Raw genomic sequence first — 144,179 nt, forward strand, 5'->3', positions numbered from 1 at the left:
TACGCCTAATGTAGGCAACCTCGACGGCAAATCTACGCCTAATGTAGGCAACTCGACGCAAATCTACGCCTAATGTAGGCAACCTCGACGGCAAATCTACGCCTAATGTAGGCAATCTCGACGGCAAATCTACGCCTAATGTAGGCAACCTCGACGGCAAATCTACGCCTAATGTAGGCAACCTCGACGGCACTCTACGCCTAATGTAGGCAACCTCGACGGCACTCTACGCCTAATGTAGGCAACCTCGACGGCACTCTACGCCTAATGTAGGCAACCTCGACGGCACTCTACGCCTAATGTAGGCAACCTCGACGGCACTCTACGCCTAATGTAGGCAACCTCGACGGCACTCTACGCCTAATGTAGGCAACCTCGACGGCACTCTACGCCTAATGTAGGCAACCTCGACGGCATCTACGCCTAATGTAGGCAACCTCGACGGCACTCTACGCCTAATGTAGGCAACCTCGACGGCACTCTACGCCTAATGTAGGCAACCTCGACGGCACTCTACGCCTAATGTAGGCAACCTCGTCGGCACTCTACGCCTAATGTAGGCAACCTCGACGGCAAATCTACGCCTAATGTAGGCAACCTCGACGCCATAACTACGCCAAATCGACGCCAAACAGCAACGCATCAGCGATGCCCGAGCATCGTACAGGTTAGAGTAGCCTGGTGGTCAAAAAATGTGCATGCAGGGGTTAGTCTGTGCATGCATGATTAACTTAACGAAGTTAACTAATTTAGTTAACGAACTTAAGTTAAATAAAGTTTTAATTCAGTTAACTAAGTTCTGGCCACCAGGAACATAGCTAATGCATGATGCATGTGAGCAAACGTTTCTTAAATTCGGTTAAATATTTTAATCGGTTTTGCGCCTAGGACTGCTCGCTTGTGCTTAGGGCTGCGCTAAGATTTAGGTTGATAATTTGTCTGTTAAAACTGAAAACATATCACAACTGTTATATATACCCATGCATATTTCACCTAAGAAATGGCTAAAAAGCCATGCACACTAACACAAACCATAGCCACAAATGGCAAACATAATCCCGTAGGTTCTTTCCTCTTTCTCTATCTTGTCCTGATTGGAATCATCTTCGGCTCTTAAAATCCGGTCAAATGCGGCTTTCGGAATTAACATTATAAAATGATAACTATAGGTCACTATTCGGTCTGGTTGTAAAATTGTTTGTATGTAAATACTTTTTGATTTCTCACCAAACATTGTAAATATACGATTTTATATCTTGCCTTACTATATTTTGTAATTGAACATATAATATTATGTATGTATTTATGCAAAAACATGATTTATATCAAAATATGAACAGATACAAAACATCATACACTATACCTCATGATCTTGTAGCTGCACATAAAATAGACACGCACACGAGTAAATACATTGATGCAAACCATGGCCTATAAAATGGCTTCTAGTTTATATCTCTTATCTCTTGCATTCACTTAAGGCTACAGTTAATATTCAAGCCAGGCATGTCTTATACTGTCTTGCTATTCTGAAATACATGAATTTATGCAATTAAAGTTAACACACACATGCTCTCAAATGAGTTTGAATTTACTTGAAGAAAATAAGGAATGGGTGGGGGGTGCATGCTGTTATCTTGAAACGATATATATGCCTTATTTCTACTATAGTTAGAAACCAATTACGAGACAAACATTGGCAGTGGCATTGTAACTTTATTATTTTTCCAAGGTCTCTGTGAGATTTCCAATCATTTAGCTTCGTCGAGCAGTGCTTATGAAAAGTAAGGCGCCACTTTTTGTCTGTACTGTTTGACTTTGCTATGTGGTTCGAAGTGTTAGCAGGTATCTTGGGATATCTAATAACGTTGCAGTGTTATTTTCATTGCTGTTTCTATAAGAGCAGCTTGCTTTGGCTATATGCCTTAGCTCTAAAAGTTTTTAAACCAGATTTTCAAAGAAAAAAATGTACTCCTGTGGCTGTTTCTATAAGAGCAGCGTGCTTTGGCTATATGCCTTGGCTTTGAAAGTATTAGTCCAGTTTCTCTGAAAAAAAATTGTACTCTTGGTGCTGTTTCTATAAGGGCAGCTTGCTTTGGGAATATCCCTTGCATGGTTCAAAAAATGTTGACTGAATTTTTTCAAAAAAAATTATTTACACTTGATGCTGCACTTGGTTTTGGCAGTTTGTTGCTTTGGCTATATGCCTCAGCCTTACAAAAATATAAAGTCAATTTCTTGTGGTATTTTTTTCCAAACCTTGTTTCTACAAGGGCAGCATGCTCTGGCTATATGCCTCAGCTCTGAAATGTGCAATAAAGTTTTCAAGGACAATTGTGTATGCCTTCATGCTGTTTCTATAAGGGCTCATGAAATATCTTCAAGTTAACTTGATCCTTGAAATATGTGTGCGCAGTTCCACAGCTTAAAACGAAACTATTAGGAACACTGCCTATGATTTGTCAGCAGAATAATTTTAGTTTTTGGACGAACGTAACTTGAATCTAAGCGCTCTGAACTCAGGCATTTTTATGTATTACTAATATATTAGAGCTTCGATCTCATAAGCTTTATTCAGCTCTCTACCAGAGTTAGTGGGTTAAGTCTATAATAGAACAAAAAAAATACACGATAACTTAGAAACACTTACTCACATTAATGCATGTTTTACTGATCAGTCTTAAACATTACTCAAACACAATAGCACACTGTAAAAAGACATGAACAATTTAGACAAAAGTATGCTAAATTAACATTTAACCTGCACTCTTCTATAAATTTAAATGTCAAGATCTTAAACGCACCTACTTTGTAACCGGTTTTAGATATGATAGTTTAATGTCTTCGTATATTAATGATGTACTATGTAAAGAAAAAACACACGCTTTGTAATACATGTTTAGTGAAGTATTAATAAAAATAGGACCAAAATCCTAAATGTCCGTCTCCTCTCTCTTGATTTCAATATCTTTAACACACACACACCAACACACACTTTGTTGTAATACATGACTTTGTTTTAATAAAATCTCAAACTTGTGTACTTTGTGTTTAATTCCGGCTTTCGGTGAGGGTTTTTCTCCAGGCACTCTGGTTTCCCTTGTAAAAAAACAGTGTCCGTGTGTTCGGAACCGTCTTTACAGTTGGTTTTCCATACGAAAATTGAACTTTTCACGAGTAAAATTGCATGAAAGCTAAACATTTCTGTTGACAATTTATATCCGCATAATTGGTATGTCTCGTTATAATCGATAAAAAGTTTAGAATATTTTCGCAACCCAGTAGACTTTAATGTTTGACGTAAACGCCCTTAGAATAGAAAACATAATGGTCCGATGGAAGCTTACTTGTACACACGGTTACTGGGTTCAATTCCCGGAACACTGTTCTTTGTCGCGATGAACTTCATGTTCTTCAATTAAAGCATGCATGCAAAGCTTCGTCTTTAGACTATAATTTCACTTGACGAGTTGTTGATGAGCACTTTACTGATTTTGAAAGACGTGATACAGCCAAATTGAAATGCAATATTTCCTCATCCTGGTGCTTATAAAAGAACGACCACATTCGCCAGATACGTGACTTAAACGTGGAATATGTGTTCTTCAAGACTTAAAGATGTTCTCTTAATCACCACCTCATCCGTATCATTTGGCTAATTCTCAAGATTAAGACGAGATAGTTAAATATCAATGAGAACGAAGAGACAATCCGATTGCCTATAAAGTGATGCTGAAGATTCCTTAGCGACAAAATGATGCGAGCTTGTTAAATCCTTACCTTACCTACTGCACCTATTGTGAAGGGGCTTCCTTCTTGGACCAGCGCATGATGCACTGAGATTACATTAATTTTAACTTTATTAAATAAGTATATTCTTTTTAGTCCGTTTTGTCAGATCAAATTTTGTCTTCATTTATGTTGTCAACTATCACCGAAGAAAAACTGGACGGTAATTGCGATTATTTAAACTGATTATATTTGTACTGGTATATGGCATCTTATTTTCTTATGTTCACGATCTCTGTTGCTGCCATGCTAGTCTTCCTGGACGAAATCTGTCATGCAGCCCAGCCCAAGTTAATTCTGAGGATATTATATGAATGTAATGACAAATGTCATTGTTTCAGAAGTAATGTGCCGTACGGGAATCGTGTGTTTAATGTTTTTGTGCATGAGAAGGTTTAACGGGTACTCCGGTTATTATTATTATTATTTGAGGTTTATTAAAACTTCTTGCAGCATAAGCTGAATTACAAGTTGAAAGGAGTAATATTACAAACATATTACATTTCGAAATTACTATCATACGGTTAAAAAGTCCAGAAGGAAAACTAAAAACAGTTCAATTCAGGTAGATCGATGATATACCTTAAGGGTTCTACACTATATAGAAAATATAGTTACTTATCAATTGTATTTACAAGTTACGAAGTTTAAAAATCTATCAGTATTTATAGAGTTTAAACAACTTGGTTCATGTATCTGCCGTAAATAATATTCATGGTTAATACCAGCACTATTATTATTATTAAGAATTTCCTTCAAGGGACCAGCTAGTTATTATCTCTGACGAACTTCTTGCAAATATCTTCTCGTCTTTCTGACAATGTGCGGAGACCAGCTTTGCACAATCACTCCTCATAGGGTAAGCCAGGGGCGATTATTTTCAAAGCTCTTTTTTGAACCTGTTCTATTTTTGCACTTAAGTACTCCGGGATTGCAGACCACACAGGGGCAGCATACTCTAAAATAGGTCTAATTAGGCTGCAATATACCATTACTAGTTCTTGACATCCAACTCTTGCTTTCCGCAATACACGAAGAATGTAAAAAGTTTATTAGCTTTCTTGATGATATAATCACAGTGTAAATTCACGTGAAATCACTGCTTAGATAAACACCCAGTAGCTTATACGACGTTACTCTTTCTATTGTGTTTCCACCTATTTGTAAGTCTCGCAGTGGCAGTCTATAATGGAGGAAATCGATTACCATCTCCCCACATTTCTTTGGGTTTAGTCGCATACCTCTCGAGCAGGCATACTCCTGTATATGATTAACCAAAAAAGGGGTAACGCTAGGTGAACATCTTGGAACAACTTCAGCGGCTGATAAATCGTCGACAAATTTGATTCTAAGATCCCAGGCACGGAGTAAACTGTTCACCAACACAGCGAATAGAATGGGGCCTAGTTTGGTGCCTTGGGGTATGCCTCCATTAGGGCGTTTAAATGAGGATATCGTATCACGAAGTCGTACACATTGTTTCCTTCCCGACAAGAAGTCTCGAATCCATCTTACTACGGGAGGGCGCACATTCAGTTTTTCTAACTCAGCAACTATGACATTGTGGTCGACTAGGTCAAATCCTTTGCTAAAGTCAGCGAAGAATACCCTCCGAAGGTTCCTCTTGACTCAAGATTTTCAAATAATCACCCTGCAGTTGACTGTATTGTACAATTAAAATAAACAAGCCAAATTTTAAGAAAGCTTGAGGCGAATATTTGTTGGGAGGAGGGGAATGTTCTTGTTGGGTAGATTTAAAAATGCTGTCGATAAAAGATAAAAGAAAATCGTAATTTGGCAAGGTGAGCATATTACTGTTGAAAAAGAATAGCCCGGTTTGATAAAGGTGCAAGTGTTCATGTACTGACATTACAAAATTATACATGGAAATACCTGCCAGATTTTTTCCGTATCAATGGACGCTTTGGTTTCATTTTGTTAGTTATTCTATCTAGTTTAAAGAATATAAAAAGGTAACTGAATTCTTTCTTTCGTCTGGCCTAAGACATAGACTTTTTCCTAGCTTTATTCTGACTTACGCTGGTCACGTATTCTCGTACAAGTTTGAACAGTTTAATCCGTTTGATCAAATCATCAACATTCAAAATCTCGCTGTTTTAATAAATATAAACCTTCTGGAAACCTCGTTATTCGTTACCACGCGTTAGCTTTCTCACCGTAGTAACACTGCATGGCGTAGATGATCCATAAGGGCTTTTACCTGCAGTTCAACAATTCTTTTGAATAAACGATCAGAATTCCAATAATACGACAATTTCTTCTAAGCCGGGAAAGGTTTTAATCAGAAATGAAACCATTTGAAATTTTAAAGGCTTCTGCATATATGAGCATGTTGGTAAAAAATTTTTGAACAAAATAACCTATAAATGCAATGGTTCATTTGACCGAGAATACTTCGCGCAAAGATTAAAAATATGCCTGTTAATTTATGATTTCAAATGTACTTTCACTTAAACGCAGTTTACAGAAATACATAAATTCCACACAAAATATCGGTCGCTTATGGCTAGGCTAAATATTATAGCGTCAAATTAGACGACGTCATCTTTTGTCTTTTGGCTGAACGTTCTCGTTTAGTTGCATCCGGGGGGAGGTAGATTTATATATTAACAGACGCGGACCACAGCTGGCGCAAAGGATGAGAAACGTGATGTGCTTCTTGCCTCGCCGAAAGGCATCCTGTTCCAGTCGTCCTGAAAGAATCGTAAAGTTTTGAAGTATTAAAAAAATTCCTGTACTGCGCGCCCCCATGCATGTCTATGGGGGACACAAACTACGGAAATTACATTTTTTATAAATGGTTTCTGGTCGTCTGACATCTAAGGGAAATACAGTTTCTACAGTAATATTCCTGGTTTCCAACCAGGTGAGAATCGTGTGATATAATTATTGTGTTCTGAATAGTTTCAATTCAGCGTCTGTGAGACGTGTCAACCTCTGGTCGTTTCCACTTAATCGTAAGTGTCGTGTCGGAACATGTCACAATGGCTGACGTGATTGATCAGTTCTATGTGCTTGCATGCAGTCAACAATGACCGATTTGAATACAGAAAAAAAAACGTAAAACAGTGTCCGTTTGTTCTCGGAACCGCGTTTACAGTTTACAGTTTTCCATTCGAAAATTGATTTTAACATGAATAAATTGCATGAAGGTTAGTCTTTTTTCACTTGGCAAGGAATCTCCATTTCAGCCACTGGATGAAAGCGTCCCCTCACTAACACGTCCCGCAATTTATTTTGCAACGAGGGGCCGGGGTTTAGACACTCATTCAGCGATGGAATGCCGTTACGTGCTTTTGCAGAAGCGTCATAAATAACTCGGATTTTTGTAGATTCTCTATCAGGTCGAATAACTGCTTTGTGCGGGATGTAGTATTCTCTTCGTACACTTGGCTGTTCAGCTTTTCGATTATCCCCTCTGATTTTTGTTTCTCGATTATCTCCCCGTATTTGCTTGTTAAACCCTGACGCCCAAGTCTGTTCGTTAAACTTGCCACGTCACGGGAGGCCTGTCTCGTACCAACCACTTTGGTCCCGGGTGAGTTGTTCCTTGAACTCATCAAACACACTGTACTGGTCATTAGTAGGTGTATCCTTTAAGCCCAAGATATCCAGACGACGCAGCTCTTCGTAATCGGCCTGGGATGTCTGAGTCAAAAGCATGTTGGTTATGTTGCAAGACTCCTTCCGGGAGACATAATAGTCCATCCAAACTGTGTCAACTCTGCCACTGGTTGGCCTGGTTGGCCAACCTTGGGGGGCACATCGGTTTTCAACTTCGCATACTCGCTCGCTCCCAGAATGATGTGAACCGGTAGACGCTCTTTCTCGTCAATGTCCTCCATGACGATTCCTTTCAAGTGGTGGGTTTTGCTCAATCATGTGCTGATATCTCGGATTGTCTATGAATAAGAGTCCCCCTTGTTCACCTTGGTGACTTCTAATGACATAGAAAATTTACCAGATCCTCCCTTGATTTTCAATGGTCGACAATTCGACTTCCCTCGTTGTCACACTGAGCATCATGTCGATTTTCCGGGTTTCTTTCTTCGACGTCCGCGTTGAAATACGATCCAAAAGTGCAGCAGATGCGTAGGAACTGCCTGTGTCGAGTAAGGCTTTACACTTGACACCTTCAACTTCGAATATCACGACTGGGTGCATCACTCTTGTGTTCGTGCCATTGCCTGCGACTAGCAATTGTTCTTCTGATTGTTCACAAATTGAGGTATGATGTTTCTTGTTACATTTCTGACATCTGAGTTTGCTTTTACAATTGGCAGCACGATGTTGACTTCCTGTACATAGTCTCTTTTCCGCTAATATTTCTTTCCTTTGCTCTCTTTCCACAACTTTTGGGCAAATCGTGGCTTTGTGCGTGGTATCCTCGCAATACACACACCCACGCGTGTCTCGTGGAGAATCTTTTGAGTGGAAGAACTTCCATCTTGGGATTCACGCCCTTTAGTCGTTCTCTTGGCTCTGATTTTTCTCGATTGGGTTGATATCTTTTCACTTTTTTAGCTCAAGATCATGAAAGTCCCACTCTTGCCAGCCTTCTTTCCGCGAACAAGGTCTGCTTTTATTCCCTTCAACTTGTCCAAGTTGCTCGTACATTATTTCCTCTCACATCATCTAGTTTGCCAAAAGTGTCAAGACTTTGAACGTTATATCTATCTTAGTCGCTTATAGAAATCGTGTATTTTAGCCGGATTTGTCCCGGAAATCATTGGTAGTTTGGTGATATTAACTATATACGCATTTACAACTTCGGCTGACTTCCCGTACTCGGCTTCGAGAATATTTTTGGCTTTCGAATAACCTTATTCGGTAAATGGCAGGCCGTCGATGTCAGAACGTACAGACTCTTCAAGTAATTCTTTCAAGTAGGAAAACTTTGTCAATGTTGGTATTTTCGTTGAGTCGATCTCCGATATAAATTTTCCCCAAAACGTTAGCCATGACTCAAACTTGCCGTTAACTTTTGTTATTAGCAATTTCGGCAATTTAGCGGCGGACGTTAATTTACATTGTTCGTTGGTTTCTGCTTCGGTCTTCGTGTGCTTTTACCTTCTCGCGTTCTTTCTCAAATTCCGCCTTCTGCTTGACTAATTCTCGATTAAATTCCAGGTTTATCCTGTGATCTTGCACAGCTTTCTCGTTTTGTTCACGGCGATCAATTTCATTGATTTGGTGAGCCAATCTTCGCACATTTTCGTCCGCTTTAGCAAGCTCGTCTTCGTATTCTTTAGCCCACTCAGCGACGTGTTTTTCGCTCTCGCCCTTTGAAAATCTCTTTTCTTCTACGGTCTCTTTAATATTGTTTATCGCTTTAGCGACATTCTCGATAGATTCGCGCTGACGTTCAGACGCTTGACGGTCTTGTTTAGCCAATATTTCTTCGGTTTTTCCTTGCCTGAATCTTAAAATCGCGACCGCCACGTCGCAAAAGAAACTTCTCATCTCCTGTTCGCCACACATGTCCAATATTTCCAAATAGACACGACCCGTACGACTCGTAAAATTGAATTGATCATGAATGAATGTCGTATCGACCTGTATCAACGCACACCCTCAACCAATATAAATACAATAGATTGCCTCGTTCTTTTACAACCCACAACGCTCAATCCACAAATATGAATATAGCTACAGTAGGATTGTCCCCTTTTTTTTAAAATCCCTAACGGCAACACGCAACTCAAATTAATACAATAGGATTGATTCCTTCTTTTAAAATCACACCTAATTTAACATTGAAAATATTGTCTTTCAATAAGCAACGCGCAACTCAACAAATATTAATACAATAGGAATGCCTCGTTCTTTTAACACCTAACAAAATTCAACATGGAAAAATTTGGAATTAATAAGAAACGTACAATTCGTATATATCAATACATATAGAACTGCCATAAACCACGAACAGCGGATGAAATTTTATAATTAATGCGTTTAGAATTGCTTCGTTCCTTTAAACTCTGAGTTCCACACAGCTGAATTCAACATGGAGAATATTGTCTTCCACTTGCATGAGCGAAATTAATGTAAATACATGTCGTTCGCGAATGTTTCCGGCATTTGTGTAAAAACACAGAGGGTCGTACATGCACGGATTTGCGTAGCGCATGAATATAATTCATTTTATAATATCAACATGAGTGTTATATTGAGTTTAACGCCACCGAGAAATATCGTATTTAAACACATGTAAGAATACGATATTTTTACGTGTAAAATTATCATTTTCGCAAGCCAATTAACAAAAACCGCGTAGGAAATATGTTTGACCAATCAAAAAATCTTTCTAGCTCACAGTTTCCGTTCGTTTTTTATTTCATACCATATTTATATACCGCATTCAAGAGACCATAACTATAAGCGCATTTTGCTGAACAATCATTATTTTAAATGTGTGCCCAACCAAAAAGATCGCAGGTTTGATTTCTACCGTGTCCGTGGTACGGTAAAGGTAATTTTTTAGCTTGCCCGGTTGGTTACAAAGAGTTAACACCATCACAATATTAACTCACCTGAGCTATTTGCACTACTAGAAATTTTAAAATCTGTCATTCATGCCATTGTCAGATACCATTTCCATTTCACATTGCATTATCATTGCGCCTATAGCGGAATGCAACATGCCAACTAAACACATATAATATTATATAGTCTTAAATAAAACTGCAAACAGTTTTCAACTATACCGTTTTTAAAAAGGGAAACTCTATTAAAATTTTCCATTCATGGACACACGACAATTTGTTTTGCAATGTTCAAAAACGCAAATCATAGTTCTGAAAGACGCCTTCATTTGTTTAAACGAATTAACGGCGATTTTTCTTACCCTATTTCCTTATGGCCTCACCATATAAAAATAATCTTTTGGAGAAAGCCGATTGGCGAACAACACACTTTTCAATTAATTTATTTTCTTGCTATGCAATTCTACTTGTAAGAGATGTAAATTAGTGAAGAGTTTTCAATGCGTAAGTGTAAGATACGACATAGAGTGTATATTAAAGACAAAAGTTTGGTAGTTGCCAAATTTACATCTCTCAAAAGAAGAACTGCATTGCAAGTTGCAAGAAAAATTGCACCGTGTAACATGGCCTTTAGTCATTGTCTAAAGGTACCCTATTACTATTTTGCCCAAAATTGACAAATTTTTCAATGTTCCAAAAACAAACCGAGTAAACATTTGAAGCTATTTTCGGCATGTTAACACAACTCAGAAAATTTCCGAAAATGGTCAATTTTTGTAAGGTACCTGACTGGTACCTGACTTTATTAGTGTTCTAAAAATAAGCCAAATATGCTCAAGAACGAGAGAGATTAGCACGGGACTTTTCCCCCGAACGTACTTAACAAGCAAAGTAATGTGATGAGAATTTGTAATTGAGTCGAATTATAATATTTGTACAAAATCTTTTTATTGAGTTATATTATAAAAGAAATAGAAAACATTTTTTCCTCTGTTTCTATATACAGTTTTAGCATAAAAAATGAAAGCTTTTATTGTTATTTGAAAGCCTATCAATACAATAAAATCAGTTAAAGTTAGTGATCTGTATATACTGAATACATAAGAGATGCCTGCGGAGGAGGCTAAGTGATCTGTAGCAATTAAAGATCTTTTTTCCAAACCAAACAAACAATTGGATATAGCGGAAGAACCGACTAAAATAGATTTGGACAAATGCCGCCGCACAGATGAACATGCAATTTACTGTTTTTAGTTTTAGACGTGGAATCGTGAGAGAATTTAGTGAAATATTCGCGCCCAAAATAGCTTGAACAAGAAGAAGCGAAGACTATAACATGAATTTCAATTAGGCCCTGATTTCTCTATGTCTGCATGTTTTCAGGTTTGAGCAGTTTTGCAGTTAGATGTTTTATATATTATACAGGTTTGTGTAAGGCAATGCTCTTCTCATATAGAGGTGCTGATAATGCGATTTCAGATACCTCAATCCCTCATATTTTTTTCTGCGAGACATGTCCCCCACCCCGAACGGGGCTCTGTAAATCCGGATCTTGAGTAGCCAGAAATGGAAAATTCTTGTATTTTAGACTAGAAAGACTCCTGCATCCCTATTCACAATTGGAAAAAATGGCGAATGCATGCATAGAATAGCAAAATGTTTGAAACAAAACCGTCCTTTTACGGAAACAAATGGAGATTGCTAGATGCTAGGAGCAATAATTTATTTCTATATACACTCGAGGTTCCCACCGTTTCAACAAAAATCTATTTGGTGAGTTATAAACACGAAGCTCATGTTAAATTCATGACAGTATATTCGCGCACGCCCACAGTTCGCACGCTGTCTGAACACGGAACTTTCAATCGTTTACCTGTTCATAACAAAGAAAGGATCAACGCGAGACATATGATTACTGTATGATGAAAACACAAGAGAACCGCAATGTAACTATATGGAGATATAATATAAATAATCTTTCACGGCCCTGGCAATTGGAAAACAATGGAATTCGACCACGTTTTAAGGATAATCGGCGAGTTCGGGCCGTATCAGAAACGACTGTATATCCTTGTGAATCTGGCCATTATTCCCGCTGCCTTTCAAATGCTGATGAATATCTTTATTGCGAGAGAACCTCGCTGGCATTGTTCTGCTTTAAACATCAGCCAAACTTGTCCCACGGGAGAACGATCTTGTGAAACAATACGTTACACCTCTACCTACACGTCCATTGCTTCAGAGGTAGGTCATAACGAATTTAATTAAATAGCTATTTAGCCGCGTTAACGCTTCGTATTTTGCTGCTGGCGTGAACCTCGACTGTCAGCTGGGGAGTGTTACGCATACGATTGTGCGGTAAAAATTTGTTCCATAATGATTCGGGGTTTTCAAAATTACTGAGCAGTCCGGCATGAATATCAGCGAATAGTTGCGAGGCGACATTGGATCCTAAAATTGTGCCAATAATGCAATATTTAGGCTTGATATATATAAGTACGATTTAATTAGTGTCCAGTTTCACAAACCTACTACGTTAGTTCAATGTATAATTCGAAATTGTTTAATATGAAACCATGCTTTAGCGGCAAAAATAGAATTCTTTATCCTTCATGTTTTACAGCGAAATTATAATGTCTGCGATTACATCGATGTGAGTGATAAAAAATCTGGAAGGAATAAACGAGAGTCAGATCATCATGAATAGACATAGTCGAATCGGGATCGTTCTTGTGCGGTACGTTGCCGTGTAAGCTAGGATACATTCGTGTACGTGTTTTGAAAGAATGATATATATATTTAACAAAAAGGTCTATATGCAGTTGTGCTCTGCTTTTAGAAACAAACATATTATGCAAAATAAACGTTGTCTGCCACTGCTGTATATATTGGCCAGATCCTCGGCCTCGTGTCAGACAGTGAATGGTTTATATGAAAGACATTTCAATAGATTAGCATAACAAATCAGTTAGCTGTAGAGGGCAAGTTGTATACCTTTGTGCTTAGTGAGAACTCACAAAGAATCACATTCAAGGATCGAGATTATGAATTATGTAAGGCTCCCTCGAATTAATATATCAAATTAATATAATGTAACAATAGTCGAGCTTTCCTTCTTCCCAAATACACCCCTGTTTTATAGAATACTTTGGCAAATAGCAGGTTAACTGAAACGGCAATATATTCATGCACGTCAAAAAAGAGTATTCAGAATTTGGACAGATTTGGCCATAAAACCTGATTCTCATATGTCACCGACGGTCGGCGATGACCATTGTCGGTGATCACTGGAGAATAAAATGCTTCGTACAATACATCGCCGACCGTGGGCGATATATATATGAGAATCAGGCTTTATCTGCGCGGAACGATCTTTAGCAAAAGCGAGTATCATTACTTCTTTCTGAAGAAAATAATTTGCTAATATTTACATTCAACGCACTCGCTCTAGTTTTGCAATGAAGCTAACAAATGAATTATTTAATTATACCATCTAGTGGAACCTGATATGCGAAGATGCTTACAAAGTGGAATTGTCTCAGTCTGTATTTATGATGGGTGCTCTGCTTGGCGGCCTGGTATTGGGGATGCTTGCTGATAAATACGGCCGTAGACCGTCCTGGTGCATTTCGTACATACTAATGGTGCTCGGTGGTGTCGCAACTGCGTTTTCAACATCTTTGAACGTACTTTACGTCGCACGTCTCGTTGCCGGAGTTGGCACGGGCGGGGCTCTTCTTACTGGATTTGTTTTGGTCACTGAACTCATAGGACCATCATATCGCGGTATAACTGGAGCGCTTTCCTCGTGTTTTTTCACTTTCGGACAGATGTTGCTGCCCGCTTTTGCGTATTTCTTGCAAGACTGGAGGAAACTGTCTTTTATTTTGTCTTTAGTTGGTGTCATTTTTACGTTTTTTATAAGGTGGGTGAAATTCTCGTTCCCTTGGGAGCATGCATGGTATAACGCCTGGTCGTGAATCGTGATGCCTTTGAATAAGGACCAAGCGACGCAAGATTGTAACGCTCACATTTGCTTGCGATGGCCAACAGTCATCAGTCTGATCAATGGCCAACCATTTTCCAGGGATTTGAAGAGAAGAGTTACTCATGATTATACTTGTTTATATAGGAGTGTCCCTGAGTCTCCGCGTTGGTTGATGATTGTGGGACGTGTCAGCGAAGCTGAAGACATTCTTAGTGAAACTGCCTTATACAATGGACTAGCTCTACCTAAGACGTTACTACAAATAGGAAGACCTATGCAGCTTTCACGTAGTTATCATGGATGTTTAGAATTATTTAGGAATTGCTATATTGCAAAAAAGACTATTGTTATCTCTTCAATATGGTAAGTTAATATTTTGTGGTCATGACAAGTTTCAGTTGGGATAATAAGGAGGCGAAGAAACGATGCAAAAATTGCCTTCGTTATCATAAGGTTTCATCGAAGATGTCATCTCTAAAATCCTTGAATTTGATCATAAAAGTCTTTGAAAATCTTATCTTTTTGGGCATTGAAAGATCCTTGAAGCCTTTTTAGATTCTTTGAGAAATATTCATAAAGAATTCGTTAAAGGTCTTTAAATTCTTATTAGTCAATTGCGACTTTTATAAAAATTTCGCTATTTAAAAAGATCGTTTGTAACAATTGCAATCGTCTGCCTGATAATATTCCTGAAATTTTGCATGGGTATATAATAATACTTAAACTCTACCTTAAACTTCAGTAACTCTCTGTTATAAGCAGAGAGTTGCGCTGCGATGAAAGCTCGGAGTAACGAACCTATTAAGCCGTATATAGAAAGTACAAGTATAGCGTTTCTACAAATCCAAATAATTTAAATTGTTATATAGGTGCTGTGTATTTTAAGCCCCGTTTACATCACACTCAATTTATTGGCACGGCACGGATAAAACTTGGTCCCGTACCCAATTTTATTAGTGTTCAGGCTACCAAAACAAAGGCCGAGCACAAATGAAATGGGCACGGACACCCATTTTAGCCATGCCGTGTCAATAAATTGAATATCGTGTAAACGGGGCTTTAAATGTGATTGGTTCATTCGTAGTCACATGACTTTAAATAAATGCAATGTTTCCCGCCAGGGAAACAAGTGAAAAATTGTTGCCCGCATATTGTCATAACAAAGTTTTTTGAAATGAAATTGTCGTGTAACATGTATGTTTTTGTTCCTATATAACAAAACACTTAATGTTCGCTACACCTCGGGAAATAGTGAGTTTTGTTTTCCCTCGAGTCTCAATGTTCAGACTCTTGGGAGAACAAAACTTACTGTTTCCCGGGAGCATACATTAAGTGTATAATATTTTGGCTTTGCCTGATAGCGATGCATGGAATAACCGAAAAGGCTTGCGCAGGACCATTGAGCAAATTGAAACGTAAGGAAAAGAAATTTCCCAGATATATTAACCAACATTCTAACAGTCAGAAATTACCCATAAGCATGACGTCATTACCGTTGTAATGGTAACAATGGCGATTCAATATGGCCGACATTTTACCTATTCATGCATTTCACTCGAAAACAAGTTCGGTTACCCCAATTTTTTATTTTATAAAACGTTTTCTTACAAAAAAATGGAAAATATGAACCAGTTAAAAAAAATTCTATGGAGCCAAAATTATTAAAAATGAAAAAACGTGATTTTTCGTTATAGAAATTTTTTGGCTCCATAGAATTTTTTTAAACTTGCTCAAATTTCCCATTTTTTTGTAAGAAAACTTTTTATAAAATAAAAAATTGGGGTAACCGAACTTGTTTTCGAGTAAAATGCGTGAATAGGTAAAATGTCGGCCATATTGAATCGCCATTGTTACCATAACAACGGTGATGACGTCATGCTTATGGGCAATTTCTGACTGTTAGAATGTTGGTAAATATATATGGGAAATTTCTTATACTTACCAAGAAATCTCGTGCTAAAATTTTAAATCAAAACAACAAGATTTCAATATTCTTAAAACTGTAGGGAGCCACCTTAAGTCACAGAAAATGTCACTGGAACTAGGATCATGCAACAGGAGACCCGGCAAGCATCATACATCGCCAACAAGCTTTTATCCTATATTGTAGCAATACTGCAATAATATAGCACAGGACGAGACTATTGGTCCAATTTTTGAATCCGCATACATACCCGTTTCGGACAGCTTGTGTATCAAGTTCAAGTTCATAGAAAACTGCTGGGCATGGTTTTTGAAACTAATAAATAGTGTATTTACTTTTCCTTAAAGGTTTATAAACAGTTTGGTGTATTACGGATTGTCATTCAATACAAAGAACATCGATGGAAATATTTTCCTGAACTTCTTTCTTTCAAGTATCATCGAACTGCCAGCGTATTTCATTTCATTTAGTATAATCAACTGGTAAGAAAAACGACGTTATCCATGAAATTGAAGCAATCATATATAGTTACAGGAAAATTACACCTGCATCTTCAGTAATATTTGCTCTTGTTCCCACAAATTCCTAATGGTATTAACTTTCTTTCAGGATTGGCAGAAAGAGGAGTGTATTTTACTGTATGACCCTGAGCGGTGCGGCATGCTTGGCCTGTCTCTTCGTTCAAACAGGTTTGCGATCTTATTGTGTTATGTATTTTACATTGTATATAAAGAAGACTCGAAGGATTCTTCGAGTATTTTCTGAAAACAACGAATGATGGCAAAAATAAACTCCTTCATATTATTCGTCGAAAAGAAAACTTGTTGACTGTGTATTATCGACGGCTTTTTAGGGAAGTGAACTACTATAAACTTTATTATTTTAAGTTGCTCTTGTGTGCATAAGATGCGTGAATTTGTGATTAGCTACGTTGTAAACAACGATGATGATATCTTAAACTCATAAGTGACAATTCAATTCTTGTCCGAGTCAGCGTTAAACTCCCCGATAACAGCTTAACCGTAAGAAATTCTACTTTCTTTCATGTTCTTAAGCACCTACCTGTAAGAGTTTACGTTGACTATACAGTACTTTTAATTTGACACAACATGCAATCTTGCCGGTATGGACAAAGTACCGAGGAACTGTTGCAAATCCGGTTTCTCCTGCGAAGACGTAGCCACGGCGTTCCCCTCCCCCCTTCATTGATAAAACATTTGGGGGCAGAAAGCCTAAATTCTTGCTATGTAATTTTATGCCGTCAAAAATGCAAAGTAGGCGATGTGACAAAATTACCATCATTTATGCAACAGTATCCTGCACAGAATATTCTTTACGAACTACTTCGAGTCACAGTCTTGCAGCCTGCTCCACACATGCAGGTTTTTTCCCCTTCCCTAAAACCTAGCTGCCTTAACTGACAATGTTTACACACGCATTGTCATACAGTTGGATTTGCACGACTAGTTTTCTTCTTTCCCTGCCCGCCGTACCCCCACATCTGTCACACCTCTTCTAGATCTGGAAGAACATCGATATTTATCAACCAGTATCCATTCACATCACGTTTCTTTGTCCAGGTGGATTGTCCTCATACAGCCCGCTCGTAACAGCCACCGCCGTCCTAGGAAAGTTTGGAATTGCCGCCTCGTTTTCAATTCTGCATATATTCTCAGCGGAATTATTTCCAACTGTTGTCAGGTGAGTGACGTCGTAAATAGTCTGTTGCGGCCACAATCATTCGTTTAACCCTGTAAGGTTTGATGGCCTGGTTTGCATACATGGGTCTTAAGAGTCTTCGAGCAACGCTTCACGAGATGTGAAAGCAAATATCTGTAGTTTTATTTACCCTGCAAACGTTTATATTGAACTGGGGTAAAATACTCAGTCCAATGTCAATTCAATTCTTTTTTAAGGAATATTGGCCTGGGGCTTTGTTCTATGGCAGCACGGGTCGGAGCGATTGTTGCACCGATGATTGTTTTTCTAGTAAGTTTGAGTAAATTATTGATAACGTTTCAGGTTGTATATACCACGATGCAAAGTTTGATGTAATTTTTAAGTCAAGTGAGCTGTTAGCAAGCTTTTCTAGTACTTGATATTTCCCTTGTACGACACTACACATTTTGCATCAGACTACTTTTTGATCTACGCAAGAATATGCAATCAAATCACATGCATGAAACAGCCTGTTGTGATTTGATTGCATTTTCTTGCGATAGATCAAAAAGTAGCCTATAATACAAAAGGTGTATTGCCAACAAGTGAAAAGAGCGTATAGGCCTATACTAGGATTAGTATAAGACAACAAAATATGTTGTAAAACGAAGAACATATCTTAGTATTTTCAGCTGTGGTGATTATCTGGTTTTCCTGATCCGTGCCAGTGCAAAATGTTTATCAGTTGTGTACTCCTGCTTTTATCAACAGGAAACAACTTGAGCGTTTTCAGTAGACGTACTAGCTGAGACCAAAAGTCACTCGTGCTATGCACATTCTCTAGTGCACGAGAACAAGTATGTGCAAGAGGGCTGTCCGTGATGTATGAGGGTTACAGAGCACTCCCGCGACTTTTTTCCTCTTATGACTTTAGAGGATTGAACATAATAATCGCGAAACATTAAAGCCTTGTATATATGTTTTACCTTAAAGGGAAGCTACACACGTCCGTTGCCAATGATGATATTTGGCATGGGTGCATTCACAGCGGCATTCTTTAGTCTCATGTTGGATGAAACATTGAACAGACCTTTATCAGAAACACTGGAAGACGATCTTCCAAATCAGGAACTAGGAGATTACTTACATTATAAACAACTCAATACCGCGGCTGGATCACCGCAGAATGAAGATGTTGAGGAGAACGTCTTTGCTCTTGTTGATTCGGATGTAGAAAACGATTTTCCAATTGATGAGAAGCGAACGTTTATTTAAAATATTGGAGAAGGAGTTCTTGGTTCTCCCTGAAATCATGCCATACACCTGACCTGGTTATCATGAGATAATAATTATATAATATGTCTTGAGTTTTAAAAAGTTTAAAGTTGGGCTGTTCTACAAATGGATATAAATAGATTAACTATAGTTTATACATATAAAATTCGAATATCAATTATAACAATGAATTGGATTCGGGGCGTAATTACATCTAAAATTAATTAATCTAACAGCGGACACTTAAAATACTACAGGGTGTCCCAAAAAAACCGAAAACTATTGAAATCACCCATAACAATGTAATTGTTAGAGTTTGAATGCCTAAGCACTCTGTTGGGACCCACAGATGTATAAATGTTCACCATACTCATTTTTATGCATGCATATGATGCAGTATAATTTGCTTGTTCGCAAAAATGATATTTATTAACAATATTTACAATTTACAAATATGGATAACATTATTTAAATGTGCATCTCAAGGACCATGACCTTCGACCTGTCCCCTTTCTCTAGCAATACAAAACATTTAGCATTTTATAAGTTGCATTAAATCCCCACGGACTGAAATTCGTGAACACGGCATTCAAATTTTAACAATGAGTGATTTCAATAGTTTTAGGTTTTTTTTGGGACACCCCCTGTAGTATGCAGTTCTGAAAATATGCATGTTTAACAATGGGAATTAAGATGTAACGATGAAGGCGATGTAACACGTAACAATTTTCAACATCCGTGAACCCGCAATTTTGTGTGGGTTGAAAACAGTTCATAAACTTTCAACTTGTTTCCGAAACAATTTCTGTGTAAAGAAAAACTTGCGTTGCGAGTTGATGTTGAAAGTTGTTCCATGTAATATAACTTTATACCTTACTAGGTATAGTTTTTACAATAATCAAGGGCCGGTTGTATGAAAGCCGAATAGCGCTATCTACCAGATAGTGATTTTTTCAACCGTTCTAGAAATGCTCGAAAAGCGATAAAATTTCATATTTGGGACCTGCAATTATTAAAGAGGATCCTTGATTTAGGAATAATAAGATTTAATCAAAATTATAGCAAACAACAGGCGATTTTAAAGCGACTGAAAAAAACACTATCCGGTAGATAGTGCTATCCGGCTTTCACACAACCGGCCACAGCTCTATAACAAAAAGTCACGCTCTGGATGCACGTTCTGACAATTGGCATGCAGTAATGCATGCAGTTCGTTCTAACAATAGGCAGTTTTAATTAACCAGGACAGTGCACTCCTGATCGAATGACAATGTATAGGTAATCAGTAAAGTTTTTGGTTGGGGATTGTATTTTTTTGTTAACAAGAGAATGTTCGCTGTCTTCCGAACATCACTACGTGGTTAACTTTATATTTGAGTTGCAAAACATGCTGCATTTTCAATTAATCTTATCCAATCAAGCTATTGTGACGTCACAAATAACGCATTTGTAAATTTTGGAGAAGAAGGTCGAAGGATCAAAATGGCGCCGTACCAGAGATTGTTCCCTATCTCTAAATCCATCAAGAATCCCTTCAAATAGCATAAAAGCGCAACATTTATGCGATATGCTCATGCGAGACTCTTTTTTACGAGTGTTTATGTGTTTAACGTGTAACTGAGTCGAATTTCTTTCAAAACGATTGTTCGAAATATCGGTGGAAAGCCGATGCCGATGGCGATGAAACGAAGTATCTTCAGAAATAATTGCAAAGAGTTTGCTTTCCTTTGCTTGTAACAAATCAGCCAAGCATTGCATTGCATTTGTTTTCAAACTGTTTATTTCATTCTAAAAGCTCAGGATAGTACAATGTGCTTTGATCACTTCTTTATAAACGGTCTGTTACATTATGAATACAGGCTGGCTTCGCTACAATAACTATCACTAAAGATGTCCTTTTCAGATCTTAAGTCTTAATTCTTCCTAAGTTGAACTCAGTTCTTGTAAAGTTCTTTCATTGACATAGTTCTTTTTTTATTCGCGATAGTTGATGCGTCTTGCCGCCCTTCGCACTGGCCGTCTTCGCACAGACTTGGCTGCCGGTCTCCTGAAGGCCTTTTGTGCCGGCTTGCGGCTTCTTCGCGCTTTTCTTGATTTCTTCATTGACTTTCGTGCGGGCTTCCTGCTTCGCTTTTTCGTGCTTCGTTTGGCTTTCTTCTTAAGATTTTTGCGCTTGCGTTGTCGGCGACGTTTTTTGCTGGCGCTCTTCGCTCTGCTCTTCCTTGCGCGCTTGGCCTTGCGCTTGCGTCGTTTGGGAGAAGCGGCTTTTCTTTTTCCACCAGCTTGAAGGACAAAAGTTCCGGGCGCTTTCTTGGCCATACTTCCATCACGACAAGCACGTCCCAGCGCAAGGATGACAAGCGTTCGGGAGGCAGCAGACACTTTTTTCGTTCGTACCAAGTAGTTGAAGATCGCGTTGATCGTCGAACCATTTCTGTCACCAAGGGCAGCCACTGCTTGCTTCACCATTTCAATGCTTACGGATTTTTTGGAGCCGCCAGCGCTCCTCACAGCTTTCTTCGACTTCCTAGCTTTGGGTGCCATAGCTCTCGTAAGCTTCTGAGACAATTATGTCAGAGGTCAGCAAGTTAGGTCTGCACGTCACGAAGGTCAAGCAGATAATGAAGAAATTAATTAACCAATCAGCCTAATGAGCACTGTTTGCGTCACTGATTGGATGATTGAGCTTGTTTTCCACTTTATTTTTTCGCTTCCCGTTGACGAAAAAATTTCACCGGCCGGGCCAATGTTTTTTAACAAATTTTTGTCATTGGATAAGTTTGATTTGAATTGCCGCCACATTTGGCAAAAATTTGTAACTCCTATAACTATACATTCCCTAGACATGACTGAATAAAACACACACACACACCAAAGTCAAAGACGTCTTGAAAAATCAATCCCTGTTTTCCCAAAAAGTAACTGAAAATCAATATTTTTGTAAAATAAGCGAAAAGGCACATGAGCCATATGAGATCCACACATAAAATGAATTTTATCAATTCTGTAAATTAGATTAGACAGCAAACTATACTTCCATTTTTAAAGAAAAGGTTTGTAACGCAAGGATTGTAACGCAAATTTTGTATAATTAAGCAATAAACTCCAGTTAAGCAAGACCAATTGCAAGTGCAATACTGTCATACTAGCTTATAATTATAAACAGTACAAGCCAAGTAGTAGCCAACGGGTACTACTAGTTGGAAGCTTTAGCAGTAACTATGGAGGTCGCAGTCGTGAGGCTTTTGTGGAAGAAAGATTCGATAAAATTCGCAGGTGGATGTCGCCGCCTGACCTTACAACCATGCGCAAAGATTTCCTTAAACCGATTTTTATTGCCAAACCATTTGATGTTGTTCAGGACTGGGTATTACATTTTCTTCGTTATATTCGAACATAAATCGAATGTCGAAAGGAAGAAACATGCGATTATTAAGACCGGACAGGGAACGTGCCGAAAAAAAGACCTCTGAAAAAAGACGTACTCCGACAGGAATCGCACGAGCCCCACACGCCCTCCCCCCCTCCCCCTTCGTCAGTGTATGCGCACCGCTCTGTAATTAAAGAGGTGGAGGTTCGATTTCTGCTATAGTGTCTCTGGAGTGCTTATACGTTTCTCATCTGCTTCTGCTTCCTGTTTTCATAAAAATGACAAAACGCTAACTCATTGTCGAACTGGTAGTTATAGCTACTGCTAAATCTTCCTATTGCTTCGTTTTTGCTAAAATACATAAAGTATTAAAAAACGCATCGGCCAGGTCAACGAACGTAACACGAAACAAAACAGTGGACCTTGGCAAGTGTCATGTCGGTGAAGAAGGCTTATTCGGCACTACCGGCTCTGCAGTAAACGGTTCTCGTCCAGTTTGAGTCTCAACGATACCACCATCGGATGTCCAATGTGACGTCTTCTCTGTCACGATATCGCTGTCAACGATCCTCTCCTGTATAAACAAAACATATGATCCAGGGAAGTGAGACAGTTTCTTTACTTTTAGATCTTTAAATTTGAGATTTGTAAGCCGTGTTTTTTAAGGCGTGTAAGGCTGTAAGCTGTGTTTTTAAGACGGTTTGCAAAGCTTATTCTGACTATTCGGAAAAGCATGAAGACAATCTTGAGGTTTCGAGCAAAATCAAAGACGCTTTTTTCAGAAGGCGGTAGACAGTAGCTAGGCCGCTCTTGTTTCTTTAGGTAGCTCCACTATGCCTGACATTCACCTTTAGCGGATTATATAGTGAATTATATGATCAGTTTTTGATCACCGATTATGTATGTACAAGTATAATGGTGCATAAGTAATAAAAGCAGCTTTATGTATTTAAATATTAAAAACAACCACTGAGTCTTACATGTTCCTCTGTGATGTAGATGCCTTTTTGCTCATAACCACGATTAAACACGAACTTTCCAATGCCAATTGGCTATAGACAGACAGAATAGTTTGAGACTATAGTTTAGGCTTTCAAGTGGATTGCTTTCGAATGTTAACTTTGCATGCTTGATAATACATACATATCCAATATGAAAAAATCCTCGAAATTTCATTTGTGGGTATTCGACAGTTCCCATGCCTTCTTGTTTACCCATATTCCACATCCCCGTGAACTGAAAGTAAACGCGAAAATCGGCATCGTGACTAAATTGACTAACACCATCGATGACATTCACATTAACGAATGAAAAAACGAATGAAAATTTGACTGGTTCAACGTGTTCACACGGGAAAACCGGACGATTGAGAGCGGACGGTCCTCGAGAGCGGACGGGTCCCGTGTGACGGAGGCCTCTAGGTCGAAACTTTCGAGAAATATTTTTGTCCATTTCAGGCAATTGTTATACCACACTTGAAGCGAAGTTGTTTGAAGACGCTGCCACGCTGCCTCCTGGTTATATTTCAACGTTTCATTTGACGGCGGAAAAGAGCCTTACGATTGGCTTTAGAAGTCTGCATTAGTCGGCATTTAATTTAATCCGGTGGAGTACTTTCCTGGGTGTCACGTATCCCGGTAAGAGAAGTTTGGTTAGAATCAATAGTACTCTAAGCGACTATTTTCCGAATTGTACTATTCAGTACCTTCGTCTGGGCATGTCTGTAGTCATATACTCCTTGACCATGTTTCTGATCGTTTAACCATTCTCCCTCATATTTATCGCCGTTAGCGTAGTGATATATCCCATACCCCTGGCGTTTGTTATGATCCCATGTACCTAAGAAAAGCAGGAATTTAATTATGTTCACTCAAGTTGTTCTGTACGTAAAATAGCCCTTTTTTCCTCAGAGAAGTTAAAAATCTAGTTATATTGCTAGAGAAAACCCAATGACCAATATATATATTTTACGGCACAACTTTCAAGTTTCGAAAACTAGTAAACTGTTGTAACTATTTGTTGTAACTATGTACCACCATAGATGTTTTCGTTCTCGTGGCGCTCTCGTGTACACGCGCGAGCGCCACGAGAATAAAAACATTTTTGGGCTGCCTATGGTAACACTCTAAGTTTAGAGCACCATAAGTTTACATCGCTCAACAATGCATGGAAATTACGTGGCATATTCTGGTATGATGTACGTCTGCCATCTCCGTAATCTTTTATCCGTATGTCCGTGTATCCATCGCCCGCATAGAAATGTCTCCACTGTCCCAACTTGTGAAGTATTGAAATTAGTTAGCGCGTGGTCAGTGGTCAGAAGAGAATCGAGTGAATCAACATGGCCATGCATGGTCATGTTGAGTTTAATAACATATTTTGAACGAATAATTTACGCGTTTTTCGGTTATTCTGGATAAAGCTGAGTTGATGTAGAGCTTGTATTGTTTTGGAAAGGCTTGCTATAGCGAGGTTAGTTGTTTAAAGTGCAAAAGATGTGGCACGAAGCGAGAAAGCAGGAGCGAAAGATTCGTTGTATAATGGTGAATTACAAAAAGCGCGCTGAACGAAGAAGGGCCTTTTACGAACGAATGAAAACCGACCCGACAACGTTTTTACGGATTCAGGGATCGAATTGCAAGATCCACATCGAACATCAAAACTCGGACAATATAAATATGATGCCCTGGCAAGGTGATAAAAATGTTATGATTGATAGATTTGATGTGAGAGCTCATCTGGATTACATCCCAGAACCCACGTTGGCTCATGCTGCTAGCTCAATGACAAGTTCAGAGGAGAAAAAGTTGAATTACGAGCGCTACCGTACTCTGGTTATGATAGAGGCATCTGGGGCGACGGAAGAGGTGTATTTGAGGCAACTCCGACAGGAGGAAGAGAATCCTAGAGTGCAGGCGGACCTGGTGGAAAAGAAAGACAAACCAGCCCCAAAGGCAAGTATTGGCTATACGTATGAAAACAGTAATCTTGTAATGAACGAAGGTGAATCTAATTCCGAAGACAGTGATAGCGATAGCGACATGGATTTAGACATTGATGTTGCTGTTGATGTTGATGAGTTGGATGATGAGCAGAGGGATCAACTAGACAACTTAGCTCTAAAGTTTGGAATGGAGGCAGATAGATATTGTTCACTGTTAAAAGCAGATAAAGATGAGGCCGAACATGTGCAGAAAGTTCAGGATGAAGAGGAAGCGAGGAGTCAGCTACGTGGGAGGCGTGCAAAGAGGGATCGTCGGTCAATGAAGGATCGACAAAGGGGAACTGTGACCACCTCACCATTAAGCTATCTACGAAAGGCGAGTCCCTCTTACGAGGCTTACCGTGAAAGTCGGTCAAGGTCACGGTCATCCTCATCAGATGGAGAGCCTACGAAAGTCGAGTATATAACTGAGTTTGGCTCTCCAGCTGGCAAGGATAGCAACTCTACATACAGTGATAGGAAAAAAAGTTCTGATCAAAAGAAAGTGAAAAGCAAACATAAAACATACGATGATGATGATTATGGACAACATAACTAAAAAAAGATCAGAAAATTGCAGGAAATATAATTCTGAAAGAAGATCTAGGTCGAAATCACGTGAACATCGGACAAAATATCTATCCAGTTCTCGATCACGTTCTCGTTCACCTCTATACAAACGGAGATCCTATCGTAGAAGCAGATCTCGTTCATCATCTGGTGAGCGGCACTCAAGAGATAGTTATTCAAGTAACAAAAGAACAAAAACAACAGATTATGAGAAGATGAAGTCTGACAAGACTAAGTTGTCTTCGGCAGGAGACAAGGCGAAGCTTACTCCCCAGGAAAAACTAAAGAAAAGAATGCAGCTAGCTTTGAATAAGCAATTGAAAATAGACAAGAAGGAAGAAAGAAAGAAAAAAGAAGTGAAAGAACAAGAAAAACAGGAGAGAGATGACGATTTAAAGGAAGTGTCAATGCGATGGAAAGAACATAAAGGGTATAGATACAGCCGCAGTCGGTCTTACTCGCCAGAATACAGAAATTGATGTACCATACAGTAAGTGTAAGATTTTCAACAATGGGTGTTTTTTAAATGTTTAAGATCAGAAAATGTATTCAAGAATAACATTCTATTTATTAGATGAGCCAGTCTAGACCAGTCCAGTTACTGTGACTTTTCTGAATCTTTCTGTTCTGTTTATATGATCCCGTCTAGCTGAGACATTTTAACATCCCGTTTGACCAGGAAACCTGCCTAGGCAGGATATTTTGTATGTTTTATATATGGAGTGGATATACGGGGTGGAGGAGTGATCATATAAACACTCATTAATAGTGTTTGCACTACAACCAAGATCTTGGAAACCGTATATTTCCAGCTGGACAGGATCATATAAACAGGCCCTAAGTCCATTTATATTGAAACCCAGCTGGCTTGTTTAAGATTTCCTCTAGCATTGTAATACCTAGAACCCTATAAATGCAATGAATTGGGACCATATGACTTTTACATTAGATCAAAAATGTATGGCCTTGACTGGTCCACCTATCTGGCAGAGTTTTGTTGATTAGTTACACGTACAAACTAAATGTTGTAATTGGACATCTTCCTGACTTTTTACAATCATGATTAATACTATCAAATTTGCATTTCTGTTTTCTTTGTGAGATCACATATATATATATATACTGTATATACTGTATAAAGGCCTTGGAAAAGTCATTATGTTGATACTTTGCTCTTCATAAGCTTGAATATGCCCAGTTTGATATTTGCTTTTTTCAAATGCTAATGTAGATGATGTCCTCAGAGCATTTTAGCCTGAACTAACTTACCCGTGAACCTATGCTGAATGATTAGTGAACTTGTATAGATGCTCACTGCTCCCCGTGCTTGTTGCCAACATTTCAACCCCTTTGTCTTTGAGATTTTAAACTACCAATTTACTAATTTGTAATTTTTTTGTTGGTAATATATGTAGCACAAATGCAATTTGTATTGGAATATCCCCAAATTACTTGTAAGAGCTTCAATGTTGTACTTCAATGTTATACTATGGTTATATAGAATGCTAATAGCAGATAACAAATGCAATATATTTTTTAAGTATCATTGTCATCTTCTGACGAATCCTGACGGAAAAGCCATCTCCCACCACCCCTTCAAAATTCAAATTGACATTGTGTACAGAGTAAACGTATTCTGTTGTCTGTGTTTCCTATATATTGTAGTAATACGGCAACCTCGCAAGCCAAGATTTTCTACCCAATCTACGCTCCACGGCCCACGCGGTTGGTAATATGGCAACTATCGTATTTAGTGCCAGTGCATATGACTCTGGTGTATGAATTGATATTGTGATGGTGCTACTCTTGAGTTACCAACCGAGCAAGCTGATTAGCTTGACCAAGTCCATGGTAAGAATCCAACCCGCGGCCTTTTCGAATCGTCTTGACTTGGCAGCTCAGTTGGAAGAGCATTGGACTACCAAATCGCGGGTTCGATCTCCACCGTAGTCAAGCTAATTTTTCAGTTCGCCCGGTTGGTATTTCAGAGTAACACCAATTACACCATCACAGTAATAATACCTTCGTATTTACTGCCATCAGGATATATCATCGTGCCATGACCATGCCTTTCACCCTCCTTGTAAGTGCCGTCGTATTTTGCATTGTTTGCGATGAAGAAATACATACCCTAGGTATACAGTATTTGCAGAGGATGCATTAAATATTTTAAACAAGCATTAGTGTTTCATAAACTTTATGTCTTATGATTGACTCTATGATAATGATGATTGAAGATATGTGCAGTATATGCTGCAGTCGTTTGAAGTCTTTCTGTTCTGTTTATGAATTCTGTTATCAATGACAGTGTTAAACTTGAACACGGTTATGATGGCAATGGTCCTACCGTCTATCCACGCGTAGTGGATGAACAAAATTGACTGAATTGACATGATTTCACCGCGTAATTCGATGACTTAATTCTGCGCATGTCTCCTCTTACCAATCGTTATCCTTGTGACCTTGTCATGTTACGAAATAATTGTCTAGCACTGCTGTTTACTACAACCTTTTTCCTCCAAAGGCAATAACACATACCGGACCATCTCTTCTTCCATACTTGTAACTACCATCATATATGTCACCATTCTTTAATTGAGCCTTACCAACACCGTGCCTCTCTCCCGCTTCGTTTCTCTCGCCCACATATTCCTACAATGATAACATTGGACTTTTTAGTTCTTCACAGGCCGTCGCTAGTCAGCCTAGACGCTTAATCAGGAGAGGGTGTCATATTCATACTTTTTTTTGAAAGCGTTTTTTTAACAAATCGGTTTTAGGCAAGTGCGTAGTGCCAGTGGCATTAAAAATGAATACCATATTTTCCGTAACTTAAAGTCTGAGGAATTTCATAGCGGTTGCTCTCGGAGATCTTGAGATTAGCTCGTTGGGAATTGGGATAATAAGTTAACCCAGTTAACCCATTCTATTATCATATTAACTAACAAAAAACTGAATTGTTGATGAATGAAAATTCTATCCGAATTTATAGAAATTTTCTCTAACGGTGCAAAAAGAAAGTACAATTTCAAAAGGCACATTTCAAAAAGTATCCCAAAAACCTAGACCAAACTAAATAGGAATTATTTTTATGAAGTAATGAATATTTTTTATATTATGACCGATTCCTATCTGGTTGTACTTACGCCCAAATCTTCAATAACGTCAGAACCACTTTCATCAGAAGATGACATTGTCCACTGCTTTTTTTACAAAAAGAAACCAGCCAGCGAAAAAGATCACCTTTTACATATCATGAAACTATTGTTTTTTTAAAGTAAAAAATATTTCTTACGAATTTGCTATTTCCAAATATGGTATCAATTTACAGCCCCTGTATCCCTTATTGTCCTCGGGTTTCCCCCGCCAGCCAATTCAGGCTAATAGCACAGAATACCTAACAGAAGTAGAACTCTATACTATTTTTTCGTAAGTGTGATTCGTCATGATTTGTCACTTAGCAAGTGCATTTTTTTGAGGTAGTCACCCCCCTGCCAATACTGAAAATGGTCTGATTTTAAACATTGGCAGGAGGGTGACTGCCTCCAAAAAATGCACTTGCTAAGTGACGAATCATGACGAATCACACTTACGAAAAAAGTACAGGAGTTCTACTTCTGTTAGGTATTCTGTGCTAATAGTGTGTCTTGAATCGTGCGTACTGCATGCGTAAATTTTAAAGAATTGGTGCGACTATAGTCTATAAACTGACCATCGAACTCAGAGTTCAGAGTGTTCCATATCCAGCAGTTGAACATTTCAATTTCTTGACCTGCTTTACCCGTTGCTTAATTTCTTGGCGGTAAAACCCAAATTTGGGTCACGCATAAAAATACAGATGAGCTTCATTGAGACAAAAGGCATACAACTGATGAGTTGCTTATCCATCTCTAACTTTTATGATCTAGGTTCGACCATATATTTTTGGGGTAATCTGTTCAGTTAATCAGTGATGGCGCTTGAGGGGGGGGGGGGGACCAGAACCCTCCTCTTGAAAGCAGGACATAAGCGCCCAGCTTGAAAGCGTGAGCTTAACCCGCGACGCAGGTGTCCGTGCCGGTTTGCACCTTGAAAGCCGGCATGGTTGATTGGCGATGACAACTGGAAAGAGGAAGACTTGAAAATGGCCTCGGCAAGTGATCGAAGTCCACATCAGTCGATGATGACTGAACATAGTCAAACTAGGAAAAGAAAGCGTACGGAAGACGAAGTAGATGGGCGAAACTCGGTAAGCAACCCACATTGTTGACGTGTGTTAACTACTATCCCTCGTGTTCCTATCCCTATTGTCTATTGAGACTATTCAACTTTTTATTCCACTTATGCTGTGGCTGTGCTGCTTTCTGTATTGTTATCTTAAAACGCCATAACATGCATACTCCATATCACTTTTAGCTGTAGTACTGAGAATTTGAATGTTTCTGTGTGGAACAATTGCCGTAGGATTAATAACAGCACATTCACAGCTAGCCTAGACTGCGTGCGTACCTGCTATATAGTATATATATCAACCATACTACCAATACCGGTGTATTAAATGTTTGCAATTGTAACATTAAATGAATATTAATATTGCCCCGATTGGAAACTTGATTAGAACGTGGTTTCAAAATCTTTCTATTTCAACAGAACAAAACCATTGTTTATTTTTCAAACCTTTCCCCAATGTTCCATGTACACAAGTTAATTATTAACTACTTTGTAACACTTATATTTAAAACAACTTTGTTTGAAAGCAGGAGAAAGCCACGTTTTTCGAGAATCATATAGAAATTTGTATTTAGTTTGACATTTAATGTAACTATACCATTAATGATTATTTTAAGAGTTTAAGTATTATTATAGTGAAACACTTCATGGCTAATATTTTTTATTGTGAACATTCTAATGTAATAGATATATCTTGCTTTATTTTATACACAAGCGTCAGATATGAGGTATGCTGCAATTTCATTGGTTGGCTACTAGACAAATATTAGCTCATATCTGTCTAGTAGAGAAAGTAAACAAAATGGTGGAAAGATTTGGGGAGTTGAGTGAAATAGAAATCCAAGCCTAGATGATAATAGCAAACCAAAATGCACCGAAAGGGCGACAAAGTTTGTGTATATAATAAAACAGTTATTCTGCTCACTCTCGTTGCTACGCACCTCGTCGGCTATCAGCTCATATACGACTCGAGTTCGGAGAATAACTGTTAAATATCCTCAGCTAATAAATGCCCCATTGCAGCTTAGGTATACATTTGGATTGAATCCGGCACCTTTGAATCCATTTCTCAAAGATTTTATCAATCTGAATTAAAATTTATATTTGAAAATGTTCCCTAAATTATATTCATTAAAAATCATAATTAGTATCCATACCAGTCCAATGACACAAAATCTGCTGTAAATAAAAGCATGCATCTGCTCTCTGCTACAGAACACATTTCATCCTTAAATACTACGTACGTTGCAGAGTAATGATTTCAATGTTTCATTTGATAGCTAGCAAATCTACAAAGTTGTTGATTCTGGTATAGCTATCTCTGTCTTCAATTTAAGCTTTAAACATTCATACTCTAGACAGTTATGAAAGCATAAAACATTGTGAAAATACTAAGTAAATGCTACTCAAACCTATACCATCAATCAATGCGACCTACATGAATTAAGACAATTTTTTTCTGACAACAACAAACATCTTAACTGGGGAGTGTTGTGCATTTTGTGATATGTGAATTGGTACCCCTGGTAAACTAATTTTAAATTATTTGATATTCATATTTGTCAAGTGCAATAACACCTTATTGTTTTTTGCAATACTGTATGAATTATGTCATATGTGGCTAATCAGTTTTAGGTAAATACTAGACTAATACTAGGCTTTTTATTGATACCTGTGGCTATTGGAAAGTTCTGAATCATGATGATGAGTGCAAAAGAGGGAAAGGTATAATTATAATAAAATATATACAATATATACACATTTCATTTCTTCATTTCAATGTAGCCTCTCGGCTATCACCAGAGCGCAATGGTGACTTCTGTTGTGTAATATGAATGTAATCCCATGCAAATGTAATCATATGCAATTTTAATTAGATTTTGAGTATCTATCTATCTATCTATCTGCAGCCAACGTTTTTCCAAATGGGTATATATATATATATATATATATATATATATATATATATATATATATATATATATATATATATTATCCACTATCTATGTAATGATTTCCTTATATCCTTAAAACACAGGCCCTGGGTTGAAGAAATTTCAGTTTATAGAATTTCCAGAGAAAGAATTTTGGTTTAGTTGAAAGACATATATATGTATTTGATTTCCGAATTGAAACAAATTCTATTGAAATAAAAACGTTTAGCAGCACAATTCTGTAGTGTTTTATTTGCGTATGCTGTTAGGAGATTGTAATTCTCTTGATGGTTGATATAAGTTTAGTTTGAAATATAGGCCGTTTGTTGATATATGTTTAGCTTGAAATTATTGTTGGGGCTAAAGCCCAGCGAGCCACCCTGTTCCGCGGGATCCGCGGTCCCCGTTAGGTCGACATCGGCGCCGATGGTACAATGCGCTAAAAGAATGATGGGAATATACAGTTCCCTATATATGTTTAAGCCAACCTTAGTTGAAATTGCTATTAATAGTTGCCATGGCTGTATTCTCGGATTTTATGGCTCGTCAGCTGTTACCAGGGAAAAAAATGCGCAAAAGAGGAATGTTAGAGTGCGCGTGTAACAAATATTTAGCGTGACAAAAATAATCACCATAGTTATATTCAGTGCGTAAAAGTCAATGTATTTTTTTAAAAAGCAATTACATAGTAATATATATATATATATATATATATATATAATATATATATATATATATAATATAATATATATAATATATAATATATATATATATATATAATATGCAAAATCCAGCGCAGTCTAAAACAGGCAGGTCAGCACGGAGAATGGCAACAAACCATAGGTCCATGCATGCGGGTGCTTCATTGAGGTAGAGGAGTGTTTTTGCTTGTGCTTTTAGCCGGAGAAAGTTTATAAATAAAAGCAGAAGATTGGCAGGCGCTACAAAACAGCGCAGGTTATTTAAAACGAGGGCTATATTTATAAGAGGGAAATACAAGGGCTGACCGGGCTGTCAATGGCTAACTTGCAGCTAGTCTATTGTCAGTCGTAAACAGTAGCGTAGCCAGCCTGACAATTTTTCCCGCTATCCTAATATTTTGGTGTTTATTGATTGTGAAAACAATAAATTTCTAAAGACATGAAAAATTACATAATAACTCGAAATTTACATAGCGGGACAAAATCGTTAGGCTGGCTACCCCACTGGTCGCAAATACAGTTTGATTTGGTGAAAACCAGGACATGATGATAGGGAAGGAAACGTTTATTATATTGGATCGATTACATGCAGTGATAAAATATGCGCGCAGTCGTTTGGTTGTGACCGTCGATGTTTACACTCCAGCCATAGATGTTAAGGTCGTACCTATGAAAGATATGTCAGTATGTCTTATTGTATATTTGCAGTATGTGAGGCCAGCGCCTTTTGCTGTACCCTGTGACGACGATGACGACGACTATGACCTCGATAAACCACTTTTGGTGGAAGACATCAAAGCTGGAAAAGGTTGAGTATATTTTGTATGACGATTTTCTTTCCATCTCTTTTGTAATTTTTCCTCGTAGCTGAGGACATGCTTGTCAGCGGGGAGTTTTAGATTTAGGTTTTTCGTTGAACTGTAAACCATTACTCGGCGTTGATTATTTGTATTCACGTTGGGAATTCGCGGATCGCATTTCCGGCTATACTGCCAGAAGTCTATAAAAATCCGTAAAAATTGTTGAAACAACTAATTTGGTTGTCTCAGATTCATACCTTTTTTATAAAAATTGGCCTTTTTTATAAAAATTGGTTGTTTTAACTAAATTTTTAGTTATTTTAACCAATGAAAATTGTTCCAATAAATTTGGTACTGCTTTTAGCCTTTCACAGCGCATGCATTTACAGTGTATACATATACATTTACATTGTATGCTGTACCTAAGATTTTACCATGTGAATTTTTTCTCAATATGAGAAAACCAGTCAGTATATCGAGGATGCACTTTTTCGTTCCGATATTGAGCTGGAGCGACAAAAATAGATATGAGTCGAGTTGTAGTAAATTTTCTCTGACCACAACCTTATTACTTTTGTTCCAGTGAAACGACCAATTAGGATATATATGGATGGAATATGCGATCTCTTCCATAGCGGACATTCTAGAGCATTTCTACAGGCGAAGAATATGTTTGAAAATGTTCATTTAATTGTTGGATGTAAGTATATATAATATTAGACATAAATCGTGATTCATCTCTGAGTAACTTATACACTGAACTAAACTGTAACAATTAGAATCATTCTGGTCTATGAGTGGTTCAAATAGTGGGTTTGAATACTGGTTTAAGTAGCCTGAATATATGGTAAGCTCCATTTGTTGAGGCCATATAAGGCTAGGACCTTATATCTTCTGAAAATGTTTCAGTGTGCAGCGACAAAATGACCCACAAGTATAAAGGATTTACAGTACTTACTGATGAAGAAAGATACGATGCCGTCAGTCATTGCCGGTATGTCGATGAGATCGTACCAGATGCGCCCTGGGTTGTTACTCCAGAACATTTAAAGCGATATAAGGTATATGTCATCCGTTTTAGATAAATATATCTTATTTATTCAGCGATAAGCCAGACCTATTGAAGTTAGCAATAGACACACCAGTCAGAAGAAACAGTGTTCATGCATTGCAGACGCGTTTTATGCCTGTTTACTATGCATTTTAATGCATATGTCATCAACACTACTGATTCGTTTTCTATTTAATACATTTCAGTGTACATTACAGTACATAACAGTACATAACACATTGCAGTACATAACAACTAGTACATTAATTGAAGTGTATTACTGTACTATTTTACACGACCTCCTATTTTTACGAACATTCCCATGCAGATATCTTACTCACTATTATGCCTGCATGGTTTCCATTTCAGTAGGCGTAAGGATTGTGAACGTGTCAAGGTGGCTAATCTGATAGAATATTTCTATGTGTGTGCAGTGATTGATTGAACAATGGCCGATTTGAATACAGAAATAAAGAAAAATTTACATTTCTCATCTCATCATTTACAAATTTCTCATCGGTGAAAATGACTTGTTCACCACAGTTGTGACTATAGCTATGTGCACACGAGCGTCGTTTTCGAGCGTTTTCAAAATCGTTTTTGTCTGTTTTACTGTTTACCCATGCCCTGTTCACACAAGTCAAGGAAAAATATGCTTAATATGTTAAATTAGCTTCAACTTCTATTGTAAATTGACGGTGTTTGAAAATTGAAACCGTTTTGGCATGAAAGTGAATGTGAAAACGCCCGAAAGCGTTACCGTGTGCACATAGTTTATAAATGGAAACTAGGTTTACTATAACACCGTTTGCAAGGTACAGCAGCATGCGAGGCCTGCCTCTTGAACATGACCTCAAGTAAAGAATGCTATATTTACAGATAGATTTCGTGGCCCACGATGACGTGCCTTACAAGTCCGTTGATCACGATGATGTGTATAAAGGCATTAAAGATATGGGCAGGTTTCTGCCGACCCAGCGAACCGAGGGCATCTCAACATCGGATCTCATCGCCCGTGTCATACGCGACTATGATAACTACGTGAGGAGAAATTTGAAGAGGGGTTACACGCGGGAGGAAATGAATGTCAGCCTCATCAAGGTATAGCATTTGTTGTCAATATCGGTTTGTTTTAAGCGCCAGGGGACTGCTTGTTCGAAATGCGTTCGAAAGCCTAAGTTACATCTTAAGCATTAATGTACTTCCTTTGAAAACTTACATCGAAGTATTTCTTTTAAACAACCCGCTCTAACAGGAAGTTATAAGTTTCTAACAGAAATATCACCAGTTAAGTGGTATAGTGCCCTGTTTAACATGTTTGAAATTTTAAGATTGCAATTGCAAGATGTCTCTATTGTTTTCCAAAGACTTTCATAAATTATATTTTTGAAATTGTCTACGCGGGTAAGGGATTATGTCTCCCATACTGAAACGCATTCTTCCATAATTAAAGTCAAATATGGACTATGTTTTTTAGCAACCCTCTATGTAATCTCGCTTCAATTTCTGAATTCAAGATCATGCAGTCTTGCTGATTACTAAAACAAAGAGAGCAATTCTCTATATAACTGAATTTATCAGCAATTAAATGATAGCGTTTTGTTTTACTATATACTAACTTAAATGCTAAGATTTCAAAAACATATTTCATAAACAAATTTTGGATCGAAAATATAATTTCCCGCTGCAGGAGAAGGAGCTGAGGGCAAAGGCGAAGTGGGGCGAAATTAAAGATAACATCATCAGCAAGTGGGAGGAGAAATCGCGCGACATTATTGGTGGATTTCTGGACATGTTTGGCCGCGATGGGACACTGGTAGGCCTTTACAGATCATATTTTCCCGCTGATGACAATGATAATAGCAGTGAGGATAGTAATGATGAATTAGAGAAAATTTAAGCGTTTTAATCCCAAATGATTTCAAGGCATAATCCCAAATGATTTCAAGGCACCAAATAGACCAGTGTCCTTGATAGGTTTCTCCTGCAGTTTTTCGCCCGTTTCATATATACAGTGTGTTTGGAAAAACAATATTGACACCCATGTTTGAGAATGCAGAACATTGTTCATCCTGTTTCCACCAAACCGCAAACATCAGCGTTCAGCAGTTTCACTTGTAATACTATAAGCATGCGTCGTTGAAATTGCAACGACGGTGAAGAAAATTCTAAATTTAACGTTAGTCTCAAATTGAGGATAAATCTATCATAAATAGGTAAATAGCTTTTTTAAAATCATTCATTTAAATAATGATATGTATCTTTAAATAAAATTTATTGAAGTAATTGTAAAGTAATTGTAGTAGAAATTAATAAAATATATTCCAAACTAAAATTAAATGAAATTGAAATACATTAAACTTTTAAAAAAACTAAAATACTGTCGTAAAGTCATTTGATGTTTTACAAACTTATAAAATTGAATGAGCATAATAAACCGTAATAACGATATCAATATGTAAAATGTAATAATGATATTAATATAAAATTCGTAGAATAAAACAGTAATAACGATATTAATATATTATAATTCATAGAATAAAACAGTAATAACGATATTAATATAAAATTTATAGAATGAAACAGTAATAACGATATTAATGTGAAATTCATAGAATAAAACAGTAGTAACGATATTAATATAAAATTCATAGAATAAAACAGTAATAATGATATTAATGTAAAATTCATAGAATATAACAGTAATATCGATATTAATATAAAATTAACAGAAAAAAATAGTAATAACGCAATAATGCAAAGCTTGCGGTAATAAATTATAATTTAAAATAAAATTTTAACAAAAATTTTAAATACATTTTAATGAGGGACTTTCATGCATTCTACAGTTAGTGCTGTGGGTTATAAATATATATATATATATATATATATATATATATATATATATATATTTATATATATATATATATATATATATATATATATATATATATATATATATATATAATATATACAGGTCACGAGAGTGATTTCATTTGTTAGAAGCCAGGTAATGTAACTTGTTATTTTTGGTACGATTGACGTATAAACTCTTGCATCTCATGCGTCAGCAGATGATGATATAGTTGTCAACAAATCGGGCATTTCAATGGTCATCATCCAGCCAAAAAGAGGCGCATTAGGAGGTACCTCTTTACCCCTCAATCCTCGCAGTCCAGTATATAGGTAACACCACAATAAGGGAAATAATCAATTAAAAAGGGCGAAACAGGGATCATCAATCATTTGAGTGGTGTACCTGGGTCATATGCATTATCATTAACACTTTAAGACACAGATATGAAAGGGACTAGTTTGAGCTCCTATTCGAACCGACTTTACCTAGTTAGTACTCAGTTGGAAGAGCATTGGACTAGCAAACCAAAGGCTGCGGGTTCAATTCCCACCGTGGTCAAGTTAACTTTTCATCTTACCCGGTTTGTAACTCCTATAGTAGCACCATCACAATATTAAACCACGTGTATTTGTTACATGCAGAGCTTTCGGTCCGCTAACCCAGGCCTTCATCAATGCAATTAACTTATAAATGTCTAAAATTGAAACACCATTTCAAGAATATTATACATAAAAATGTTGAAGCTATTAGTTTTGTTTAAGGAATATACATAGTTGCATATAGTCTGAAGTAAGACAAACCGAAAGGCGTTAAAACAGTCTTCAACATTCGAAAATTACCACACATACCCTACCACACTGGTTACATTATCCATCATCCCCCCACATGATCGATCGCATGGTCACTTGTACGGCATGTGTTTCAATCGTAAAGTTATTCCTTGCAACTTGAGAAAGTTTAAGCAATTTTTTTCAAAATTTCTCAAATTTTATCAAAACGTACGCAAATAAAACGAAAAAAATTCCAAGGCCCTCTCTCCATACCACCTTCTTTCCAATACCCCTCGCCCCAAGATATAGATTTCGGAATAAAATGAAAGGGGGTGTAAGTTAAGTTTATAATGCAATGGCATATTTAATGGAGTATTTAAAGACGAAGATATTGAATTGATTTTCCATTTTTTAACCATTAGAAAACATGGCTGGAAGATAAATCTATGAACATGCAGACTGCCATCTCTCGTGCGCTTTCGCCATCACCTACGCATTCTGGATCGGTTGATGAATTCAGTTATACCGCGGAGATCAGTGGGGACGAGTCTGACAATGAGGAATCGTCCAGTCCTAAATCAGATGTTCAGATGGAGGACGAGGGTAGTGTTGAAATACCCAGTGCCAAAACTAGTCGTACCTAGCGAGAAGTTGCATGAGCTCCGTTTTAATTTTATCACGATTCACAGTGCAGATTACACCAATGAGTAAATATGTTAATGATTCTGTGGGCACTCGAATCCTGGCCACAACCACAGCTACCACTTGTATGTCAACTGACCTAGAAATATTGCTGGATCTAGCAATCTAGATTGTTGAGATTTTTTAATCGAAACAGGTGGAACGCTGCCTAATAGGATAACCACCAGTGGCGTAGCCAGTCGACGATTTTGCCCCACTATGTAAATTTCGAGTTATTATAATTTTTATAATTATTTATGTCTTCAGAAATTTATTGTTTTCACATTCAATGAGTACCATAATATTAGCATAGTGGGACAAATTGTCAGACTGGTTACGCTACTGATAACCACGCTTATGTTTACGTACGTAAAACCAACTATGAAGATCAACCATGCAAACTGAGAAAGAATATTAGCCAATGAGAGGACAGATCCTCGGCAAAACTGAGTTATCATTACCTTCATTTCTTTCAACCTACTTGGTAAAACTTAGGCTTTCTTTTTCTAGGCAGTTATCGAATATCGGAAATTTAATTTCGCTCCTTTAACTTATTAAGAACTTTGACAAATGCTTTCTAGTACAAGATAGGTCAGTTTTGCCGTCTGTATTTTGGTTCAGCTTGGACGGATTCGTTTCGAATATTCCAAGTAGACCTTACCTTACCACTACCTTTCGAGCGTGAAGGTAGTTGAGTTACTTTGGGTTGCGATATGGTTGTGTTCAGGAGCGATTTATTTTGTAAGCAGTTCGTGGCAATCGCTCCTGAACATAGCACCACCACAACTCTCAAATAATCAACTACCGTCACGCATAGCGTTGATCATGTATAATTAGTTCTCAAACTAAACTACATTTTGAACTCCCTTGTACCTAGGCGTAAATTTTCAGACAGCCGTTAAGCTCGTTATCGCTCAAGGGCGTAGAACACTGAAGTCGATTTCTGCATGCTGACAAATCCTCTTGCATGTGAAAAGGGCTTGATGGCTCAAAACAAAAACGCCTGAGTACGAAGGTAGAGAATAATGGAACAAAATTAAGCGTATTTTTAAATTACTAGATTAATAAAACAATAACTATAAAGATTATTTTAATGACTATTTAATAGCTATAAGAATAAAAAATAAATGTATTTACGGGATCAGTGGTTATTCGAAGCACATTTAGCTTATTATAGCTCTAAAAAATAAACATGATTAGAAAGGCCGGTGTCGGTTCTTTTCAACAAGAGCTATTATTTACAATACCTGTGTACTTTACTTTGCCCTGGTTAGAGTAAGACAGATCCCGTCCCGAATATCGTTGAGAACCCCTGCGAAAGTGAGTGGCGTTAAGGAGATTAAATCAAATGGTTGAAGAAACTGAAAGTGACACTGATGAAGTTAGGATTTCAAAAGATCTTACCAGTGATGATCTTTCCGATAAACATTTTTTACTGCGAAGATAATTGACACACCATGATCTTAGTCTCGTTCCGACTTGAACTAAAATTAAATCCCCGTTAAAAAAGGATATTCTACTAACAACGCATCTTAATATTGCATGGCTTTCTCTTGACCTTATTTCACAACAATTATTCTTACCTATTACAGTACCTTATAGGATTGCGCCTAAAGCCTGGCACAGTCATCAGGTGAAAAGGTCAACTATATACAGGAAGGTATGTGGTTGTAAGGGTTACGTTTAAAACTTGAATGAGTCGACTACAAAAAGTAAAATTAACGAGCAAGTCCTAAAACGCATACTCTTAAATGCATGCCACTATTTCCGCTTTCCGCAAACAATAATCCGCACTTACGAGATATTAACCGATGTCCCCAATTTTCCCCGTATGACGCCATGTGTACCAAAGCTTTAAGTTTCGCGACGTTCGCGGCTTCGCGCCAAAATTTCAATTAAAGAACTAAATATGGCGCCAACGAAAGACGAAAGTGTCGACGACAGCTCACTGGATGTTGGTAGGTTACTGGTGGTGTTATTAACTTCTGCTTGATACCTAGAACATGCTTTAGGTGTATTGGAATACGTACATATTCATTACAGAACTATATATATACAGATTAGCATGTTTATATCTATACTAATGATGAGACACCGTATTTTAACTATTTTTTAAATACTGTGAGCGTCATAGACGTGTGTTGCTTAGTTTCTGAACAGTTTTCCGACGAAGTTAAGGAAGCTAATGTCATTTAATCCAGGCAGAAGAAGTCAATCTGTTATCTGGGGTGGTTATGATAGATCACAACAATGTTGACCCTACTGTAGTGGGAATTTACATGTTATCAATGACGTATATTTCGCTCATTACTTCTTTTCAAAACATGCCACAATGTGTCAATGTTGGTACCTCATACCATCATGAGGTTTGTACACGTCTGTTGACAAGCTTGCAACAAGATTTGTTCACACTGCTTGCTTCAAGATTGTTCTGATAGCTATCATATAACCAGTGTTGAAGCTAAAATTATAATTGTGGATTGTTTACTAGTATATTCAGTTCTACCGGATGGCTTGTACAATAGAAGTCTGTTGGGCCGGAAGAACTGAATATATGAATAGACATCCCCCAACCATCTTTAAGTTGTGCCCCTGGATAACAACATTGCTACAAAGTACAAACTTGGCATCACAAGGTGTTGGTGATCTGGAAAACTGATTGCATGCCCGAGTGGTTTATGTATATAATCGGTGTAATGGTGGTTTTTTGAGAACTGTGAATGATATTTTTAAACAATTTTTGACTGTATAGCCTATAGCAAAACCTAATTTTATACAACATGACATGACAACCTTAATAATGATGCCACCATTTTAATATAGTATGGAACTCACTATTCATGCTCACTAGGCATGGTATCTCTCAAAATTACCTTTCCACAAGGCTTATTTCTGCCCTAGAACGTAAGCACATTGCATTTTTTCCCCACATAGAATCTGTGGCTACACGGCGTGGTAGAAGATCAAAAAAGGAGACAGGAGCCAGTGCTGCTTTGAAGAAAATTAAGTGAGAATTTTTTAACCTTGTCAATATTGTAATTGTAATATTATGAGCATGTTACACTGAGGTATATCAGTTTTACCATCACAGCGAGAACCAAGTAAAACAGCAAGCAAATAACCATTGTCAAAAGCTGTCAAACATGACAACCAAAGGTTATTTGAAATAATAATATATGTATAAACTTAATAGTAGTTTTAGCTTAGTTTTAGCTTAGCTTATTTGAAAAATAAAGTTCACTTACCAGAGGAAGTTAGTCCCAAAACATTTAGTAATTCTTTATATGCTGATAACTCTTATTTTGTGAGCTATATCATTTCTCATATAAATTTTTGTTGCCTGATTTTCTCTTTTTTATGAGAATTAAAAAAGTATAAAAATTTAATATATTATCCATATAAGGATTATACTGTAGGTTTTATGGAACAACTGAATTTCATTTTCAATTGTGGGCCCTAGCCTAGGCATTTCAAAATTGTAAATTCAAATACAAATGGCAGTGTGTATTTATAATAGTACATTCACAATGTCATTTTAGAATAAAGTTTACTGGCCATCTATGGCAAAATATAATATATGTATAAACTCAGCAGCAGGGGCAGACTGGCCCACAAGGATGCCGGGGAAATTTCACCAGTGTGCTCCTGATTAACATGTCGTTTGGCGTTTTGGAGAACATTATGGAGGAAATGATAAAACCATTGAAGTAAAACACAGGAAAGATAACCTGATCTAAATCATGTATTTTGAAACTCAACATGAAAGCACACGCATCTTCAATAACTGTTTCTCATCTTAGAGATACGTACAAATGGCGCCCCTTTTTGAGTTTTCCTGCAGGTAAATCAGGTATAGACCAGTCCGCCCCTGCTCAGCAACAGTTCTGGAGTGGATAAAGTTTTAGTGAAAAGTGTGAAAACAAAAGTAATGCTAATGAGTATAAATGAATATACCCTATAATGACACTGGCGACAGATGAAAAACTAAAGGCAAAAAAGTACGCTTAAATTCTAGGAAAACCATGTCATGAAACCTGTGCTTGAAATTATGCGAAAAAAGTGTAAATTAATAGTGTTTTTAATCTCAAACTGGCGCATGTACAAGTGAATGAACCATTTTTCGATCCAGGCAAGGTGGTACAGTGCAGGTTGACCACAGTTGGACTGCTGTAGACAGAGAGCTTATAAAAATTTAAAAATATAAAAGTATAGACTTGAAAAATGTTCAGCTTTTGCACGTTTTTGTATTGGGTTTTAACATTTTTACCGAATCTGGGAACAATTTCCGTGCAAGCGCGCATACGAAATACCACGATTTATATGAAACCATTGGCCTCTTTTAATTATTTAAAGTCGCGTCACTTTTTCTATTAGACAATCTCGTGAAAGCGGCGAAAAAGTAAAATACGAGGTAAGTTTGTCTTAGAGAAACTGTTCACGGTGAGACACTAATTAAACGATGGCAGGTGCATGTCACACTTATTGTCGTTGGCGGGAAATCCTCTGTGGAGTGGGATTAGCGCCGAGAGTCTCCCCGCCTTATTAGCACTTTTCCAGAAAATTTCCAATGTTGAAATACACACCTTTTTCAACTCGAGATTTGTGTCAAGCTTTGCTATAAAAAAAACTCTACTTATAAAAATTGCTACGGCAACAAAAAATATTGGATGTAAAAGGCATGTTTACACTTCGAGACGTGGCAAGCTTCGCCGGCCTCCACATGAACAAAATTACCGCCAATCCGCCATTCGTTATTTTTCAATAGATATTTTCCCAGCTTCCTATTTTCCAACATTACATGGATTAGTTCTCATTCATCTTCAACCCAATAATATAACCATTAATTGCAACTACTAAATTGTGTACAAAAAACAGGAGCACTATGTTCAGGCACTGATAATATGTAATATTATTTAAAATTTTCCACCTACCTTATATAGCCTTCGAACAATCTATACGCCATGAAAGACTGTAAAATGTGTATGCAATGTTGGGTAATTTCTTGATATTCAGGTTGATGAAATAGACAACGTATACGATGAAGTTGACGAGGCGGAATACAGTAAGGTTGTCAGAAAACGCCAGCTTCAGGATGATTGGATTGTTGATGATGGTATGCAAAAGTGTGGGATACAAATTATATACTAGCTAACTACAGCGAAACAGGCGATCCCATTGGTTAATCTAGCTTGTATACGCTCGATTCCGCTTTATGAAATTCTCAAAACTATGTTCCTAAGGGAATACGTCACTGTAAAGTACACTATTGAAATTAAGAACGAATTCCCTAAGTTCGGCGTTGAAACTTTAACAGATTTTCAAAAGAGGCTGCAAATTTTCCTCTGTTTCCTGTATGTCAGATCGATCATGATGACCAACGCGAAATACAGTATATCATTCTCATATAAGTTTGCGATTGCAAACAGCCAGGCGATTTGAAAAATGTTGATGCTGGAAAGATTTAAAAGCTAATATGTAGGTCTTACATATACATAAGCGTATCATTACCTGGGTTCAGCTGGGTTTGCGCTATAGCCTCGTAACCATACGAGTTTTTGTCAGTTGGAACAGAAGTTGGTATATACGGACTATTGAAGAAGTTGGTATGCGAAGACTCACTAAAGCAATAAAGTACAACTGAATATATTTCGTTATGAGATAAGATTTTGACCAATGACGTTCCATTAGCTCAACGAACAAAAACACTGCTTACATGGCGACGCTTTGATCTGTTCAGTTATGTTATGCCACGAAATAAAAAAATAATAATATTTACAATATTTTCTGCATTCTTGTTTCGAGTTTGTATATCACAAATTTCCAAAAATACACACGATGTACATGATTGTTCACATAATCTTACTCACGCTTTACACTGACAAGTTTTTTGTCATCCTGCATGCATATATTATATGATCAGATACGTTCCCATACGAAATGCAAAGCAAGTGGAATTGCTAATTGAAAAAAGGTCTGCCAAAAAAATCGAGTGTGTTCGCGATTTAGTGTTCAAATCCGTATTTTCCAAATCAGTATTGCACGGGAATTCGCTGATAACATTTTTAAAATTTCATTAGATGGTGGTTATGTTGACGACGGACGCGAAATATTCGACGAAGATTTGGATGAAAAACCGTCTGCAGCAGGTACTGTAGTATGACAGGCAATATATTTCATGAATGGCACTGTTTTAACCTAGGCTAGTGAAACCGTTTTCGTTTTGGAAACTCGTATTTCCTGTATTTTTCGTCTAACTGTATATATGATTAACATTGTTGTTTTGTAGCCCCGAAGAAAGGACAAAAAAAGAAAATTGTAAGTAATTAATGCCGAAATATTATACGCACCCAAAAGTTTGTACTGCTGTGGTATCGCAGAATTGCGGAAAGAAATAAACAATCACCCCCCCCCGAATCTCATGCTATTATTTTACTACCTAATTAGGTTTTGTTGCGCTGATGTCCCAACCCTCTGTCTCGAAAAGTGACTAGGGCGTTTTAAGAAGTATTTTCACGGCCTCTATATCTTATTTCGTATAGAATGTCAAGAAACCAGCGGTTAAACCGAAAACAATCGAAAGTATGTTCCTCATGGGCTCGAAATCAAAAAAGCCTGATCAGGCAAGTTCTCTTCCATTCAAATTTCTACAAGGAAGTATTTGTTAGGAGTGAGGACTCGATGACACTCTGCACTTTTAATTTAAATTTTTTCATCTCAACATCTTTTCATTCCTATTGGCCGAATTTTAACTCGTTTACAAGTGTGTAGCTGAACAATTCTTTCGTTCTAAGCAACATTGACTAAGGGCAGAACGTTAAGATGATGAAAATAAATATTTATTCCCATCAGTTGTACACCGCTGAAATTGTAGCTTAATATAAAACATGTACTGTACTAGTTTATATACTTGAACCAAGTCCCTTGCGATTTTCTTCTTATGATAATTACGAACAAGTGGATAAGTTATAGATGGTCAAATAAAGGCAAGTATTAGAAGACGAAATCTATCAAAAGACGAAAATCGCACTGAATAATCAAGTCGATTTGTGGAAATGTTTTTATCATGTAGAATAAAAACGTGAACATTGAAGAAGATGAATTTCTTAACGGTATCCTTCAAGATATGAATAGTCCGGTAGGCTTGTTCATTTCATGCTATCAAACAAAAAACTGATCTTATAATTAAACTGGATAACGGAGCCTATTATGAAATGGACTGGCGGCCAGCAAACTGGGGTTTTTATTTTCTTTAGAAACCCGAAATCACAACTGCAGCCAATCGATCTACTAGACAGGGGGGAAGGTAAACATTTTGTTGTTCACATTACCTTAAAGCCCCATTGCTGAAGTAGCTACATGTAATTAAAGACAAACTTAAATATCTTTCTGTTGTTTTGCTGCTGTAAGCGCTCTAAGCTGAAAAATGTCTGCTTAGCTACACGAGACAGTATATATATTCGCTTATGTTTATCACCTTGTCCCTCCCTATTCTATCCTAGAACTCCGACTAGCGCTGGACCAAGGAAAGCAATGCCACGTCGTTTGCAGGTGATTATCCATCTTTATTTTCTGACGCATGTGTAGTTACATATTTACGCCGAAAAAAGTTTTTTCTATAACTCTTGAATGAATTCGGGTGGCGAACTATTCTAAGATAAAGGGAATGCTTTTGTTGTCGAATAGGTTGCTTCAAAGGTTTTAAAAGTACTTTATATAAAATGAAACTTCAGGAGTTTTACATATGTCATCTCAGATCTTTACATTTATCTAAATAGGTTCCTTTTCTGTATATACATGCATGACTTAATGCAAATCGATGTAATCGCTCTATACTTATTCTGTTGAACACCGCTTGGCCATCTGTACACATGGCGTACCTTTTTTATTTTAATAAAAAATATGTCCAGGACCTCTCTGACCAGGCAAAAAAGCAAACCCTTTCCAATATTTCATAAATGCTGTCCTACACAAGTTGTTCATTTCAAAAGTTTTATTCGCGTTTCGCTTGGCGTGACTAAAGTAACATTATCATGTTGCATATGTCTATAGCCACCTGCTGCGTCGTCATATTACAAGAACGCGTACAGAGAACCAGTACGACGTGCCTCAAAGATTACGACCACGCCGCCATTTGTGTCCAGGGCTACCAAGCAAAGGAATGCGGCCAAGTCTCAGCCATCGAACGTTTTTAAACACGAGCCAAAAGATGAAGATAATTCAATGGAAACTCCCTGTTTCAATGGCGATGATGGGACTGCGGATTACATTGGTGTGTAGCTAACTAACATCGCGTGATTATGTAGTAGTGCATCTTGCAAATAACTCCCCGGAACCTTAACGTTGTAGCCGACAAAGTTGTACTACCATTTTCACAACAGTAATGTGTTGTTATGATTGAAGTGAATCGCCTTGAGCGTGAGTGAGATGCAGGTGTTTGTATGTGCCAATATTTTGCAATCTGATAAAACGTTTGCCAGTGGAATATGGAATACTCAAATTTCTAATGATCACATGGATGGTCTAGTACCAAGAACTGCGGAAATTTGCACTACCATGCAACTTCGAAACAGGTATTGTAAATCTTGTTGTATTTTCTTAGGCGATGACATTACACAAAATGTCGAGGAAGAAGTAAAGGAAAACGTCGAAACGGACAACGGTGCGGAAGCTATGGAAGACTTTGCGGACGATGATTTTAATACTGAAGATATGGAGGCATTAGATGCTGTAGAGGAGAAAGCCATTGAAACTGAGATTAAGGTTAGCTTTAGCAACGCATATAAAACAAGTAATTTTGACAAGGAATTTGTTTTTTTACTTGTTTGTCATTTGCTGTATGTTAGTATGTATGGATGCATGGCATTATTTGGACATATTTTTCAGTTGTTTGAAGTTCAATGTGGCAGACATGAATTAAGATTGATTTGAATCAGCCTAGATTATTTATATGTATTTTTTCTAGAAAGAGGAGAATTCTGTGAGTAAAAATAGAGGCGCTTCAGATCTGGCTAAACCTAAGTACGCAATTTATATTCTTGTATATGGTGTGAAAATATATGAAATATTCCTTGATGTTGAAAGCACATGCATGATTGAGGATTGAACATGCAGCATTTTAACATTTTAGAATTCAGTTCGACAATATTCAACCCGGAGAAGCATTTGAAACGATCAGAGGACAGATTCACGCAAATCCAAATGAGGTAACATACCACTATTATGTATTTGTAATCCGCTATGATAAAAGGAAGGCGGTAATCATCTCTATCTTGTCGGTGTGAATGTTATAGGAAATAAAAGGAGAGTATATATTATATTTCCTTAAAGAAAGAAAAATTATAATTTCGCATCCACGAAAATGATTCGTGGAAAATTGATTCTTTGAGAATGATTAGTATTTTTTTGCCGATGAAATATTTGGGAGAGGTCGAAAAGAATTCTTCCAAACACCCCGAATAGTGCATGGACCTCTTGCCAGTTGCCCTGAAATGAATAGAAGTATTGAACGAGGGAGAGCCGAAAACATAAGTTAAATTCGCACTCCGCTTTACAGCAATTCAAAGAGATCAGTGTGGACTCGTCGTCTTTAAACATCGTTAAGAATGAACAAGGTAAAGGAAGATTTTCTTAATCATCATTCGGTTTCTCGATCCTTTATGACATTTCAGTATAATCCTCAAATGGTTGTACATACGCCATTATACGATAGCCTATTAGCAGTATAATACAGTGAGATTTGGATTGATATTTTGCAGGCGAGAATGTGTTCAAATTTTATTGGTTCGATGCCTACGAAGATAGTTATGCACAGCCAGGTAGGCCTACTATTTACTAAACACTTGATCCAGCTATTGTCGTTTGACTAAATTCCAGTATAGACATGTCGGTAGGGTCTTTTTCATAAATCTGTTGTGAAAAACAAGGAAATTGGGTGCATGTTTTTCGTAAACATTGTGTCTATAATATAGTCGTTCCTTACTTTGCTATTGCGAATTTCATTTTATTATTGATCGTCATCGTTGACATTCCAGTTGTAAATCTTAAGTTCAATAATATTCAACAACCATGCACACTCTGCCAAACATGTTGGAAACATTTGTGTCTGAACACAGCACAACACAGCCTGAAGTATACATGAGAAATAACATTTTGGAATGTGGGAACCAAAAATACTTACTGTGTGCTATAAATACTGTGCATGTTCACAAACAACGTTTTCATGACTTTTCTTAGGAACTATTTTCATGTTTGGGAAAGTATGGATTGATAAAGCGAAAAGTTATGTCAGGTAATCTTTGCTTTCGAGTGTTTCAAAGATTTTTTAAAAAATATTACTTGACCCTCTACAATGTCACCTTCTCATACAACGTTTTAGGAAGCACAGAATAGAATAGTATTATATGATAGACATGCATGTTGTTGGATGAAAGTATATGCTTTTTAAGAAGTTGTACTGTTTTCTGTATAACGTAGCTGTTGTGTTGTCGTCAAGAACATCGAGAGAACACTCTTTTTCCTGCCTCGAAATAAGGTATTCATTTATCGTCCCACAGTACATTAATATATCATCCCTATTCTATCCGTCCGTGACCCTAGTAATCACGTGAACGTCATCACTATAAGACGACGTTTATCAATACAATTAATCACTGGAAATAAATAAATAATTATTTATACCTTTACCGTTTTAAAACCGCTGTTTACCAAGTCCAACTTTAAAATTGACCGTTTGATTTCTGCCTATGTTTTCAAAAAACAACCAAGATAGCGGCAATTGCAAACTTGCTATCTTTTCATTGTACGAGACTGTAATTTATCACGAAATATTTTTAGTATAATCGTTTCTGTGCATGGTATTTTTATTGCATCGTTTTGTTACAGTTAGAAAAATCGTGCCTTTATAAATGTTTATGTAGTACGCTATACGTTGAGCGTACTATACAGTATCAGTATTGAAATACTCAAAAAGTATCATTCTTATAGAAACTTGCCCCAGATGGAACAGAGACAGAAGAAACGGTTGGATTCACTGACGTATACCAGGTTACTAAATTCTTGTGAATAGAAAATAGGATTGAGGCATGATTCAATTAATCATAAATAACCATTCTCACTTTAGGAATTTAACGACGATATTGCCGATAGGTACAAGATCATGAAGTTTTCCGCAAGGGTAAGGCTTGATTATATGGCCTGCACTAGTCCCACCAGGCTGGTCTGCGGGTATTATTTTTGTTCCTCCTCTCACCATTCACTTCTGGATGGATGTGTTTGCCCGGGCGGGTTTGCATTTGTTTGTATAGTCCGCCCCAGTTATGTACTTACAAAGTTCTATTTTGATGTAAATATTTTACAGAGAACATTGAAGAAGTATGCGTTCGAAGTCGAAGGAGTTCCACCAGAGTCTGAGTATTTGGAGGTCAAATATTCTGTGAGTCATGAAATATTTCTTAAACATTTTAACCGCTGTAACAACTCCATCGTTGCCGCGCTTTCATTTTTTTATTTCTAGGGTACCCACTTTCATCCGTCCTACCCACCTTTTACCCCGTCGCGCCCCATTCGCCGCTGTTACCCTTTGTCTCCCCATTGCTACCGCCAGACAGCAACTTGCAAAAGTTAGAAATTTCAAAAATAGTAGTAGAAATGTTTGTTGGAAACTAGCTATTGCCAAGAATGTCCCGGGATGCCGTAGTTTCTCTTCTCTCATGCAATACATATGCTTGAAAATGTTTTACTATAACATAGCCATGCATGGAACATCAGTTTTACACAAACCATTCTTGAATTACATTGCATCCCCTTTTTTAACTCTTATGCTGATATTGCGATTCTCAGGCAAACTTTCCTAAGTTGCCGTCGAACATGGTCGGGAAGACGTTCAGTCGCGTGTTTGGAACGAACACGTCAAGGTACGCAATTGGTTGTTTCGGTTGACGGGCTGTCTTAATAGAGTTATTGATAACATCGGATTGCATTTGTCCATTTCTACCTTCTAGTTTGGAGCAGTTGTTGTTACAAAGGAAACTCAAAGGCCCTGGTTGGTTGAAAGTCAAAATGCCTCGTATGTACATTTTTTCTCACTTAAAAATATACAAAATATAGACAATTGGCGTATCGACGTCAAAGACTCCCCTCCCCTTTTTCACACTTCTGGTACTGCATCCAGGAGAAATTGGTTGAACAAAAAACTTAATGGTTATACCCGTGATCTTTCATGCAAGCAATTAAGATTACGGGTATTACCCAAATCTATTGTTTCTTTTTGAATTACCGTATACTATTAGTTTCCACGTCATTGTAAAATTTGAACAAAGTTTTAAAATTTAATCTTAAGTAGTGTAATTTTTTATTGAAATTTAGCTATACATGCATTGTTCTTTCTACGTTTATAGAATTTAACTGTATAAGCTTTTGCAAGCCATTCAGTTTTCTTGAAACTATATAATTTTAGGTCTATATGTCTTGATTAAACGTGTCCTCTCTATTTTATTATTTTATTAACAAATGCACAGTTAGCATCACGTAACAAATGCACAGTTAGCATCACGACTTTTTCTTCGCAAAAGAAAAAACTGCAATACATTTTCGAAAGTGTTAGTTTAGAATTTATGTTTTTCAACGCTCTTTTAGTAGCTTCAACACTTTCATTCCTTCCTTGCGTAAGATCTTATTCTTCCAGAAGAATATTAGACAATTAAATGTCGAATTCATTGTGCCGAGAGTGCATCCCCAAGCCAGCGACAGAGGAATGTCAATTGACTTTTTTTCTACAAAGCCAGAAAAAATGTATACGAAAGCTGGAATGGAGAATATCACGTAACATGCCACGGCCAGTAAACACGAAGAGATGTTTTTTGAATTGACTATCGATTTCAGCGATGCCGGCGCTATCGCGCGTTCCCTTCGTATACCTGCTGTAATTCGATACAACTTGTAGTTGGCGTAGATTAAAGGCGGAGTGCCGACGGAAAAGAAGATGAGCAGATGCATGTGAAATGGAATGATGAAGTCGTTAAAAGTCATAACATGCAAGATGATATTTAGGAAAATCAAAGCCGAAAGAAGAACTAGAAGTTTTGTTTTGGTCACGGACGTTCGATGGAAAACCGGATAAGCGGCGGCCAGATATCGTTCCACGCTCATGATCACGAGCGTGAACCAGGAGAAGCCGATCAATATATTGAACGGACGGAAGTATACAGCAATTGTCGATAACAAGTCGTATTCTTCCCGAATCCAGACGACCAAGTATACCACCTGCAATGGATGATTGATCAATACTGCCAACAGGTCGAAACACGAGAGCAACATGATCATGAAGTGGCATAACTTTTTCTTAAGCTGTGAAGATTTCCAAAAACTTAGTATGACGAGCGAATTTAGAATTCCCCCAACGAGAGTACAGAGCACGTTTAAAACGCAGAGAAAAACCAACTGTATAAGGATTTCTCGCTTCATCTTCGCATAAACGCTATGTTGCAGTCATTTGAATCTTATTTACTCAGCAAGGATATTTTAATTACTGTACATAATATTGAAAAGAGAAACGCATAAGACGTAAACACCAGTCTGGCGAAATTTATCTTAATGCCAGTTTGTATGCAATAATGTTATTTAAGCGTGTAACGTGATTGGTTTAACGTTATCCCCGCCAAATAAATTGATTGCAGGTTTTAATTTCATTCTTTCCCACTCGTATTTGCAAAAATTATAATTATTTTGTAAAGTATTATAGAGACGAGACCTAGAAATGAAATTGCTAGAAACATCCGTCCATGAAAGGCCTTTGAGTTGAATAAAGCATGCACTTTATCGTTCAAAAATCTTGTGATAAAGTCGTTTGCCGTTCATGTTTCAGGAATAGAAATCGAATACTCAAATTTCCTAATATACAGAATATTTCATTATACAGTTACACAATAATGGCACTCCTTAAATATATGTTACAATATATCTTATTAATTATATTATACATATATGAATACATGAAAGAATTAAAAGGTGATTAATTTCAAATTCATTTCAAAAATTTTCTTCAATCATTTTTTCCCCAAAATGGTGTCCATTGTTTGTTCTTCGCTTCATTTGGCGAAGATTAAATGCATTTCTTACTTGTGATGCTGAATATCGATTGTTTACAATCCATGCACGTTTACTAATTATTTGAGTTACATAGTTGACAATGCTCACATATCTTGCACAATCACTTGTTACCAAGGCTTGTGATTTAATATTGGTTCATCTATTTTTCAGAAATTCCAAATCAGGCAATGAGTTGGTGCAAATTAGAGGTATCGGCTAGTTGTAACATTGTTCGCCTTTTCCCCGTATCCATTCTATATGAATTGTATTACTGTTGATTTGATATATACATTTTCAATATCAATTGATCATACTTTACTTTATTCAACAGGCAATCGTCAGTAAACCTGACCACATCACTCCGTTAACAGAAGGAAATCTTGAGCCCCCTCCACTGGTATGTTGCGAGGTTCTAGTATTCAAATTGGCCATTAGTCGCCGTTATTTAGAACGCTGCTCTGGAATCGCTGTGTATAACCCATTGTTATAACCTTGTTCGATTTTCGATTGACAATCGAACGCTGCCTGGATAAGATGCCTGGCCAATGTCATTTAAAAGCACAAATTGTTCAAAATGCGTACATCTTAAACAGGCTCTGTTTTTTCAGGTTGTGCTGAGTGTATCACTTCGGACGATTCTGAATCCAAGAACACACTTGCACGAGGTACGACATGATTTTAAGGCTGCATGTTTTCCCTCGCAAACTGTACATCACAAGCTTGCTGTGTATTGAACATAAATAACCACACACATGTAACTATTAATTGTCACAGTACTTTTCAGTGCTATTACACATTGCAGTGTTCTAGAAACAGGCAAGGATTGTTTGCATTGGAAATACTATATTTTTTGTTACTTTTTAGGTGTTGGCAGTTACTGGTCTTGTGCATCAAAGCTTTCGGGTGGACAAAGTTGCTCCCAAAGACAAATATTTTCAGCACTACTTCTGTGGTACGTTCTATATTGAATTTTAGCTCATATGAAAAATTGTCCATAAATCGAAGAGATGGAATACATTCGCCATTATTTTACGTAATGGCTCACGCCTGTTTTTCTTCTAGCGGTTACCAAGCCTCAAGATAGCATGTTCCCCTACGACTTTAAGAATGTGCTAAAAAAGCAAGTAAGTGACGAGTAGTACGATCGATTTGGTACCCCCATTTTCCACCTTGGAAATTTTTAATCTGTCCGAGTTTTGAAAGCGCCATTCAACTTGCCAGTCAAAGGAAATAAGAAAAATAATAGAGAGGTTAATAACAAAGAGTTAATATAGAGGGCGGCCCCAGCTCCCCGGTATCCCTACCCCCACACACCAAGCTGTTTTAGTTACTTATTCAATTATGTATGAAGCATATGGCTACATTTCTGCTGGTTCTTGTAGGAAATGAATGTTGAAATTTGTCCTACCGAAAGATCACTTCTTGGATTTTTTATGGCCAGTCTTCTTAAGCTCGATCCGGATGTAATTGTGGTCAGTAGCTACATGTTTCCTTATTCCTTATTGTTTTCTTATTGTTTTGTTTTAAACTGTGCCGAGCTTATTTAACTCGGCTCGTGAGAATCATACAAGTTTTAGAGAGGTCCGAGGCGAGATGAATATAGCTTGATAAAAACCCTGACGAAGACGGAATACATTTGAAAAAACAATTCACGCAATTTTCGATAATAACTTTCTAATAACACAGATTTCAGATAGTATCCTCTGTCCACGCTTGCTAGAGATATTTTTACTAAACCTTTATATTACACAGATTTTTCTTTTGCAGGGTCATGATATTAGTTCCTTTGATTTAAATATTTTGCTGCACAGAATCAGTGCTTGCAAGGTAAAGCCGGCCTTTTTACGGATTATCTTTTTCGAATATCATAGCATTTAAATAATGCATGCCCTTTATTTGGTGTTAACAATGTGATAACCACTATCTTTGGTCATTGTAGTATTTGTATTGACTTCAAAACAAAATGCCTTAACTTTCAAAGCTATCAGATTTGGTGTAATTTGTGAAAGTTTAGATCAACTTGATTTTCCTTCGTCTTTTTTGATTTTCCTTCTTCTTCAGGTTCTGTATTTGCATTGCATGGCTCTGGTGTACGAAAATTGGGTGCATAATGCTTCCCGCTTCCCCATATATTTTCGTTTCTTTTTCGTTGTCTCTATGTATTTTCACAGAGAAATCTAGCCTTTTACAATGCGTACGATGAGGCTAACTCTCCTTAACGATAATCCTCCGCAATTTAATCTTTTTTGCTCCAGATACCAAACTGGTCTCGCATGGGACGATTGAGAAGGCAGGTTATGCCGAAGCTTACGGTATGTAACTCTTCTGAGTTCCTAAAGATAAGGTGCATGGCTCCCTACAGTTTCTCGAAATTTTTAGAGGCACATTTTAAACAGGGATATTAAGCATCTAAATGGTTGACTAGAAGACTAAAATTTATATCTAAAATGGCCTATATTGCTTACGAGTTCGGTAACCAGCAAATTTTTTTCATCAAAATTTTACACTATAGATGATTAATCGATAATAGAGTTTAAAAAAACGTTTTTGCAATAGAAAAAAATAACGTTTTTTTCAACAGAAAAAATCCCACTAGACAGAATTTTGCAATGAGAGCAGCCAAGTCAAATCGACTTTTTTATGCCAATATGTCTCTCAATCCCTTTTGAAAAAACTATTGACGCGACTCTCGCATGTCAAAATGACATCAAATGCAAACTTGTCCAGTTCTCCATTGAAATCGGCGACTCCTTTCATAGGTCGGCTCCAAAGGCGGCTTTGCTGAGCGCACAGCCACGTGTGGTCGACTGATTTGTGATGTGAAATGTTCTGCTCAAGAATTGATACGCAGCAAAAGTTACGATCTCACAGGTTGGATTGAGTCTAAAATTTCAGGCTTTTTGTTGTTTGCCGACTTAAGCCGGTTTTCCACTAGCGATATTTTTCGCGCGAATCGACATTATACTTTTGTTCCAGAGCTCTCAACTGCAACCATCCGGAACAAATTGCTCAAATACAAAGGAATAAAGTCGCTTCGCGCGAAAAATATCGCTAGTGGAAAACCGGCTTTATAACTAGTTGTGCATCTCAATAGTCCTTTTCGGTAATTACGTCACAACACTATCATTTTGAATTTAGAAACACCTTAAATGAGATGGATTTCAAGTTTTACTCTCACAAGCTATGTGCAAAGATGCAAAACTCTATAACCCGTGCATGAAAAATAATTTTTCATTTTGACTCATAAGTATGGAAATAAGCCATAACGCAGGAACGAGTCTTGGCCCCTCAGCCTCGTTCTCGTGTTATGGCTTATTTCCACATTTATTGATCAAAGCAAAAAATATTTTTCATTCTTGTGTTGAAGAAGGATGTTTTGCATCTTTGCATCTTAAGGTGGATCTAAATTTAAAGCGTTGTGACGTTAAAATGTTGTGACTTAATTACCGAAAAGGTCTATTATACGCTGTAGTTCATCGATTTGAAAAAGATACTCACGTTGGTTACCTTTGACCTAATCATGTTCTTTTCTTCTTTGCAATTTTCAGAACTGTGTAAAGTTATTCTAAAAAGTGATCGCACTACGATAGCGGACGAAGACACGCTAGAAATGTTTAGGTCAGTAGCAGACAAAATATGAATAGCTTTGAATTGAACATTTATCTCGATCGTGCTATTTTTTTGTGATACGTTTCATGAAGACTCTTTTATGTCTATTGTAGCACATCCAACGCACTTGTTTCGATGTTGAATATGACGCTTGTAAGTTTCTCCGAGGTTTAATGTTCGTGTGCTTATTTTCTTCCCCCTATCTCAAGCTCTTACAGGCTAAATGAAGACTATATATATACTAGTTACAATACTTCTTCTTTGTCTTTATTGAAACGTTGTGCCAGTGTACGTTATGGTGTCCGTCACCACAAATGAATCTTTTTGCAGACTGACAGTCTTCACGCTCTAAGGATTATGTATGAACTCAATGTAAGTTTAAAATTTTTAATGAATTGTCGTATTGAAATTTCATATTGTACCACGCGTATCTAGTATAGCCCTGGCACTTGTTAACTATTTGCCTCACTGAAGTGGTAGCTTTTTTCTATACTTAATTTGGTATATACAGTACATAATATATCTCAGTATATAATATATATATATATACAATTAATTAGTGCCAAGTTTGGACGTGGCCATATGTGGAAATATTCACACATGTTTATCATTATGTACATAAATGTAGTGTATACGACGATGAAGAACATATACTGCTTTGAAATACATGTTTGTTTGAAAGAAAAGTGTAACATTTGTGAAACAATGCGGTTGGAACAACATCATATGTAAAAATATATATTTTTCTCATTTCATTCAGGTAATGCCACTCGCATTACAAATCACGAATATTGCAGGCAACTTGATGGTAAGGTTATACGGTATTTGTTTTAATGTGTATACGAACGAACAGCTAAGGTAAATTATTCCTTTGGTGATGTTCGAGTATCTATTGTTTACACTTCACTTATAAAAAATAAGCGGTGAAGAAGCCATTTGCACATTGAAATGGCCAATTTTCCCGCCATTTTCGTATCTTATACGGAAGTCCTCGAACCCTGTCCTGAAGTATAATTGATTGTATACGGGTTTTCAATAAAAACCCAACTAGGGATTGTATTTTTCTCTATATATGCTTTATACATGCACTAGGCCAACAACCAATACTTTAACTATTAATTATACCAAATTATGTAAGAATTTCATGAAAACATTCACTGGAAGCTGAAGTTGAAATGGTACAAAAAGCATCGATTTGTATCGTATAAATCAGCCCAGTTACTTTGGCTGACTTCTAGAAAGAAAGAAAGAAAAGCATCGAGAGCATATTCTCTTCTGTCTTAGGCCAGAACTTTACTCGGTGGTCGGTCGGAAAGAAACGAGTACTTGTTGCTTCATGCTTTCGATGAAAAGTATGTATATCTGATTGTTTATGGAAAAAATTGCTTAACCCATGACATGCACAGAAACAACAAACGATTGTCATTCTAAAAAAATTAGCACATGTGGAACAAAAATTCTCAGTTATATGCTCAATTTTAATTTATCTAATAAGCTGACATGTTTTACCCTATAATTATTTCGGTGCTACACAATTTAACTATTTTACATATACTTACATATAAAATAAATGTGATTGTGTTACAAATATCGAGATTCTTAATATTCCTGCATACATGCATGGAGTTCTCAATGCATGAGAAGAAAAAATAATTCGTAACATTAAAAAATTTTGCTTGCTTGTTCTCGCAGAAGTTATATTTGTCCTGACAAGTCTTTTGAGAAGAAACAAAAGGTAATTCTTGTCTTTTTCTTGGAAATTGACTCTATATTTACTTTAATTGTTTGTTTGTCAGTTGCTTGTATTCAAGATATCTTATTTGTCGGTTGCTTAATTGTATTCAAGATATCTTGAAACATGATTACAAATAAATGTCAATTTACTTTGTTTCCCCTAATACTTCCAAAACTGTGTTTAAATGTCTTATATATGCACTATTGTATTCCTAAGAATCCTTTTCATTCCATCTGTGCAATGTAAAACTGGCCAGTATGATATAATTGTAATCTGGACCGTCGATAGTATAGTTTATTGTTTTATATAAACTCTTCATGATTCTTCCATCTTCGAATCGTAGAATTAAGTTAAATAGTGAAGTTTATGATGGAATATGTGTGTATCTATGCAACCGTCTTCATTAACCTATGCACATCCTGCACAGACTGCAACGTCGAATGAAGGTGATGAGGCAAACGCCCAGACCACAAAGAAAGGAAGGAAAAAGCCCGCTTATTCAGGTGGCCTTGTACTCGAACCAAAGAGAGGTATGGATTCTCACACCTCAGTCACTAATAGAAACAATTGTTGCATGTCTGCTGAAATCTTCATGATTTGCACTGTTATTTCTGTTATATAATTTGGTACTGTGGAAAAAATAGAGATAAAAATGTTTCTTTTATGCATCTTCAGTATACAGGTTAAAATGCATAGGGAAGTGATCTCATAGGATTGTCGCGAATTTATATCGATTCAGAAAGAAATCGTATTTTCACGGCACAATGGGCGCAAAAACATAGGTTTGCAAAGCATGACAATTGACACTAACTCTTTTAAACTATAGTCCAAAGTCGAATTTTGATTCTCTTTCAGGTTTTTACGACAAGTTTATCTTATTGTTGGATTTCAACAGTTTATATCCTTCCATCATCCAGGAATACAATATTTGTTACACAACAGTGAACAGATCACCACCAGAAGGCGTGGTATGTTATGTTGCAATAGGGAGCTTTAGCAGATAGCTTTTGCGCCATCGCCCTGAACTCGTATAGTTCGTTGGGCCTTTGGGTCCGATCTGTCGATTGATTTTGAAGTTGATTAATTTTGTGCCGTCTCGTAGTCACAGATGTTGTGAAAAGCAAGGACTAACCTCAGAAACCTTATTGGAACTTAATTTCTCGTTTTCACTCTATACATGCCTTTAGAAAAGAGTACATTACTTACAATAATGCATTTAAGGCGGATAGGGCTCGTTTTAGGTCGTATATAACGTAATTGTTACGATGAATTTAGAACAAAGAAGATGTGGAATCCTGGGTGGAGCTTCCTGACTCCGATTTGGAAGCAGGCGTGTTGCCTGTCGAAATCCGCAAACTCGTTGAAAGGCGAAGGGAGGTAATTTCAGGTTTCATTGCGGTTGGCATGCATGGAGTTTATTCTTTCTCCCCCTATTTCAACGTGATCTTTATATATAAGAGGGTTAATTTGCCTTATCGGACGGAAACTATACATTGGGGACGTTTAACGGTTAATTGTTGGCTTGCAACTCCTGATATTGTTGGAAACTCGTGTCACGTTGAGTTACCAAAGACTATTAGGAAATAAATATTTTTGCGATTCCTCGAAGGCTAGTGTAAGACGTTTCCCGCAATTTGACTGGCATATTTATAAAGTATGTAACTACATGTCGGGACCGCCAAACGTCTTGTATAACAACGTTTTAACGAAGTGTTCGATGATGAAGAATTCACTAGATTAACTACAGGCTAGTTTCAGATCAGCTTACCTGACTGCAGTCTGACAAGCACGTTTGCAGCACCGCTCTTATTTCACTTTAATTCAATTGTTAAATTGCACGTACACTTTCCTGGTGTGCATGGTTTCCACTGACACACTGGAACATACTTCATCGCATTGTATTCCTTTTGTATTCCTTAAATTCCAAATTGAAGGTTTTTTGTTTTCTTTTTTCCCTCAAATAAGGTAAAGAAATTGATGAAAGGGTTAAAGGGAGATTCCGATGAATATTTGCAGGTCGGTAAAATTTGAGAATTTTGTAGATTCTGTCGACGTTATTCAAAATTAGGCAGAAAAATTCGGACGTTTGGATTTTAGACAGCATATACGTTTTATATTTTTAATTTAGTATGACATTCGACAGAAAGCTCTTAAACTAACTGCTAACAGGTAATGTTATGCTATTTTTTAAACTCAACTAGGTTCAGTTTCATTGTGTACCTCAAAACTGTTCTCAAATCCCTAAGATTTAATATTACCTTTGCTGCTTATTTATGCGAGAGATGGGCGGTTTCATCAGACGGCCCCAGTATATTTTTTCTCCCGGCCGTATTCTTCAAGTATAGTCTAGTTCACTATTCCTATACCGCTCTGCGGCGAATAAAAGATCTTGAAATGTTCACATGTTAAATACATATTATCGCTTTGTAGTATGTACGGTTGCCTTGGTTTTTCTCACTCACGGTTTTACGCGAAGCCGCTGGCGGCGTTGGTTACAAGCAAAGGCAGAGAGGTGGGTTGTTAATATTTTACACAAGTGCATGTTATATTTGCAGGAGCAAAAGTAGGTGTTCACAGGACAGAATTACCACTCATGCAAGCTTTATGTCCTCGTCTTCACGTAATCATTTGTCATTCTTTCTATTATAATAGCACTTGTTAGTTAAAAGCTAGTAACCTAGCTGTAGTAGTCAAACTCTGCAACAAATGTATTTGTTATAGAAAACATTTTGACATAATTTTGCGTATATATATGTATTCTACAAGCATTGGTTTCCAATTATAGCTGTTATTTTGACAAAGCATCATAGTCAAAATAGTGCTATGAAGCGTAATAATGGGTGCATGAGGTCTGCCGTGTTTCTAAAACATTCAAGGTTGTCCAATTACTCCACGCTGAAGTGCGAATTAAATGCAATTTTTCTGCGACCAAAATCTTTCGTGTTTTAAGGAAAAAGTGACAAGAAGTTTCTTATACACCCTGCATTCTTAGCGGAATCTTGAAGGTCCTTTTGTGCAACGTCCACAACCCATACACTAGAGTTGAAGCGATCATCTTTCCGATGTTTCTTTCTTCATCATCTTTAAAAAGTCTTTAAACTCCACCCTACCATCTTGGTCAAAATCAGCTTGAAGCAACATTTCTTGCATTTCTGGCTCACCGAATGTTTGCTCTAATGTCGTGAAGATGTGTCTCAAGTCGTTCGTAGAGATGTGCCCCTTCTGTGACCTGTCGAACACGTTAAATGTCTGCTGTGCCAGCTCTTCTTCTGATAGCACGTGGAGCTTTTTGGTAGACAGTTCCAGGAATTCGGGGAAATCTATCGCACCGTTACCATCAGCGTCTGTTTATGATTAATATAACAGAAATGTTTGAAACTGAGTTATTTAGTAAGTTTAAAGCCTCGAGCGGCAGATATACGGCTGCATCGGATACGGCGCTGGTCACGAGATTGTATATTTTTGCATGCAAAAATACTGCAGGTTTTACTTTAAATGTTTGAGGATATACAATGAACATACATATTTTATCATTGTTTCTATTGTATCTTCAGTTTTTACTATGTTGATAAATTGCCGAAAAATTTCTCGCGTTAAAATGACCACGCAAATTTGGGCTACCTATATATGGATTTTACCTATCTTATTCATCATGTCCATGAGTTCTGCTTCGGTCATGTTGTAACCCAGGGAAGATAAAAAGTGTCTGAGCTCCGAAGCGGTGATGTAACCATTCCCATCCTTGTCGAATATGTTGAACGCTTCGCGGATTTCGGATAAACTTTCCTGAAGGAACAAGAGATCGCATTAGTGGGTCCCTATGATAATCTTTTTGCAATCTTAGTGTTGACAGTATAGTCATGCATATTGTTTTTCGTGTACCTTCGATATGCTCTCTTCCAATGGTTTGTCTGCTATATTTTCGCTCTTCTCCGCCGGCATTCCTCCTTCGTTGCCGGGATTGTCTTTTTCGTTGATGTGATTTGTGTCTTCGCCATTTTGAGCTTCCATTCCTCTAAATGTGTTTGAAGTTGAAGGAGGCGACACACTTTATGTTGTTAAATTGCGTGTTTACTGTGTTAACAGTGTTCGCGGCGATAAATCTCTCTTTCTGAATGTACACAATATCATATATGGAGTGATTTCCTAATCGATTTAAACGTTTAATGAGTTCTGATGTGTGCGAGGCTTAACGAATTGCATAAACAATGAGACAGACTACTTGGCTGGGCTTAAAATATATTTGAAATGAGGAAATGCCTCTGCCAACCGCCTTCACTGAACCAGCATCATGGCTTTCTTATACAGCCATATGGCTTAACTTCTCTGATTGGATTGATAAACCATGTTCTTTGTTCTACCGTCAATGTGCCTTTCCCCCTATATATAATATATAAAAGGAGGGTTTTTGATTCATAATTGATTGATGCCAAACAATCTTATATATAAAAAACATGACAACACTTCAGTGAGATCTGAAGTGTATCAAAAATACAACGCTGTTTAGTAATATCACCCATCCTGCATGTTAATTGTTATGCGGGACTGTTTGCCAAAACTGATACCTTCTCGTCGTCGATGGATTGCATCACATTTATATTCTATACATTTCGTTGCGTTAATTTTACACAGAGATTAAGTTGCGTTTCTGTTTGAACTAACCTTCAGTTGTCTCGACACCGTGTTTGTGACTATTCATCATAGAAACGAGAGAATGTCGACTTCTTGTTTACCATCCCCTACAATAGTCGTTTAATTCGCTGAGCAAACGTCGGCAAAAGTAGGATTTTCGTGTTTACTGTAATGCAGATTAGCGTTATTTGAGTGTTATTTGTTTAGTTCTGTCGGTCTATGATAATTTACATAACTTTCCGTCCGCAGAATTTTTTGTCCCAAGGTTATACGAGGTTTTTCAGATACGCATTTCATACACGCACGCGCGGAAGATTTTATCCCTCGATTTCGCATTACTTTTGCCAAAGTTCATTCCGAAGTTCAAAAGCAAACAGCTTTCTAAACTTGCATGGCACTTGATTGGTTAATAAAAATGTGTAAATTTTGTTCATTCATATTAATTGCGCATTCTTCATGCCAAATGCTCTCATGCGCACTGATATGCACCCATGCAGTGATATATAGAACCCCTTGATCCATTTTTTGAAGGAACAGTTTTTTTGTGAAGTCGATACAAACTCAAACGTATGTTTTGAGTATAGAATTGTCATCGCCGACGAGTAAAGACTTCTATCTATATTGTAGTAGTGATAATTGAGTGTCCCTACGAACGTTTTACATTCGCGTTATCCTCGTGCTTGCGTATTCCACGAGAATCTACCATGTTTTCAGGTTTTTTATCACGGTGCACCCCTTCACATAATTCTTTAGAGCGCTGTATCGGAATCTCAGGAAACAACTACATATATATGAACGTTTTTCATCAGGAATTGTCAACGCATGCTGTTTTCAAGAGGTCATACCATAACGTTTTCAATTTTAGATTTTATTGAAAACCAAGGATCTGGTTCAAGGTATGAATCTGGATGTGATTTATGGCGATACGGATTCTATCATGATCAACACGAATACAACAGACTTCAAGGATGTTTTAAAATTAGGGAACAAGGTATGCATTTGAAATTGTTTTAATAGCTATATAGTTTCTGCTGTTTTGAGTTCGGCAATATCTTTTGCGCCACGCGGTTCGCATGCACTTTCCTGGATGTGAATATATGTAGGTATTTCATTTTCAACTATGGCACTGTGTGAAATTTCGATTCGAAGCTGATTCAATAATTATGCGTATGCCTTATGTATAACATGCAAAAATAACCCCTGATTTTTGACGTCTTCAGTTGCAAAACAAGCAGCTTTTTCGTGGCAAGTTTTTATGTACCCTTATCTCGCAATTTGTAGGTAAAAAATGAAGTAAATAAATTGTACAAGCTTCTCGAAATTGACATTGATGGCGTCTATAAATCGATGTTATTACTGAAGAAAAAAAAGTAAGTTCAGTAATTTATTTATTAATATATTTATTTAATCTATATAAATACTGGTTCTTTTCCTCGCTTTTACTCTAACTTTTGTCCTTCTTCAAAATTGTGTTAACATCATTACAGAAAGGAGAATTCGAATTATGTTAATTGTAATGTTGCTCGACGCCGCTCTTAAATTGAGAGCTGTAATAATGTCATTAGGATCGATTGACTTCAATAACTGTCACGTTTTATATTTCACAGGTATGCAGCAATCTCTGTTCAAGCTCTCGAGAATGGTGGGTGTTTTTTTAACGTATCTTTGTCTCGTGCATTGTAATTTTACGATTTCTGCAAGCAATAAATGTTGGCAACTAGAAGTGTAAGAGTGAATCTACCAAGTGCTTGCACCGTGCACAGCAGATTTTCGGGGCTTTGATTGTGCGCTCCCCTTGTTTTTCAACTAAATTAAGTATTGAGGTTTCGACGTGAAAAATCACTTTAGATGCATTCTCCCGCAGGAATAGATCTACGTACGCCTCTTCGGTTCCGAAAAAGTGTTTTTACCACTAATCTGCGGAGATCTATTTGCCTATTCCAGCAACAGTTTCTGTAGTTTAGTGATGACAGCACTAGAGAATGTCGCATTTTCCGCAATGTTACCAACGTTCGTTCCAACGTTCCAAGATCAATCAAGGTACCATCGAAGTCCTAAAGGAAATCATGTTATTGACTTCATTATAGGAAAGTTTCATGAGGCAAAAGAGACTAAAGGTCTGGATATTGTCCGAAGAGACTGGTGTCAACTAGCCAAGGATGCTGGCAAGTAAGTTTGCATGAAAAGCTATTTTATTAATTTTCTTGAATAATTTTGGTAGAATTTCATATAATCTTCCTGTTATGATGTCAATTGGCAAAGATATTAGCGAGGGCAGCAGCAGCATTTTTTTCTTTTTTCGTGTTCTCAATCTTACAAGAATACAAGAATTGATTTAATTCCCCTAATATACCCCTTCTTCTCCTCTTAAAAATTTCCCTCCTGATAGTAATGATTATGCAGTGATGCACATAAAGCGCCCCAAAATGAAATTACAAAAAAGGTTAAGTTCGGTTCAGTAATGCATGTCAGCTGGCAATTATACAAAGGTCAATAAGATTAAGAAATTATTTACTCAGATAGCCACAATGAACGCTTATCGTGGACAATGTAAAGTATATTCCCCCGTATCATATCAATTCGGGTATAAATCTTTTTAGTTATGTTCTCGATCAAATTCTCTCCGCTGAAGTAAGGGACACAATCGTGGAAAATATTGCTGATTATTTAGGGAAAGGTAAAAATATGTTGTTGCGAGAATTCCGAATATTCAAAGGAATATTAATTTTTTTGAATGGTCGTAAATACTGCACTTACCTCAGCCAACTGTGCATGTTCGAATTGGTTAAAATGTATTTTATTAAAGTTTTTTCTCCATAGTTGGGAAAGATGTCCAAGGCGGAAGTTTATCGTTGGAGAAGTTTGTCATCAACAAAGTAAGTCTTTTTAGAGGCGGGATACTGTTGAAGTAAACTTTGTGAAATTATTTGATGTAAGTCAAAAAGGAATAATGAAATAAGAATATTAAGATCAAACGAGTAAAATAATGAAGGGGACAAATTGACAAATTAAATTATAAACCGAATCGAAGTGACTTGGTTCGTTCTATTGAGTGTGCTTTTTTTATCAATGCCTCGCACCTGCATGCAAGCATGTGCTGCATAGTATATCGTCATTCGAAAAGTGCTGTCGAGGACAATCATTATGTTCATGAAAAGAACTGCAGATGTATATATTACGAGAATCCCGTACCTGGAAGACGGCAAAAAACGCGCACGATAGACTTAGCATGTACTTTGCTTGACCTCTCGTATAATTCAAAGACTTTTTTAATATCATACAATGCATGTATAAAAAAGTATAGAGATTAAATTGTGGGAGTGTTGTACTTGATTTCTAGCAACTAACAAAGGCTCCTAACGAGTATCCAGACAAGAAATCACTACCGCATGTTCATGTTGCATTGTGGATGAAGAGTAAGAACAAGAAGGTCAATGTTGGTGACACCATTCCCTACGTCATATGCGATGTAAGTTGATGCTATTCAATTATATACCAACCTTTCACTCCCTTTCGTGACTAAATTAACGCAATGTAGGAAGTGGGAACACAGTAACACTGTTGAAAAAAACTTCCTTGCAACTATACAGATGTCAAGTAAATAATTTATTGTTCTTCATTGCTTATCTATTGTATTAAACACCTATTTCTTATCCTAATCCTGGATGAAAACATATTCAACTGGTTGGTATTACATTGTGAAGCTATTCTCTTGATTCTGATTCAGGATGGTTCAACGTTATCCATGGCTCAGCGAGCTTATCATCCTGAAGAATTTCAACGATCTGAAACACTTATACTCGGTATCCTTTCTTATTTAATGAAACTCGATAAACTGCAACATATACAATGTTTCCGAAATATTGTTCACTAAACTGTGGTTAGAATTCCACTGTATTCTTAACCATTTCAAAAGTTATTAATAAAAATATATCTCCTTGACCACCTTTTCAGACAGCAAATATTACTTGGCCAACCAAGTTCATCCTGTCGTGTCTCGGTTATGTGACCCGATTGATGGAACTGACTCGGCCCACATCGCGAGCTGTCTTGGTATATTTACCATTTCCTGTTTCCTTTTTTCAAAAAACTGTATGATTTACTCGCACGCATGCACAGTGTTCGTTCGACGTATGTTTGGTTTCTCTTTGTAGGAAGAACTGAGCAAGCCAGATTATTAGTCAGACCATTTAGAGTAAAAATATTGCACGTGTCTGAATGAAATTATGTTTCTTGCAAGGGTGCATGGTGAAGTAGTTGATTTTGGCATCTTCCGTTTTTACCATAACAAAGATCGGCAGTATTTTTTGTTTTCGAACGTTTCTAATTTATGTTTGATTATTAGCCATTCCCTAAGAGGGGCGAGAAATATGACAAAACAAATTCAAATTAAATATTCAATGTAATATGGAGATATCTAATTTTTTGATCGTGCATGTAATGTGTTGATATTGTTTGTACAAATTTCCAGTCAGTCGTACACTTGACATTTAAACCAACTGACTATTGCACTGTAATTCCTTTTGGGGAAAGAAAAATGGTTTAAATCAACTTGTACGTCATTTGAAATGTTGAGCAAAAGTTAATGTTTTTCCAAACCAGCAACATGTTAGGCCCTTTCAATGGTAATAATGGTAAAACAACATTTTGCCCTGAAAACAGCGCGCCTGGGAACATCGTTAAATAACGACTACTTTCGCTACTGCTACTAAAATGTGGACTAATTTATTAAGGGCTGGATCCGTCCGGATATCGTTCTTCCATTGCGCATAAAGACGAAAATGACGCTCTACTTGGTGGTGAGGCACAAATGAGTGACGAGGAACGGTTTAAGGTTAAATAAAATATTGCTTCATATGACAGATATATGCCCACAATTAGTATGGGCAATGGCAAATGCATCATCGAGCTAAGCAGTCACTGGCAATAACAGTATTAAAAAAAAGAAAAAAATTTGTAAAAGTGTGTAAAAGAAAAAAAATACTAAGCTTATTTTCATATCTTCCCTGGTCCTCGACATACATACAAAAAATTACTTCTGAGATTCTCAGGACAACTATTGATTATTATGACCCCGAAAGTCGTTGCCTGGAATCATTCATTATTTACAAGATTGGTCAGTCCTTTATATATTGTTGTTATAATATTTCGCTATAGGATTGTGATCCATTTTCAATGCGTTGTAAGGATGGTTGTGGGGAGCAATATGTATATGATCTTTCTTCTACAAAGAAGGTATATACATGTATATAATTATATATGTTTTATTACAAAGATTGAAAGACTTTTTGTATAGCCGCTGTGTATATCTTTATGAAACGTTTCTCTATAAAAATTGAGGACAATAGACCAACTTGTGATCTAGGTAACAAGAAGGAAATAATCACTGAAATATTTCTAATCATTAAGGAATTGTTGGGCAATTGGTAGATCTTAGCTAAAGTCATTAGCTATATAATATACTTTAAGCCCTTGAAATCGAAAATGAAGAAAAAGCTATCTATAATAATTAGGGTATACACGATATTAGACAAGATGAAATATTTAGAGTGTAGCTCATTGCTTTCATACCCCCATAGCCCCCGTTTAAGGCGTTATAGGTAGATACATTTTTTAGGGATACGGCCAACATTTAGTATAGAGAAAGTTTAAGAAAGTTGTGAGCTAGCTTGAATACAAGTGTCGCTGCATGAGGGTTTTTCTCATGATTCTAAATACTATTATGCTTTTAGGCTCTTGATTATTCTCAATGCTCACATTGCAACAAAAGGTTTAAAAAGGAAGTTGTAATAAACAAACTTACGCTGTTGATCAGAAAACATGTGAAGAAATACTATGCTGTAAGTTTTGCAATTTTGATGCTTAATTGTAACACAGTCTCACTTCTGGGTCAGGAAGGGAGGAAAATTTGCCACTGAAACAACCCCAAGGAATAAGTTTTTCACATTTTTTAATTATCCTTCCAAAGACACTGCTTGTATATACTTTAATATCTGACCTGTTTTGCCATATTGTGACAATGCGTTTAAGGCCTGGATGATTTGTGATGATTCATCGTGTGGTCAGCTTACGAGAGATATCTCTTCTGCCAATCAGCGCGGAGCCCTTCTTTGTGCTTGTGAGCGTGGTCATCTTTTTCCCGAGGTAAGATATCGTCAACATTTCGTATAAACTTAATTGGTACGACGTAGTTCTGAGGCCTGGACCAAAGTAAATGGATCATAATTAAAGTTTTTTAAACTCGTTTGCATTCTTGGTAGTCCTGGTCTGTTATTCATGATCTAGCTCTAACAGTTTTCTTCTCTTTCAGTATAATGACACAACGTTATATACACAGCTGTTGTATTATCAACGTCTTTTCGAAATTGAGAACAAAGATCTTCCAGGTAAGAGTTCATCTTTTGTATACGCTTGTTTATCTAATCCTTTTTTTTTTCGCTATATTTTCTGCATTCAAACCATTAATTGAAGACTAAATTGGTAGCTATAATGAAAATCTGGGACGCCTTTTTCAGTATTTAGTTCTTAAAATATTTGCTTGATTGGAATAAGGGTCCGAGTAATACTTATTTATTCTTTCGCCGAAATTTTGAGCTGTATTATTGCCAAACGTGCAAAACAGTTATTAGATGAAGACCAGTTTTTGATTTTGTGATTCTATATGTTAGTTTTCTTTCGCCATCGCACGCTGAAAATATTATACCCGTTTATTTATCCATTACGGGATCTTGCCTCTCAACGCGTTCAGTATACATGCATCTCTCACCTTCATGGTTAATAAAAGAATCACCTAAAAATGATAATAAAAATTATGTCCGAATTATTTTTCCGAATATACATATTCGTTCTTCATTTTGTACCAATCGAGGTTTTGAAATCCCGTTTGAAGAGTCCATAGCCTTGGTAACTGCAAGTTGTTTGTATCGATAATTTCCAACTCTTATAAAATGGTGCTAAAGTATTTTGTTGAAACGTATAATAGTGTAGCAAACTACCTGCATGGTCTTGCCTTGATCTCCATTTCCCCATTTTCGCCAACCTCGTCTCCAGGGCCTTTCCTCTTCTCTTCTCTCGCCCCCAGCCCTAGCCCCAGCCCCAACCCCCCTATTAAGTCCCAAAAGGCCCTGGGATACCCACATTTCATGGGTATTTTGAATAAGTAGAATTTATCATAAAGTTTTCCCTAATATTTTCAAAATGCCGGCGTCACGTAGAACGGATAATATTGTCGCATTAAAGCATATTGGAATTGTTCTATTTCGGAATGATTACAAAATATTCCGCTAATTACACATGAATTAGGAAAAATCATATAAACACACAGAAGTCAGAAGCGGTTGGCCGATCCCAGGGCCTTTTACCCCAACCCAATTGCATTTTCGCTACACTCCTGCCAATGCAAGTAACTTTTTTTTTCAGTCGGCGAAAAAAGACAAGATTACAGAGAATGGTTCTCTGCCATACATAGCTTTGTGACAAATCTTATCCAAAACAATTCGTACTCCGAAGTTGACCTGCAAAAACTGTTCCGAACGCTTTGTTCTACAACGAAGGCCTAACGATGAATCCTGTCATAATACTTGTTAACTTTTCTTGCGAAGTTGCTGGCTATAGCGAATTTATTAATTGGTTTTAATTTTTCATCCATCAAAGTGAGCAAATCTTGAATTGTGCCGTGGTTTTTCGGTTGCTAGCGTTTAAAATAAGGCGGTTTTTTTGAAATGGGCACTATAACACTGAAATGCTCCAAACCACTGCACATTATTAACATCATTATCAAATGCGTTGTACAAGTATGTGTATATATATTAGGTCTCGTATATATTCGTCTTTGCATGGGGGTTATCCTTCACGCAGTTTTGATTAACTGTGAGTTTATCCTAGCATTTAGAATTTTTTGCGAGAATTTTGTAATTCATACATTTCTGTATATTTCTTTAGGCATGCACTATAAATACAATTTCTTATTAAAATTTCATCAATGCGTATATATATAACATTCCGAAGATATGCATGGGATTTCTGAAAGATGGTTAACTTAGATATCATTCTTCTTTGTTTATTGTTTGGTTACTCGTGTGCCGCGTATTGTCATAACAAAGTGTTTTTTTTGAAATGAAATTGTTGGGTAACATTGTTCCCTATATAACAAACTCTTGGGAAAACAAAATTCACTATTTCCCTCGAGAGCATACATTAAGTGTATAATATTTGGCTTATCGGAAAGTTATTCCGACAATAATTCCGCCATTAACTCGATTAAGGTGTCACAACGGTTCAAAACACAAAAGTTCAAAACACAAATGTTCAAAACAAAATGATTTACATAATTCGATGATTCAAACAAATTGTGTTATTTCAATATAAAGGGTAGTTTTTTCTCAAATTCTATCTTGAGCATTTGATATAATGCATGTAGCCTTTTTAGCTTTCGTATAATTGAAAAACAAAAGCAGACATCCATTCCCTAGCTGTTCTCTGGCACAAACAACCCCAAGTAATTTGATCACAAATGGAAAACGAGGCAAGTTTGCAACATCGAGTCCATGCAATGACATCGAGCGAGCTTGTTTGAACCGTATAGTATAAAGAATAAACGGTATATGACCAATCAAGTAAGAATTCTTGTGTGACGCATTGTTATTTACGGTTGGAATTGCGCCGTATTCGCACCCAATCAAATAAATCAATTGCATTTGTCGCAGAATTCACTGGCTTCATTCAGCAAATTGACGTGCACATGCTGGTTTTACTTTTATCTTTAATTTACTGATTTCACACCCGTTCACACTCGAATTATATACGTAAAATCTAACCCACTCCAACTCAACTAACAATCTAACTATAAGACAGTTACTTATAACACAATTACTTATAGTCCTGGGGCTGCATGGGATTGTATCAAGCCCGTTAACCTAAACGGCGGATAAGTCAAAATTAAATAACTCTTACATCTCTCTTGAATGAGTCAACTTTAATATTATATACACTGAATATGTAGTTGTGAACAGTAGCTTCGTATTAGGGTTAAAAACAGTAAGTTTGCTTGTTGAATAAAGCCATAGACTTGCTTCCTATTTTGAACTTAACGTTTAAGCAAAACGGGCTTGATTCAACCGACCCTCGGTTCGGAAACCGTTCTGACGCACTTCCATTTAGCTACCTGAAAACCACTAATTTGGCACAACCAAAATACTATGGCAAACATGCATACCCTTTTCACAATCCCTTTTGGTAAAAACAACTTTCCTTCTACCTCGCCTTGCTCATCCGAAGGAAAGTCATTTTCCTTTTCCTGTGACTTACGCATTCAAACACATACTAACGGCAGGCTACGTGCAAGCACTCGTCTGCCGCTTGGATCAAAGGACGAATACACTTAAAATATCTGCTGAAATTATTAGTCCCTTGTTTCCAAACGGGGATTTTTATTGATGACTAGAAGAAGGCTTGGGTCGTTCCTATATTTATAAATCTGAGGATAGAAAAAGATGTGAAAATTGTCGCCCTATTTCAATCCCACCGGTTATTAGTAAAATTTTTGAGAGGTCGATTTTAAATCAATCCCCCCTCCATAAACTATGATCAATTGTACGAATACTTGAATTCTAATTCTTTACTTTCCAGACATCAATTCGGGTTTAATCCTAAAAATTCAACCCTAGCTGCACTAATTCAAATGTGTGATGCACTATACGAGAACATGGATAATGGTGAATTAAATGGGGTTAATTGTTGTTGCTGATATCCGAAAAGCCTTTGATTCGATTAACCAGGAAATTCTTTTGAGAAAAATGAAAGTGCAATTTGGAATTTCTAATCTAGAACTAAAATTGTTTGAATCATATCTTTCTGATAGGTCACAAGTGACGATTATCGATGGTGCAATGTCAACACCTAAAAGAATTGTTTGTGGGGTCCTCCAAGATTCTATATAGGCCCCCTATTGTTTCTACTCTACATTAATGATTTGCCTGATTGCGTTGAGAAATCAACCGCATGCTTATTTGCTGACGATACACAGCATGTTGGATCTAATCATATCCTCGCCAAAATTATTAATGAGCCTCCCGTCATGATTACCGATCAACCGATTCCTAGAGTACACTCAATATCGTGCTTGGGAGTCAAACTTGATGAAAAATGAAGTGGGATGAAACTCATCGAACTGATTTGCAATAAAGTTGGAATGGGTCTTGGAATTTTAAAGCGAATCAAACACTATGTTCCTGTTAATATTCTGATTTCCATTAACAACGCTTTGATACAGCCTTACTTTGATTACTGTTCTCCCCTTTGGGGAGTTTGTAATAAAACACTTAGTGACGATTTACAGAAACTGCAAAATCGCGCTGCTAGAATTATTGCTGCCGCCAGTTTTGAGACTAGATCTGCTGACGTTCTTCGATCCCTTGGTAGGGAAAATCTGGAAACTAGACCGCTCTTATCCAAGGCAATATTCCTCTATAAAATACTGAACAATACTGCCGCTCCGGTCTTGAAAACTTCATTCATAAGTAGGAATACCATACAAAGCAGCTTCAACCTCGGAAATTCTCGATCTGATTTAGCTCTTCCAAAACCAAAAAGAGAGTTTCTTAGAAGAAGTTTTAAGTATAGTGCCGCCAGCCTTTGGAACAATCTTCCGTCTGAAGCCAAGCTAGCTAACTCAATATTTGCGTTCAAAAATCTTATAAAACGAAATATTAGATGTTAGCAATTAGAATCTGAATTATTATTCGCACTTCCTTTGCCCCTGGGTCACTCCACCAGAAACTTCTGTATCTTTTACCTCTCTTGTTTATATTGTATATAGTGTTTATTTTACCATTTGTATAACTTTATTATATAGACGCCCCCCGTGGAAATCAGCTGTAGTTGCTGTCGGGGCTAGCGTCTTTAAATAAATGTTAATGATAAATAATAATAATCTGTGGGACATACAGCATCAGCATGCAGAGCTCGAGGGTGCCACAACTGCGGGCAAAAACACCATACCTCCATATGCCTGCAACGAGAAAGATCATCAATGGGTAACACAAGGAACAGTCAAAAGGAAAACGGAAATGTTGGAGAACAAGTGGGGTTCATGACATCTCAACAACCAGAACAATCGTCAAGGGAGAGTATCCGTGAAAATCAGATTGAAGAAAAAGGTATGAGAACAGCCATCCAGAACACTTCTGCTATCCATCCTTATTCACCTGTCACTGAGGAGTAAGCTCAACAATAGCAAAAACAAGGGAACGATTTTGGGTACAAAGGTTGCGAAGATTGGTGAAGGTTATCGTGAATAGCTGCAACACTTGCAAGCAAGTCGGACCAAAAGCGCTAAAGCATCCGACAACGGCGTCTCTACCAACGTTTCAGACCGTGATGACAGAACCCTTCGCAGTGACAGGAGTGGACTTTGCTGGTCCCATTCTCTACAGAGATAACCGAAATGTAACGCAAGGCTTACGTTGCTCTTTACAACTGTTCTACGACAAAAGCGGTTGATCTGAAGTTGAAGAAGAGCATGGACGCTGAGGAATTCAAGAAAGGATTTAAAGAGTTCGTTGCTAGACGCGGTGCACCGAAAAAAATCGCGAGTGATAATGCGTTAACCGGCAAAGCGGCCAAGCAGTGGCTAGACGGTCTTACTAAGGATACGGACTTGTTTAACTGTCTAACGACGCAGCGGATACCTTGGCAATTTAATTTGTCTAGATTTCTCTGGTGGGATGGCTTCGAGAGGCTTGTCGGGATAATTAAAATTCAGTTGGACTAAAGTAATTGGTCTAGCGATGCTAACGTTCCCTGTAGTGGAAGGTGAAGAATTTGAACAACCAGTTATCACGCCAAATTTACTTCTTCGTGGTCAGCCAGAAAACTTCTTGGAAGAGGATGAAGAAAAAATGGACAACAGAGGGAAGGCGACCAAGCGAATTAGATTTCTCCAATTAAGTTTGTCGAGAACACATTAAATAGCGTTGGCTCACTAGTCACGAGTACGTCCACGCTCTGCAGGAGAGGCACCGCAAGGTTTTCAATACCGAGGAAGGATTACCGTCGAAAGGATCAATCAATCGTACTTATAACCGATGATAGCAAAATAAAGAATTGGCGAATCGGACGAATTGTTGACGTTATTCGAGGTTGAGATAATGGTTTGAGAGGATAGAAGTTAAAGACAGGAAATGCCCGAAATGGTTAGATTGTTGAGAGACCACTTCAACTAGTATGTGACCTGGAGATTGGCGGGTCGACAGACGAAATGGCAAGCAAGGAAAAAGAAGGGAAAACACAGACGCGCGTGATGAAACAAACAACTCCGAAAGAAGCAACTCCTTATGAGGGAAATAACGATAAGCCAGACGCTTCTGAGAGACCTTCGAGAGCTGCGAAAGTAACGGCAAGAAATCGTACAGTCGGAATTGCAATGAACGAAGAAGAAGAGGAATGAAACGAAAGTTGATAAGTGACATTAAAGCTGTCAGACAGGACACTTTAATGGGAGGAGGGTGTTAGAAACTGTGAGACAGCGCGAGAACTGGGATTGACATTCTAGTTGATTAGGTTAATTTATGGCATAAATAATAACATGTGCTTTTTGAACACGGAGCGAGCGAGCCGTGAAAGAGAACCCTTTGTATATTATTATATTTAGATCTTTTTAACAAAGCGAAGTGATCAGGTGTGAATTCTTAAGTGTCTCTGGGACCATTCCCCACAAAAAATTACCGTGAGGAATCATTTTTCCTGTTACATCAACCTTTTATCCTGTTTATACGTATGACATGCATTATATATAGTAAATATATAGAGAGTATTATATGGTTGCGCGGAAATATGGAATTTATTTCGAGTGTTGAAGAGAATATTGCTCACGTGTAGAGACGTAGAATTTTGAATCCGTAAAGCCGGTTTTCCACTAGCGAATTTCAACTAGGTTAATTGGAATGCCTACGTCAGTCTGTTTCCTTTGCATTTTGCGCAGTTAAATATATAAATTTTGCCTTACGAAATACTAGACAGTGTTCAATACCAGACTTTCAATAAAAGTATTACTTACCAAAGTAATTATCGTCTTCATTATCGACCATCCGGTCGCTTCCCATTGTTTTGATTTCCGAGTGAAAGATTCCAATTATTTCATGAACACGTCGACAGCATAAAAAGCATAGAATTTGCATAATATATAGACACATAACAAGCTATATATAGTTATATGACGATAAAGCTTGGTTTTACTTTATAACTCATCATGTCCACAACATTCAGTAATCAACGTGGTACAAAATATAACGCAGAGACGTATTCCAAGGTAAATGATTGGCAACTGCAATACGGTAAAAACCTTGCCAAGGCAGCTGGCATAAAACACGGGAAGGAAATCCTAGACATGGGATGTGGAACAGGTGAACTCACATCATTTCTTGCAGCGAGCGTTGGCGAAGAAGGTCTCGTAGTCGGTGTGGATCCAGACGTGGAAAGAATCAAGACTGCCATTCAAAATCATTCCGTGAAGAATCTTACATTTAGACATGGCGACAGTTCAAGCCAATTTATTGGTTTAGATAAACAATACGATATACATTTCAGTAACTTTGTCATTCAATGGCTCGATGCTGAGGAAAAGGAGATGTTCGTCCAAACTGCGTTTAAATGTCTGAAACCAGGAGGCACAATTGCAATTCAAAGCTTCGAGGACGAACCCGAAGTATTTAAAGCAGCGAAAAGTCTCATCCGAATAGACGACAACGCAGCTGGATCGCTGTTGGCTAATACGACGAGTGATAAGGCCGAGAAGGTTCCATTCCAGCATTTTGTTACGAAATACGTGATTGAAAAGCTGCTTCAGAAATCAGGTTTTGATATTATTTCCAGTGATTATTATCACCGTACGCACATATTTTCCAGTGCAGATGAATTCCTAGCCTTCTTGTTTGCCTCGGATTATTATGATGCAACAAAGATATCTAGTGACAAGAGAAAAGATTTCGAAAACAAATTTGTGAATGTTGATGGAAAAGTGGAAGTTTTTTCTTCTTCTGTTTATCAAATTATCGCCCGGAAGAAAGCAGACCTTATCTAGTAACTTGAACATGACATGCCGTTTCTTAACATCATATAAAATTACATTTAAGACATGATATGTAGGACGAAAGTCATTTGGCTATAGGCCGGCAATAGGGAGTTTAGCATGATCATATATTTGGGTAACGTTTTTTCACAGTAAATAAAGATCGAAACATACCGTAACATGTTCGTGTTGGTGTTTGTATGATGATTTGCTTTAAATTTTAAAATACGATCCTCTGGTCTCTGTAGTCTTTAACAGAATGCTTATAATAATATAATATGATTATAAGCGCCCTGGTCTTCAATCTTATAATACCGTGCTTTCCATTTCTTGCTTCCCCTCTATATTAGGCAATCTGCAGCAATCAGCACCTCTTACTGCTGAGTGCTGACACCGTCTCCCCCTGATGGCAATAGTGAGTTTGGGAAATACAACGGCAACCGCAACGGCAAAATATATTCACCTAATATTGTGGTATTCAAAGAAAATACGAGTTAGGATCGACTTGATTTGCCTCTTCAAGTTTCCTCTTTCTCTGAAACAGTCATTAACTATTATAAATATGGTCGATCAGCAAAATTACATCTAACACTCCAAATAACATCGAACACATTAACTGTTGCCGCGTTGTCATGCACCGTGAAATTGGTATAAGTCACGATGCCATTTCAGCAACTACGGTAGTGTGCAACGTTAAAGGCCACGTAATTTACATTTTCTTTTGTCTTAAAGGATCCATGCCATTGTTGATAAGGACGTTGCGGTTGCCGTTGCCGTTGTATTTCCCAAACTCACTAGTATGTATATTCCTTGCAACTCCATGGAGAGTGCAAATTCGCAGTATTTTATTTGGGGTGCTGCATTTGAATTTCTCCCAATCCCAATATTCGATATATCCAATACAGCATTTAACAATTCAAAGTTACAAACAGTTCATCAGAAAGTGCTGGTTTAATGAACAAGGAGGAAATTGGCGCTGCATTTGATTTGGGCCATTTGGCCATTTTGTTTTTGCTACTCACCGTATATGAGCTGATATACGACCAATATCTCGACCAATAAGATTGTAGAATAACTCATATAATTATACAGTGAGAGCTATGTATTGTAATTATACTAATATATACGCATCCGATAAATAATGCAGATGAGCCGCGCGCGTTGTTCACCAATACGACGAGTCAGAATGCCGAGAAAATTCCATTTCAGTATTTTGTTATTAAAAATATTATTGCCGTCCTTGCATATATATTTCCCAGTGTAGACGATTTTCTAATCTTCTTGGATGGAACAATTAAGAGATTTGGAACTATTTCTTAACCAGTAAAAATCTTTATTTCTATTTGTGATGTGGTAACAACAACCAATCACAATCACAGTCGTATTTATCGAAATTTAAAATTTGAATTTTTGCGGCTGTTTTGTAATATCAACGCGTTTATGCGTTTATATTAAGTCAATTTTACCGTTAGCCCAATAAAAATCCGTTTCCAAGGTAAAAATGGCAACCATTTAATAATCACTTCCGTTTGGTTGTTCTTACCTTGGAAACGGATTTTCATTGGTTTAGAGAGAAAAACAAACATATGGCAACGGCAACGTTCCACATTTAACTGTGTAGGCTGTGTATAATTTTTCAGTTGTGTTGTCACACTGTAAACATGGCTTCTGCAAGTCCATTCGATAATGAAGACGTTAATGGATAGGAAATCGACAGTGCTAGTAGCGATGGAATGTTTTCGGACGAAGAAGAGTATCTTAACTTAGCGCTAGGGGTTGTTTCTGAAGCTTCGAGGCAGGTATTTTCAAACTATTCAAACTATTTCTTATAATATTTCACATCTTTCTTATCCGAGCCGAAACTAAAAAACACAAGAACAACTGAGAAGCTTGCTAGGCGATTATTTTAGCTACAGGAGTATTATACTATTTTAAAATTCTTATAATAATTTGATTTACAAAGATAGCAGTTTAAATGCAAAAAATATCTGAGAACACAAGTTTTATGTCAAACACAGTCAATTTCAAAAGATGAAATCATATCTTCAAAACGAGACATACTTTTAACTATTATTTTGCCCCATTATACCCAAAGCTTAAAAGGCATTTCATCGCGAAATAATGCTTTTAAAAATATTTTCTTTTTTAGTGACGAAAGTATTGATCCGGTACCTGGCGTGACCCTGAGCGTGAGGGTAGTACTAGTTCTGACGACGGATCATCAGAATCCCACTTCCCCATCAGAAAAAGACCTAAGCGTAAAGGAAGTGATAAACCTAAGAGCAGTCAAGGTGAAAGCTCTTTGTATTGCACTGACTAGAGCCCATAGAGCACGACGGATTTGGTGATCCCGACATCAGAAACATCCTCCCAAATTTTCCACCTTGTCGTTCTGCCTGGATCCATTTTGATCACGCTTTCACCAGAAGCATGAACTGTGAGATTGAGTTTTTTCGACTGTTTCTCAGAAAGGAAATCCTCTAGAAGGTGGTTGAACATACAAATACCAGATATGCCTACATCAAAGTGGCCCAGAAACCATCCTCGTACACTAATGAATAAAGGAGCCTGGACGCCCACCAAGCTTGACGAAATTGAGAGGTTGATTGCATTTATGGTGTACGCGGGTTTGGTAAAGGTCGACAGTTTCGTTGAAAATTACTGGAGTGTAAAGACCCTATACCACGGTCTTTGGGCAAGGACGATAATTTCAAGGTGTAGGTATAAGTCTGTTATGGCATTTCTAGACGTGGTGGACCCTGCCACTGAAGACCGCAGCAATAAGCTGCATATACGGTGGAGTCTTTTGTTGCATTTTTAGAGAACGATGTCAACAATTGTACCAGCCGTCACAGAATATTGCTGTTGACGAACGCATTGTCAAATCGAGGAATCGGTCAGGAATCAAGCAGTTAATGAAAAACAAGCCTACAAAATGGGGAATAAAGCTGTGGGTTGATGTGGATTCTATATATACAGGGAAGAAGTCCAGAGATTCGGCACAGCATGTGCTGGGATATGATGTGGTGATTCGACTGATAGATAAGAATTTTAATCAGGGTTACCATGTATACTTCGATAACTTTTATACTTCACACAAATTAGTCAGGGACTTATTCTTGCATGGTACCCCTTGTACCGGAACGGTCAAGGTAACTAGGGCAGGTTTTCCCCGGTGTCTGAAAAACGTAAAGGACTGGGCAAAAACTGAACGAATCCTGACATGACAAGCGTGGCTGAAATGAAGGCATTTATTTTCGCAGTGACCTATCAGTTTTGAGCTGTTTGGAATTACCATGACCACGAATTTTCCGCCAGATTTAGTACGTATACATAAACTAACGTTGTATTTTTCCGATACAACCACCAGTGCATGTTTTTATAACTGATTTGCATATCTATTCAAACTAATTTGCATTTATCATGAGAATAATTAATGAGGTTTATATCCAACCAATTTTCATGAATTACACACCCTGTATATCCGATTCAAGAACAATTATTAGTTTCACTCAGGTTCCAGTGTGTACTTGCTTGACCGTACTCCTGATGTAATCATACATATGCCGCATGTAGTGAAAATTAGCGTGTAAAAACATAGGCAGCCCAATGGCGACTCGCGTTTTCAGGCCGATGTAGGCATTATATAGTATATATAAATATATATATATATATATATATATATATATATATATATATATATATCTGCGGCCAACGTTTTTGCAAACGGGTGTATATATATATATATATAGAAGACGACAAACAAAGAATCCGCACATCTCCCAATGTTTTCATCCCAGCCGACAAGACACGCAACATGTACGAGATGAGCGCGACCGCCTACACCAAAATACTATCAGAAAATGTGACCAAGGCATACAAGATAGCCAACGTCAACACCGCGAAGGACATCAATAACGAACTGAAAACCATTGCCTCCAAACTCGAAATCGATAATCGCATCGAACCTATGGCCCAAACACCAGCGTTTATCTCACTTAAGGACCACAAAGAAAACTTCGAAAATAACCCGCAATGCCGTCTTATTAATCCTGCCAAGAGCAACCTCGGAATGGTTAGTAAGACAATCCTCGACAGTATTAACAACAACATCCGCAAGCAGACAAACAGCAACCAATGGCGCAACACCGATGACACGATCGCGTGGTTCAAGGATATCAAAAACAAGGACAAACACACTTTCCTGAACTTTGACATATGTGAATTCTACCCATCAATTACTGAGCAACTACTCGACAAAGCAATTGAATGGGCTAAACAGTTTTCCAAAATTAGCGATCAGGATATCAAAATAATCAAGCACGCCAGACAATCACTATTATTCAACAACAACCAAACGTGGACAAAGTCGAATGCCGCAAACGCTTTTGATGTCACGATGGGAAGTTTTGATGGGGCCGAAATCTGCGAACTCGTCGGTCTATTCATCTTGAATAAACTTGAAGGGCAACTGGAGAACGTCGGACTGTACCGCGATGACGGCCTCGCCGTTATACGCACTACATCAGGCAGATTATGTGACAAAGCCAGAAAACAGTTGACTAAAACTTTCTCGAATTTCGGGCTGAAAATCACCGCCACGGCCAACTTGAAGCGGGTAAATTTTCTTGACGTCACACTTGACTTGGCTAACGGAACATACAAACCCTACAGAAAACCCAACGACGACCCACTATACATCAACCGCCTTTCCAATCACCCACCCGCTATCACACGACAACTTCCATCATCCATCAACAAGCGAATCAACAAATTATCATGCGACAAAACAACTTTTGACGCTGCGTCTCAATTGTACAACAACGCACTGAGACAAAGCAACTACGACGCAACACTTACGTACGAGCAACCAACCAACAACGTAGACATCGACAGCAGCAACACAACGCAAAAACGTAAACGGCATCGCCATATAATCTGGTATAACCCCCTTATTCGAAAAACGTAAAAACGAACATCGGACAACAATTCCTACATCTGTTAGACAAACACTTCCCACCTTCCAATCAACTCCATAAAATTTTCAATCGACATAACGTACGAATCAGCTACGGCTGTCTTGACAACATGCGCTCATTCATAAACAAACACAACAAGAAAATACTGAACAAACACACAAAACAGAGAAACGCAAACACAAACGACACAAGCAAACAACGACAATGCAACTGCAGACTACCGGAAAAATGCCCAGCTGAAGGTAAATGCCTCACATCAAACGTAGTCTACCAAGCCGAAGTGTCCACGCGCAACAACGATCCACCAGCCAGGTACATCGGAGTCACTGCGGACGTTTTCAAAACACGCTACCGAAATCACGCAAAATCTTTCGCGAATAAGAAGTATGCCAAGGAGACGGAACTGTCGAAACACATATGGAAGCTGAAGGAAGCTAAGAAAGATTTTTCGATTTCATGGTCCCTACTGAAAACTGTCCCAGCCTACAAAGCCGGTTCAAGAAGATGCAACCTCTGCCTTGAGGAGAAACTCCATATCATGAAAGACAAAACTAGAACACTGCTGAACAAACGCTCTGAACTCTTTACGAAATGTAGACACGTAATTCGACACCTTATATCACGATGTAAAACAACCAGACCTGCCATTAGCCTGATGATCGCTTTATAGCGTGAAACTCCGAGTAGCTAAGCTAGTCTTTCAATAAATATATATATATATATACACACACCCGTTTGCAAAAACGTTGGCCGCAAATAGATAGATAGATAGATACTCGAAGTCTAATTAGAATTGCATATGATTACCTTTGCATGGGATTTCAATTATATTACACAACATATGCAATTCTAATTAGATTTCGAGTATCTATCTATATATATCTATCTGCGGCCAACGTTTTTGCAAACGGGTATATATATATATATATATATATATATATATATATATATATATATATATATATATATATATATCCTATATATATATATATATATATATATATATATATATATATATATATATATATATATATATATATATATATACTATATAATGCTTAGATTGCCTGAACACGCGAGTCGCCATTGGGCTGCCTATGGTAAAAACACTTGTTTTGCTGGTCATAGTGCGATGTCGGATGTCGTAAGTTGTAACTGCCTCGCATTTTGCGAAATTAGTAATGTGTCTGCTGTTGATCTATTTTCGACAGAGTAGTGATTAATCCGTTTACTTCGTCTCTTTTCACACGCAGTAAAGTCGATCTATAGTTAACTACCGGTGTTCACTACTTCTCTGGAACTTTTTCAATTGTGTTATATACCTAACGCAGTTAGGACGGAACTGACTAAAGGTCCTGTTATACACGGTGCAATTTTTCCTGCAACCTGTCTTGCAATGCAATTCTTTTGAAACACATTGTTACACTTCATGCACTTTTCTTCTGCAAGAATCTTCACTAATTTATATCTCTTAGAAGTAGAATTGCATTGCAAACGGTTACAAGAAAAATTGCACCGTGTAACAAGGCCTTAAGAGAGTGATTTTGATTTATCCACCGTTTAAGTTATCCACCCCGGTGATGCGCTATCCAGCCTTCGTAAAACCGGTCCCTGGTTTTTACTCGGGCTACCTGTGGTACCCAAGTTTAGGTTTCGCGATTATATATTTTTTTCGTGTCGCAGGCTTAGTCTTCCGCGCGGACAGTCGCATATTTACAGTGTATCAATATAGCTCAGTTTCAGTGCAGTGTATTTACCAGCTACATAGCGCGAATTAACGCCTACCGGGCGTCTTGTTATATATGAACAAAATTCGTCGTAATTCACACGTCATAATTCCTCTTAGTTCGTTGTTATGCGAAATCCGACATACGAAAACCGGTTATACCATTATGTTACGGATTTCGTGATTTGCGTTAGGTAAGGGGTGGCGGTTGAAGACTGGGTTCAAATACAAAATATTTCGTGCGCGTAATATCACGACAGTACCTGAAAACCGCATTACAAAAAATTACGACATGTATCAGTGAATCACCACGAATTGTGACGAATTATGTTATGTGAAAAGCAGCCTTTTATGCAGCAGCTTAAATGCCGAGTCGATCATGTTATATTTTGTATTGTATTTAATATGGCGCATCATTGTTTCCAACGTACATGCATAAACATTCTTTATAACTTCTAGTCGACCGAATTAATGACCCATGCATAAAGTACTCCGCGAAGCTTCTCTTTAAGTGCTACAGAGGCGTTTATATAATTCAGAAATACATTCTTTAAAACGCAGTTTTAAGGTTATTCAGAATAAAATACGTAATATATTTTTCATACTGAATTGGATAAACATTGAACAAGAATAAATTTGGTTTGAAATTTGAAATTTTGTTTGATCATAGACATAGTTAATTCTCATTCAGCTTATACTGCACGCGAGTTTTGAGTGGGTCTGCATGCAGTTATTTGCATATATTTATTACAGGTTCAACGGTGTGTAACGTCGGAACATGAACAAGGACACTTTATTTTCTGATTAGAAGCAACAAATTTTAAATTGAGTGTATATAGCGCTGCACACATCAGTAAAACCATGGCTGAAGAATCCTGCCTGGTCGTAAGTGAAATCGAACTTATAGAGGCACGTAAACCAGAGGGGACCAGTTCAGAGCGCAAGCACAAAGGGCATTATGTGGTTGTCAACTTAAAAGGTTTGTGTATATTTTGAACGTATACCCACATGCAAGTTGCTCATTTTCTGTTCGTATTTGGTAGGGTTAAACATGCCATATATGTTGAAGGAAACCAATCATAAAAAATTCAAAGCGATTCGGTTTCGAAAAAACATTCAGTATAATTTTGAGTACATATGCTAGGTTCATATACTGTATACTGGGGTATTTCTGGATTATTCTAGCTGTCAAAGAAATTCCCAAGTCTTATAATTATACAATATTATTCCTTAATATCTACAAAATTATATCTCAAATCAAGGTATTCTGGATCGCCAAACGTCAATTGGAGCATGTTTATTAATTATATGCACAGTATAATGGTATATACGCAGATCATCTCGTAAATAAAAAGCTATATAAGCTCATAACAATGGGCATTATACATGTACATGCCCATATAATATATTATATTGACAAGCGGAAGTTTATTTTGGGTTAGAAAGAAAGGTTTTTGAATCCGCGAAGAGAACCCCATACAGTTAATTATTTCAGTCAAAAGTTTCAATTATAATGCACTCTAGAAATAGATTGTTTTTTGCACTTATCACTTCTACATGCAGTATTATGTATTTCAGTTACGCGTTTCAAAATACCTATAAGAGGGATTAGCGTAAGTAGATTGGCAGGGATTTAGGTTAGAATATAGGGCTAGTATATATATATAGAAGGTTTACGAATAGCAAGATTATTAATAGGTATATAGTAGGCTGAGTACTAAATAAGGAGGAAAATTTTAACTACACGGTGAAAGACACAGCTGACTGAATGCATGCAAATATTTTATAGCGGAACAATTGGCATATGCATGGACGGGTGGTTTGACACAAATAACCGGAGTTTTGTCCCCACGCATGAGTATACATTTTTTTTGTACGTTGTAAGCGCGCAGCAAGAAAAAAATCCAATAAAATCTTTAAATATATGTACATACAATGACACCGTCCCCGTGAATAAAATGGGTATCGAAAAGAAAGAAGGCCTAGTTTACTATACGTCTCATTTTGTTCGCATTGAACGAATTCAAAAATTGATAATGAGAGTTAGAGTAAATATTTTTTTTCGATAGACAAAGCATTTTATGCATTAATAACCACCGGCACAATGGACATCGCCGATGATGTTGAGTTTTTTATGCGAAGGTGTTTGAAGACGCTGCGTCCTAGTCGTATTGGAGCGATTAAATAATGTTTAATATACGAGTCTGAAGCGAATTATTGTTTAAGACTAACTTTCAGTCGAGGCAAGAAGATATATAGAACTTATAATTTTCATATCTCCATTATATGATTATAAAATCTCCCAATGGAATTGTGTATTTCGATGAAACATTTAACGTTTGTTTGATTACATTGCAATTTAGTCGGTGATGTCGGCTTCGTCGGTGTTGTCGGTGTTGTCGGCTTCGTCGGTGATGTCGGCTTCGTCGGTGATGTTGGCGTTTTACGAAGGCTTCTATTAAATTGTGTAACTCAAAAAGTGAATATTTTGAAGTGAATAAAACTTTACTTCTAATTGTGTAACTCACAAAGTGAATATTTTGAAGTGAATAAAACTTTACTTCTAATTGTGTAACTCACAAAGTGAATATTTTGAATATTAGCTAAGCGATTGCCTTTTTTGATACACCCTGAAAGGTAGATCATGTAGACAGCCCCTAGTGGTGTTCAGTCGCCAAACCATCCTCATACACACAGTCTGTGTGATAGCATGATTATTAATTAATATAAATAGGTAGAAAAGAGAAAACGGACGATCCGGGTACTCCAAGTTCTGTTGACGGTGATGAAGCAATGTTGTGCACAAAATGGGAAAAGGTATGCATGGAAGATATTTCACAATCTTTCTTCTCATCTGGCTTAATTAACCTTAATTCCCATAATTTATAACGTATATAACCTATCAATTTTTAATTAATGAATGCATGAGTGTAAGTTGAAAGTATTCTTATCCCTGCATGCAATGAAATAATTATATGAATTTTGCAAGAAAAAAAATGCGGATTTTTTTGGTTTAGCCATTAAAGATCTCTCTTGGCAAAGAAGAGCTTCAGCGTGGAGATGTCATCAAGGTTAAGATCTACCAACAAACAGGAAGATGGTCGCGTGACAGGTACGCGATATATTATTTGAATTATTAATAATAATAATATAATAATAATAATATATGAGGAGACTAAATAGCTTGCGTCCAAAGAGGAAATATTGAAACAGAGTTGGGATGTTGCTCGACTTTCGGAAAGCGTTTCTTGTAATTCTATACTTGTTTCTGCACACTTTCAACTCCAAAGCGGGCAAAGCGCAAGAACTAAAAATATAAATCACACGAAGTTCAGTCAGGGCAAGGAGATAGAACTTAATTTTCACAAGTTAACGATAGGTTAAATTGGCCTATTGATCTTATTTCAGGAAGCATGCGAAATGATGACTAGCGCTGACTTTGTTTTTTCAACAAAATACTCACACGAATTTCAGGCGAGGCGATAAAGTATATGCCGGAGCAGTATACCTTCAACGTCACGATGCCAAGTGTCAAATCCTGATTCCTTGCATTCATGCATGTACTATGTATAACTAGACAATATTTTCTTTTATAAGTCTCCTTGGAAAAGCTGAGCTTCCAGTAGAAGATTTGATCAACAAAAAAAGGACGAAAATACCTTATAAAGTGAATCTGCGCGATGGAGACAACCATCCAACAGAGGTAACTAAAGTTTTTGACCAGCAGTGTACCTCTATATATAACTCGGCATCGCTTTTAGTATTGTTCTAAAAGCATTGTTTAGCATTCATGACTGTATAAAAAAAGTTACTCGAGAAAGCGACAAAGGATCGAACATGCGCACTGTTAGCGATCATTGTCGATTAAGTTGCAACAATCAGGATAAGAATTCTAATGTTATAATATTATTCTAATATAATAAAGAATTCTAAAGTTTAAATTGGCATCAGATGAAGCTATCTGCAAATTGTTGAAAACGCTGCAAATTCAAAAAGTAACAAAAAACCCGCTATCTGGATAGCCTAACAGCCAGATTGAGTGAATTTATCCACTGTTACGCCGACATATGACAGATTTCAAGCATAATTTTTGATTGACAATGCTCGTTGTTAGGCTATATGCAAGTGCACTATGGAGAATATCTGTCCTGGAGCAGTTGTGAAAGACGATACCAACCAGATCAGCGCAACAGTTGAAACAAGCAATGTGGTATACGGCGAACAGCCTTTACCTCAGGCTACAGGGTAAAATAAGTACACTTCATATAAAATTCATACGAATTCGTATTTTCGATGTTGCAGTGGTGGAATGGTGACAGTTCAGACGTAATTGTAATTCTAATTATTATACTGGTTATCTAATGAAACTTCGAATGACTATAATGGAACAGGTGTTGCAAAATGTGGTTACAAATTAAAAATTACAACTTGTTACGTTCATAAACACTTAGTTCTCGTGACTGTGACTTGTCAACGCGTTTTGCATAATTATATAACTATTGCAAACTATGATTATCTCCATCATCCTTTCAGCACTCACACTGTAACTAACACGGTTTGAGTGAGGGGCTTCTTTAAAATGCATTATTTTCTATCATACAACGTTACAGAAATTCAGTAGTCCCCTGCGTTTGTAGTAAATTTAGCATATGCATTGAATTGTTAACCAGCCTTGCATTTCATTTAAAGGCGATCCCAATTTGCTGCAATGGGAATCCATAGAAAAATTTCTTTTCCTGAAAAACAACGCGATTTTCAGGTTGGTATACTACTATAGCATCCACAACATTCGGCGAATGGGAGAATACTTCCCTGTGGTATATATATATATATATATACACCCGTTTGCAAAAACGTTGGCCGCAGATAGATATATAGATAGATACCCGAAATCTAATTAGAATTGCATATGTTGTGTAATATGATTGAAATCCCATGCAAATGTATTCATATGCAATTCTAATTAGACTTCGAGTATCTATCTATCTATCTATCTGCGGCCAACGTTTTTGCAAATGGGTGTATATATATATATATATATATATATATATATATATATATATATATATATATTTTTTTTTTTTTTTTTTAAACGCGATTTCCTTTGTTACCACATTTTTTCTTCATGCCTTAATTTTAATCTTTCATGAAACTAAACTTCAGATCCGTATAAAAGTCGACGAAGGACGCCATATATTCGGGCGCGACATTAATCCTGTAGTAAGAGTTACAGTGGGTGGCGTAAAGAAACAAACAAAAGTTAAACACACAACCAACCAGCCCTATTACAATCAGGTAATGATTTACGATGAATGGATCAATCTATATACTTAAGCTGGATAGATAGGTTATTCAATGCGAATTGCAACGATTGGATATGGCAACTAATTGTGGTTTCAGTTTTCTATCACAGAAAAACGATCGATACTTATACTGAAACTCAATAATTCGCATAAAGGTATATGCGTTCACTTACTTTTCAACGAATTATTGAGTATTCGGTATAAGTATAAAATCGTTTTTAAAATTGTACAATTATATTAGTTAAAATAATATAAAAGTACTATTTGTACACTTTTGTTTATTGTCGTGTGATCAACCTTTGATTTCTCTTTAACGAGATGTGCACACATTATTCACTGTCATTTGACGTATTCGAGCAGCAGTTTCGACAGAATTACCTCATCTATTCTTAATTTACATGTTTTTCATTTGTAGACGTTTTCGTTCAACTTTCACACCAATTTCCATGAATTATTCGAACAAAGCATCAGATTTGAGGTAAGTACCGCATTCATTAAGTTTTAGCTCACGAGATTATCTTCGCCAGCAAATTTGTGTCAGCATTGAGCTTCTAAAGGAGTATTTACCTTATGTTATGTATATAACTGCAGAACTTTTTAAATTTTCCATATTTTCCGATCCTGTAGTTCTCCACTCATCGCCCGATCTACTCTTGTTGGTTGATTTTTGCGATGAGCTTGTGAGAGCCTTAAGTGTACACTAAAATAGGTCAAACTTTGCTGATTTAAACATATTATACATTTACCCGTTACTGGCTCATTTGACACCGCGGAAATTGGTAGACTTAGCCGTAATTCTCAATACTTAGACTTTAAATTCGGCAAGCTAAAAGATTTATAAATACTCAACAAAATATCTCTTGCACAAAAGATTTGAAGCTTGCACACGGCAAAAACAAATCATCTGAAAATGTCTCAAAATGGCCATTTTACGGTGGCAGATGCATACGAAGAGCCTTCAAAAGTTTCCAAAACCGATATTGGAAGAAAAATTGAACTTGTTCTCAACTTATTTGATAGTATTTTCTTTGACAGCAGTTTCTGAATACTAGGATTCAAATGTGAGCAACTGATGAGATATTTGACTTCCAACACCAATTTCTGCGGTGTCGGCTCATTTGGTTTTGAAGACGAATTCCAACTCAGACATTCCAGTAATATATCAGTTCACGTACGCGATGATATATACTAGACATCTCAGTTTTTTTCACTTTTTTGTGTAACAAATTGTTTTTATTTCACAAGAAATGATAGACATGATGAAAGATTTCCAATAATGTAAAGTTCAATTTAGCTTATATTAATCAGTTCAGGAAGGCATGAATCGCCATCTCATCTAGTGCATTGTATAGTCAGATTCGAGTGATCATAAAAATGAGTTCAATGAAAACTGTGGGTTTCTCAGTATTCCGCATTAATGTAGACCTATTATGATACCTTTGACAACAGTCGCACATTTATCTATAGGTGTTTGACTCACGACGTCTTCGCAGTAAATCTTTGATCGGTTATTACAAGGTATTTGTGTACTTCCAATTTATTCTGTTTTTTTTTGTAACGTGTGCAGGTGCGGCGTAATTAATACCCAAGTATCATGCCCATACTCAGGGCATGGGTGTCACCAACCTATCGTTATGATTTTGAATTTGCTCGGAATAATTTGGTAACCTGTTTTCTATTCATCCCTAGTGCGATGTTCGTGAAGTGTACAATTTTGAGGGTATGGAATATTCAAGCAAGTCCTACTTTTTAAAAGGGTTTCCATCACAGTACGGTTTTGAACATAAGACACTTATCATTTTCAGGTCATATTGTTCTCCGGAAATGGATTGTATTGGCTGAACCACGAGAAAATGAAAGAATTATGCAGGTCCATATATTGTTTTGTTATACTAACGCTATCTTGTCCATTCCGGTGCGCGCATCTAAATTATGATCATATGCAGAGTGATTAACCATGCAACCTTTCAATATATTGATATATATTTGATAGTTTTTAAAACTAAAAACATTTCATCTCCAGCACTTTTGTTTTCACACTGATGACGAACGTCATGCATGCATTCGATATAAATGCGGTTAATCTTTTACATCTTTGTAATCACTCATATCGAGGCTAAAGACATTGAATATGGCAGAATAAGCGTTCCCTTCGTTAAACGACAGAGATACGTCAGGATTCACCATGCGACCACTCTTGCTTGAAGCTTGGAATAATTTTGTGAAAAAATTAAAGAAAGAAGAGAAAGAAGAATTAATGATAACAAGTTTTCTCCATCCGATACGCGAAATTGCGTTCTGTTCGTCTATTTAAAATGCTGAATAAAACGAAATCGCATTTACTCAGCTTTTTTTTCCAAAGCCTAACTCTCACGTTGGCTTTGGCATAAGCCTGTTTTATGTGTCAATTAAAGTTTAAATTTTGGTTGATCATTTAGGGAGATAGCGTGATGAAAAAGAACGTACAGCCACAAGGAACCGATGGACATGCAGTTGTAAGAGTTGAAATGACATTTTTTGTGTTATTATATAGACTGTCGTTACTTCAGAGAAAAATTAAAATATTAATAGGCTAATCAGGCGTATATTACTTACTGTTGCCTGACTTGCCTCTATGAGATTGCGAATCCTGGGAGGACTCACCTGGCAATTCCTGGAGGGACGGATTATTTTGGATCAAGGGGATGAATTTCGTGACCCCCTAACTTTTTGATAGTCATTTCTCTTATGATTTCAGATATGCACCTAGACCCAACATTTTGTGGTTCCCTCGGTCTCCCTGTTTTGCTTAAATAAAGTATTTCGTCTTAACTTGTCGAACCAAGCACTAGCGAACGCCCCCTCCTGCCCATTTTTCGAGACAGATTTGCGGCCTTGTCTCCATGAAAGTTTTTCAAATCTCTCTCCTCTCTATAATACTGAATACGCCCCTTTTTGTTTCAGGGTTTCCTCAAGGTTTCAATGTGTGTTCTGGAAGCTGGCATGTCTGCACCGGTAAGAACCTTAAGACCGTTTTCCACTTCAACCGTATCGTAGCAAAACGTAGCGTATCTCATTGTTTTAAAGTCATTAGTTCTGGTCGAATACCTCGGAAACAAAGAAATACGCTACGTTACGTTACGATAGGGTTGAAGTGGAGAACATGCAGGCCTTATATTCATGTAAGAAGCATTATCTCGCACCTGCATGCACGCGGTGATCATATGAAACTATCCATCGAACTAATATAACGGCCGCTTTGTGAACTCGTGCATTCGTGATATGCTATAATCTACTTCTGCATGCACGCAAAATTAATCTAGAAAAGAACGCCATTGATTGCCTAACAAGTGTAAAGAGTATAAGCTTACACAACAGTCCCGCTTTGTGGAGGCGATAGGCAAACCGTGCAAGAAGTCCAGCGCAAAATACTTTAAACTGAACATTTCAAAATACGTTACGATGCGAATTTGTAAAACACTTTGTTATGTCATGTATTTTTATATTATGTCATGGATTAATTATTAGTCGTTTTCTCATTATCAGAGTCTGGAAAATCTACAAGGTTCACCAGATCAGGACGACATCGAAAGGTATGCTAATGCAGGTGGAAATGTTTCATCACATTCTGATAAATACAACCAGAAGATCACTACTCGCAAATGTATTTTGTGCCGTAGAAAATGCCAACAATACACACAAATGTAAACTTTTTGTCGGTCAGCCTATATATACAGAAGTTTTCTAAAATTTTTGTCAGTAATTAGCAAACCAGGTTAATTGAAATAAGAAGTTGATCGTCCATGGAATAGTTCGAACGTATGTCAATCATATAGTTCCTGGTATCCTAACCCAAATATTTCTTAACATTCTTTTTTTCCATATACCTGTAGTAACCTGTTGCAATTTCCCGGAGTTTCATTATCCCCTGCAGTTTTTACGTTGAAAGTTTACAAAGCAGTCGACATACCGCAGAGTAAGACCTTCAACCTTTTTTAAATTGCTGTAATGCATGCATCTTCACGTAAGACAAAAAATTCACCAAAATGGCTTTTTGGAGATTGAAACGTTTTTCTGAAGTTAGAAATGAAAATTCAATTAGAATCGAGAATAGGTACACGTGTTTAAAAATGAATTAATTTTGTAACAAACATCCTAGTTCTTTTTATTGGATGATTAATTTTTAAAACCTTGGTTAATAGTTTTTTTCCAGGTCATAAACATAAGATAAGGATTATAGAATTGGTATTAATGTTATAAGCTCTTCTTCTGCATATTATAATTTAAATTCCGTTTGTTTAGTGGATCATGAGAATTTATTGAACCGTCTCAGAAGAGTGAGTACCGCATTGCATGTGACATTTCTGAAAACACAGCACTCAGTCTGTTACATACAGCCGCTTTCAGTAAACTTACTACTTCACTAAATTTATTCACACAAAACAGCTTTGTACGTGGTCGAGTTCATGCAGAGGACTATTAGTTTAGAGTTTCTCCGAATCAGATTGAGTAATGACAACTACTGCATGGATTTGGAGATGTAGAGAAAACAGTTACAGAAAGCGTGCACCGTTTTGGGTCTCATTGTCTTCCGGGCAATTATTATACATGGTCTACATATATAAGGCAACTTTTATGGTCTCTTTCCGCAAAAAAATATCAAAAAATTACAAAACCAAACCAGTACTGATTTACCTCTCCGTACATCTCTTATAGAAGAAGAAAGATTGTGCCGATCCTTACTGCATTTTCAGCTTTGCAGGAATGCAGGTAATTTTTCTCCAGTTTCTTTGTGCAGCTGCATGTGCATGAGACGTTTCTTAAACTTCCTATGAATCACATAATACTCATATTCAATACCCTGCAATTTATTCCAAATTCGACAATGTCTTACACGTATTAAGATCGGAATACCTTGGTATATATATGCTCTAGTAATCTAAAGTATATATAACGACATGTGAAGTCAGTGTCGGATGCATGAAATGGCTTATCGCTTTCTCTAATAAACATGACGAATCTTATTTTGAAGGCAAAAAGTAGTATCAAGTATGATTCCAGAAGTCCACTCTTTAACGAACAATTAAATATTTCTTTCAAAGTAAGTTTATACAAACCGACATTGTGAAGATTAGTGCTAATAAGAGCATACCAAATTGCTGTAATTGTTTCTTCCATAATCTAGTATCCCTCCGTTTGTGATAAACTGAAAATCCAACTTCTGGACAGGTGAGTAAAACCCACTAAAAATTAAGGGTTGTAAAAATTAAACCCAAAGTTAGGCATACATGCTGAAATATAACTCCCTATGTATACAGCCATGCATCATCACACAATTTGATCGTTTTATAATGACTTGCTTGCCAGGCCTGTATATCTTCTTTTCATTTAAACGATTTCATTGAACTTATTCAGTGAATTTTCCTTCAAAATTCCACCTATTTTCTCATACACATTTTTCTTTATTAGTGATGTTGGGACCGCGGATGATTATATCGGCACCATCTACTTGCCTGTATCACATATATCAGGAATGGAAGGGAATGGTAAATTATGCGGAATATATACACATAACAGTTCCTTGTTCGTTCAGTTCCTCGTTCAGTTCTGGAACTGAACTGCAATATGTCAGCATGCATGCATGCATGGAAAAATATTTTTTGTGCACGCCCCGATCAGTTAATTGGGGTGTGGTGTTACTATGCTTTTATCTAAGCCTGCGGTATCGCGATCGTGCTGACTAAGGCCCCGTCCACACTAATGCGTTTTCGTTTGAAAACGGAGACATTTTAATGCGTTTTGGCAATCCGTCCACACTAAAACGACCGAAAACGATGAGCGTTTTCATCAAAAACGCATTGATTTGAAAACGCTTTTAAAAGTGGAGCCAAATGAAAACGCATACGTATCGTTTTAGTGTGGACGGTCAAAAACGCTACGAAAACGGAGTCATAAAAACGATACGTAATATTTCCCCAAAAATCAAACATGGCGGATCCAAACATGCTATTGCTTGGCAACTTAGTTGCATGTTTGCAGCTAATTCTCTTATTAATTAACGCTACGAAAACGCTAGTGTGGACGCAATCGATGCGTTTTTGAACAAGCGAAAAACGAGACATATCAAAACGCATTAGTGTGGACAAGGCCTAAGCTACGCATACGTCCCTGACGCATCCATTTGCGACCGTAGGGGATGCGCCTCGTATAACATTTGAAACAAGCGTACGAATGCATGAACGACACCATCAACCACTGAGGCCAACTGCTCTTAATACTTTGTGTCAATGTATCGGACTTAACTTGCTGACTTCCTAAAATCAATGACTTGACTATATGTAGAAACATCGTAATTGATGGCCATTGTTTAAAAAAAGAATAATATGTGTTACAGAATTTTTGCCAACTTTTGGACCATGTTTTGTTAATATGTATGGCTCGCCGAGGGAATACTCAGATTGGCCAAACAAACACGAAGACTTGGATAAAGGCATTGTGAGTTGAAGTGATATTTAATGTACTTTTCCCATGCATATATATAATAAAACCAAACGCCATTACATTGGGGTTCTCCAAAACCATAAGAGCTAACTCTTTTAACCGCAATTTTTTCAACATTTTATTCAGGGCGAAGGTGCTGCATATCGTGGTCGGGTTTTGGTGGAATTACAAACTAAACTAGACGTCAGCAATGGTCTCAAAGTCGAACCAATTAGTAGTTTCGACATGGTTCGTGCCCGGGTAGGCGAAAAACCCACTTTGAATATCTCGTTTAAATAGGCATAATATTTCCATCTAAGGTCACTGTGTTATAATGCTGCGTTTGGGGTAAAGTCTGTACTGCTGTAATTGCTCTTTCCTATGTTGTTGATTGCTAAGATTTGCATTAATTGTAAAGGAACGTTTCCAACCAAAAAAAATTTCCTCGGGACATTTCTCTGAGTGGAAATGTACTTTGCGAGTTACAACTAAAGGCCATGTTACACAGTGCAATTTTTCTTGCAACTTACAATGCAATTGTACTTTTGAGGGATGTAAATGAGTGAAGAGTCTTCAAAATGTAAGTGTAAAAAACGCCATGGATTGTAATAAAGACAAAAGTTCGGTAGTTGCCAAATTTACGTCTCTCAAAAGAAGAATTGCATTGCAAGTTGCAAGAAAAATTCGACCGTGTAACAGGGCCTTAAGAAAGATTTTCACATTATGCTATTCTCGATTTTCTTAGCCTTATATGGGAACAAAGAAATTCCGTCTCCTTGCTGTATTTCTCGAGGCGACAATGTTGGCGGTGGAGGACTCTCAAGTGGAGTTTGAAATGAGCATTGGTGAGAATTCACGTCAAAATTACCTTTATCCAGATCTACACCGTGGTCCGTATCCCATAGGAGACAGAATGCTACTATGAAAAAAATTGATGTTAGGCAAGAACGTAAAGCCGGAAGCCCGTCTTTCAATCTCCTTTTATCCACTAAATAGTAAGATAAAATTAACTCCTAGGGATTTAAGGAGAACAATTATAAAACATAAATCAATTTCCATGTGACAACTAAACCAGTTGTCTCAAATTTAATAAGACGATGTTTCCACTGTGGGAGAAAAAAATTTTGGAAAATCGAAACAAAATAAATAACTCTTATAAGACGAATTACTATTGCTTCCTCAAATCATAAGAAAACATCACAATGTCTGTTCTTTTTCTAAACCTAACATAGCGCCGAGAAAACTCCATGATGATAAATAATCACCATAAAATTCTAAACTTTCCATGCACGGGTGTCCTTAGCTATAATTACTAAAATCACCCATAAACTAGCAAATTTAGGTTCCTTCATAAGATAATTTAGATAAGGAAATATATGAATTATGCTTTCTAGGCAATTACGGAAACAAATTGGACGACTCGGTGAGTCCACGTCCATCAAGCACTACACCTACTAATCCAGTGTTCGACGGAGGAAAGTACTATTATCTACCATGGGGAAATTCAAAACCTTACGTCAGGATTGACTGTGAGTGGGAAGATGTCTGTTTCCGTCTGGGTGCATTGAACAAATTACTAAGAATGGCCAGGAAATTGGTAAGATTAAACAAAAGAAGAGTTAAGTAGTAGTGCATCAACATGAGTCATAACTCATGAGTCAAAAGCCCTTGCCAAAGATGATGAACAAATTCGGGCCCCGTCGAAATTCTTCCGGTCTTCTGTAAACGGACTAAAATGTTGATTTATTATCTTGATTTATCTAATCGGCACAGGAACAGCGAATCAACGAGCTGAAATCATGTGCAAGCACACAAGAGAAAGAACAGAAAATTTTAGAGACAGTTGACGCTCTTATTGATGACTGCGGGTAAGCTTGTTTACCTTTCCATTATAGGTTGTTTTTTAAGAACGATGTCATGACGTAATAGGTGAATTACAAAGTCGGTACGTTAACACGGTGGCTATCAGCCAATCAGAGCTGCTCTGTGAATTCTTTTAAATAAATTAAAAATACCTGATATTACATGCCTATCAAAATTTGCCTTTAAATATTCGCCTGTATGCATTCTGGTAAAATGTAGCTACGTCAGATTTTTTTGGTAGACTGGTAGTCGTGACTTTACCAAGGTTAGATAAATATTTTTTAAATCTTAATTGTAGATCCTTGCCAAAACTTGATCCAGAAAAGTCTAAATTGACCAGACTAGATCAACAGATGTTTGAGAAAAGAAAGGCTGTCCTGGTGCGGTAGTCAGTTTTGTGTCTGCTTGAAATTACAATTTTGTACCCTATATTTCGAAGCAATTTGACTTTTCCCTTTTTAATTTCAGGACTCGGTCGAGGCAGAGTGTGAAAAGTTGAAAACGAACCTCGACGAATCATGTCCAATTGAAATCCTTGAAAGTTTACTAAAGAGAATTCAACTGATTGCAGTCGAGGTACAAGATATTAAGAAACAACCGCTTTATCGAAGGGAAATATCACATTAGCTTGTAGTTTATTTTTTTGTCTGTGATATGCCTACCTTTTTTGTGTCTGAGATATGTCCGTATTGAATTGAACTGGTTTCTTTTGAAAAGATAGAAAGAGGCGCTATTAAATTAAACATTTCGGAATTAAAAAATCTGAGATGACGACGCAGGATTTTAACATCGTAGCTATAGAACAGGTTCTCTTTCATCAATTCACCATGCAGTCAATAAAACAATGAAAGATGGCATTGTGTTTCACGTTTATCAGACTAGTCAGAGGCATGCTTATTAGAAATTTCATGGTTAAAGAGAGGCTGACGACATTCGTTGACAGTGTTGTCATAATTTTCAGCCCCAGAACAGCATACCCGACATTATAATTTGGATGATAAAAGCAGAAAGAGAGCGTGTCGCGTATTGTCGCATCCCGGCCAACGAACTGCTGTTCCGTGAAGATGAAAGCGAACGTGGAGAGAAATGCGGGAAGACAATTGACGTTAATCTAAAGGTTTGTGATATCAGCATTATCTTTTGTCACCGAGACCGTCCTTTTCTATAATGTCACGTACCTTTTCTGTTACTTCACCACGTTTCTTATGCACTCATATCACGACCCATTACTGCATTACTGACTCTTTTACAATCATGGATTGGATCCATCTCGAAGAAAAAGATTAGCCGATTGTTGGCCATCTTCAAATGAGGAAGATGATACTTATCTACTTGCGTTACTATCGATCGATTAATCGATCGAGTGTAAAGAATACGATAAGAATTCTGAGAATTGCTGAGTTTCATCAGCTTTTCTAATCCATTATTATTACTTCAATTACAAAGGATAAGCGCTACGAAATTGTAATTGGTTTACTTAAGTGAGACTTCTATTTTCTTTCCTTTCGAAAAAGCTCGTCAAACGGCAGTGAAACATATTCAAAAGACTATTTTGGTTTATGATCTATTGCATGGTCTTTTTTGAATTGTGGTAGCGTGTTCGACATGCATGACGGGGAATTATGATGGAACCTTTGTTCAACGAATTTTCAAATATGTAAAATTTAATTTATTAATTGTATCATGTTGATTGTGTGATTTGTGTCGACCAGACTGCCACTAACATCGCCTTCTAAATGTAACAAATCTATCTGCCATTACCGCACCATTTTCATTTCCAAAAAGAATTTCCCCTTAAGTCCTGTTACGTGGTGCAACTTTTCTTGCAACTTGAAATGTAATTCTACGTCTAAGAGATGTAAAGAGTCTTGCAGAAGAAAAGTGCACGAAGTGTAATAAACACAAAAGTTTCGTTGTTCCAAATATACATCTCTCAAAAGTAGAATTGCATTGCAAGTTGCAAGAAAAATTGTACCGTGTAACAGGGCCTTAAGGGGATAGCTAAATTTTCTTCTACGAAAGTAGTAAATGGTATAAAAGCTTTCGCAATGGCGTCACAAACTGTTTCAACATGGTTTGATGTTTTTCAACTTTTTCATAGTTTCCGGGCAACGAAAAGAGCAATCACAAATCAAATTTTGCCGCAATACTACGACTTATGATATGGTTTGGCCGCGAGGTGCATCAGGTAGAATGGAAAGAGCTGGAGAAAACTGGCGGTCAACTGTCGTTGTTTGCAGAAACGGTAAGCACGACGTCATGTGATTCTGTTCAGTACGTTTTCAGGATTAAACTAAACGTGCGCTGATTGTAACACAGCGTAACTTCATATGCCGATTGAATCGCCGTTGTTTGGGTTGCCGATAAAAACTGCTTGGTATGTGTAGTAACAGCATATAGCTACATTTTAGGCATGAATTGTAGTAACAAGGAGCTTTTAGTGTTCTTAACTCGAAAAGTCTTTCTCTCTGAACTCGAGCAACGTAGCTATCGTTCTTGTTCTCATGCAGGAACAGGCTTAGGAAATGACTAATCCAGCCTAGAATTTCTTACATGCATTTATTTTTTACCGAGTTATTTTTTTAAAAACAGGTGAGGTATACAAAAATTTCGCTTGACTGTATTTCAAATTTCAAAATCGCTGTCAAAATCTCACTCCTGCACTCAAACTCATTGAGGGGAAATCTCAGTATAATTATCTTCTCATACCGTTTCCATCCATGACGTTTTTCTTAATTTTCACTCAGAGTGAGCTTTTTTAATACAGGCGTACATAGACCAGAGACGATCAATTGAAAACTTGTTTCAGTTTATATAGCAACAGTGCGAAGATTTTATGCGATGTAGCGACAATTATGCTGCTTTTAAAGTACGCCGGTTAAGGGAAAAAGTAGAAAAACGATCGCTGATCGATCTAGTTGACATTGAAAATGATTATTTTACGTGATTTTAGTATGAAAATCAGACCTGTTATGGGCTAAAATGGAGCAGCAGCAACCTAAGTCGTCCTGCATTTTCCAATTCAAACGGAACGGTACGTTACGAAGGTTACCCACCTTCCTTATTTTCTGTAGTATCGTATAGTATAACGTCCCCGCTTTTCAAATTGCAGTTGCAAGTGCATCGAGACAAGTTGCAGTGTCATAACATTTCCAACTTTAACCTGTCTCGCATTGATTTTAAATGATCACGATATAAACCAAAAGGCCCTAGGCAGCATTCAGTCAAGATGATGGTTTATCCAGGCTGTTTGCCCATCTCACATGTCATTGCAACTTTGCAAACTTTCTATTTCGAAAATAGTGCATCGGGAGTTGCACATGCATCCACACGAAATACGTCGTGTTAGTGCACGTAAACATCGTATAAAATTATTCATTTATTCTAATCCTTCTTCACCTGCATTTTCTTTTTGTTTGAGAGATACTATATTGACATCATTGAGATAAGTTGCTTCTCCATTTATGTAGCTTTCCTTACCCAAAGAAAGGTTTACGGCGCCTGAAGGATGGCAATTTAAAGGCGACTGGGAAACTTATTCCGAGTTAAGGTCTGGTGAAATATTATGTATTGTATGACAAAAATATATATATATATATATATATATATATATATATATATATATATATATATATATATATATATATATAGCTGTTAACAATCCACTTCCATTGAGTATGTTCAATTCAGTAAATGCCACTTCTTAAGGCTGATACCAATTATTATCAACAGTTTCAAAGAGAAGAGAATATACCCAAAATAGCATTCGACAGACTGCATGTACTGTTTTCTCTTTAACTGGCTAAAATCTCGTAAAAAGGACCGAGTAGTGGATTAAAATATAAAACCTAAAAATGAATTCCCCGTATGTACATTTCTTATGCACCAGTAATTTAAATAACTTCTGAATTTACGACCTTTATTTAAAGAAGAGACCTTAAATGTTGCGACCTCGCAGCCGACTTGACTAAACGTCTAAGCTTCCCTACATGGACTCGTGGAGTATGCTATTGTTTCGTAAAAACATGCTTAATATGTGGCTGTTATTGTATGTTAATTATCCCAAATATTTCAGCACTCAATTCAAGGATAGTGGTTGCAAAACATTCGTTGAAGACGTGTTCGAAAACGAATATCGATATGTTCCCGGGGGTGTGTGGCAGGAAAACACTTCCAAAAAATGGACGGATAGAGTGAGTACATAAAAATAAATTACGGAATTTCGATGATCCTATACCTTTGCTTTAAGGTTTCTCACATTAACAGACATTACCTTATCTTGGATTTGTATGAAATTATTATGTGAATTTGTTTATTGGCTGTGTACGCAGCTCAAAACCCACAACTTGTTCCTGGTTTATGAGAACAGGATGAAATGTGTGACGTCATTGTATGATGTCATAGATGTTCACCACCATGAGTGAAATCATAACTCATAGTTACAGTTATAAGTCAAAACCCTTTTTTGAATATATCTATTTCTTCCTGGTGGAATAGACTTCTACACAGAAAATGTAGTCAGGTTAATACTATTCGTTGTAAATTATCGATTTTCTGAAGTAGAAGGGGGTGGCAATATACTTATCTCTCTAAGTAACAATGCCTTTGCTTCCTTTTTATTAATAAAAATAGTTCGGAAACCTGAAATTGGATAACCACAAGGACCCAATAAAAGACAAAGATCAGATTCAGCCCAAAAAGGGATGGAAATGGGTGCAGAGAAAATGGATGACTGATGAGGATCGCGCTGTCGACAGCAATGGTTTGTAGATAAATTTACAATCACACCATGCACAAGCTTACAGTCTGCATGGCTTACCATTCACTTTGATTATGGTGAGCATTCAGCAAACATGAAATAATACGTTTCCTTATTTGGCTTGAAGTTTTCTAAACTCGCAATTATAAAGGAATATGGAAAATTCTGAACTCTTCTGCCGTGTCATAATCATCTCATATATAATACTCCTGGGGCCGGCTGTTCAAAATCCGGTTAGCATAACCCTGGATTAAAGCAAATATTTACATTATTTTTTTAATCGCTTGTTTACAACCTAAGTTGATACTATTTTTTTCATAATATTTTCTGGACCGATAGAAGTCATATTTTCTTAAAGTTTTAAAACAAACAGTGATTCCGAAGCACATAAACTTAAAAATTGAATTAAAATTGAACCCAAGGTTAAACTAGCTTTGAGCTGCTGACCCCTGGATTACGGTGTAAAAAAGAAAGAAAAGAAATATTCTGGTCATTTCCAAAGCTTTGATTTGAAGTGAAATCATCCCAGCGTCCAATGGCTGGATGACTGGATCGGACCAATGATCTTTGGAGTTGACAAATTTGCACATCTGCAATGTATAGTACTTTTTTAAAGGTTGGGAATACACAGTTGATGCTTCGTACGGATCTACGGATTACGAGGCCACGGAGAAAAAATTTCATTTTTGTCGGCGTAAACGATGGATAAGGGAACGTGTCGTTATTGATTCTGCGGAAGACAGAAGAGAATTAAAGGTAAATTACGCACGTTTTCAAAATGTCGCTACGATTTGTACGAAAGTATATTCTCAAAGCTTCTAAATGGGTATATTTTTATTGCAAAGCTTACGGTCTGTTAGCGTTAACCTGGATATTTTTAGCTGAATTAATTGTCTCGATCTTGAACTCTCTCAAAGAAACTGGAAATATTTCTTGGTCACACTTAATTTCCTAATCACATGCAGGCTTGAGTTTTTGATTACACAAAGAATTAGCGATACCAAGAGTACATCCACAGATCTATTGCGATTGATTCTCGATCTTAGCTTATCGTTTAAGTTCTGTTAACGAGATTTTATAAATTTTAGCCTGTAAACCAAGATGGATGGGAATATGCATTGACGTTTAAATCGAGGTTTCACGCACAAGAAAAGCCGCTTTACATCGTCCGTAGAAAACGGCTTCGTAAAATGTTGATTAAAGAAAAATCAACATCCGCAGGGAAATCCGCAGCAGATCCAGTTTTTATATTGGAGAATAAGGCCAAAGAAAAGGTAAATATGAACGCTATAACCATGCGTGCATTAATTGAAATGGTCTTATTATCCAAGTCAAAACACTGGTTATCTTGAAACGAGGATTTTTCGCAAGTGTTTCAAGGATTTTTCCGCAATTTCTATAATAAAGCTATTTAATCATAAAAGTACTCCAAATATCAAAATGTCAATCATGCAAAGGTATCTGAACAAAACAACTCGGATGGGGTTGAGTTTTTAATAACTGACAGCATAATATTTCCAGCCGATTGGTGATTTTTTAAAATACACAAAAGCCCGCGGAAAGGTTTAGATATGAGAAGTGAATGCGTTGTCATTTTCTATAGATTTCAAGCAGATCGACTTCATGCCTAATAGTAATAATGACACCAACCATGCGGTTTAAACTTCATGATCTCTCTCTTGCAGGATGGAGAGCCTGTGCTTGTAGCTCCAAGTATTTTCTTGTCCTTTAAAGGTAATATCTCGTAATATTGTTAATAATTATCCTCTTCCCAACCTTCGTGTTCACATTTCCAATGTTTTGAATGAGCAATATGCAGCCGTACTTCGCATGATACGCACTTTACTAGACCAGGCTAACTTACATATTCCACACATGCAGATATTTATTAAATACAAAATGAGTTTCTCGCTTTAAATCATGCACCTACAACCTAGCTGTTTCCTTTCTTCAATATCTTTGGAGGTATATATTTAGCCTCCCTTAAGGGAAGACAAGAGTACCTATAAGACTACTATAAAAGCTGTAACCTTTTGAACACTTTTAGATCCACTTATTTGTCAGCTACGAGCATACATTTTCCAAGGAAGGAATCTTTTGCCTTCGGATCCTGACGGATTAGCAGGTGGTTTGAGATATATTATTATACTCGAAAGTATATCACTATACGTATTTAGGAGTCAGTGGTGCTTTTTTCATAGTGAAGTGATACATTGAGATTTTGCTTTACAGAGAAGTTCCGTAGATGAAAAACTTCATTGACCATTTCAGATCCATTTGTGCGTTTATCGTTTGGCATTCGCAGTGCAAAGTCGAAGAAAATAAAAAAGAAACTAAATCCGACCTGGAATCAAATGTTGGTTTTGGAAAGCGTTCCGATATATGGTCACCCAGAACAGATTATCGAGAATCCGCCCGATGTTGTACTGGAACTTTTTGATTGGGATCCTGTCGTAAGATAATTATTTGTAAAATACAAATTTATTAATATCGCACTATCGCTATTAAATGGATACATTTTCATTTGGTTGATTTCCATACCAATCGTGGTTTGCTACCGCGTACGACTTCTTTCGATTTCTTTCCCCTTTATTTTCCCCTAAAGCAATAGACACTTCCCGAATTTTTTTTCGGGCAATAAAAACCATCCCACAAACAATAGACAACATTGCCCGCCTCGTTTCCAAGCTATTGTTTTGTGTGCACTCAAGCAAATTCGGGAAGTGTCTATTCGGCTTGCTTCTTAATGTAATATTTAATATTTTTATTCGTTTTAGGGCAAAAATGAATTTCTTGGTCGAGTTCAAGTGGAACCAAAAGTTCTTCAAGATGATTCGGAAGAAAAGACACAATTATCTTGGCTTGGTGTGTACAAGGGCTCGAGCAAATGTGGAGATGTTCTAGCCGGATTCGAACTTTATTTAGTAAGTAGTATACATTCGTTTGAATCAGTGAAGAGTCTTAATTTAGTGATTTTATTGCAATACTGAGTTTTGTATTGCAATTCTTCCCAAGTTTTATCTAAACCCCCTTCAGTTTTTCGAAATCCTGTAGAACGATATACTTACGTTAACTTATTTCTTCTGTTATCTCAGGATGAAAAACATTTAGCACCACTCCCAGTTCCGGACGACAGTGGACTGTTTTCAATCCCTGATGGTATTAAACCGGAAACTGAAAGAAAAGCAGTTGAGGTATTTCATATGGTCTATTCCCCCAAGCGATTACAAACAGTTTATTCTAATGTATTTTGGAGGGAAGCGATCCTATAAGCGTTCAATTTATATAATTACATCATTAACGGCTGTACACTTGGCCAACTTTTGTTCCAATTTCAGGAGGGGAGGTCTTTAAAGGAATGAAAATTAGTGAATTGTCATGAATGCTCTGTGTATTAGATACTAGAACATCTGCAACTTCTCTACCCAATCACATCTATTAATAGGTGGATGAGAGAACATGTGTCCATACGAAAAACGATTGACTGCATGTGTGAACTCGCCTGTAGGCCTTTAATTAAAGTTCTCTCAGTATATACAATCATTTCGGTATACGTCTTTATATGATATCATATCTCATGCATGACAGGTGCTGAAAGAATATTTGACTTGCATCATGCATGGTATTACTTATATTTTACGTATAGGTTTTATGCTGGGGATTGAGAAATTTGCGACGTTTTCGCTGGATGAAAGTGAAATCGCCGAGGATAGAGATCGAAATTTGTAACAAAATTGAGAAAAAATCTGTTTCGAATGATTGCAACTACAACTTCGAAGGCGATCGTGTGCTGTGTTTCGACGTGGTACGTTTTTTTTACGATGCTATGATTATGAGTATCATAAAACTGCGTTGTGACATTTTGAACCTCCTGTGAACATGCACTAATCTAAGACACTTAATTTCTTTCGCAAAACTATGTTTTTGTTATAAGAATACAATCTTACAGTCACCGCTCACCATTTCTCCTTAGAATCTTCCCAATGACGCCATTTACTTGCCGGCTATCACGATTCAGTTGAAATCTGGTAGTCACCAGTCCCCAATTGGTATATGCGTGGTAAAAAATCTTCACGAGTTTCAAAGGAAAAGAGACGAACAACCTTTGTCCATGCTTTTTGATGAAGAGAATCCGTCTGGTATGATGATCATTTTAATGCTTTATTCATCAACTCAGTTTGTAATACGGAACAAATATTTAGCCTTTTCATCGCTCTGATTTGCATTCCAAAATTCCAATTGTGCACGATGAACACAATCTGTTTCAATTCTACGTTGTAGAATCAACTTTTAAATGTCAGCAATATTTCTACTTTCTTGCTTCGTGTATTTCTTTACAATCGCATGTATGTATGGTGTGTGTGCAGTGGAGATCGTAAGCCCCGTTTACACTACACTCAATTTACTGGCACGGCTCGGCTAAAATGGGTACCCGCACCATTTTTATCCGTGCCAATAAATTGAGTGTAGTGTAAATGGGGCTATCATAATAATATTCGTGTTAATAAGCCATGCGTTTTTTTGCTGTTCATGTGAGCGAACTTTGTTGAGTGATTTATGTCACGAAAAATCTTTGGTTCCAACGATATGAATTCAAAAATTCTGCAGCAAGTCTGCTCTTTACCTTATAATCGACTAATCTCGAGCAATTAGCTTGCTCCCTGCTGTCAGTCAAGTTCACTGCCTGGCCAGCCCAGCCGGATCATGTATTTAAATGCCTTAGTGCGAGCATTAATGACTCTTCCTCTAATAAATAGAACCTACAAACCTTAGTAGTAGCCCTTCTGATGAAGACGGTACTATAAGTATCACTGTAGACAGTGGATCCGATAGCAATGGAGAAGCAAGGAAAAAAGCTAAGGTAAAAGAAATATTAGCGGATAAATATAACAGACATGGCAAAATATTTTTTATATTTTTGCTCAAGATTTAAACACACAAATAAAGCTTTGCACACTATTCTCCCCTGCTTGGTTTTTTTATCCGTAGACAGTCGGGCACATCTTTGATTTCGTCACAAGGTTATATAATGTTAAATTAGAGGGCTTTTCATCGATGCATAGCAGTGTAGACGTCAAGTACATGGTTTGTTTCAGTGCGGGATGACTAGATTCGAATACTCCATAGTACCATTTTGTTTCATTTTTAGTACCATTTAGTACCACATAGTACCATTTTTTCTCATTTTTTATATTTGCAAACTCCTAAATTGAACCAGTAACGATACATTTTGGTTAGTTATTTGGGTTATTTGAGGGTCAGGTTCATTTACTGTGTACTTTTCGTTCATAAGAATTTGAACGTTTGGTGGATGGTTGTTAAGGAAGTGCCCGAGCATCAAATATGTGCCCGACTGTCTGCGGAAAATAAAATGCGCTTCGCCGCTCTACATTCACCCCACCCGATTTTTCTCTGCAGTTGTCTTCTCGTTATTCACCTCCAGACGTTTTTTCCCACCACTTTACTTTCACACTCGTTTTCATACGACTCTACCCCCCCCCCCCACATGTTCTCGCAGATTCTTATCTCCACAGTCATTTGTTTCCTCGCGGTTTAGTCCAATTCGTCTTACGTGATTTGGCCTTGTGTTCAACAAATTAACTATTTTTTTAACCCGTCGGTCCAGGTTTGCTCTAGTTTGAAAAACATCACTTCGCTTCAGTTCGCAGGAGCACTTAAAGTTCGTATAAAGCACGCCATGCCTATAACATCCAAATTTTCATTTCATAGGCGTCGAAAAAAAAAGAAAAGAAATGTGATGATATGGCTTGGTGGTCAAAATATGATGCCGCCAAAACCGGAGAGGAAAACCAATTGACGGTTTTTTAACAACTCTTTTTTATGGACCAAATATCCTAGCATTGAAATCAAGAACTATATTGTAGACTATTGATTTCATATCACCTTCTGTTCTGGTGCATGAGTTGATAATATGTGTAATATAATAAAATATGATTACGTTGAATTTTTTTTGTGTTACACAGATATATCCGAATACTTTAGAAGAAGAATACGACTACTTTCAAGACCACATTAAGACGTTCTATTTTCGAAGAGGAAAAATGCAATCTGCTGATGAAGACGACGAGGACAGCATTGTTGGTGAATTTAAAGTAAGAAATTGTTATAAAATTTAGCGTTCGTTGAGTGTAAACAAAAACATGTTCAATGTCGCACTGTCAAGTGGGTTTTTCTAGCCCATTTTCTGTTGCTTTTGTCACATGCCCTCTACCGTATGCTCTTATACGTTCCATTCAACCCACACATACATTTTTTGTAGACGGTTGGAGAGGAGAAGTTAACTTGGGGTTATTTTACCGCATATATGTTTAAATTATACCATTCAATTTCTGTAACCCAATCACGCTAGTTTATAATTTTATATTGTTTTTGACAAGTTACGCCGCGTTGCTAAATCACAATTAGCCAGTCCTAGCCTAAATTTAACCCTGCTTCGTGACGCGCATTTTCAGGGAGCTTTGGCAATTTATAACCTACCAGACGACTACCATGAGAAGTCGTTACGTCCACGAATATTTAAAGAACAGAAGCTGCAGCAAATGTTCCCTACTCGCTGTATTGTGCGGGTCTACGTCGTGAAGGTAAGTCCTGAAGTCTTTTTTACCAAACGTTCTTCAGTCGCTAAGCGAAGCGTTGACGTGGTGTCTGCAGGTTTTCTCTTTTATGCTATTGTTCGTTTAACACCAAGGCTCATTTTGGTGTGAAGAAATTTTTTGCATTGAAACGAGGCGTGGTGATAAAGACAATATACCATCAAGGAAAACCTGCATAAGTGCTATAGTAGCCTGTTTTGTTTTCATTCTTTAGGCCTATGATCTAAAGCCAAAGGATTCTGATGGCCTGGTAAGAAAAGAGATAAAATTGAACTGATAGCTAAATTAAAATTGTAATGAATTGAATTGCAATGAATTGAAAATAGCTATATTTCTTCGAATAAGAAGATCAAAACACGCAAATATCAGTTAACCGTCAGTTTTCGATGGGCAATTCTTGATTGTCTTAAAGTGCTACTGCAACGAAATTTTCGACCCCATTTTTATTAGCCTAAACAAATATTCAGTCTTTTAGAAACAATTTGATGTATATATGACTTTTGTGTGTTAAGTAGAAGTTGACTAATTTTGCCCTCAAACCTCGGTATCAAATGCGAACTTTTATAGCCGCCATGTTTGCTGATGTGACGTCATAACGAGTACCGATGTTTCGAAGCTTATGGTAATATATATAGCTTGTGTGTTGTCTGTTTCGAATTTTCGAGCTTGACGCGGAGAACCAAATCATTTCATTTTGAAATGGAAGTGAAGTCTGTTACCTAACATATATTCAAGGAATGTCTGGTAAAGGGTCTGAAAATATACGCCGATTTGTTAGAAAATTCAAATTAGTCTTAGCCCGTCTGACCGCGAACCATGAAGCAGAAAGTCGAAAAAAAATTCAATATTTTCTTCGACTTTGGCGATCCATCTTTTCGTTAGGAACATATGTATAGATATTTAATAATTTTGATGAATACTGGCTTAGTAGGGACTGTAAGAAACAGAGCTTCTTCGTCGACGAGGCTACTTAACACTAGTATTTTTACGCCATGCTAAAATCGGTACTCTTTTCTACGTCACAAACCACAATATGGCGGAGCAAAAGTTCGCACAGGAAGTGGCAAAAATCGCGACTTTGGAGAGCTATAAAAATCTTTTGAGAAAGCCAATTTTGATTCTGTTTTCAGAAATGAAATCAGGAAAGTGAACACTTTAAATTGAGCCAATAAAAAAGGGGTCGAAAATTTCGTTGCAGTAGCACTTTAAGCAGTATAGTTTAGTTTAGGCGAGGTTAAACAAAGCGTCACTAGGGAGCTCTTTTTTATATTCATTAATATTGTAATATATCTGTAAATAACGTCAAGAAACCTCTTATCGTGCGATAAAATATCTGTTTTGTTTTTAGTCTGACCCGTATCTTGTTGTGTCTCTTGGAAACGAAACTTTTAATAATAAAAACAGTCATCTGGAGGACACGTTAGAAGCAGAATTCGGAAAGTAAGCATTGGATATTCGCCTCAGTCTTCGGTGGTCGTCGGTATACATTTCTCCATGCATGAAGGGGCAGCAGGGGCAGCCGTCCCCTTGCCTTTTACCCAGCAGGGGCAAGGGGGGCAAATAATTATGCGCTTGGTTTTATAGGATTACGGTATATATCTTTTTAATTTTCTGTACAGTATCACTAACATTTCCATTTTCGCGAAATGCAATCTTTGTTTCTGTGTCTATAGAGTGTTCGAGTTTGATACCATAATTCCCGATGCGAAAGACTTAAAGATCAAGGTCTTTGACTACGACATTGATAACGACGATCTAATTGGTGAAACAGTGGTGGACCTTGAAAACAGGTTGTTAACGAAACGTCACGCCATAGCTGGACTTCCTCCAACATATAACATGTGAGTTGCTCGATACAATTAATGCCGTTCATTCGTTCAACGTGTCAAACACGATCAGATAAACTGAAGTTTGATAAAAAAGAGATCGATATGTACTATTTATTTGTTTTAGATCCGGTCCCAACAAGTGGCGTCTTGGGAGCAAATACACACCGTCGGTAATTTTAAAGAACTACTGTGACGATTTTGGTATTACGCATCGTTTTTCCAACAGCGATAATAGTATACTAACGCTCAGTTGTGGCAGGGAGGAGCGTTACTTCAAACTCGACCAGTTTGGTAAGGTTCTTCATTATGCTTATTATTAGGCTAGTAGAATGTCATATATGATAAAAGTTGCGTGCATGCATGAGAAAGGTACAATCGCACTATCGCAGAACACATGCAAGTGGTAGCTAGCGTATATAGCCATCTATGCATAAAGGAATTATTTCCTTTATTTGGCAGCTTTGAAATTAAAGCTCACAAATCTCATGCTGTTTGCCATTGAGCACAAGAGGTGCATGAGGAAAACTCTTGAATGTTGTCAAAATACATGCCTGTTATTATGAATTGTGAACCAATTTTATACCGATCAAAAATAGCTACGCGTTTTTGCATTAATTTTGAAAGCTCTCAGTCTACGTTCAGAGTCATTTTATGTACAACTACATAATTAATATATACTTGTTTTCCGTGTGATGGCAAAATACACGCATTTTGACGCTTGGCGAGAAATATGTTTAATTTGGTAGCACAACATCGCCATTGTATATACGAAGATTTAAATAAAGCCTTTAAAAACTTCCAACATCTTGCATGTTTCATTGTAGTATGTTAAGAGATACTATAATTATACCACGTTTAATGATTGTACGTACTATGGTTATACTTTAGAGAACTCAAAAACAGATCTAACACATGCTGGGGAGAACATGGAACGTCTATCTTTGCATGTGTTGAATTCTTTGAAGGTACATGTTTCTCATAAAAATTTAAATCATAAGTTCAGAAAATATTATACATGCGTATATATAGCTAGTTTTTGAGCTCTTGCGAGTGATGTCGTACTTATTGTGCCCACCACCATTTGGCGTGACACATTAAAATACCGTTATTTCATACGAAAACAAATATAGAATATAGCTGAGATTGTTGTGCGTACACGGCAGCTCACATTTCCCCCTGTAATTTAATGAGACTAATAGTTAATATAAAAGACTCGTGCACACAAGTATATAAAAAACTCGTGCGCACAAGTATATAAAAAACTCGTGCGCACAAGTATATAAAAAACTCGTGCGCACCAAGTATATATCATAAACTCTGCGCCAAGTATATAAAAAACTCGTGCGCACAAGTATATAAAAAACTCGTGCACACAAGTATATAAAAAACTCGTGCGCACAAGTATATAAAAAACTCGTGCGCACAAGTATATAAAAAACTCGTGCGCACAAGTATATAAAAAACTCGTGCGCACAAGATAGCGAACTACTTTTGTGATGAATTGTCGTTGTAAGAGCGCAAAATATAAAATTCTATTGTGCAGCATCTGGACCGTTATTAGTTTGTCTCTATTACCTTTCACACTTATTTCACACTTATGGAATCTCAACCTATGTGAAAGATTGACCATGCACTGCATGACTATACTAAAGTGCTTACCGCTAATATGAAATACCTGAACTTTCTCCTTCAGAGATCACTAACGGCTGCATCATAATCCCATCATTATGACTAATTAAGAAAACAACTTGTTTACATTTAACATTTATGCATGCCACATAAACGTTACCTAAATTTCATCTCTTCTCATTGTGAGTTTTGTAATGAAAGTCTGCGTCACGATAGATAAATTGAATTGTAAAAATTTTTCTTTAGGAGAACTATAGCATGGTTCCAGAACATATTGAAACGCGGGATTTGACAAACGACCTTTTCCCAGGATTTTCACAGGTACGCGAAAGAACTTAATAACATGATTAAAGTTTTTTAAAACATTTTAAGTGTATTCATTAAACGCTAATATAAATGTACACAAAGAATACACAAAAATTACCAACAGTAGGAAAAAAGTACCTATAATAAATAAATATTTATTATTAATAACGCCTATTAGGCTGTTAAGTGGCATTACGATATTAAGTGTGAATAAGTGCAGGTTAAGGCATAAGGCTAGATTAATACTCGAGCAGCGTGCACGTCAATGGTCAACTTGGCGTGAAATTTCTGCATATTGCATCGTGTTATATTTTAGGGAAAACTGGAGATGTTTGTTCATATCTTTCCGGAAAGGTATGGAAGACCAGGTCCACCGATTGACATATCACCGCCCAAACCAAAACGGTAAGCCTTTTGTTTTCTTGTTTGGTTAACCTGGATAGTTGGTTGAATCACTTCAGAGAGGCGTTTATTAACTCATTCATTTTCAATGATTACAGGGCCCTGTCTTTCATATAGCGACGAGAAAAGTCCTGAAACTGAATTGATTGACTCACTTCATCATCAATTAGTACAAATCAGTACCCTTAAAAATTCAATATAGCGATAGTGGGTGGTTGGGATTTTTTATTTCCACAAAAAAGTTGTAAGAGAAATCGCTAATACTCGTGGCGATGCTTGAAGTGTGACAACAGTTTGAGTACTGACTTGCGAAACGTGTGAAATTGTTGTGCATGTGATTCATGTGACAGTACGTTTATACTGGCATTAAAAGCGCACTTCTCAGATTAAGGCCGATATATGGATTTTTTTTTCATAAATATGAATTTTATTTTAAATTCTAGATATGAGCTTCGAGTCATTGTATGGAACACAAATGACGTTCAACTCCAGGAGACAAATATTTATGGCGACGAAATGAGTGATATATTCGTAAAATGGTAATAAATGGAAAGTAAAAATATATATAGCTATACGTTCAATCGCTAAAATTAATACAAATATTAAACTCAAATTATGAAAACAAATATTAAACTCAAATATTCTTTTAATAGCCGAATGACGGGTATTGAAGATGTTCAGAAAACAGATACCCACTTTAGGTACGTTCCAAAATACAACATTACAGTGATGTCCATAAGATATATTGTGCTGCATGGACATGCAGATATATTCAAACAAAAATTAGGAATAAATTAGGCCTAGATTACTTATATCACCAGTTAACTGAACAAACTAAAACAATTGAATCCTGCCTGTTGGCAATTGGGCCTGCATTCTGTATGCATGGTTAAAAAAGGCTGACAGAAATCTTATAGTCCATTCCAATAACGTAATTATAGTAAATTTCTTAACTTGATTGAACTTTTATGATAACAAGTTGGATGAATATGTGAATGTCTATATAATATGCAGCTTAATTATATAATTGCATGGATAGCATCATGTAGCTGCATTAATAGTAATAATTCTCAAATTTTATTTTGCTGTATTTTAGATCGCTAAATGGAGATGGAATGTTTAACTACCGCATGGTTTTTCCCTTTGAATATTCAGAAACTAAACGCAAAGTTATTGTAATGAAAAAGGTACAGTGTTTGTGGAGTGTACGAGTGTGTAAAAGAGTTTTGATAGGAGCCATTTTCCGCCGGATTGAACTTGGAGTGCAAATACGACTACGTCGTCGTCCCCAACAATATTCTTGAAGACACAAATTTATCACTCTGTCAAAATTGTTAGAGAACCGCTCCAACTTTGAAACAACGGAGAAACTGTTGGGAGAACCTTAAATTTTTTTATTTCGTGACAGTTTCCTTATTTACTGTTTTTCAAGTGTACAACTATTTTCTTTTTGGCAGGCACATTTCCTAAGTCGTCGTAAATATGCCGAAGAAGTACAGCCATTGTTGATCATAGAAATATGGGACAATGATCTGTTGAGTTTCGACGATTTTATCGGTATGAAAATATACAGTATTCGTTTTATATATTATATTGTCACTAGCTCTAATATCACAGAAAAACGTCGACGTTATCTTTCCGAACTCGATGGTCTTGATTTTTGTATTTTATTGTTTTTTGAAGCAGATTTGAAAACTTTTATATATTCTAACGTATTTTCTTCCAAATTCTGTGATTTTTTGAGGCATATATTCCGTTGCTATGACAACACACGCGTACAGAGTTGACTATGAAATGACCTATTTTTCGCATAGTTTTCGAAAAAGCATGGTGACCCCCAATTTTTTTTGTTGCACGTTTTTGCCAATAAAACCAATTATCGATACGCAAAATATAACAAATTCTGTAATGCCAATTTTCTTAGGAAGACAAATATTCGTTGTCTTCAGTCAAATAATTTTGGCATTACATAATTATTTTATTCTAGGTATAATTACATTTTTTGCGGCACAAAACCATACGCAAATTTCAACCTACTAGGTCACCAGGTGATATAAGAAGATACAATGCTTTTTATCCAGAAATATCGAAATTATAATAACGTCAGCAAACTACGCGCGAGAGAAGACACGGGCGTGCCGCGTGGGCGGCGTGGCGAGCTGGGACAATCACACTACAAAGACAAATTTTTCATGATTTTAATCGTCATTTTTAAAAAACCTTGTCAATTATTTGAGTAATACGATTGAAATTCAAAGTAGAATCTAAAAACTATACCGAGCCACCCTAAAACAATACAACACTGAATGAAATTGTAAAATAATTTTGTCACATTTTCAATGAAGGCGATGTGAAACTTGACTTGCAAAACTTACCCAAACCATATCGAAATGCAAAGGATATCACTGACTGGCCATTATCAGAGAAAACAAATTCGTTATTTGACAAAAGAAGGGTGAAAGGATGGTGGCCTGTTGCTGGAAAGCCGAAAGAAAATGGGAGAGAGAAAAAAAAAGGAAAAGATAAAGAAAAAGCGAAATCCAATCAACTGGTTCTAACGGTAGGAAAAATGATTCAATTGAAATATAAATGTAATACGTGTACATGCCTACAGTTTCAAAAAACAAGAATATTAGCTGCTTCAGTTTCTAACAGTGACTTGAAACCCATTGTAGTTTAACTATTAGTAATATCATTATTTTATTGATCCTGCATCAATGCCAACCTTATGCCCATTACTTGTTACAAATGAGTAAAGCAAAATATCGGTGCATGCTGCATGCATGTGAAACAATTTTGTATATTATGTATTTTTAGTTATAATGTTTGCATATGTACAGAAGAATTATGTATTTTTACTTATAATGTTTGCATATGTACAGAAGAAGAAGTAGTTGTCTACTTTGACAACCTTTATCTTATTAACATTATATTACCTTATTATACTGGGTGCTTTATAGATAAATGCCAAATATTTCATTGTAACGACTTGTCATTTACATGTATGAGCTAAAACAAAAGAACAAAATGTCTGCATGTGACCGGCAAAGAGAAAAGACAACACAAATGAAGCTAGCAAAAGTCTTCTTTTAAGGATAAGACAATGTTTTGTGGCAATATTTTCATTTTAAAAATTTTCATTCCGGCAATTATTTAGGGAAAAATCGAGTTAACCCTCGAGTTGCTTGAAGAGGAGGATGCCAAAGCATCACCAGTCGGCAAAGGGCAGTCTGAACCAAATCGGAATCCAATGTTGACAAAACCACGGTAAGTTAAACCAAACGTCCAAAAATAACCTAACACGGCAGTTGCGGTTCGGTCGCGGTACCTTCGCAGTGGCCGTTCGCTTCCAAACGAAATGTTATGAACAGCTCAGAAGGACAACACAATAACCAAATCGAAAAAATCGTACGAAATGTCTGTCAAACCGAGTTAGGCCGAGGTCTAACCTCCGTCTCACTGCGGTTAGACCTCGGTTCAACCGTGATCAGACCGAGATTTGACCAGGTTAACCGCGGTTTTTGTTAGGTTTTTCTGGACAGTAGGCCTACTTATAGCAATTAAGGGTCAAATTAGCTAGAAGAAAAAAAATCTATTCACAAACTATACATAGGATGCTGTCGTTGCCAAAATGGTTTCCCCGGCAAATACGTCTTATTGTGCAAATCGGTCACTTTATAAGAAAGTATAGTCCCTTGAAACCGAGTCTCTTGAAATTTGCATGTAAATTATGTTAATGTAAATTATTCATCCGTGATTTTGGTAGAAATCGATTTGGTAGATTTCGGTACAACTTGGGGATTATATAACTGGTGTGAGTTAGCCAGCTCTTGCCAGAACTGTTCATGCACAATGGGTGATTTTGGAGTTGGTTATACTATGATAAAAAATTAAGTTTATTTCAGAAAATCATATGTGATACATGCCGGTCAGATATGTTTGTAGTCTGGAGTGAAGCAAAAAGCAAACTATTCTATTAATTTTTGAACTTTTTGACTTAGAAATTCGAAAGACAATTTTCTATTGAAAATAAAAATATATCATCCTAGAATAAGATAGAACCAAATGAATTAATAAGACCCAGTCTTTGTTCGTTTTCAGCCGTCCTGAGACATCATTCTTGTGGATATTGAATCCGTGGAAATCGTTCCGATACGTTATATGGCATCATTTTAAGTGGTATTTCGTCGGAGGAATTATTTTAATACTCATTGTACTTCTCTTTGCTTTATTCATCTATTCTGCCCCGGTAAGTAATCGTATGCATACATATATGCAGACAGTTATTAGGTTATAGTATTATGCAGTTGTTTCTTTGTTTGATGCTAATCAATTTTTAAATTTCTTCCACGCAGGGATATTCGGTTAAAAAATTATTTAATACCTGATAACCGTACCCATCGATGCGCTGTCAATGGTTGACGTGTATTTTAATGTGGAAAAAGTTCTACAAAGATTTCAAAGCATCATATTCTACATGCAGGAGTAATGGATCGAACTCGTGTGAAATTGAATGCAAATGACAAATTCTTAAATTTTTATGCCATAATACACCCGTAGCAAATTCCCATGGCAATATATATAATTATATATAATAATAACAAATGTACATGCATACGTATGTGGCATGATAGCACGCTCAAATGAGAGATCCAGTCTGGTCGGAGCTTGAAGCTTTGATTGTCGTAAGGTAAACTTACTTTATTGAAGCCTTGCACAGGTAAACATGTTCACACATACTGGAAAATTTTTAATTTGACCTGAAAATTTTGACCTGACCATGCAAAGCTCTGGTGAAGATTAAGTTTAAAGATCTTAGATTCTTATCTCTAGAATCTAAAGATTCTTATCTCTAGACTCCTATTATTATAAGAGCTCTTTAATTGATTTCATGTCTTTAAAGCCCCGTTCACACTACACTCGATTTATTAGCACGGCACGGTTAAAATGGGTACCCGTGGCTATTTCATCCGTGCCCGGAACATGGTAGCCTGAGCACTAATTAAATTGGGCACGGGTACCCATTTTAGCCCATTTGAGTGTAGTGTAAACGGGGCTTAAATTGGTAAAGAGCAAAATAGTAACATAGCTTAGTATAAGATCTGTTGGCTTCAGATCTAAATATTCAAGTCTTTTTTTGCCCTTTGTTGCCCTTTGGTCTGGCTTTGGGAACAAGATCCTGTGCAGCGGCGACATCCTGTTCAATATACTTCTCTTTCAGTAGAGTTTTTCGATTCTCTTTTAGTTGCCTAAACTCTTTCAGGTCTCGTTCGAATTGCTCGATGAGGTGCTCAGCCTCATGTAGAACGTTCATGATGTCAGGCGGAATTTCATACTGTCGTATTGCCCGCGAAAACTTGTGGAGCTTCTCCGAGATATGACGTTCGGCAACGATGGCATTGATGCTGGAGTTGTGCATAACACAGCAGCCTTGACATCTCGTGTCGGTTAATGAAATTTCCCATTTCGAGGTCTGATCCAAATAGGACGAAGTGTACATGATGTACATCACGGCGAAAGTTGTGATGACGGATTGAAATACTAGGAGTATCTTGATGTGACGGACGCGAATTAGTTTCGTTAAAAGTTTTCTGAAAGTATAAGGAAAAAATTGGGCATGACTTTATTAATTTTGCGAAAATTAGGTTAAGCTTAAATGCAGCCTGACAATTTAGTCCTGCTATGCAACCTTATGATAATTCCAAGAGGCCATCTTTTGTTATTGTATAGAAGCGAACATATATGAATGTATTATTCAGAATATTATTAAGTGTTGCACTTTGCAATAAATTGAGTGAAACTATAAAACGTCATTACGTCAGAGCCACATGCAGACTTGGAGCACTGTTTGCCGACCTCTAGATGAATAGAACAGCTGTTTAGAAATGTTCTGGCAACCGAATCTTTTACCTTGAGTATTCTACAGTCCGCCAAATTTAAAGATGCATTGATCAAAATTTTGGCCGTGTTTTCTCAACGAACTTATAAAATCGCTCACTCATAGGAGGATTTCGATTCGGATTTTTGATGAATTGACGTGTAATATACCAGGAAATTTTGTTAAAGCCTTTAACAAAATTTCTTGGTATATTACACGTCAATTCATTAACAATCCGAATCGAAATGCTTGAATGAATTCTTGATATTAATTTTTCCTGTATATAGTCCGGATCTTTAAAAAATATTATCAGTCTCATAAGGCAGTTCAGCCATACGAAGAATATATACACATTTGAACACAGTCAGTTGGCAGAACGTAGAAACACCCAAGGTAAGAAATTCGATCATCAAAACGTTGCGAAACGGCTGTTCTATTGATCCAGCAGAGGTCGGCAAACAGTGGGCAAAATCCAGGGCAACGGCAATTTTTTGTGTTTTTCTTTTGCTATATGTATTTTATAGTAAAAGTTAAAGGCCATTATTGTTGAAAGTGAAATGCTAATTAGTATATATGCAAATCACCATGTCACAAATTTCTGGTATAGTCACGCGAAATTTTACCACAATCTGCTTTTTGCTTTATTTGGTTTTATTGACAATTCATAGCGACGACTGTAGGCATGCAATTTGGTAAATGATCGCTAATCGTTTAGCTACATGCACTAGTATTCTTTCTTATTGACGTGAATTAAGACTACAGTCTACACATCTCAGCGCAGTAGAGAAAGCAGCACGACTTTAGTTTTGGTCACATTTCAGTATGAATATTAACAAATCTTACATATTGATTGATCAAATTTGACGTATTATATGCTGTTATATTCACCTTCAGGTGATGACAGCTAGTCGTTTTTTGGACTTTTCTTACAGAGATAAGCGAAAAAATGCAGCTCTTGTGTCAATTCACTTGTGCAAAAATACTAAAACTTCGTCGAGGTGCCAAAATTCCAACTGGTTTCACTAGCGAGATATTAAAGAATGACACGAAGATTTGCATGGGAATAACCATGCCTTGTAACAAATATTAATCTCTCAGACGTCGTATACGTTAGAGTATAGGACTGAGAGATTGAATTTTTATTTCGCTATATCGAGTCACATTAAGACCAACCGCGAGGCATGTTTCTTATAGAATTCACTAAACTCGAGCGCAGTTGTATATATACCGGAAGTCCGAAACAATTCCAAACAACTTTCATATCAGATTGTATCTTACTAGATCCGCTAGCGCGAGATATGTATAAGAACGAGGCAATCCTTTCTTACAAAATGCACAAAACTCGAGAGCAGTTGTATATATATACCGGAAGTCCGAAACAATTCGACTCCGAGTGGATCATGAACTTTCATATCACAGATTGTATCTTACTAGATCGCAAGTGCGAGATATGTATAAGAACGAAGCACTCCTTTCTTTCAAAATGCACTAGACTCGAGAGCAGTTGCATATATACTGGGACAATTTGACTTCCAGCGAGCTTTCTTTATATACTAACTCTTATATCATGCACTATTACAGACCTAGTATACCATGACATTATATATATCACAGATTATATCTATTCCCGAGTGCATGTTAAATTACTACTACCATAAAATTCAGAAGGGCTAAATATATATATACTTCACTCCAGCATACCTTTTCTGAAACATCTTTCTGACAACGATTTAACAACAACGCCAGTTTTAAATATATGAATCATTCAGACATTCCGTGATGTTCTGACAAAAACACGTAAATAGCTATACAATTATGATACTGTATATACACGATCATATTATTGTGATATACAACAGGCGACGAAAGCCGACGATACTGATGATCATTTCTACCAGATCTTGCTCTGCTTCAATTTTTTTTCATTTGTTATGGAAGAGAAGTGACATCCGTTCGAGATTTTTCCAAGCTATATAATATTATCATAAATATAGTGATGTCGTTCGTAATTTTGGCATGCACCAATGCAATTAGGCAGAAAATTACAATTAAACTATACAAGCTACGCAGTGGGAGAGAATACGCTATAGACCATATGAATTTCTAGACCATAGGAATGGAAGGTCAATTATCATCAGCTTCTTTGTTGCCACAGTGAAGCGACACAATATAAGACCAGCAGGTCTCCGTGTTTCCATGGGGACACCACTGGAACACACATTTTTTAAAAATTTTCTATGCATATACAGATGAACACTGGCAAGATGGTGTTTTTTCTTTGTTTAATTACTTCACTTCAAATGTTGATTAAGAATCTTCAATAGACGTTCATTTCTCAATTAAGTTACAGAATGTTGAAAAGTATTATCGCTATAACGTTACCATAGTTTTAAAACGCTTTTGAATACCACGTTATGTGGTTCGCATAATTTATTCGAAAAATGCTTTGTGAATTAAGCTTCTAGTCTGGTTTAAAGATAATCCAAACATGATCTTAGCTGGCGTGGACAGCGTTATCGATGGTTTGAGCATTGATCTTATACGAACATATATATATATAGTTGAAATAAAATCATGCAAGTACGCATGCATGCAAGAACACTTCGCTGCACGTACGTACAAGCGTTCTAACCGGCAAAAATTCGAAACAACGAGATTTATTTGAACACAAAAGGTCTTTTGAAGCCTGACCAGAAGTCTTTAGGGCTGGTTTACTTCTAACCGTAATTGTTTGTGAACATGTCAAGATGGTTAGTGCATTGAGGATAATGCTATGCAGTGTATGTATGCATTCACAAAAGCAATTTACATACAGAGAATATTAAAGACGACGATCTTGACAATATAATTTCACATCAGTGAAAATAACTGAAAATAACGGCTAAATAAAAACCAGCCCTTATAGGTTTAAACATCTAATGAAAATTTCTAAACATCTAATCTGGTACGACAGCTGAGTGGTTCGGTGTATTAGTTAAATAGAAAGTGATTGTACAGTCATGTAATATTATTGTGCCGAGTTTACATTGCCTTAGAGGGACTTTAAATTTGAAGACTGCAATAATAATTGTGAGTTGGTTCAACATATAAGAGAGTTTGCCGTTCCGTTGATCGCAGACATGGTCTTTTAACAGGGATTTCAAAGGTCATGCAGAACAGGTATGAGCGAGCTTTTCAGACGGTAAATAGTGTCATGCACTATTTTAAATTCTCCTTTTCCTCGACGATGTCAATTTTTTTCTTCCCTCATATTTGCCAGAATTATGGCGTACGTTGAACGGTTGCTCCCCTATATACCATTTGCCGTCACCCGGCTTCAATGTCTCTGACCAACATCACCATCAGCAATTAAGATGCACTTAGGAAGGTGGAATATCTGACACTCCACAGTTCCAGGTATAATAATGAGGCCAAGATCCTATGTCTCGTTTCTCGGCATTTTCGTCTTCCTGCTTGAAAAAGAGGAAGAGATTAGAGAGGGAAGATTGTATTTTGTTTCTCGTTTTAGAGTAGCAAAAAGAGATGCATGTTAATCAGGAGCTTTACAAATCCGACAATTCCCTTGACGCTATCGACAACCGTATACCGACATACACTGCAGGAAATTTCTTTACGAGGAAATTTCTTCAAAAGAACATTATATTAATTTCTAATTCTAATTTCCTCATAATAATAATTTCTTCATTTATCAATGAAATCGATCGCCGACAATGGCGATCGCCGACCGTCGGTGACACATGAAAACCAGGCTTTAAGGCTGATTTTTATATCATTCACCGAGTTGGTGATGCTTTGCGATCCAGTGGCAGTGAACAATGAAAGCATTTTTCAAAAGGATAAAGCATTTTATGCATCAGCGACTACGAACGATGAAAATCGCCGACTGTCTGCGATTGCCGATCAAATTGATACGCGCGAAGCTTTCAATCAGTAAATTTTTCCCGCCCCTGACATTGCTTGACCTTTTCTTGACATTAGTCAATAATTTGTATGCATGTAAATATACACAAATCCGATATTTTTCCTTCCTTTTATTCAGAAAGGATTTCTCTGTAAGTTATTTCGATATTTTGGCGTCCGACTTCTTCGTCCAATTGAAAAACTAATGTAACGTTTTAGAAAAACATTTTTTTTAGCCTTTCCAAGCACTTTGTATAATTATTGGATCCCAAACTACGGACTCTTCCTACTCGTTGATTTTAGTAAAAACATTAATTAAATGCATGTAACGGGCTTATCTCTCATACCAAACACCATCTATCTTCATTGGTATGACACGTACGCCTAGACAGGAAATGCTTGAGATTAGTTATGGCCTATCAAATTTGTGATATGCCTCAAAGGCCGTTTAACGAAAATACAGGCATTCCAGTAATCAGTTAAGAACGAGTATGTGCAATATAAGGTTCAAATTTGCTAGACTGCCTCTGTAATCGCTGATTATAGATGTATCTAGACAGCGTCCAGAAAAAGGGTATAGGTTTTTATAAGGTATATAGTTTTCTATTGTGATAATGTTGAACACATGCAATTGCCGTGAACAAGTTATTTTCATCGATTGAAATAGTCCGGATATAGATTTGTCAAATCAGTCATTGTTGATGACTGCAAAAACGTAGCACTATTCTATAAATACATTAATCACCCTGACATGTTCACAACAATTATGTCTAAATGAAAACCAGCTAGCCTAAATACTATTGATATACAAATTTGAAAAGGTACTCTGTCCCAGCCCAGTATATATCTAGCTGTGTAAGAGCTGATAATGAAAACAGGTAAAAAAAACAAATAATTTACTCGTTTACGCTCAGAGAGATGTCCATTGTCAGTACTCATTTCATTGATGATGAAAAAATGCTTTCTCGATCTTTGGGAAAAGATTTTCTCTTTTCTGAGTGTAGTGAATGCAGGAGTGTAAATCAGCCTTTGTGAAGGCAGTATATCTAAGAAATAATCTATTGTCTGACTGACGAAAACCATGCACATATTGGCTAATGTATATATAAAACAACCGAAAGAAGTTTTTTTTGGCACTTGTTTTGAGGCTTCTTTCAACATGTACTTCTGTGTTGTTCTGCCCAGCAGAATAACCTGTATCAAACAAAACAGTTTTTTTATATGTTTACATTGTTTATTCAATAGCGCTTGACCTTCTACGGCCCCTTCTCTCTTTCAAGAAAGCACCGTTTGCCGACTTACAGTCTTCTCTCCTGTGCGCCAAAAATCCGTGCGCGTGAAGCTTCCGCCCGCTTCAAATGCTAACAATTGGTCTCTTTTCTGGTACACGCTTTACATCACAACTATACGCGGGTGATCATCATGACGTTCGATCAAAACAAATATCAGGATAAAAAACACAATAAGGAAAAATGGAATAATTTATAATTGTCCCACAGAGATATAAGGCTGTTTTCTTCAAATATGGAACAATTTTAATTACAATTTAACACCTACAATTCTGAAATCAAAACCAAATACTAATTCCATGAAGAGAGCTTTATGTATTGGATCTAAGACCTGGAATCAGCAAACATAAATTATAATTTGCATGTATATAGCAATAAGTTCAACTTTTTTCTTTTCACTTTTAAATGTTACACGGCCCTACGAAAATCAAACTAATTGATAGGATATATATAAGTTTATATAACCTCTGTATTGTTCATAATTTGTATATACATAGATTAACATCATTTATGCATTATAGTTACAGCATTCGCATTCCTTATATTTGCGGGTTAATGTCTCGTAGACGACTTTGCACAGACACCATTTTCTACCATGCAAATACATGTGGAAATCTTATCATTTAGAACTTTAGGTGATGGATGGATATTATATATAGCACTCTGTATTGTTTATAATTCATATCGATGCATAACGCATTTTATGCATTAGTTACAGTATTTGTATTCCTATACTGTATATATATATATTAGTATTACAGCCAAGCTTCTTTCAGATTTTTGTTTTGCAGTACGTATAATGTTTCTCAAAACGAGCACATAATCGTGCGTTTATAATCCATTCGGCACTTGGGTATAGGGCTAAAGAGTATGAAGCAATAGCTATGGTTGTATATGGTACGTTTCCATTGTTTGCCTATCATTGTATTATATTCTGATTCTCATTTCGGATTCAGTTTTAATGCCATGCATGCATGATCGGTTTTATCAAATCTTTGGACCTTGGTATGGGCTGAAAGAACCTCAGTACGATATCGTGCTTTACATGATATTTGGTATAGTTAGAACAGCTTGTTAAACCTAAAGTTGATTGACCGAACGGCAACTGCAAGGCGACTACCATTTGGACAAATGCATGTTCAACGTCTGTATTTGTCGAGGCCAAGGTGTGAAAGTGCCGTCGGGATTATAACTACATTACAACTATGTAGCTGCTTTATCGCTCTTGGACGATTCAGTGTTGATTTCGTTTTCATTTGGCGGCTAAAAGATCTATCAGTACACAAGAAAAAGTAAGTTTATAGACTATATATAGGTAAAGTTAACATGCGCTCGAAGAACGGCTAAACTATATATATATATATAGCTGTTCAGTTATGAACATAAACAACGACTAAAGAATATACATGTAATCTTTACTTTAACTGAATATGTATGCATGAAATTGGAAATTTTGTTGAGCACTGTCTTTGCTGAACTACTGTATATATATATTATGCCAACAGCTTATTCAGCTAATTGTTTGTCCGGCTAAATATTCCGGCTGATCAGTTTTGCCCCTATATACATGTAAGCTAGCATAATTTTAATGATAAAATACCCGAGACTGTAAGCCTATATATAGAGGCCTGGTCTTATATTCCAATTTTGAACTCGATTTTCGCAGTGTAAACTGCGGACTTTGGGAAAGCCTCAGCCAAAATATCTAAGCTTATATCACAGGGACTCAGATTTTCGAAACACGGTTTATACGCGACCAGTGGCGTAGCCAGCCTGACGATTTTGTCCCGCCATGAAAATTTCGAGTTATCATAATTATTCATGTCTTTAGAAATCTATTGTTTTCACAGTCAGTGAACACCAAAATATTAGCATAGCGGGACAAATCGACAGGCTGGCTACGCTACTGTACGCGACTACTCTGACTAGTTCCGAGGTCTAGGCTCGAAAGGTGAACGTGCTGAAAAATGTTTTTTCGAGAAATATTCATGAATGCACGATCGTGTTACTCGCGTGCTTGAAGCATGCAAAAGTTATTTTCTGCTTAAGTACAATAAAAAATTTTCTTATGCAATAAAAAATCCATTGTGCTTTAACAACGAAATGGATATCTTAGGAAATTCCGAGGTTGCTTTTTTTTACATGCAGGCACTTCAGGCTATATATGATTATGGAGTTTAATCTCTTTTGTTGATGCATGCCTCTGTATTCACGGACAGGTAAAAAACACACATTTCATTAACGTTCTTCAAATTTCGTTTCTCTGTGGTCGAACTAACACGATATTGTATATACTGAAATCAGCAAGCTTGCTTCGTCATTCTTTGGAGCAAAATATTTGAAAAATAAATCAGTTTTAGACTAAAATTACCAGCTGACGACGTTTACGATAATGTCTCAGAGCAGACCAAACCTTAGGCTATACGGCCAGCTCTATCAATATATATCGCGGCATAATTTAGACAGGCAAATAAACTAAATATATATTCTTAATCTTTTCAGTTTTTAAAATCACACGATAAAACTTATACGCAAAATCCCGTTGTGCTGAATAATGTAGCACGTTCGAAATTCACGTTCGAATTTTCTAATTTTTACTACCATTGTAATGTTTATAGCATATCGTCCAGCACATAAAACATCTGATTGCATTAGTCGATTCACAAATCTTATATACATAAAAATACGCCGCGCAAACATTGCCAATCAAGCGGGGTCAGAGTGGTAAGCTATATAAGCCATGCACCATTTTTTTATCAACTCAGTTGCGCAATATAAGAAAAAAGAGGTCCTCTCAGTTATATATATTCGACTCGAAAAATATTGCGGTGTGTGCATGTGTATATATTCTCGTGGAAGTTAGGCAAATTAATCAGAATTTGAGTCGGCGAATGCTGTTACCGCGTCAAAACGGTTTTCTATAATTGCTTGCATGGTCTTAATCGCATGTTCAAGCATAACCGTAGCCTGCATGTGATATGGTGGATCGAGTTCTATAATTGTAATAGTTTCCTATTTCGTTTGCGTGAAATCATATGAAGAATTAACATTTCTATATGCAGTACGTATATAATTCTTCATACACTTAATCAGTTTTGGAAAAATACGTGTCCTATATGCATAGAGCTACACCTATATATCGAAGAATTTATTCGTTCACAAGCGCTCGATCGGTAAGAACTCTAGGGAAATAACATTGTTCAAAAAATGATCATCGTTATATATATATATACATATATAGCCATGCACATATAAAAAAGAAGAGAGGATATCTGACTACCGTTTAATTTGAGATTCAGTCACGCAAGTTTAAAATACATAACGCGCGCTGATAGAATATGATTCTTCATGCATAATTCAGTGAATTGAGGTTCTACTATATAAAGATTAGAAATTGCCATAATGACTGGTGAGGTAAAACGTATGGCTGTAACGATAAATAAGGCAATATAATTCAGTAGGTTATGGTTAGGTTAGGTTAGGTTAAATCTACACTCTTTATACAGTTTGACGCAGTTCTTGGAGCATAAACATATTATATAAATGATCAAAGTGGTCAGTACTGTTATGCACAAAATGTAAAGTTTCGTAAACGTTAATTAAACTAAAATTATCACACTTTGAACGTCAATAATACTAATATATATGGTACATTATATGATGCATCATTTTTTGCAAGTCTCCGTTCTTCGTGGGAATTCCGGTAATCACGACACAAATATGCGCGCGGCATATGTGCAAGCGGAAATTATATGACGACCAAAGAAATGCTATTATACCATTATTTCACAGTAACATGCGTATAACGTTGAGGAACCTATACAACAAAACAAAGTGTTATGAGAAAATTTCGGACTGTAGGATTCATCAAATAACGTTCGCTGCATGGCATTGCATGCAATTTATTAAGTTCCGCTTATATCGTCCCTAAAAAGCTGATTTCAGCACGAAGCCGAAGCAACTGAGAAACATATTTAAATGCGCAAAAACATGAAGCAAATTATCATCTTAAAACTTTTCAGGTTTTTTCAAATCGCATAAGAAAGCAAATTGGAATTCATTGCGGAATGAGCTATACAACCCGCAGGCTAGATTATGTCCTATCCAGGCCAATTGGCGAAATTTATACCCCTCAAAATATATAATAATACCCTAAAAGGTTATTATAATTGCTATTGAATTGTTCTGTTTGCTTAGTTCCCCACAAGTATATAGCGAATACACAAATTTGCAGATATAAATATACTGATTTATAAGTCTTTTCCGTAGAAATTGTCCAAATATTAATGCCAGTTTATGGAATCCTTGGCTACTTGCGCGCGGGCATTTGAGGCCGGAATGCTTTCGTATATTCTAGATTTGAAAACCAGTTTATATTCATCGTCCACTTGTAGTAACTCTTGGGTGCTTTCCAATAGAGGTTAGAATAGGAGTTCGTCTATATTTCTAAACTCATTTTGAGGAAAGTTTAGATGACCATAGGGAACATGCAATAGAACAAAGTTGTGAAAATTGCGTCTGGAGCTTTAAAAATGATTCATGACTGCGCTATTTGAAAATGATTGTTTCAGCTGATCGTTTAAACTGTTTAACTTTACCTTCTGCTGGCCAGCTAATGAAATTATTCTTGATACACCTATGGATGCGGTGCACGGATGATAAATAAAATCCTCTTCGGGTTATTTGACGCCTGTGCCCCGGCGTTTATATCATGCACTTATAAAATTGTTTCCGATCCATTGAAAAATAATACGGGCGTACATATACGTGCGTGCTTATACGAATTTGGTAGAATAAGTGACCAACGTCTTGCCGCAATCTTATTGTTGCATTCCTTACCACCTTCGTAATATCTCTGGCACAGCTGTAATGCTGAATCGTTAATTAAAAACGTCTGCACATGAGGGTGGTCGAAGAAACATGGCGCTTAAAGTAGAACTCCTTCAACCAACCAATTCATAAATAGTTGGTACTATAACAGCTTCAGCTAAGGTCTCTTTAGATTACGTTAAGGAAACGTGTGATATAGCTTTACCTGAACGTAAAGTTTTTAAATCTAGCAAGGTCGCACGCGGCGATATATGTGTACATCGTTTGTAAAATCAAGGTATAGCCTATATTGCTAAACACTCACTTGCGTTCATTTTAAATATCGAATTCGTAAACTGAAATGAGTTTACTACTAAAGTATAGGTATATACTACTAGGAATACTACTAGGATTGCTTTATTACAGAAGTGGATGGTATTTAAATTTAGTATATAAAAGGCCAATTTTCAACCCGTTGTTCTGTAATGGTGTCCACGAAACATACACACTAGCAAAATTCCTTTAGTTCTCCCTAACTTTAGAAGTCCTCGTTGAACTGATAACAGTATATTTCTTAGAGTGTTCATCCTTTAACTGACGAATGCACCATTATAAATACGGTCTTTCTAACGAAAATCAAAATGGTGTACAGTAAACATTTATGGGAGAACTTTGAAAGACCTTCATGCATAAACATAATGAATAAATCATGAATCTTTTTCATTTTTAAGCGCATTGCTTACGCTGTCGTTTAATATACTCGTTTTGCTGTGTCGTATTGTATCTGGAATTTAGCTTGTATCGTAAAATGTTACTCATTCATAAAATCAAGTGTATATCAACATTGCTAAGGTATTGTAGAACGAATGATTGTCGAAGAGGATGGCTTTCTGATGTTCTCATTTTCAAAACAGATGCCGGATGCGAGGAAACGTGTAGCGAAGTGTTAGATCGATAAAACGTAGAACAGTGAATTACGAGAATAAAAGGAAATTGTTAAGTGGAAAATTAACACGTTCAATGATGATCTATATATACGACGTATTTTGTTATTAAAGTCGTAAAGTTAGCGCTCTGGGTGGATTAGTTTGTATTAAACAAATGATCCGGGTAACACACTATATCATACACAATTAAGTAGCAGCAAACAATTCTATCTATTTCTTGCCCTACTACATGATGTTCTGTTAAGATCAATTGCATGAACTACAACTCAGAGGAATACACAATAATCAAATTGTGATTGTGTTTAACATCAAATTGAATGGCTTAGGTTATCAAAAAATTAGTTGCAGTCGACAAAATATACAGGCCTTGCACGAATATGAGTGCTTGGTGTGTTAAATCATTTTGAGCCAATTAATTATCGCCGTTAAACGAAAGCTTCTTTTCAAAGGATAATTTAGGAGACTATTAGTGCCTCAGCTTTCTTGGGACAGCTGCAAATCTTCTTATTCGTGTAACAAGAAAGTTTATGGTGCGACAATGTTGATATCGCCTAATTATCGTAGATCACGCGAAAATTTCCGCATGTTGCCGCGAAGTACAAATTTCAAATGCCAGTATTTTATGTGCGCGTTCCCAAATGCCAGTAAATGGTTCGAAGAACTCTCAAAGGGACCCAGTATGTCTGAATTCGTATGCTCAAAGTAGCGCGGATATTGCACAAACGACAATAATAGGTATATTAAATGAAAACGCAAATCGATTAGCCGTTAATTGCAGGCCCAACCTCTGTGTTAGCGTAATGTCAAAATTAATACAATGTGTGTTTGTATTTTCTTACATTTTAAATCATCTTAAGACGGAGTAAACGCCGCGATTAATGTACACGCTTTTGCCGCTTTTAAAAATCATTTGTCGCAAATTCTTAAAAATTTAAGTGGATCTGACCGTCGCCGGCGGTAAGATGAAATTTGAAGTTTCGATATCTGGCACAGATGCTGCGCTTGGCAAGCAATATTCGGTTTTAGTTAAGTTATTACAAAACACTGTTGCTTCTACAGGCTTCGCAGACCAATGTAGAACTAAAAGTGTCGCAAGTTTGCCAACATTTTGAACTTGCAATTTACTTAGGACGTCTGTTCGCCATATTGGCACACTTTCAATAACACTATCAACGAATGTTGCTAAACAGAAAAGTGTTTACATTCTTAGACGATGATGTTCACTGTACCAACACGTTACATTCCCACGTGTTCGCAGACTTACTGAACTTGACGTTTTCCCTATGGTAACCCTCGTGTGTTGTTTCTTACCTTAACGGCCAATATGGCAGCTTTGTAATTCCTACTTGAGTGTAAGTTCACCGTCCTTGCGTTCTTTGAAATAGACGAGGATGAATGGCCAGTGTCTCTACGCTTCTCTGCTTGTAGTAGTTCTTGTAGATAGCCAATGTAACTGGTGGCAAGGCGCAGTGTTCGTATTTTGGACAACTTTGTATCCTGCGGAACATTTGGAATACATCTGCGTAGTTCTGCAAATGCAGTATTAATGTTCTGCGTTCTACGACGCTCCTTTTGATTAGCGCTCAAGCGTCGAGAGTGCGTGCTTTTGCGTTGTGATTTTAACCGCGACTTCTGCGTTTCCTGTAGCGTTTTCTTTCGTTCGTCCATCGTAGAAATGAGTGTATCAGCGTAATTCAGGTAAAAGCTCTGGAGTATATTTATCCGGACCATATATAGCTAAGGCACTGATCATCCGCTGGAGTGATTCCCTCGTTGTCTCAGCGCGCATCACTCGATCTCTGCCTGGTGCGAGGCACTGACGAGCTATCAATGCAGGTTGGTGCAATAGCAGCGCAATATTCGTTGTGAAAAATCGTGGAAGCGATAAGCTTCACATGGATGGTGGCAATTGTTTTCGTGACTATGACACGCCTATCGACATTGGTTGAAACAAAAAATCATCATCTTCATGACATAAATGTCACGAAGTGGGCAAAACAAATTGGCTGGTTCGACTCATGCTCCCTTCTGTAACAGGTGTTCGACAGTGCTAGAAAATGCGCGCAAATTCAAAGCAGGATAACTTGTTAAAGGGAATGGCAAACAGGTGCGCCTTACTTTTTGTATTTTGCGCGCCTCACACTTCTCCTTTTTTCATTGAATTTTTTGGGTTGCCAAGGAATTTTGGTCGTAGATTTTAATGAATGAAATCAAGATATTTGTCATTTAGACATTGCCTGCACGCTGACTGACGGGTTTATCATTAATCTTTCGAGGTGGGCTACAGAAAAGTGTTGATGAATATGGAATAGCTATGCACGGAAGCATTTTAATCAATTTATGTAGAAAACATATTTACATGCCCTATTGAAACATGATCTTCGCATTCAGTTCAGCTACATGCAACCGATCATAACACTGCAAAATATAGACATTGTCATCGATTGCGGTATTACATGCTTCAGTCAAGACAACACTTGAATCAAGTGATTCTCAGATAATCAAAATCCTTTTCACATCTCAACTACGGGTTTGTACAGATTTTCGCGAGAGACCAAAGAAGCGTCGTAAGTTGAACTGCATTTCAGCAGCGTAATAGTTTACAAGGCGACAGAATCAAATCATCTTTTCCCTATTCTTTAAATAACTTGTTTGAAGGTTTCTATAATTCAATTTCCGTTTGCCACGATGAACCGAAGTGATAACCCTGCAGCAGCTGTGTCCATTAGGCCAAATGTCTATACGTTGTTTATCGAGGCAATGACCTACGGTGCCATTAACTCTTTCATTAAAATTACATTAACGGGAACATTTGACAAAAATTATGCTAGATAACTTGTTGATTGGCTGTGTAAACAAGCAATATGGCTACGCAATTGGTCATGCCAAAACATATAATCGGATAAACCCGGTTAGTTTTAACAGCTATATAAATCTGCAATAGTATTTCACCATTTCAGTAGGTGTAAATTATGTGTGATAGCCACAATACAAGATATAATTATAACATGGCCAACAAAAATCTTCGCAAATCGGATTCAGCGTGGAAACTTGTTGGACCGGTTTCACCATCAAGACGTGTTTCATTAGGCATGTCCGGAAAAGTAAATCACATTATTTCAGTTGCCTTCAGGACATTATATAGAACTATATTCTGCAAACGCAAGAGCAGAAAAATTTCTTGAAAAAGGTCTTCAATTGTAATTTCTTCAATTCCACACCTCAAGTATCGAGATCGAGAGTTCGAATGAAATTTTTTATATTTATACTGTCATGGATAGGTTAAATAACCGTCACTGTGCCGCAGTCATTTTGTCTATTTTGGAACTTGCCTGTCAAAGCTTAGGAATGAAATGGAAGAATGTTAGATTTTTGCGCTTATATGAAATAAAATATCTGCGTTATCCAGATATAATTTCAGATTGCTGTTTGGAAGTTGCTTTTTAGCCATGGTTGCGGCGTGTTCCAACACGACGAAGAGTTTTGTGAATGATTTCCAGTACATCGTTGATTATCGTATTGGTTTAATTCATTTACATGCATCTTATATAACGTATTACGTGTTGTGCAAAATTAACGCGGGCACGGGTTGCGTAACTTGTAGTTGCTGTATAAGACATGCATAATATGGCAATAATCAGGTAATGCATATAACGATGGAATGGAAAATAACCTGCGGGGACTCAGTACACTGGGACTAGCTATTTTGTGAACATTGACGCATATGGAATCATAGTTATGGACGCGTTGTTGGACATAAGTGATGCAGTAATATTCAGATAAAACAAGCGATAATAATCCAGTTGTTGATTGCCATCGTAGCAACAGAAGCGTTCCGAAAGATATCGAGCAAATCAGTTACATACTATATCGGTTGAAATGCGGAATCTGCGGTATTCTGTCTGAGAAAATCTTCAAACAATTTCTTACCTCCCCTTCTCAATGCCCAATCAGAATCGGCTCATGATAACGCTCTTCCTTGTTATTTTATTTGTAATAATTTTAGGTCCCACGCCCAATGTGGAAACCAGCTGACTATGTTAGTGTGGTTAACTTAAAGTTTATCATCATCACTATATCATTATCATTATTATCATCATCGTCATCATCATCGTGGTTTATTTGACGAAGCGTGCATGTATAGTATATGACCACACATGACCATACAAATACCTTCATGCAGAAACCCCTTGCTCATTTTTAACCAATCAAGTTAGATTTATTATCTGAAATGTGAATTTGGGTCTAGTTTATGTCGTAACTATGGTAACGCAAATACTTATGGCATTACACTCCACTCAAAAATTCAAATTTAGACTTTAAAAAAAACTGTTCCGTGAAAACAAAATTAACACGACCTCTGGGTGCCCTACTATAAATGCGCAAACTAAAATCACAATACGCGCTCCCCCCTTTCAGCGGTTGGTATACAAAATTTTAGTTAAAGTCTGAAATGTTACCTGTTCAGTAAAACGTCATACGGCCCTGGCTATGTACAAGCTTTTTCCACTCATCGCAAAATCAACTCGCAAGCTGCGAGTGTTTGCATCTTATTAAAATAAACTCAGGCATTGAGATTGGTCCATGGACAATCCAGAAGACATCATGTTACTTGCAGTGAGTTTTTGCGATGAGTGGGTGAGCGACTTTAATCCGATAGACTTAGTTAGGACAAAGCAACCTGCATAGGAAAATTCCTTTAAAAATAATATGATTTCACTTGTTGGAATAAAATTCCATCTGGGGTGATTAAACAATCCCACCATGTATATACAGTGAGAATGAGAGAAGAAATGAAGAGCTGCAGTCAGTCAGTCACGAATACTCATGCTTCCAGCTTTTTTCAACAATAACACACAAAACATTCTAAACTTTATACCCAAACATCTTTGACTAAACTAAGGACTTGAAACTTCAAGGAGCGAACTTAAGTAGGATGTGTTGTGGAAGTGGTTGACCCCCAATTTGGAATTTATATTTTCGAAAAGACCATGTTATTGATACGTTTGTCAACGATTCCCGCAGCTCAGCATGAGAAATTATCGATCATTATAAAATGCAACCACGATATCCTTTCTATATGTCTTATTTTTAACGGCGATTTACCGAGCACAATTTCCCTCCCGCCATATGCTGGCTACGGCGCGCTGCTATAGGCCTTGCCGATTATTTTCCTTTATCAATTGTTTCAATAAACAATTACTTGATGGTTTCCGGGACCATTAAGTAATTGTTTTATAAAATAACAACAACAAGGACAAGGTAGTGTTCCAAGTTTGATTTCCATACGCGAATTAAATTATTTGGATATGGCCTGATTGATCCAAACACGGGCTTCGACCAATCAGAACACACATTTTATAGATGTTATTTTATAATTATATATGCCAGCTAGTAACAAATAAAGATTTTCCACGTTTCAAAAATATTCCCATGTTTTCCTGCATGATTTACTTTTCTTCTTCATAATCTTAGGACTTAAGCGAACATAATGAGTAATAGTATTAAAATAATTGTAATAAACTAATTTTCAACCCTACCGAGCACTAAAACATGAAGGAGTATATTTGGTACGAAAACGAGGATTTTATGATAATATGTGAACTCAATGGTAAGGTCTATTAGCTTTAACAAGTTTAATCACCAAATTATCATATTTTGCGCCCAATAACACGCGCGCGTGCTCCACATGTAAGTTCACAGAAAGGCATGCTTGCGGTATGTATGTTATCTATACTATGACGGCACTGGCAGACATGAGATGATTTCTCTTCCTCGTAGTCGTAGACGATCATCAGTAGATGCCATGCTGTCTAATTTGTGCACTCCAATGATGAAAATATACTCTATAAATTAGAAAGGTATAATCCCTGGCAACAAGAAAATTAAAACGACGCAACAAACATGAGAAACTGAGAAAGTCTGAAGAGTATCAAACTCGAGCAAGCACGCAGGTTACTTGTACAAACAAAATATCGCACTTAAAACCTAACGATTATTACCCATAACGTATGTCGTTATGTCATTCCGTTAATATATAAATCAGACGTCTTAATGGACGACTTGCGCTTTAGACTAATTTCTTAGACGAATTTTGTATACTTTTGTATTACGGCCGGAAGTGTGTAACTAGTTTAGTTTACACATTTCCGCACGTATAATGCAAAAGTATATAGAGTATGCCGATTTTGCATGGCTATATTTTCCGTATTTTACAAAATTTCGCAAACAAACTTGGCATTTACACTAATTTAAGTAAGATCTTTCTGACTGTGATGATATTTTCTTTTTGTTACTTCGATCAAAATTAGTCTCAAGCGCAAGTCGTCTATTGTACCCTTTCCAATTGTCCTGTTAGCGAGCCCTATAGGGTTATATTAGAGCTATAAAGACTTAAAACTTCTTTCTATTAAAGACTCCTTTCAAATCTGTACCTTACCCTGGAATCGAAGCTTTCTTGGAAAATCCTTTAAGATGCACGCGAATGTCCTTGAATTCCACAGAGATTTTACAAGTTAAATCCTTAAAGTCCCTATGAAAACCCGATGATATTTAGACCTCCCAAAATTCCCGTGGTGTATGCCACTTTTTTCAGCTAGAACATGCATGCACATCCTGGACCCGCTGTAATTTCTATTTTTACGATTCAATTAAAGTGATATGATAATAAAAATAGAACGATAAGTATATATCCGATTATATATCTCTCATCGTAGCTGAGCAGGTGGGCCGCAGAGGTACAGGAAAAACGATATTTGGATTTTGTTTCTTCATCATGACTAATTTAGTCGCAGACTCGCAGTAAATGTAAGTGACACTCCACGTAATTTACTATCCATGAATTAACAAGACATGCGAGGAACGTGTGGCGGATAATTCTAAGCAGGACGGAAATTGCTGACATTTTTAAAAAGTGTCGTCGGAGCTAGAGTTTTAAGAAGTTTTTGGAATCGTAAGGGATTGATTGCACAACGCCGCTGATATTAGTGATATAAGCTGAAGGCCTGGCCAGAGTAGAGGTCAAAAATAATACATCACGATTGTCACATGAATGATATACCAACAACATCTAGCCAATCTCATTGTTGCTTGCGATCAACTATAGTCTCAAGGACAGTCATCACATGCACGAAGAAATCTGGACTAAATATAATCAAATTAATCATGCGGTGAAGTCTGTGAATGCATGGATATTGAATATATACAATCGATCATGCACTGATCGAGTTCTTTCCCAGCTGAAATTGTTTTTAGTATAATTATGTGCTGCATCATCATTGTTATAAACTTATGATAGAATGCACTAGGAACAAGGTGGATTATAAGACTTTTCCCATTACCGATTTTAGGCATTCCATAATTGGTAACTGTACATAGAGATTCGACGCTTTTGTGTCGCCATTATAGTTCGTTTGCACTACTTTATATGAAGTACTAATATATAAAAAGCATGAAGTACTATGTAAAGTATCAAGCCTTTTTTTCATGCAAGTGAATTAATTATAAAGCCCCACGACACTGCCATAATTATTTGATTAATTGCCTTCCTGTAAAGACCTGTATAGAGGAGGAACTGCAGGTGATTCACTGAAGAATTTCAAAATCGCGTACGTGCATGGCTAGTTTAATTACAGCGATGCAACTATCAATCATCATGATATTGCGTGGAACTTTGGAATGGCCTTTTTGTAAAAAATAGGCTAGCTCAATCAGAATTTACTTGTCTGAGAATGATTCACAAATTATTATAGTTTTTGTACTCTGTAAATATCCTTGTCTTTCGGTACTTATAATGCCGAATTTCGTAGTGCATTGAAACTATCCACAAATGTTGACGAGGCTAACGTCGATAATTTTCTATATAAAGCTTTTACATTCCTTATTAGGAACTGAAATAAATTGATTTTTTCAATATCAAACTCGTACTCTATTATAGCTAAATATCTCTCTCCTTTATGACCAGGAAGTTGTTGTGAAAGTTATAAGAAGATTATAAAAATTAATAGCCTGCTGCACTTTGGTGTCTCAAATTTAATGCATTCTTATTAGACCTCTAATGCCTCTTCTGTGTTCTTATTCATACACCGATGCAGGTCTTGTACTGTTCCGGTCCATACCAGCGTTCAGTTTTTCGATACTGATTATAAAATAAAAAGTCTTATTGAATATTACGATCACTGATAGATGAAACTGGTGGTCACTCTCGTAAATGTAGTTGAAGAACGATAACGGGAACATCTGTAGGACTGTTCCCAGATAATGTAGAGGAGGTATAAAGTATACGTAGAGTTCTTGAACTGACCGAGCTTTCCCCCTAGCTCCTTCCACATTTCCCTTCTACCCAATGAAATAATCTATATGCTGGCTAATTTACCGATTTGATGCACTTCGGAGGTCCCCCTATTTCATGTAACACGTGCCAGAGCTGTACACGAATCTAGAACTTACTGTTTTGAAGATGTGCTGCCAAGCTTGTTATGAACACCGGTTCCACTGAAATATTTGGTTACGTAACGGTAATAGTTTCCCGTGTTATCAGTCGATCGATTAGAGAAACAAATAATTGGCTGATAGAAATAAATACGTATGCGAAAATTGCAGTAGTATGTCTTTCATTAGTCAGATTAGAGCTGTAAGTAATTTGATATGAATAGTTTGGATCAAAAAACATTTTCTCCGGAACATTGGTATACTATGACAGGCGTTCGTTTTAAATATAAAGCGGCTGGCGCATGACACTCTACGCATGTCAAAAATAGAGGGGGAAAGTTTTGATATGTCAGTGATTCGCATATGAACTACTTGCCCTTTGCAATGATAATAATTTCTAAACTTCTAGTTTAATAATGATTGCTGTCACTATTTCGGCTGATGATTTAGTTAATCGTTATGTGCTCTGGGAAAAACAACGTTTGAAAATATCTGCAAACGCATTCAAGAGCTTCAAATTTACAAATACTTGAAGTTGAAGTGATCTCTGTACTTGAATGGCTGTAAAAATGTTTTCGAAATTGAAAGTATTCCGTACTAGCTAATCTCTTTATTTCTAAAAATATTGTGAGGAATTTAAGATGTTAGGCTTATTGCCAACGTAAAAAATATACTCTGCTCGCCAATGATTAAGTGACTCGTAAAATAAGAAAGACAACATACTGACAGTAGCCGAAAGCCTGCCGGTTTTCTATTAATAATGGTTTTGGATTATCTGCGCGAGCTAAGCGGAGATTTGGTGCACGTTTTTTAAAGTGTCCGCTTAAAAATCACGACAATTTTGGCCAAAATGGCGCCGGTGGCTTAGGATCGATAATCCTATTATAAACTCAATTAGGAAAAATAATCCTGTTTCACGGCTTCCACCACTGATCTCACTACTCCACGGCGAGTACACTATAGATCTACCGTGAGGAATTACGATCTGAAAACGGTATGTCCGTATAGTGCCAAACTGTATGCAAGTCATCATAACCATAGTGGGTATTCCTTATGGTCTTTTTACTATAGTGGAAAGAACAGATGAAGAGCGCATCTCAGTTGTATATCCCACAGCGTAATTTTAGAACAACATTTACGCAAACTGTCAAACCTGATTATAAAGATTACACGAAGTGCTTGCTGCCAGACACCGGTCATTCCTGAAATGTTTTACAGTACTTGACTAAAGTAGTTGAAGTACTGTAGTATTGATTGAAACACGATTTTATTAAAAACGTTCAACAACAAAGATCACATTAAAACTATAAAGGAATTTTATCGCCATAAAAACGTTGTAGACATCGTCAAACTCTTATCGTATTGTTCACTTTGTCAGTCTTGCATGTTGTTCGATTTCGCCTGTTGGACCAATTTCAAACGCCCACGATTTCATGTGCCAAACGACCAGAATGCTGTAGGTTATGTGTGCACTTGAGTGTATGTGACAAAGACCATGCATGCACAACTGCATGTGCCTTACTGGGATTGGTTTGTACAACGTAGTGGATATAGTGCTATCCACCGGTTATTGTCTAATCAAACCCTTGAAATTTCTGGCAGTTGGATATTAACTAGATTCTCCTTAATACTATTCTTGTTGGCTCTATGCATGTCGTAGTTCTGTTACACTTCAAGTGATTTCACATCGTTAAAAAATTACTACCAGTGGCCGATAGCATCCAGCTTTCGTACAACTAGCTTATATTGCTATACTGACAGACACTCGACAAGTTTATCGGTCACTATAGCTAAACGCCTGTTTAAAATATCGTGCTATATGTGCATGTGTCTTGCGTTGCAAACAATTTTAATGAAAACGAATCGAATAAATATTATACTTAAATGAGTTAAATCACTTAAATAGATTACAATCCATTCGTATTATACCTCCTATTATTCCTATTAAGTCCATTCCTATTATACCTTGTCTTACGCTTTGTTTTTATGGCATATTTGTCTCCGATGTGAAAGATCCAAATAGAATGATCGGAACGCCGGAATACGCGTAGATTCACCGTACACGTCCCCGTCCGGAGAGGGGAGTATTTGAAGTTTTGAACAGTTATTTATCATAATGGCCTTTTTACACATTATTGATATAACAGTTTACAAGGCGCCCCCAAAAAAGTCCCCCTATTGAAATGAAGCTTTTGATTGAATTTGAAAACATGATCAACGCAGTAGTGATTATAAATAGCATAGTTATTAGGTTGAGGCATTCAAATAAAGCATCTTGCTTTGTATTGGGTTTATCGTAATATTAAGGCAATCAGCCGATTCTAAAAAAGGCTTGATTTCAATAGAGGGGACTTTTTTGGGAGTTGGGACATCCTGTATACGTAACCGTTTGCATGCTCAATGCATGTAGCATAATTACGTGAAAACTATAAAAAATTAAAAAAATGGCTATGCAACTGGTGGTTGTGTAAAGGAATATTTCGATGTATACTTTTGAAATGAAAAAAAAATGGAAATGATTACCTGTAACTAAAGCCCCGCACAGACGAGCAAATTTTCCTTGACAAGTTTTCCTTGACAAGTTTTATTTGCCCGTGTGTACGCACGAAAATTGACAATTTTTCCTTGACAAGGAGCCTTGTTCAAAAGCTAGTCATGCCAGCTTTTCAACAAGGAAAAATGTTCGTGTGTACGGCCGTCAAGGAAAACTTGACAAGGAAATGCGCAGTAGGCTACTGCGCATCAATATATTCGAGCGGCTTTTTGAAGTTTCATAATTAAACGTACACACGAAGTAACGAATACATACGTACACACGAACAAATAAAACTTGTCAAGGAAAACTTGTCAAGGAAAACTTGTTCGTCGTACACACGAGCAAGTGAACGTGTCAAAAAACTTGTCAAGGAAAACTTGCTCGTCTGTGCGGGGCTTAAAAGTTTCTTTTAATCACAGTTAATAGAATATATAGATGGTTTGGAGGCCACATAATATAACATTGACACTATAGTACAACTCATTAACTATGGCCAGGTAGATCAATGCAAAACAATTGTTCCTTTCTCATCACATGTCTATTGTATTTTACTATTTTGCACAGATAAACCAATGGCAATATTTAGTATCCAAGCTATGTATATTCCATTAATTCTGCTTTAGGGCCTGTTTACATGAAGCGAGTTATCCCGGCTATATAGGCGAGGTAAAAAGCGCATCACATCAAAGGCTTAACCTGATTAGTCTTTCATTACATACAGTTTTCACCTCGCCTAGTCGGGATAACTTGCTCCATGTAAACAGGCCCTTAATTAAGTGGTGAATGTATTATTGAGTTGAACCAAAGCACTTTCAAATCCATATTAAGACATACACAACAATAATTTTCGGGGACAGTTAATTTGAAGTAGTATGTTTGAAATTCTATCTCAGTTCAGAGACAAGGCATAAATCACTAAAAGGCAATTAGATTTACGAAATGGTGATCATTGAGATCGACGCACACCTTTATAATTGTGCTTATAAAACACAACCGATAGTTCAATTCAAAGAAGAAAATACTATGACTGTATCCTGAGCGTCCGTGTTGGAATCGATATCATGCAGGCAAAACAACACTAGCGGACCCATTAATCCGTTAAAAACACACTCCGGTATTTGCGATCGATCTCATTTTTTACGAATACCTCACTTGATAAGTGAAGTCCTTGTTATCAAAGATAATAATGTGTCAGAGTACAAAAACAATTGCTAGCTATACAATAAAAGTAACAGGTTTATAAGGCACAGACCCTAAAAGGTGTTTGACGATTAGATTCTCCTTTGATATCCAAATCTCATCGCTCGGCTTAAGGACAGTTCAGGTTAATGAATGCTTTATTGTTTGATTGTACACAAAATAAATAAACCTCACAGTTATATATGGTGTAAGTGGTCCGATTTGGTTTATCACCTGAACTTTAAGTGGCTCAATTTATTTGTCACAGGAACTTCAAAAAATGAATGACCAGACGTTAAGAATTTTCCTACGCACTACTGTGCGTCATTGCGCTTGTTCAAAGCGTCTTATGTACTGAGATCTATCTAATCTATAGATGGATGTCATGTTCAGTGATTTTTTGCGCACAACTGTTGACGTCAATGGAAAACATTTGTTCGTTGAATTGATCTAGGAATCGATTGGCGATGGTGCAATTTTGCCATTTCTCCTGCAGGAGGACCGATAGTTGACTCATTTTTCAATCAACTGTTCCTGGCTTGCATTTGAAGTGTATATAATTCCACCATAAAAATACCGGCATAGTTTAAACACAGGGATAAATTTAAATATTCGAAAATATGTTTTGTCTTAAGTCATGACTCCAACTTTGCATCGGACGTATGTAACGTTTAGGTATTTCTGTGTCTTTTAACCACATTCATTTTACTTTTAAATGAATATTGAAACAAATAAACTTATAAAGGTTTCAGAGTTCTATTTTGAAGGCATAATTAATTATGATATATTTGACCTCTTATGCAGTTTACGGCCTGTGACAACTATATTGGTCGGAATTCAAAGATTAGATGGAAGTTAACTAAACTTGAATTAGATAGAAAACATATCAGTAGTCAAAAGCTATCATCAAGCAAACGAATTTGGTGACTCGCACATCAAGGATTTATTGAAATTTTCCTCTTGGTAAAGTGAGGCACTATAATTATAGTACTAAGAGTACAAGTTTAGAGTCGAAAAACTCAAGTGTTGTCGAAGTGTTTCGCTACGCCTCTGAATGAATATATGTATAAGAGTTTGTGTTCCAATAATCCTACAAATTTTCACATCAAAGCCCCCCTAGACTGTTTTATATTTTTATCATTTGGCCATGCTTTCAGACTGATGCTCATTTTTTCTGTTCAAATGTGCATCTAAAGTGGTCTCAATGCCTTTAATTTCATAGAAATCAGCTATATAAACTCTATATTACCACCCGAAATCTTATCATCTGTGGGAGCATTTCATCATATATTGGTGTCACCTAATTACAATGACAGAAACACGATAATACAGTATAATAACATATGATGACAAAATACACATGCAATTTTAAAAAGTCAAAATTCCATACTATTACAAATCGTACGATTAATCGATACATGTTTGATACATGCATGTAGCACATAATTTTATATCTTTCTGAGCAGTTCAAATTATAATATTTCCCATTAGGTTTTAGGCGGTACAAATGGTTTAACTCTTTTTACTCGAATCATTAATGCATCTGTATGCCTTTCTCAGCACATTCAATTATGTAGTTTTATAGATCCTGATTAGGTTTTTTCGTTAATTCTGAGAAATTTCAGGAAGATATATGTTCGAGTATCAACAGTATATCTCATGCTGAGAGATGTGTTTTTCAGACATCCTGGAAGATTATCATGCAGTTATATGCAGTAGAAACGTAAGGGGCCCCAAATAGAACCCTGTGGAACTCCGCATAATATAATTACCTGCATGAGTTTAGATATTCAATGTATATCTATAAGCGACATACAGTAGGAGGCTTGAGTGACTTTATTTCATTGTTTTAGCATATATTAATTTTCTACAGAAAACCTTACCGATAAGTGAACCAGAAAAAAGTAAATAAGTAAACTGAAAAATACATGCTGCACGACAACTATGAGATGTTATGATATTCATTTAACGTATGTTAATGTGCAAACATGCATTACATGTCAATGCATAGTATCCCTCTTTTTTGCTCTTGAAACGGCCTTTATTCTTGCTGGCAAAGATTCCATACGTTTTTTAATGTCGCACGTTCAATACCTTGCCAGCATTCGTTGACCACTTGCCTCAAGTCATCCTGGCTGGTTGGTCTGTG

The 144,179-nt window shown here is 36.9% G+C and overlaps 10 protein-coding genes across 14 annotated transcripts; 6 read left to right on the forward strand and 4 right to left on the reverse strand.

Annotated features, from left to right (window-relative positions):
• Positions 1 to 12,176: 12,176 nt before the first annotated feature.
• LOC114529393 (organic cation transporter protein-like) lies at positions 12,177 to 19,427 on the forward strand. 2 transcript variants are annotated; one of them, XM_028551187.1, is made up of 8 exons: positions 12,177 to 12,539; positions 13,793 to 14,220; positions 14,428 to 14,646; positions 16,555 to 16,689; positions 16,817 to 16,896; positions 17,788 to 17,908; positions 18,124 to 18,196; positions 18,860 to 19,427. In XM_028551187.1, the coding sequence occupies exons 1-8, from the start codon at positions 12,300 to 12,302 to the stop codon at positions 19,139 to 19,141; spliced, it is 1,578 nt and encodes a 525-aa protein (XP_028406988.1). In that variant the 5' UTR covers positions 12,177 to 12,299; the 3' UTR covers positions 19,142 to 19,427. The 2 variants fall into 2 exon arrangements, with proteins under 2 accessions (XP_028406988.1, XP_028406997.1); XM_028551196.1 differs by lacking the exon at positions 12,177 to 12,539 and adding an exon at positions 12,979 to 13,032.
• Positions 19,428 to 21,115: 1,688 nt separating this feature from the next.
• LOC114530667 (late histone H1-like) lies at positions 21,116 to 21,685 on the reverse strand. The gene has a single exon (XM_028552269.1). It carries the CDS (start codon positions 21,683 to 21,685, stop codon positions 21,116 to 21,118), a length of 570 nt encoding a protein of 189 aa, XP_028408070.1.
• Positions 21,686 to 22,944: 1,259 nt separating this feature from the next.
• On the reverse strand, positions 22,945 to 29,294 carry LOC114530674 (radial spoke head 1 homolog). Its single transcript, XM_028552279.1, has 7 exons — positions 29,211 to 29,294; positions 28,603 to 28,716; positions 28,087 to 28,195; positions 24,217 to 24,350; positions 23,655 to 23,747; positions 23,492 to 23,563; positions 22,945 to 23,085 (listed from the first exon to the last, which is right to left on the reverse strand). Exons 1-7 carry the CDS (start codon positions 29,256 to 29,258, stop codon positions 22,945 to 22,947), a joined length of 711 nt encoding a protein of 236 aa, XP_028408080.1. The 5' UTR covers positions 29,259 to 29,294.
• On the forward strand, positions 24,833 to 26,140 carry LOC114529657 (CLK4-associating serine/arginine rich protein-like). The gene has a single exon (XM_028551428.1). The coding sequence runs from the start codon at positions 25,007 to 25,009 to the stop codon at positions 26,051 to 26,053; it is 1,047 nt and encodes a 348-aa protein (XP_028407229.1). The 5' UTR covers positions 24,833 to 25,006; the 3' UTR covers positions 26,054 to 26,140.
• Positions 29,295 to 30,152: 858 nt separating the features above from the next.
• LOC114527243 (choline-phosphate cytidylyltransferase A-like) lies at positions 30,153 to 40,256 on the forward strand. Of its 2 annotated transcripts, none has more exons than XM_028548898.1 (7): positions 30,153 to 30,292; positions 33,617 to 33,716; positions 34,292 to 34,408; positions 34,618 to 34,769; positions 35,639 to 35,860; positions 36,450 to 36,575; positions 38,809 to 40,255. In XM_028548898.1, the coding sequence occupies exons 1-7, from the start codon at positions 30,188 to 30,190 to the stop codon at positions 39,028 to 39,030; spliced, it is 1,044 nt and encodes a 347-aa protein (XP_028404699.1). In that variant the 5' UTR covers positions 30,153 to 30,187; the 3' UTR covers positions 39,031 to 40,255. The 2 variants fall into 2 exon arrangements, with proteins under 2 accessions (XP_028404699.1, XP_028404707.1); XM_028548906.1 differs by lacking the exon at positions 30,153 to 30,292 and adding an exon at positions 31,846 to 31,998 and having other exon boundaries at positions 38,809 to 40,256.
• A 720-nt stretch (positions 40,257 to 40,976) lies between these two features.
• Positions 40,977 to 71,071, forward strand: LOC114526328 (DNA polymerase alpha catalytic subunit-like). Its single transcript, XM_028547913.1, has 59 exons — positions 40,977 to 41,025; positions 42,002 to 42,074; positions 43,442 to 43,478; positions 44,081 to 44,180; positions 45,145 to 45,213; positions 45,354 to 45,382; positions 45,607 to 45,687; positions 46,137 to 46,202; positions 46,321 to 46,370; positions 46,567 to 46,615; positions 47,117 to 47,336; positions 47,667 to 47,827; positions 48,030 to 48,085; positions 48,195 to 48,270; positions 48,621 to 48,678; positions 48,823 to 48,882; positions 49,301 to 49,355; positions 49,541 to 49,598; positions 50,051 to 50,110; positions 50,187 to 50,240; positions 50,424 to 50,498; positions 50,906 to 50,979; positions 51,067 to 51,131; positions 53,324 to 53,361; positions 53,484 to 53,549; positions 53,761 to 53,817; positions 54,017 to 54,104; positions 54,215 to 54,276; positions 54,535 to 54,624; positions 54,920 to 54,979; positions 55,408 to 55,464; positions 55,912 to 56,023; positions 56,701 to 56,770; positions 56,875 to 56,914; positions 57,092 to 57,133; positions 57,522 to 57,569; positions 58,046 to 58,113; positions 58,454 to 58,496; positions 58,924 to 59,026; positions 59,352 to 59,464; positions 59,772 to 59,873; positions 60,462 to 60,512; positions 60,625 to 60,665; positions 60,927 to 61,008; positions 63,994 to 64,119; positions 64,410 to 64,498; positions 64,736 to 64,770; positions 65,216 to 65,297; positions 65,729 to 65,805; positions 65,949 to 66,004; positions 66,469 to 66,597; positions 66,856 to 66,931; positions 67,083 to 67,181; positions 67,862 to 67,962; positions 68,286 to 68,363; positions 68,861 to 68,968; positions 69,159 to 69,272; positions 69,439 to 69,514; positions 70,548 to 71,071. The coding sequence occupies exons 1-59, from the start codon at positions 40,977 to 40,979 to the stop codon at positions 70,685 to 70,687; spliced, it is 4,494 nt and encodes a 1,497-aa protein (XP_028403714.1). The 3' UTR covers positions 70,688 to 71,071.
• On the reverse strand, positions 61,244 to 63,196 carry LOC114526338 (neo-calmodulin-like). Of its 2 annotated transcripts, none has more exons than XM_028547932.1 (4): positions 63,159 to 63,196; positions 62,379 to 62,876; positions 62,135 to 62,282; positions 61,244 to 61,840 (listed from the first exon to the last, which is right to left on the reverse strand). In XM_028547932.1, exons 2-4 carry the CDS (start codon positions 62,505 to 62,507, stop codon positions 61,548 to 61,550), a joined length of 570 nt encoding a protein of 189 aa, XP_028403733.1. In that variant the 5' UTR covers positions 62,508 to 62,876; positions 63,159 to 63,196; the 3' UTR covers positions 61,244 to 61,547. The 2 variants fall into 2 exon arrangements, with proteins under 2 accessions (XP_028403733.1, XP_028403725.1); XM_028547924.1 differs by having other exon boundaries at positions 63,062 to 63,166.
• A 5,280-nt stretch (positions 71,072 to 76,351) lies between the features above and the next one.
• Positions 76,352 to 77,324, forward strand: LOC114528223 (erythromycin 3''-O-methyltransferase-like). Its single transcript, XM_028549850.1, has one exon. The coding sequence runs from the start codon at positions 76,375 to 76,377 to the stop codon at positions 77,203 to 77,205; it is 831 nt and encodes a 276-aa protein (XP_028405651.1). The 5' UTR covers positions 76,352 to 76,374; the 3' UTR covers positions 77,206 to 77,324.
• Positions 77,325 to 79,365: 2,041 nt separating this feature from the next.
• LOC114524887 (myoferlin-like) lies at positions 79,366 to 117,799 on the forward strand. 2 transcript variants are annotated; one of them, XM_028546113.1, is made up of 61 exons: positions 79,366 to 80,516; positions 86,633 to 86,715; positions 86,916 to 87,010; positions 87,496 to 87,601; positions 88,013 to 88,143; positions 88,588 to 88,657; positions 89,062 to 89,193; positions 89,617 to 89,679; positions 90,669 to 90,719; positions 90,891 to 90,921; positions 91,007 to 91,071; positions 91,640 to 91,696; positions 92,145 to 92,195; positions 92,727 to 92,773; positions 93,074 to 93,156; positions 93,483 to 93,517; positions 93,897 to 93,950; positions 94,213 to 94,281; positions 94,366 to 94,409; positions 94,650 to 94,726; positions 95,575 to 95,675; positions 95,808 to 95,921; positions 96,406 to 96,505; positions 97,055 to 97,257; positions 97,434 to 97,528; positions 97,822 to 97,903; positions 97,992 to 98,099; positions 98,485 to 98,640; positions 99,625 to 99,768; positions 100,477 to 100,557; positions 100,994 to 101,073; positions 101,599 to 101,716; positions 102,156 to 102,285; positions 102,899 to 103,038; positions 103,371 to 103,556; positions 103,968 to 104,016; positions 104,330 to 104,407; positions 104,554 to 104,735; positions 105,060 to 105,206; positions 105,378 to 105,476; positions 105,929 to 106,087; positions 106,256 to 106,421; positions 107,040 to 107,143; positions 108,013 to 108,102; positions 108,267 to 108,395; positions 108,756 to 108,884; positions 109,111 to 109,146; positions 110,245 to 110,336; positions 110,570 to 110,737; positions 110,850 to 111,016; positions 111,614 to 111,690; positions 112,601 to 112,675; positions 112,977 to 113,065; positions 113,506 to 113,601; positions 113,716 to 113,763; positions 114,159 to 114,249; positions 114,520 to 114,619; positions 115,408 to 115,622; positions 116,220 to 116,329; positions 117,164 to 117,311; positions 117,418 to 117,799. In XM_028546113.1, the coding sequence occupies exons 2-61, from the start codon at positions 86,692 to 86,694 to the stop codon at positions 117,448 to 117,450; spliced, it is 6,000 nt and encodes a 1,999-aa protein (XP_028401914.1). In that variant the 5' UTR covers positions 79,366 to 80,516; positions 86,633 to 86,691; the 3' UTR covers positions 117,451 to 117,799. The 2 variants fall into 2 exon arrangements, with proteins under 2 accessions (XP_028401914.1, XP_028401906.1); XM_028546105.1 differs by lacking the exon at positions 79,366 to 80,516 and adding an exon at positions 84,280 to 84,877.
• Positions 117,800 to 117,823: 24 nt separating this feature from the next.
• On the reverse strand, positions 117,824 to 120,905 carry LOC114524901. The gene is made up of 2 exons (XM_028546125.1): positions 120,642 to 120,905; positions 117,824 to 118,653 (listed from the first exon to the last, which is right to left on the reverse strand). Exons 1-2 carry the CDS (start codon positions 120,653 to 120,655, stop codon positions 118,188 to 118,190), a joined length of 480 nt encoding a protein of 159 aa, XP_028401926.1. The 5' UTR covers positions 120,656 to 120,905; the 3' UTR covers positions 117,824 to 118,187.
• Positions 120,906 to 144,179: the final 23,274 nt, after the last annotated feature.

This window comes from Dendronephthya gigantea, unplaced genomic scaffold, assembly GCF_004324835.1.
Source record: "Dendronephthya gigantea isolate DGI-Jeju-01 unplaced genomic scaffold, DenGig_1.0 000001F, whole genome shotgun sequence".
Classification (NCBI taxonomy): Eukaryota; Metazoa; Cnidaria; class Anthozoa; order Malacalcyonacea; family Nephtheidae; genus Dendronephthya; species Dendronephthya gigantea.

Coding starts and splice junctions, on each gene's coding strand:
- LOC114529393 (XM_028551187.1), top strand. CDS start 12,300: ATGGAATTCGACCACGTTTTAAGGATAATCGGCGAGTTCGGGCCGTAT. Junction 14,647..16,554: donor ATTGTTATCTCTTCAATATG/GTAAGTTAATAT, acceptor TTTTCCTTAAAG/GTTTATAAACAGTTTGGTGT. Junction 16,897..17,787: donor CTGTCTCTTCGTTCAAACAG/GTTTGCGATCTT, acceptor TTCTTTGTCCAG/GTGGATTGTCCTCATACAGC.
- LOC114530667 (XM_028552269.1), bottom strand. CDS start 21,685: ATGGCACCCAAAGCTAGGAAGTCGAAGAAAGCTGTGAGGAGCGCTGGC.
- LOC114529657 (XM_028551428.1), top strand. CDS start 25,007: ATGTGGCACGAAGCGAGAAAGCAGGAGCGAAAGATTCGTTGTATAATG.
- LOC114530674 (XM_028552279.1), bottom strand. CDS start 29,258: ATGTCATCTTCTGATGAAAGTGGTTCTGACGTTATTGAAGATTTGGGC. Junction 24,351..28,086: donor TGATGGCAGTAAATACGAAG/GTATTATTACTG, acceptor TGCTTTTCTTAG/GTACATGGGATCATAACAAA. Junction 23,748..24,216: donor ACAGACATGCCCAGACGAAG/GTACTGAATAGT, acceptor GTTTACTTTCAG/TTCACGGGGATGTGGAATAT.
- LOC114527243 (XM_028548898.1), top strand. CDS start 30,188: ATGGCCTCGGCAAGTGATCGAAGTCCACATCAGTCGATGATGACTGAA. Junction 34,409..34,617: donor TGTTCATTTAATTGTTGGAT/GTAAGTATATAT, acceptor AAAATGTTTCAG/TGTGCAGCGACAAAATGACC. Junction 35,861..36,449: donor TGAATGTCAGCCTCATCAAG/GTATAGCATTTG, acceptor TTCCCGCTGCAG/GAGAAGGAGCTGAGGGCAAA.
- LOC114526328 (XM_028547913.1), top strand. CDS start 40,977: ATGGCGCCAACGAAAGACGAAAGTGTCGACGACAGCTCACTGGATGTT. Junction 64,120..64,409: donor TTTTAAAATTAGGGAACAAG/GTATGCATTTGA, acceptor CGCAATTTGTAG/GTAAAAAATGAAGTAAATAA. Junction 66,598..66,855: donor TTCCCTACGTCATATGCGAT/GTAAGTTGATGC, acceptor ATTCTGATTCAG/GATGGTTCAACGTTATCCAT.
- LOC114526338 (XM_028547932.1), bottom strand. CDS start 62,507: ATGGAAGCTCAAAATGGCGAAGACACAAATCACATCAACGAAAAAGAC. Junction 62,283..62,378: donor TGGAAGAGAGCATATCGAAG/GTACACGAAAAA, acceptor TTGTTCCTTCAG/GAAAGTTTATCCGAAATCCG. Junction 61,841..62,134: donor GGACATGATGAATAAGATAG/GTAAAATCCATA, acceptor AATCATAAACAG/ACGCTGATGGTAACGGTGCG.
- LOC114528223 (XM_028549850.1), top strand. CDS start 76,375: ATGTCCACAACATTCAGTAATCAACGTGGTACAAAATATAACGCAGAG.
- LOC114524887 (XM_028546105.1), top strand. CDS start 84,760: ATGGCTGAAGAATCCTGCCTGGTCGTAAGTGAAATCGAACTTATAGAG. Junction 94,727..95,574: donor ATCAGGAATGGAAGGGAATG/GTAAATTATGCG, acceptor TATGTGTTACAG/AATTTTTGCCAACTTTTGGA. Junction 98,100..98,484: donor TTCAACTGATTGCAGTCGAG/GTACAAGATATT, acceptor CATAATTTTCAG/CCCCAGAACAGCATACCCGA.